The following is a 129720-nucleotide window of genomic DNA, read 5'->3' as shown; positions in this document are numbered from 1 at the left end:
CAAGGTCACCCAGTGAGTCCGGGGCCAGTGTGGGCCCAGAGCCCAGGCTGGGCACAGGGTCCCCCTGCCCAGCTGCATCGCTTGCTCATCCAGCCCCCTTGGTTTTGTCTCCCCCAGTGAGTGGGCGCAGAACAGGCCCAGCTTCCTTCCTGCCGCCCTGCCCGCCGTCTGCCACGTTGGCAGCCGCCTGCACCCTTCTCGCCCCTGCTGCTGCTGCTGCGGCGGCGGCGGCGGCGGCGGCGGCGGCATCAGCCGAGACCAACCCACCGAGAGTTTGCCCAGAACAGCCAGGGCTGCTGGAGCCGGGGCTGGGTTGGCCGACTCTGCCAGACAGGAGGGAGCGAGCCAGCCGGCAGAGGGAGGGAACAAGGGCCGAGCCAGCCCCCCAGCCTTCCTGGTCCTTCTTCACCCTCACCAGCCGAGGGAGGGAGTCAGGAGCCTAGGGTGGGGAGCCAGAGGGCTGGAGGGTCCTTGTGTGAGGTTCAGAGGGCTGGGTCTGTCGGGGTGGGGGGAGCACGCATACTTTCGTACACGGAGAAGAGCATGTGGGGGCGATTTGTGAGTCTGGGTTTGCCTCGGGGTGCACAGATGCTACCGTGTGTGTGTGTGTGTGTGTGTGCTGGCTCGCGCGTACACAGGGGGTCACTGTGTGTCTGTGTAAGCACCAGGAGAAGCTACATGTGTTCTGAGTCTGAACACATGCCTGTGTTCCCAGAGATGCTGTGTCTAGCAGTGTGTGCACGTGGAAGCCAACTGCGAGTGACGAGGAATCCGCATGTGCGCTGAAGGGTCAGTACGTGTGCCTGAGTTCACGCACGCCCCGTCTGGGTGTGTTTGGGGCCCCTGAGAATTTGTTGTTGTCGACAAGAGGCTAATGACACAATTGTGAGTCGAAGCTCATCTGCGTGTGCCCAGGGGGCAGTGGCTGTGCGTGCCCAGAGGAACGCCGCACATAGTTGTGAATGTGTGCATGTGTCCATGACTGTGTGGGCTCCTCCAAACGTCCCTGGTGTGGCTCTGTGGTGTCCCTGTGCCCAGCGGCCTTTGCCAGAGCGGTTACCTAAAGCGAGGCAAGGAACTGCTGCTGTATGGGACTGACATGCTGGGCTGTGTGTACTGGGCACAGGTGTCATGTCGCCGGGCTGCGTCTGTCTGGGGTGGCGATGGCGGTGGTGGGCACGGTGGCGGCAGTGGCGGCTGTGGGCGCTGTGCAGGGAGACAATATGCTATGGGTTTGCACTGGTTTCTCTGTACAACGAGGCCCCGTGTGTGATCATGTTTGTGAGTGTCTGTGAGCACTGTGTGCTGGGAACCGTGTGTGCTTCTGAGTCGGTGGTAAGCTGAGTGTGGGAAGGAGGGGGAGGACGTGGCTGTGTTTGTACTTGTCTGGGAGCCCGGGGTCAGATGTGCTCCACGTGCTACCTCCTGTGTGCACAGGTGGCCGCTGTGTCCAACCGTGTCTTTGTGTGTTTCGGGTCGTCTGAATGTGCACGGGAGGAGGACACGGAGGGGGGATTGGAGTGCGTGCCTGTGCAGGCCCCTTTAACGTGGCAAGTCTAAGAAATGTCGGCCTTCTTGGCAGCAGATCTGGGCTTGGTTCCACTGGGGGTGTCTGCAGAGAGGGGCTCTTAGAAGGGACGTGCTTGAGCGAGAGAGACAGGAAGGGAAGGGGGGGCCAGCCCCAGCTCGGGGTTTCCAGGAGGGAAAGCCAGACATTGGAACTTGTCAACGCTACCTCCTTCCCCACCCCCACCTCCCCGACTGCTGCCTCCCCTCCTGGCGCCTGAAGGCTGCTGGCAACCAGACAGACAGACAGACAGTGCACACATAGACTGGCTCACCGGCACAGAGCCCAAATGTGAGCCCCAGATACACAAGCCTGGATGCCAAAGGTCCAGAGAGGGCAGAGGACATGGCCAAGGGTTGAGGGGAGCTCATGTGTTTATATGTGTTGGGGGGGCAGGGGGTGCTGTTGGCCTCCCAGAAACCAGGTCCTGAAGGAGGAGGCTGCTCTGGTTGGGGAGCTCTGGGGAGGGGGCTTTCTTTGCTCTAATCAGACTCCCAAGGCTCCAGGACTTCTCCCTATTTATATAGACACTGCAGTGCCTCTGAGAATCTCACTGCCTCAGAATCATCCCCTGAAACTCCCTCTTTGTACAGAGGCAGAAGGGAGACCCAGAGAAGAATAGCCACTGACCCAGGGTAACACAGCAGACCTGGGAACACACAGGGCTGCTTCTCCCAGCTGTGCATGCTAGCCCATGGGCCCGTTGGTCCTATCCTTCCTTTCCTTGGCACATTCTTTCTTTCTTCCTCCTAGGACTTCAGAATTTGACAATGACTCTTGCTTTTTTGCCTTTTTTTTTTTTTTTTTTTTTTAAATTGTCTTCTAGGGCAGCAGAACCTGGAAGAGAAGAAAATTTGGTTTTGGGCCAAGGGCTACTGGGGAGATGGGATGGGGAGATGGAGAAGTAGAAGGAAAGAAACTCAAGGAGCAAGGAAGGAGGGGAGGGACGTGGAAGGAGGGAGCAGGAGGTAGATCTGAGAAGCATTGCTTCTCCTTGGCCTCCACCTCTAGCCTGGGCACCAGGGGCAAACTCTGAGCTCAGAGGGAGTCCTGCCCCTTGGGGACTGGCATGGAGACAGCAGGATCGGAGTCTTGGAGGTGTTCTGGGTACATGTATGATCTGCAGTGACCACACTCACCTCATGAGAAATGAGGGAGGGACTGTGGGTGGGAGAGCGGGTCTATGTTGACTTAAGGTACGTGGCCTCTTTAGAGCGTGCAGATGGGGTGTGTCTGAGTCGTGAGTGTGCCAGGAGTCCCTGTGTTTACCCATGAGCGTGTGGCAAGCAGACCTGGACTTCACTGGGTTGGGGCAGGATTATGGGAATGTGTGCATGTGTACGTTAGCGATAGGCAGAGGGAGAAATTCGACCTGAAGGAATGGTGTGCACGTGTGTGGGGGGCGGGCATGGTTGTGTGAACCTGCACTTATGGGCTCTTGTGGAGGCTCTATTCCATGTAGGTGGGTAAGGAACGTGTCCAGCTCTGCACAGTGTGTGTGTGGCTACATTTGTGCCCTGTGTCACGTGTTCGAGTTGCATGAGTGTTTGTGAAGCGTGTAACTGCAGATGTGTGTGGCAGTGTGTGCGTTTTGGTGACTGTTGTGAGGTAAGTGTGGAGTTGTCTGTGTGAGTCTTGGCCACAGGCTGTGTGTGCTGTTGTGTGTATTTGTCGGGGAGCGAATGTTAGGGAGCCGTTCACATATATGGTTGTATATTTTGGGGGATTGGGTTATACATGTGGCTCCTGAAGCAATACTTTGCTTATTTGTTTTTTGTTTGTTGTCAAACTTCCTACTTCCCTCATGGGAACATAACATAAACTCCGTGAGGGATGGAGAATTTTTGCTGAATTCGCTCACAGTCTCCCTGGGTTTAGAAGAGTGCCAAAACTCAGTCGTCACCAGATCTGCCTTCTTGAGTGAATGACAAAGGAGTGTGTGTACACTTGGCCAGGTGTGGGAAGTGGGTTCTAGGTATGAACTGTGTGTGTATCTGGGTGTGTGAATAGACACGTGTTGTGTCTAGGTGTGTGAGGTCTTAGGTGTAAGCGGCCTGTGAACCAAGTGTGTGCACAGGTGCACACGTGTGTGTCTAGGTGTGTGACTGTGGGCCTGAAGCTGCGGCCCTCATGTGAGCATGGGGGTGTTGGGGGACGGGGCTGTGTGTGTGCACAGTTGTGTGTGCGTGTGCATGGGGGCGGGAAGGCGCTGTCGGCTGCTCCCAGCCTTCAGCACTCACTCAGCTTCACCCCAGGTCGCCTGCTGCGAAATGTCAGTGGCAGAGAAGCTAAAAATATCCGCTCTCCTCCTCTGCTCACTGCTTGGGCTGCTGGGGCTGTGGGGCCTGGCCGGCCCCTGGGGCCCTGGGGGGAGCAGAAACTGCTGGATGAGGGGCGGGGTCTGGGGTAAGAAAAGGAGGCTCTCTCCTCAGCACACTCCCTCCCCCACTTCTTCATGGGCTCCAAAGTCAGGTCCCAGGCTCACCTCCATCAGGAGGCCTTCGAGAAACCCCCAGGAGCTGCCACATGCTCTCTCACATGTGCATGCGTGTGCGTGTGTCCGTCCATCTGTGGTGTCCAGAGCTGCCTGGGAGAGAGATATGGCCTCCATCAGACAGGAGCTCATCTGAGCAGGACAGTGCCTCTTTTGTCCAGGAATTCCAGAGGACGTCGCTTTAGACAGGGGCTCCCAGGGTGGAGCGGGGGTGGTGGTGAGCTTGATCTTTTCCCTCTGTCTGGGGGCTCCCAGTAAGAGAGCTGGTGGTTTTCTCCCTAGAGCTGAGGGTCAGGGGATAGGGCACAGGACACATGGGCTCATCTGGCAGTCGTCCTGGGGCCACTCGGGCTCTCTGACCCCAAGGCACAGCTGCTGATGCTCAGGGCTCTGGGCCGGGAGGAGTCTCTGCTCTGCCCACACCCTGGGCCGGCATGTGTTTGTGCTACAGTATTTGTGTGGGAGCGGGTGGGACAAGTCAGGGCCCGTGGTCTTTCAGGGACCTGTGCCTTTTCACGTGTTGGGCTCCTGGGTGTGTCTTTGCCTCTATCAGCGGTGTCAGTGACTGTCTGCCTTGGGCAATCAATAAAGCTTTGGGGAGTTGCGGGTTTCTGTGTGCTGTGTGCGTGTGGGTGACTCTGTATGCAGGCCCTGACGTAGACCAGCACACTCTAGCTGGGATAAACTGGGTTCGTGGGACAGTTGCTGGTGTGAACACATGGAGGGGGGTTCTGTATATATGTCAGTGCGTTTGTTTGTTTTTAAAATTTTATTTATTTGTCAGAGAGAGAAAGAGAAAGAGGGAGAGAGAGCACAAGCAGGGGGAGCAGGAGGGAGAAGCAGGCTCCCTGCCTGATGTGGGGCTCTATCCCAGGAGCCTGAGATCATGACCTGAGCCAAAGGCAGATGCGTAACCAACTGAGCCACCCAGGCGTCCCTGTCAGTGTGTTTGACCATGTCCCCATCAGATGGTCGGTACCTGTTTATCCTCTGTATGAAGATGTCTGTGTGTCTGGGTTTCAACCACTTAATTACTTCGTTTCTCTGTGTTGGTGTGTCTGTCTGGGTATCATGGTGTCAGTGAGCATCTCTGTGCCCATGTGTGTGTGAGGGCCTAAGTCAGTTTAATTTTGTGGGTCTGTATGTTCACATGTCCCTGAGAATGTTGGTGTTCTCTGTGTGGGTTGAAATCTGTGCACAAACTGGGCACCCCCTCCCTAGTCCCTTTCTTAGTCTCCCATCCTTTCTGTGTTAAAGACCTCAGGTTGAGTATGTGTGTGTGTGTGTCCATCAACTTTCCCCAGCTCCAAAGCCTCCAGGTCTGAGATCTGCCCTCCCACTCTCTCCTGGTTGGACTTGAGGTGGGAGCTGAAGCAAAGAGGGCAGGCAGGCACGGAGCCCACCCACAGCCGGGGGCCAGGGCCAGGCTGCCACGAGGGCCCTGCCTCAGCTTTCCTCCAAGCAACTGCTAAGCCAGAGCCTCGGTTACATGTAAACACCAGCTGTGTCAAGACAGCGCAGCTTCTTCTAGGTCAACAGACAGCTGTGGGGTTGCTAGGCAACCGCCTGGTTTCCGCCCCCCCATTAGGCCCCCTTCCCACTTTCTCTACCTGCAAACCCTCTGCTGGCTCCCCCCGCCGCCAGGGTACCACCGCCAGGGTACCACCGTGCCCCTCCATGCCAATTAAAACAGTGGGGCTAAGGGGGCAGGAGTCAAGGCTGTATGAAAGGGGGACTCTGGGACTGGGATCGAGGTATAGGGAGGTGTTAACCATTCCAGTGCCTCTGCCCCCGTCCCCTCAGTCCTCAGCGCACACCGCATCACAGGCAGACTACAGGCAGAACTGAAGTGTTGGGATCTGATGCCCTCCTCTCCTGCAGGTCAAGCCAACACTGGAGCAATGAAAATGGAGAGGGGTGTGGATTGTACTACTACTAAGATCGGTCAAGTGTCCTTGTGGCTCTCCCCCCACCCCAGCCAAGCCTAAGAACAACCCTCTGGCGACAAAAGGGTTAAGTTCCCCCCTTTTTTCCCCACCCTCCCAGGATAGCCACCCCCATTCCAAGGCAGCACCTGCGCTCCCAGCTGCCGAGACTGTTTGGTGCCGGCGCCCAGGCTGGGCAGCCCCTGCAGCGTCCCAGGCCCTCGCTCCGCCCTCGCACCGCTTCGCACCACCGGCCTGGGCCTTCTCCCGGGAGGCCGCGAGGGTCCAGGGAGCCAGGTCTCCTGACCGTCCCCCAGGGCTCAGGCCTTTGGAGTGGGGGTCGCCGGCCGGGGCCGCGGGCCAGAGTGACTTCGGAGGAACTGGAAGAAGGAGCCGGAGGAGGGAGCCGGGCTGGCCACGGGGCAGCGCCCCTGGCCGACCCATTAGTATGCTGCCGCGCTCTGCGCTCCATGGCAACCGCTCCCCCCACAATCCGCGCCGCGCCAGCCGGGCAGCCCCGGGCGCAGTGCGCACCTCTCCTCCCACAGGTGGCGGCGCGCACGGGCGGGTACGCACGCACGCACGCACGCACGGGCACGCACACTCGGGGCGCCTGGGGGCTCGCCGTGGGCGCCAGGTGCGCTGGGGCCGCGTTGCTCCCCACTCCAGGCTCCCGCCGCCTGTGGGCGTGTCCCCAGGTGCTCCCGAGTGAGCCCCGAGGGGGGTTGTGTACCTGGGGATGTTCCGCCTGTGCTGGGCGAGTCCCTCAGTGCGCCTGTCTTGCCCTGGTTCCGGTTGTCCTTGAGGGTATTTGCCTGTCTGTGCTCATTTGCGTCCCTATCCTGAATGTATGTGGCTCTGGGTGTTGATAGCTCAGGTGTAACAGAGTGTACCTGGGCCTTTGGACATCTGTGTTCCAGTGAGTGATTGTGTCTGCTATCTTTAAGCCTGTGTGTCTGCCCAAGACAGAAAGTGTGTGTATGTTTGTTTCCATTTGTGTGCCCATGGGTCTGGGTTTTCCTCTAGAAAAATGCCCTGATTGTGCCTGTGACTGTTTTGGTGTGTGCCTGAATAAGTATTCATCAGTTTGTGTGTGCATGACCCCTTGGTATCTGCATGTGACCCTCTGTCCGGCACCCTTGGGTTTCTGGGCTTAGCTGTGTGTTGAACTGCGCACCTGTGTATATGTCCCTGAGAACCCATCTCTCCATGTATGTCATTGTGCGTTCCTGTGAGCGACCCCAGTGTGTCCTGGAGTGTGGCTGTGTGTCCAGGGGCTGCTGGCTCTGTGCCCTCCTTGGCTTCACTCCCTGCTGCCTGAGTGAGCTGACACCTGCTCCCTGAGCACTGGGCCCCTTCCCCCCACCTGGCAAGGACAAGGAAGGACACGGAGACAGAGTCAGACATGGAGGCAGAGACAGACTTGGAGTGGGGACAGAGAGCCAAGTAGGCTGGAGAGGTGGTGACCCAGAGTCATGTGATCAGCCTCCGAGCCCAAGACCCAGAAGAAAGAAAGAGTGATGCCAATATCCGGACATCAGAGAGAGGGAGACCCAGAGTCACACAGAGACCCAGAGCACCAAGTCCAGAACTGCTGAAACAGACCAGAGATCAAGGATGTGGCTCCCCAGCCTCCCTCCCTCGCTCTCCCTCCCTTCCTCCCACTCTGGAGTTTCCAGCCCCAGCTGTGCCTCCTCCACATACCCAGAGCAGGAGCAGAGTTCTCCTGGCCCTGGGAGTCGGTGCCCTGGGACTGGAAACCAGTATCCTCCTTGCAGCAGCTGGCTGTATGTGTGTTTGTGTATGTGCATGTGCGCTGGTGCCTACCTTGTGCACAGCCCTTCCCCATCACACCCCCTTCATCCTGTTGTCTACCTTTTCACAGGTCCAGCTCATGCACATCTTTACACACATGCCACACAGGCAGCCACACGCATTCAAAGTTAGAAACATGCCCTAGGTCTCCTTCTCTAACACATCTACACGTAGGGCCAGAGGCCCCCAGCCCCCCCCCCCCCCATGCACATAGCAACCAGCATGTCTCACCCTCCTAAAATCTCCAGGCAGACATTCACCCTTCAGCAACCTCCAAGGGCAGCTATCCCTCTGCCACACATAGGCAAAGACAAAAGACCAGTCTGTCAATTCCAAAAGATGATACAATCAAAGGCAGGGACCCCATCTGTTTTGTTCACTGTTGCATCCCCAAGTGCCTGGGCTATTGCCTGGAATCCTGTAGGTGCTTAAGAAATATTTGTTGAATGAATGTGTTTATAGTGCCTCTGACAGTCACTCGGAAAACCCATAGTAATTTACAGCCACTCGGTGAAAAGCACTAATGGATACCACAGTGCATACACAAGGAAAGCATCTTACAAACACCTGAACACCTAGGACAACACATTAAATATAGGTGTGTGCACACAGGTGGCTGCTTGTGTGTAAACACTCAGCACAATAGCTGGGTTAGTGGTTCTCCACTTGGCACATCAGAACCATCAGTGTAAGCTTTTAAAAATCTCATCGCCCAGACCCCACCCAGCCCAATGAAATCAGAACTTCTGGGCTGAGAACCACTGATCTCCATGAATGGACCTGAAAATGTACACATGTGGGTTATTACCAGTGATGTGGGTAGAGTAGGTTTTCACTTTTAACAGGACAGCAAAGCAAGCAGACTCCACAACCAAATTATTTGGGTTTGAACTCTCCTCTTATCACAATGAGTGGTCTTTGTAAATTACCTATGAGTTGAGTTTCCGGTCTGTAAAACGGGAGAATAATTACAATAAAGCCTTATCATAGAATTGTTGTGGAGATGGCATGAATTTTATATAGTTTAGAATAGTACCTGGCACATAATTAAAGAAATGATTTCCTATTCTTGTTTTTTACTTAACCTTTAAGCGAATCTTTTTTCTGTGTGAATTTTTTCAGCAGGATTTTTTTCTTTAAATTGTTATGAAAGAGGAAGGCTCAGACTACTTCTTCCCACTTCCCATGTGATCTTGGACAAGTCACTTACTCCAGGTCTCTGAACCTGTCTTCTCATCTATAAATGGGATTAATATCTTCTCTACCTCAAGGATTGTTTTGAGGAATAAAAACAGGGAAGTATTTACTAATGGTGGTGAAACCCAAACATCTGGGACCCACATTATCTTGATGCTTTTTGCAATCAGGTGCAGGGCTGTGGCTGTGGTAAGGCTGAAATTTCTGAAAGAACAGATCAGAATAGGGTGACCCCCCCATCTCTGCCCCACCCACCTGGACAGGGTCAGAGAGACTTCCATCCCAAAGGCAGGGCCCTTGGTCCTGGCAGATCTCCCAAGTCTGCTCTCCAAGATGCACCTCTGCCCTCCTCACCCCTTACTAAGCCACAGACTGAGCCCCCTCCTTTCCCTGAGCTCCTATTCTCTCCTCACCCCACCCCCCCCAACTTCATTTTCCAGGAGCTCCCTCTCCAACTCTCTCTCTCAGCCCAGAAACTGTAGCTCTACTCTTTGCAGTGAATCCCCAACCTTCCTCCAAAACCCTCTTCAAGTTAATGAGCCCCCTCGCTGGGCTATAATCACCTCCCTAAACTCCCATTTCCTTCATGGGTCGTCCCTCCCAACCCCCACCAATTCCTGGGCACACATGCTTTCATTCCCTCTCTCCCCATTTCAAGTAGAGCCCTAGTCCCTTCCACTGAATTCCCCCTCCTGCCCCTTTCCTCACAGAAACTTCTCTGGGCACCCTCCCCCTACGGAGCCTTCAGAGCACCGCCCCCCCAACCTGCCCCAACCTGGACAGTGACCCCAAGCTGCTTCTGCTTCCTCAGCAGTGCCGAACACACTTATTTTCTCCCTGCAGGCGATTCAGGGGCTGGAAACAAGCTTCTGTCACCTCCTGCACTGGTTTCTTCCATGCCACCTACTCCAACCAGCCTCCGCAGGGCCCCAGAGCGACCTTGCCAAAGCCCTCTCCCTGTCCTCTCCCCTCCACACAAAGTGCAGACCTACCTACGGGTGGTGGCCACCTGCCCCCTCACCGCCCCCCCCCAGTCTTTGTACATGCTGTTTACTCCTCTGGGAACAAAGACTCCCTTCCTGACCCTTACTTGGGTCTTACTGCTCCCTGCCCCCACTTGCAACAGCATACTGGATTGCGGCCTTGAGCTTGTGTTGTTGCCTTTGCCTCACCAGGGAGTGTGGTGATAATGTCTTCATCTGAGTGTTGGGGACACATAGAGGGGACTTGGGGGGGATAAGCCTCACATTCAGCACAGAGGCTGTGGTTTTGGGGGATTGTTTTACCTGCCCCATCTGAATCCTCTGACATCCTCTCTCAGGTAAGGGTCTCCAGAAGCTGGGGTGTGTGTCCCCCTCAGAGGGTTCCTCAGGGTCTCCCTGATCTTCAGTGGGGAGACAGAGAGCCACAATCAGCAGCGGATCTATGGGAAAAGCTGCTTGCTAAAGACCAGGCGGCCCTGGGTGGCTCAGTTGGTTAAGCGACTGCCTTCAGCTCAGGTCGTGATCCTGGAGTCCCGGGATCGAGTCCCGCATCGGGCTCCCGGCTCCGCGGGGAGTCTGCTTCTCCCTCTGACCTTCTCCTCGCTCATGCTCTCTCTCACTGTCTCTCTCTTCTCTCAAATAAATAACTAAAATGTTTAAAAAAAAAAAAAAAAAAAAAGACCAGGCAGCCCAAAGTGGGCATTAACTTGATCAAGGGCAGCCAAGAGCTCCCAAAGTCAGGGAGTGGGGAATAATTTAGCCTTTCCAGGTCCACCAGAAATAGGCATGCGATTGAGTTTTCTTTATACATAGTTTACAAATGCTGGGAGGAAACAGACCCAGCATTTGGGGTTTAGGGTAAGAACGGGGAAGGCAGAAATATTGGGGTTACTGGCCTAGTCAAACTCTGGAATTTGCACAGGCAGAAGCAGGTACATCAGGTGTGCTGAGGCAAAATGGGGGGCCTGGAGGCCAAAGGACCTGGGGTGAATGAGAGATAAACAGGGGGTACTCTAGTCCTTGTGGGAAAGGGGGTTCCCCCCATAAGAGTTCTTGGGCTTAGGAAGGCATGAGCGTCTCAAAGACAGGTGTCCCTGAACCAGAGGAGAACTGTAGGGCCCAGAAGCTGGGGTGACACTGTACAAATGAAAGGGCTGGAGTCAAGAGACCTGGGATCTAGGATGGAATGAGAGGGTCCAGAAGCAAAGAAACTCGAGACCTGATTTATAACAGGGATCCCTCCAGGAGAGGACACCTAGGACTTGAGGGAGAAGAGGGGTCTGAGAGGCCAGCATTCCCGTACTTGTGGGATCCTGGGGCATGGGACACAACATGGGTTTCAGAATCAGGGGAGACCCAGGACCAAGACAGGGTCTAGGAGGCAGAATCCCTGGATCTGGGACCTAAAGCATGGGCAGGGGCCGCGAAGCCCTGGGGAGCAAGCTGGGGATCCCCGTGTGGCAGGGGAGACCCAGGGCCTGGGTTGTAATCTGGGAGGGGTCTGGTACCCTCCAATGCAAAGTTGACTCAGATCTCTGGCAGAAGGTGGGAACACATGAAGGGGTATTTTAACTCTGGGGAGCCAGTGTCTGGTGACAAAACCCAACCATGCCTTCCATTCCATCCACCCTTCACTCACCCCCTTTCACAAGACACGAGGTGGTTTTTTTTTTTTTTTTTTTGCTTTTTTTCATTTCTTTTTAATACAAACTTGGATCTTTGGGTGTGTCCTGCCAAAACAGAAAACAACAACAACAACAGAAGAGAAAACCCAAAAGAGTGAAAAATAAGAAAGAAAGGGAAAAAAAAAAAAGCTCCCGCAAGAGGTTCTGCCCCTCCCCCCCACCATGCGAATTTGCACACCACGGGACCACAGCAGGTTTACAGAATGCAATATACAATCCACGATTTATAATAAAACAGTATATACAATAAATAGGATATTGTTCATTTTTGTCAAACGACCTGTAGATAAATGTCTCAGTGCATACTTGCAGGGGCTCTGGACACCTCGGGGGCCCCCGCTCGCAACCTCTTGCACACGCTCGCGCGCTCTCTCGCTCTCTCTCTTTTTTTTTTGTCTTTTTCTAAAACTGTGTTTTGTTTTTAAGTTTTGTACATTTTTAAAAAGTATTTACAATTGCTGGTTTTGTGCAGAAAGGGCTCACCTTCGGCTTCTGCGTGGAGATGGGCGGGGAGGGGTGGGGGGGAGATGGTAGTGCAAGGGGGACAGGTGGGGTGTGGGGGGGGAGGTGGAGGGGCAAGCGCTCCTGCCAGAGGACAATGCGGACGCTGGGAGGGGTCTTGGCGTTGGTTTTCTGAAAGCTGCAAAGAAACACAAAAGAAGAAACAGAAGTCAGTGGTGGACACAGACACTGAGCTCTAAGAACAGAGAGGCTAAGAGTGGGACCCCCACTCAGTTCCTACCAGGATTCTGGGAGAAGCTAATCACATTGTTCCTTCTCCCAGAACACTCCAAATAGCCCCTCATGAGACAATGGACTGTTCCTAGTCTTCTCTGAACTCAGTTTCCCCATTTGTAAAACAGGTCTGCATCCACAGCCTGCCTCCCTGAGAGGTAAAGGAGGCTCCTGGAGAGGAGTTGGGGTTCCAGGCAGCGCAATCTGCCAGGGACTTGGGCTCTTAAGTCAGACACAGCTGAGTTCGAATGCCAGCACCACCCCTGGACAGCTCTAGGATACTGGGCAAGTCAGTGAATCTCCATGAGCCTCAGTTTACTCATCTGTAAAAAGGGGATAACCAAATTATCCCATAGGTTTATTGAGAGGATTCAGAGGCTTAAGATGGCTTAAGCCTGGTACTGGAAACATAAGAAATGATGCTGATTATACACCATTATTATTTTCCTGGGGCCTGAGCCAGCTAGGTGCCCCAATCCTCGGTTTCCTCATGTAACAATGAGTTTAGTACTTCCTCCAAGCTAGGCTATTTGATTGAGGAATGACACAGTGGGGAGCAAAGGGCTTGAGCACAGACAGGTATGAACTGCACACCTGTGCACTTTCATTTCTTCTAATTCCAACCCTTTCCCTGTGCCCTCCAATGCCGTTTGGTTCTTTCCAGAGGCAAGGTGACCGGGATGTTTGTCTGAATAAAGGAATAAAGAAATGGCCCAACACAATACCATCTGTGTTTGGCTGCTGAGGCTCAGAAACTTCCAAGCTCCCAGACCCTACAGTCACCAGATGCTGGAGCTCTGAAGTACCCCTTCTCCAGGCTTTGCAGAGGCTAGTGGGAAGATGCCCAGAGGGACAGGGATGGACTCCGTTATTCTCAAGACCCTGTCCCCGCACTCGGTGACCAGCCCACCAGAATTAAGGGGTGGGGGGAGCTACAACTGCCTTCTAACACCCCCTAGCAGAACACCCCCCTCCCCCACGCCTGCAGGAAGCAGGCGGCCACAGAAAGCCTTTCCTCTCTTGTCCTTTCTTGGCTCCCCTTCCCAACAGGGCCACATTTAAATTCTGCTCAGCCTCGGCTGCTGTCTGCTGGGCAGTCAGCCCTGGGGAAGACTTTTGTCCTGAGGCTGGACTTGCCAGGACACCCCCCGCCCCCAACCCAGGGCCAGGGGAACCAGGTGGGCTCCCAATAGGTAGAGGCAGCCCCCATCCCAGTCTCTCAGCCCAGGTGGCAAGCAGAGGCTGGAGGGAGGGAGGGAGGGAGGGAGCGGAGGATGGAGTATCAGCCCTAGGGAGAAGGGGTGCGCCTATTAGGGTGCAGTTGTATCAAAACGGAGGCGAATGGTGGAAAAGCAGCTCTTGGGGCCGGGGGTGCCAATGGGATGGACAGTCCTTCAGTTTGGGTGATAAGCAGACCACTGGAGCCATAAGGAGGGTATCCATTAGGGCCAGGACGACTGTATCTGGGGGGAACGTGTTCAGCCAGGGCAGGGGAGGGGGGGCGGGCTGGAGGCCTCTTCTGTAGGGCAGCTTTACTTCAGCTGAGGAACAGCTGCCAAGCTAAGGAACCTCTGTTGGGGCGACAGGTAGAGTGTGCCTGGGTGACAAGTGAGGGGGAGATTCAGGACCGGCTGCCCCAAACCACTCAGCAAGTGGACTGTACTAAGCCCCAGCCTTCCCTGCTCCCCAGAAAGGCCCCGGGCAGGCTGGGAGCCTCTGCACAAATCCCTGTCGCCCCCGCCCCCTCCGGCCCTTAGCCACTGCCAGTGACCCTCTCCAAGCCAGGTCTCCATGGTGATCTCAGCCCAGCAGGCAGCTCCTGCCAGAACTGTTCCCGTGGTGCCCGCGGCCAGGCAGCAGGGAGGCTTTCTCGCCCTCTGCTCAGCCCTCCCTGTCTCACCTTCCTCCTCCCCCTGCCCTCCCCACCTTTCAGGACTTGGCCAGCATCTGGGGGATGGTGGGGATGGTGGGGGCGGGGGCGGGGGAGAGAATCAACTCCAGAGGGTCCTGAGCCTGGAGAAGGGAGGATGCCCCATAGCCCCGTGAGACCCTGACCTCACTGGGTTCAACTCCACAAAACAGAACTAAGGCTGTGGTACCAGGCGAGGCCCCACGCTGGGCACTGGGGACACAGTGGAAGAGGCAGATCTGGGCCCTGCCCTTGAGGGGCTCATGGAGTCCAGAGGGAAGCAAAGCAGACCCCAGAGCCGGCAATCCCAAGGCAGAGAGATGGGGGCAGTGCCAAGGGATGTCCGGAGGGCTCCAGGAGCACGGGGGGGGGGGGGGGGGGGGGCGGGCACCTAACCCTGCCTTGGCAGGAGGAACTCTGGCTTTTCAGGCCACTGTTGAGCACGGTGCCCAGCACACGCTGGGGTCGAGACGGTGCTGACTGAATGCCAGAGTGATGACCGCTTTAAGTCTGAGTGGCGCAGCACGGTCCAGCTCAGGTCTTGCACACCTCCAGGATGCCTCCTAAGGCCACCCTGTTACCATAGCTACTGGTGCACTTCTCATTCCCTTCCACGCTCCTCCAGGGCAGAGACCTGTATGCGGTACCTCTCTATCCCCAGTGCCAGCCTGCACCTGGCGCCCCAGGACACCAGCCATTGTTCCTGAGACTTAACCTTTTAGTGCCTCTATAATCGAGGACTGCAGAGCCACATTCTACATAGCCCTCAGGGCCCAGCGGTTTTACTGGCTGAGGTGCCGAGGTGGGAAGCGGTCTCTGCCCGTCAGGAGGGGCTGGCACTGGGAGCATCAGGGGCTAGCTGAGCAGGCACTCGCAGTGCTCAGCTCACGTATAAATCAGGCCATCCGTGGAGAGCAGCTCTCCCCCCAGAAGGCGCACACATCCGTGCACTCATTTCAGCGACCAGCAGACATGTATTCATGCCCACTGACTGCCAGGCCAGGAGCTATGGTCTCACTTCCACCTGCGGATCTCTGCCCTCCAGAAAAGGGTCTAACACAAACAAGGCAGTGGAGCAGAAGGCAGAGAGAACGCGTGAGCGTCTGAGCCGGGTGTGCTGTGTCACCTAGGGCAAGTCCTCTCCCTCTCTGGGATTCAGTCTTTAAGTAAAGTAGGGGGCTGAACAGGTCATGGCGGAGCTGAGGAAGACAGGGAACACGCACAGGAAGGAGCAACCAGGCTAAAGGAGCCGATGATGTGGTGAGGACATTCCTGGGAAGGGCTGTCACGGATGCATAAAGGGCTGGAGATTAAGTGGGCCTGGGAAAGATCCTGGAGCGCTTCTTGGAGGAGGTGACACGTGAATGAAAGATAGGAACTGACATGTAGGAGATGGATGGTGGGCAGGAAACGGGGAGCCCAGACCAGGAAAAATTAGGGACAAGGCACAGGGCACACTGGGGTAAAGAAAGCTCCCTCCTAATTCCACATTCTAGGGCTGGAAAGAGATGGTGTGTGAGGAGGAGGTCAGGGCAGAAAAGGAAGAGCAGAATATCTGGACTACCAGGCTAGTGGCTGGGCCCTTACTTTGTAGGCAAGGAGACTGGAGGGGTGGGGCGGGGGGGGAGGGGATGCAGTCGACAGATGGGAAGCAATGGAGGCACAGGAGAAAATGGGCTGGAATCCATTCATCCAGTAAATATCTGGGGGACTCCAGACACCATGCGTCCAGAAATGTTGAAGAACAAGTACTCTGGGGTCCACAATGAGGGGAACAGATGGGTGCTGGGGGCAGGTGTCAGGGCAGCAACAAGGCAGCCACTGGATGACTGACCCAGGACTACAGTTCTGAAGCCTTAAATTTGTTCAAGACCCACTTTCTTTTTTCACTTTCTTCTTTTTTTAAAAAATAAAATAGGCTCGGGGCACCTGGGTGGCTCAGTGGGTTGGGCCTTTGTCTTTGGCTTGGGTGGTGATCTCAGGGTCTTGGGATCGAGTCCCGCGTCGGGCTCTCTGCTTAGCAGGGAGCCTGCTTCCCCCCTCTTTCTGCCTGCCTCTCTGCCTACTTGTGATCTCTCTCTGTCAAATAAATAAATAAAATATTTAAAAATTAAATAAAATAAAATAGGTTCTACATCCAGCGTGGGGCTTGAACTCATAACCCAGAGATCAACACCCGAGCTGAGATCAAGAATCGGACACTTAACCGACTGAGCTCCCCAGGTGCCCCCTAAGACTCCTTTTCTGATTTTCTGGCTCCAGGAAACTTTTGCAGCCTGACCTTCTCATAGTTCAAGGTAGAGGGTCCCTGGAATTTCCAGGGGGCCCATTTCAGACCCTGTCCTGGAGAATGATGCTCCCACAGAGACTTTCAGTGGACACCTGTTGACAGCCCGTGAACTCCACGAGGGCAGGACACCACTGGTCGCATTCAGTGGTCTCCCCAGTAGCAGATATAGTGCCTGGCCTGGGGCAGGTGTCTGGTTCACGTGTGTTGAGTACAGACTTAACCTACTTCCTCCTGCCCTCTAGCACAGAGGGCACTATGTCAGCAAAAGTGATGGCGACAAAGATGGCAATTCTGCCAAGATATAACCATGGTGCATTTACAAAGACACAAGGCACTGAGAGAGGGGATTGGTGTAAGGACCTGTGTGGGAAGGGCTTCTGGCTGACCGGGGTCATGTAGAGGTCTGGGTCCTGCTGTCCATCAGGCTTTAGGTCCCTTGGCAGGGAGCGGGGTGTGTATGTATTGGTGACTTACCTTGCCTCAGGGCCCCCCAGGGAGGAATCAGCCCAGTTGCTAAGGCCAAAAACTAGGTGGTGATTCAGAGCCTCCCACCAAAGAGCCCACACCCACGTGAGACACAAAATCCTTCCTAGGAGACAACAGGGACAGCAGGTGAAGGAGGCTGGCTACCCACAGAGTCCTGAACGAGGGGGAAAGGGTCAGAGGTGTGTATGAGTCACACAGACTGGGTGACCGAATTCAGTTGGTGGGAGGCATTCATCCACCCATGTACCATCCACTGACTATGTACTTACTGTGTGCCAGGGACAGGGCTTCATGGGTAATCTCATTAATTCTCACTAGAGACACAGCAAGGTGATGTGACTCACCAGGTCACATAACTGGTAAGGGATGGAACCAGGCCCTGCACAGACACTGGTCTGTGCCTCCAGGCATGCTCCTCGCTGGCACCCTCTATTTCCAGGGCCTCACTCCCTTGGGCTCTTCCGGGTCCACAGGGATGCGGGGAGATGGGAGAGGAGTGTGAGAGGGTATGTTCACAGGGAGATTGTATTTCCAGGAAATGAAGGCTCAGAACAAGAAGGCTTGGCCTGAAAATGGCCGCAGGAGAGGCAAGACATAGGATGGGAGGGAGGACGACCTGAGTGTGAAGAGAAGCCCACAAGAGGCAGGGCAGGGGGCGCCTGGGTGGCTCAGTTGGTTGGGCGACTGCTTTCGGCTCAGGTCATGATCCTGGAGTCCCGGGATCGAGTCCCGCATCGGGCTCCCAGGTCCATGGGGAGTCTGCTTCTCTCTCTGACCTTCTCCTCGCTCATACTCTCTCTCACTGTCTCTCTCTCAAATAAATAAATAAAATATTAAAAAAAAAAAAAAAAAAAGAGGCAGGGCAGGGATGGCTGACCCCTGACGTGAGGGCTCCTCGCTCAGAGCCAGAGGCAAGATCAAGTGACCTCTTGAGGCTTCAAGACTCAGAGAGACAAAGCCCGGAGCAACTGGGGCCTGGCCCAGGTCCGGGCATGCCTGCTCACCCTGGTTGGCCGGAGGCCTTGGAAACTGCTTCCTGCTCTGGTTGGGCCCCAGGCTGGTGTAACCTTGGAGGACCTGTGACATTTCTCTTGGCCTCAGGTCCATGCCTGAGAGGGAATAAGGCGGAGAGGGGGACTCAAGATTCCTGAGCACCTTGGAGGGCCCTTCCCAATGGCACAGGGTGTGGTAGGACTGACTTCAGCCATGAGGGCCCAATGTAGAGTCAGTCTCCCTGGTTGGGTTTTCCACCTAAGCGTCTGGAGAGGTCTGCACTGGGACCCGAGCACTCCCCACCCTCTACCTCTTCCCTCTGTTCTACCAGCTCAGCTCCCAGACCAAGGGGGTCCCACATTCTCCATTCTGGCTCCCCTGAGCTTTCCTCTTCTAATTCATAGTGGGGTGTGACCCTCCCCTTGCCCACAGTTCCCTCTGCCTAGAACACTTTTCCCCTCAAGTCTCTGTCCATCCAAATCTTGCCTATTCAAGGTTGAGCTTAAATGCAGTGCCTTCTACAGAACCTCAAAATCCGCTTAAAATGTCAGACCCAGGGCATCTGGGTGGCTCATTTGGTTGGGCAACTGCCTTTGGCTCAGATCATGATCGAAAAGTCCCGGGACTGACTCCCGCATCGGGCTCCCTTCTCGGCGGGGGGTCTGCTTCTCCCTCTGACCCTCCCCCCATGCTTTCTCTCTCGCTTTCAAATAAATAAAATCTTAAAAAATAAAATAAAATGTCAGACTCCGAAACATTTGAGTGTCCAACCAAAGTGTCATTTTGCAGATGGGGAATCAGTAGGTGTGGGGTGTTGGGAGAGTGGTATGGCAGGGTACCCAGGTTCTGGGTGGGAGGTGCATTACTGGGTTCGAATCCCGACTCCACCAGACTAACTGTGGATCCCCTGGGCAAGCTTCCCAGCTGCACCCCTTTCCTCAACTCTCTGATGGGGTGACGAGGGGCGGGCACTACCGTTTCTAGCCTGCCATGAAGGCTCAGTGGGGCAGTGTTGCATGAAGGGCCCAGCACAGACATAGGTCCCTTTTCTCACCAAAAACTCTTGAGAGATGACCTGTGACCTGAACACCCACCTTCCTGGCACACAAACTTTGTTTCTCCCTGCCTTTGGGCACCTGCCACTTGCCACCAGCTGTTTTCTGGTTCTTTGCGTACCTGTTTTATCTTCCCAGGGTGGATGCTGAACTCTTGAGGACAGGACCGTGTCTGCTTTGTCTCCTCTATGCCTGGCACCAGGACAGGCAGCAAAAGGCTCAAGATGTGGGGCGGAGCTGAACCCGTGCTTCTCCAGGGCCCCACACCCGAATGCTCACTGCCTGCTGGCGAATGAGGTCTCCCTCCTTCAGCCCTTGCTCTGGGGCAGGGGGGGTGGTGTATGTGTGGGTATGGAGGTTAGCCTTCTAGCTGATAACTTCAGTGGCTCCCCACTGGGTTTGGAATATAGTTCAAACTCCTTCCGGTGTCCTGCCCACATGATCTGACCCTGCCTGCTTTGCCTGCTCACTCAGTGAGTAATTACTATCCTCTTATCGGTTCCTCAAGGTTGAGCTCCTTCCTGCCCCAGGCTTCACCCGCTGCTGTTCCCTCTGCCCAGAATGCCCTTCCCACTCCCTGTCTAGCCAGTGTCCCTTCATCCTTCAGGCGTCGGCTTCAGGATCTGGTCAGCCTGCTGCAGGCTCCCGTAATCTCCTCACAGTCCTTCCTATAATAATCCTTACCAAATGCTTTGTGTCAGCCTACATACTGTCTTTCTCGCAACTGGAAGCCCTCTGAGGACCAGGACTTCGTCTGTGGTGCTAAGTGGGGTGTCCCCAACGCCTGCTTCGTGGCAGGGGCTGGACAGATGTCTCCAGAACTGAATGCATCAGTCTGAGGACAGCACTGTCAACTCCCAGCCCTGAGTGGGGAGCGTGGCCAGAATGTGGGGCTGGATGGCATCCCAGTTCCTCCTGTGTTCAGGCCTCACTGGACGGTTCCATTATGTATCTCACTGAGCTGTGACCTGCTCAAACACCCAGCCCCCACACTCGTTTTATTTTCCCATCCAGAGCCCAGGAGGAACGGTTTTTGGATTATTTCACATTTCTGGATTATCCACGAGACATCTCCCCTCCAGTGAGGAGGATCAAGAGTTTGACATTTTAAACCCTAAGCAGCTTCTCCCTGGACTGCTTCAGATCTGCAGCTCTGCGGCTTGCAGTGAGGCACATGGGGAATGGAAGGCCATTTTAATCTTGGCCTGGCTTCATTAGGAGGAAAATATGGTGCCAAAAAAAAAAAAAAAAAAAAAAAAAAAAAAGTTTGGTCCACTGTCCGTGCCACGCAGAATTGCAAAACCTATGAGATTATCAAAGCCAAGTTTCTTGAACAGATGGGGAAACAGAGGCCCAGGGCCGGAGGGAGTAAAAGTGTGGTCAAGGACACGGAGCATGTTGATGGCCAATTGGGGAATGGTCCTTCCCCAGGCCTTCTGATTCCCACGTGCTGCCCCTGGCCACCTTCAGGCACCAAGGGACCTGGGGTCAGGCAGAAAGGGGATAGTAAGTTTCCACTGACACGACTTCAGGACCTGGAGTCACCCTGGCCTTGAATGGCCTCCCCAGCACAGGGATGGGACTTTCCAGGAGCCTTGCTATTCCTTCTCTAGGAAGAGGCTCTCCCAAGAGGCTGCGGTGGCAGCAGGGGTGGAGGGCGAAGGGCTCAGACAGGCCCCTAGGCCACTTCCCCAGCACCCACCACATCCGGGGCAATTCTGTCCAAACAGAACTGTCCGGACAGTGGGATCTGATAGGCCAGTTGTGGCTGTGTTTCCTGGGGCACCTAGTGCTTTGAGAAAATGATTCTTCTGACCTTGTCCCTTTTAACCCATTTTGGGGGCGTTTCCCCTCTTTTATTTTCCGTTTCTGAAAACAAAACCTTGAGAATACTAAAACTTTGACTCTACCTCATGAGGACATCATGCCTGATAAACACAGGATCAAAACATCCAGCAAAATTTAACTGAACTCTTGGAAAAGCATTTGGCTGTAGAAAAGGGAGACTGGCTTTTCTTAGGCAGGAACTATCCAGCCTGGGGATGGAGCCGCTGGGTGGGTGGGGGCTAGTCAGGCACAAGCAGGAGCTCAGCCTCCCTTGTCCACCTCCGGATCCCCATCCCACTTGCCTCCGACCACTGTGAGCCCCGCCTCGGGTCAGAGACAGTGAAAAATAATCTTTGGGTGGGCCCCAAGGGAGAACAGGAAAGACACTTCAGGCCATTTTGTAAAGCCCTTGCAGAGTGTGACCGAGATATAGTGACCACACCCTCAGCCTGGCCCTGGCCAGAGTGCACCCTGAAGTAAACGCAGCTCCTAGAGAAACTAGCGAGCCAGGCTGGGTCAGCACCCTGGGTGGGCCCTGGAGGCCAATTATCCACCCTGCTTCATTCACTCTCCACTCATCTCCCAGGGGGCCATGCAAATGCCCTCCCTGGCAAGAGATCATGGGGTGAGTGTTTCCGGGTATTCAGGTAGCACCTGCCCAGGACCTAGCACAGGCAAGGGAAATAAATATTTGACGAACTGAACCAGATGGCCCCATCCAACCTAGGGATCTCCAACCATCTCAGTGACTGAATGTCCGAGTGGGTTCCCCACCTGAGCACCCCATCTCTTCCCGAAGACTGTCCCCAACATCTAATCCCAGGCGCCTTCCTGAATCCCAACTTCCTATTATTGGGGTGCACGATCTTGTCCTTAAATCCTTCCTGCTCATCTCTGTACCCCTTCCCCTTGCCCGAGCGCTAATGTCCTCATCGCTGCCCCCCCACCCTGCCACGAGACGCCTACCCAGACCTCTCCCCACTCCACCCATACTCCCAGACTCACCCAGGAACAAAACCTCGAGGTCCAGTCGGCATTTCAGTTGGCACTACAGGGAGGTGACGGTGAATGTGTCCTCGGGGTGAGGTTCCGCCATGGGCCCCAGGAAGCCGCTCTTGGGGCCCCCACCCAGGCCGGGATGCGCCTGCGGCATGAAGCCTGGATACCTGTAGGCGGTATCCTGCAGGGGCAGCAGCGAGTCCCTCGGCACAGGGGACAGGGTCAAGTCACTAAGGAGTGGGCAGCCATAGCCAGCGGCAGCGGCGGCAGGGCCACGGGGCGGGCCAGGCGGCCGGGCCATCTCCAGTGGCTCCTTGTCAGCCTTGGGTGTGGCCGGCGGGCTAGCCAGGTGTGGGGCACTGAGGCACGCGGCCTCCGTCCTGCCCAGGAAGTCAGCCAGCAGCCCCGTACCGACCTTCCCTTCATAGGGTGGGCTGCGGGCAGCTGAGCCTGGCGGGTACCAGTAAGCTGTGCCCTTGCAGCTGGGGGAGTCGTAGTGGGGCTGGCCCAGTGGCAGGTCCCGGCAGCTAAGGTGGGCCTGGGCAGCAGCCGCGTGGCCCAGACTGGCCCCCTGGAGCCCATGCTTGAGGGGCTCACAGGCAGCCAGCTTTGTGGGTGGCGGCCGCAGCTCTTCCTTGAAGCCCAGTGTGGGTGAGCAGGTGGGTGAGTACGCCTTCTGCAGACCAGCGTCGAACACCGTGGGTGGGTGCGCCAGAGGCGGGAAATGCTTGCCATCTAGGTCAGGGGCACCCAGGCTGGGCGAGTCGCAGTGGAAGCCTTGGCCGAAGGTGCCGTCAGAAGGAGTGGACGGGTTCATGGAGTAGGGTCCCATGAAGTCACAAGGGTCTCGCTCACCCACACCAAAGGCCCGCGACTGGGAGGGCAGTGGCGACATGCTGCTGTCCCCACTGTAGTAGTCTAGGCCGAGGTCTGGGCTGTCCTGGAACAGGGGGTTGACAGGCTGTGGCTTGGGGATAAACTTGGCTTTGGCAGCCGCCCCGCCCCGCTCCTTCTTAGCTGAGCAGGCCCCACCACCCCGTCCACCCCGCGGCTGCCGGGGCCCGGTGCTCCGTTTGGATGGGTAGCCTGAGGCAGTGGCCGAGGCGGAGGACGGGAAGCCCAGGTGTGAGGCTTCGAATAGGTCCACCTTCTTCCGCCGTCCACGGCCCGGCTTTGAGCTGCTCTGGAAGAGGACGCTCTGGTTCCAGTTGTAGCCGGGGGCAGAGGATGCCTCGTTCCAGTCCATCATTAGTTTCTCCAGGCTGGACAGGCTTGACTGGCCCTCGCTGCTCGAGGCCTCACTGTTGGCGCGCCGGAAACCACTGCCGACCGGCTGATTGAACTGGGTGCTGTCGGAGGACGATTCGGAGAAGGTCTCAGACACAGCCGTCTGCTGCTTCACCTTCTGTGGCGTGTAGTTGGAGATGTCCAGGATCACGTTGGGCTCGCTGACGTGGCAGTCGAAACCAGGATTGTAGAGCTGACTGAAGGCCTCTGAGGCCCAGTCCAGGCCTCCATAGCCCTGCCGGAAAGGCCACTGAGAAGCCCCCGCAAACTGCCGACAGTTTTCAGGCGAGGGCTGGAAGGAGGACGAGGAGGAGGAGGCGGCAGAGGCAGCAGAGGTGGCCGAGGCCGTGGTGCCCTTGGGTACCATGTAGCCACCGGGAGAGACGGTGCTAGCCCGGCTGTCACAGCGCAGGGGTGTGGGGGCGGACCCGGAGAAGGGGGCCCCCTCAGAGCTGTTGAAGAAGGAGGCCTTGCCGGGTGGCAGGCAAGGGCCGCCCGTGGGCGGTGGGGCGTAGCCGGCGCTGTGGGCGCTGCTGGGAGAGGCAGGCAGGCTATTGCCGCTGCCGTAGGCGAAGCTGCAGTCCTTGCTGTTAGCACAGTCCTGGCCCGTGAAGGGCTTCGCTGGGGCGAAAACGCTCTGTCCGGCCCCATAGCCACCATACTGAGGTGGGTAGGTGGTGGCGGGCGGGTGGGCAGTAGGCGAGCGGGCCACAGCCGACGGCGGGGGAGCCAGCTTCGGGAAGGTCTCGGCTGCCCGGCAGTCTGAAGTGGCTGGAGTTATCCCGTAGCTCGCCGCCCGGCCTGGCGGGAAGGTCTGGCGAGCAGGCAGGACGGGCTGGAAGGAGGGGTCCGCACCAGCCCCGCCGCTGCCCACAGCCACCGGGCTAGCCTTGGCCCCCCGGCTGGGGAAGGTGGCCAGGCCTCGCTGGGCAGGCAGGGTGCTGGTGGGGGGCCCTGCGTAGGCGCCTGATGCCTTCCGGGACTCAGGACGAGAGGCTGAGAGGGCGAAGTCTAAGAGGTCGGAGGAGTCATCCGAATCGAGCAGTGAGCGGAAGTAGCCGGTGAAGAGGTTCTGGCGCTCCTGGCTGAGCTCGGTCTGGCCCGCGGGCGCGCTGGTACCGTAGTAGCTGCCGCGGCCCGAGGCCCCACTCTCAAGCCCAGTGGAGGCAAAGGCCTGGGCCTCGGTCCCCTGGAACCCACAGTTTCTGCCAGCTTGCCCACCTGGGTGCCCATGGTGAGGGGCCCAGCCACCACCCTTGTCCCCGGCCCACTCAGCGCCGGCCTCCCCAAAGCCTGGGCCACTAGGCACCTGCTCTGGGAACAGAGTCCCATTCTTCCGGGACCGCCTCTTGCGCTTCGGCTTCCCGGTCATGGCGTCCACCTCCCCTCGGCCCCGTTTGCGTGGGTGCCCCAATTCGGTGAGGGTGGGACCCCCAACACCAGCAGCTGCCACCGCCACCACTTTCTTTTTCTTGCCGATGCCCTCAAAGAAGTCACTGAAGGAGCATCGGGCTGCCTTGGCAGCGTGGCCCCCGCCCCGGCCACCAAAACCGCCCGCTTTACCGCCCCGCCGTCGGAAGCCCTGCACCCGATGCAGGAAGTGGGAGATGCTCTGCGTGTCGGGTGCCTGGTGTACCGACTCGGGCTCGCTGGGTGTCCAGCAGCGGGGGGGTGAGCACCGCCCAGCGCACTGGCTCTGGCGGTTCAGGAAGGCCAGCTTGGCGAGCACGTCGGAGTACTCGGCCTTACTGTCGTTGGCGTCTGCTGCGTATGACGGCTGGGGGGAGGCCAGCTTCTGCTTCCGCCGCCGCCGTTTCTTCACCTCTGGCATGGCCATGGTGGCTGCAGCCACGGTGGCCGCTTCCGCTGCGACCACTGCTGGCTCCTTGGGCTTGCCGGGACCCAGCAGCAGGTTCTTCGGAGGACGGCCGCGCTTCCGCTTAAGAATAATGGGCATCTCCCCAGGTGGGAAGACCACCACCACGTTCCGTCCATTGTTCTTCATCTTCAGCAGTGGGGTGGGCTCCGCGGACACGCGCAGGCCCAGCTCCTTCCCCTCTACACTCAGACTGCTGCTCAAAGAGGACACCTTGTATGTGGTCTTGTTCCGCCGCCCCAGCGACACGGGGATTTTGGCCATCTTCACCACCATGCGCCGCACACCCCGGCACTTGCCTCTGCGGGCGGGGACCACGGGAGTCTGGGAAGATTCTGGCTCCAGCTCTGGGACCGGGGCCGGGCCTGGCAGGGCCGGAGGTGGTGGAGGCGGTGGTGGCAGGGGCTCAGCCAAGGCGGCCGCCAGCCCCGTGGTCACAGGCAGGGGCAGCAGGCGGCCCTCTGGTCCGGCATCGGCCTTGCGCCCCCGTCCAGCTTTCCGCCGGCGACACAGGATCTTTGGCCTATCAGTGCGCCGCAAGGCGTACTTGGGGTGACCCTCAGGCCCGTGGGGGCCATGGGGTGAACACAAGTCCAGGCGCAAGGGCTCGCCCAACTGGCAGGGCCCCAGGGGCTGCTGAGGCTCCAGACGGCGACCAGGGACATCAAGCAACTTGGGCAGTGGGTCGAGTGCCTGAGGGTCGAGCAGCTGCGACTCCAGGGAGTCGGGCAGAGTATCCAGGGCCTGGAGCGCCAGGCCTGGCAGCCCCAGAGGATCAGCAAGGGGTTGCAGGGGTGGCAGCTCCAAAGCTTCCCCAAGCGGCTCTAGTGCCTGTGGGTCCAGGAAGCGGGGCTGGGGGTCCAGGAGCTGAGGCTCTGGCTCAGGAGATGGTGGCTCAAGGGCCTGGGCCTCCAGCAGCTGGGCCTCGGGGCAAGTGAGGGAGGCCAGCTCGCTGAGGATGTCGGCGTCAGCGAGTTCCGAGTAATCAGGGCCGTCTGGCTCAGGCTCTGGGGGCAGCCCGGTGGCCGCGGCTGTGGCTCCAGGACTGTGGCCTTGGCCAGGCTGGGGGCTGTCCCTAGGCTCGGGCTCAGGCTCATACAGGGGGTGGCTGGGCCTCTCTGACTTGGCGTGGGGGGCAGCGCGCTCCTCGGGGCTGCGGATGCTGTTGGCCAGGCTGGGTGAGGAGAAGAAGCTATACTGAAGGTCACCGGGGGGCGGGGCAGGGGGGCGGCTGAGTCTGAGGCCACCGCAGTCCAGGTGCACACCACTGTGCTGCAGGTCCTGGGAGAGCCGTGTCAGGTCCTTCATGATGTCAATCAACCGCACTACTGGACGCAGCTTCACCCGCCCGTTGTCCCAGCGCCGTCGGGAGCTGTTGCTGTCTCCCGCGGGGGTGGGGCAGCGGGCCTGGGAGACCGGACGGGCTGCCCTCGGGGGCAGCGGGTCGTCCCCCTTGGCAAGGACTGGTGGGCGCCGGGTGCTGGGGTCCCGGCGTGGGGGTGGGCGTGGGTTCTCGGAGAAGGTGTGGGCGAAGGCCTTGTCGGGTGGGCTGGCAGGGGGCCGGGTGGGAAGCAAGGGCCGTGGGGTGGGGGGGCCGCCGGGGTAGTACTTGGGCTCCCGGAGGTAGTCAGGAGAGCTGCACACGGCACTGGAAGTCACCACCAGGCCCTGGGGCTTCACACGCATCCTGACCTTGTCCTCCGCGGGCCGCCGGGCGGGGCCGGGGCTGACATGAGGGTGCGAGAAGCCGGGACCAGGACCTGCGGGGCAGGACGGGCAAGAAGGCCCTCACGAAACGCCCAAGACCTCAGCTTCCCACATCCTCAGGGAGGCCCTGCCACCCCTCCTGGGAGTCCCCTCAAGCCCTGTCCCCCGCTTTGACTCCCAGCCTTTTCCTGAACCACCGCATGCACCAGGAACCCCTCAAGGGCCCCAGTTCCGCTTGTCGGAAGCTCACCCACTTCTAGACCTTGGCTATGGGCTCAGGGAGAAGAGGATGCCTGCCTGGGCGAGGGAAGGCCATCAGCAGGCTGGGGTGACCACTCCATCCAGATCAAACTTGAGGAGAAGGCCAGGAAATCCTACCCAGGGCATGACCTTTTCCCTCTTACCGCCCCCACACCTGCCCCCCACCTCCATTTCAGAAGCCCGGCCACTCACCCTCGGCTCTGCCGCCTGGGCTGTCACACTGGAGATCTCTGTGGGTGACAAGACAGGAAACAGGGGATCTGAATTGTCAGGTGGCCACAGCCTAACCATTCGTGCCCACTGGCCTGGTCTCCTCCACACACCACCCCCAGCTCCCTAGCGCTCCCTCCAGGGCAGGCACCCTGCTGACCTGGGAGAGAGAGGGCCCCCGTGCCTGGGGGCTCCGCCCGTTGCTGGCTGTCAGCCGGGGGTGCTGTGGAGCAACTTCGGCCTGAGCCCAGGCCTCGGGGCGTGGACAGCGCCTGGAAAGGACCATCGCAGCTCAGGTTTAGTGAGCACCTACTGTGCGCCAGGCGCTGGGCTGGAAGCTGTCCAGGCATCGTTTCACTTAATTCTTCATACAAATCCTGTGAGGTAGGGGCTATTAATAACCCCATCTTGCAGATGAAGAAATGGAGGCTCAGAGATGAAGAAACAGCATTCATTCATATACTCATTACTTATGGAGTGCCTACTTTGCACAAAGACCAGGTAGACAGACAGTGATCAGATAATCATAAATGATTTAATTATTAGTGGGATAAGAGCTGTAAAGAAAAAGTGAAGAGTGCCTCAGGTCAGAGGTGTGACAATCATACCAGGGAGTCAACAACAACAAAAGCTCACACACTTTGGGGACACTTTCTCTACTGCCAAACAGTGGGCTAATAAGCACTTTATGTGGATTATCTCATCTAAGCCCCCTGCAAACCTGAGGATCAGTAGGATTACCATTCCCACCTTCACAGAGGAGGAAACCAGCCCCTGGAAGGCAGTGAGCCCCACAAAGGCAAGGATTTCTATCTGTTCACTTCTGTGTGTATCTCCCAACACCCTGACCCGCATGTGGCCCATAAGGGTGCTTCAGGAAGTATTAACTGTTTCTTATGAATGAATGAATGAGGTGCAGAGAGCAACCATCCCTGCCCGGGGTGGTTCTCTCTCATTCCTCTCGAGATCCAAAGGTGGGACCCAAGAAGGGTGTGGAGAGAGGGTGAAGGATAAGCACGTGGAAAGGGATGTTCTCTGCCCCTCTCCCACCTTTATCAGAGAGGCCCTCTCTGACCCCCCTCACCGTCCCCCGCCCCCCATTGCACCTCTGGCCACAGTCTGGCCCTTGCTGCGAACTCTCAGAGGCCTCTCTACTTCCCCTTCACACTATCTATCACAACTGCAACCAACTACTTGTATGACTGGCTTTTCGGCGAGTCTCCCCCGCAGAATGTGGGCCCTTCGTGGGCAGGCCCTGTGTCTGTCTTGTTTACCACTGTATCCTCTGACCCCAGGGCCTGGGCTTTGGATGCTACATAAATATTTACTAACTCCCTGAGCTGGTCAGGGCAGAGCTGGGATTTCAATCCAGGCATGTCTGACTCCCAAGGGAGCCTGGGGACTCGGGGCCCTGACCACGGGGAGGGTCTTAAAGCTTGACCCGGATCACTTCTTAGTGTTTGGCTCTGACCTGATCCCTGGGGTCAACCCCCACCCCCATCCCCACCACACACACATGCAGACTCCCACCAGCTGCTCAGGAAGACCACGGAGCCGACTTGGGGGACAAGATGGTTTGGAAAGGAACGCTCTTCCACTCCCCTGTGGTGGGCAGTGCTTTGCAACCTACAAAGCACTTCCACACATGTGACCCGCTGAATCTCCCCAGCATCCCAGGAGGCAGGGCCGATTATCCCCGTGGAGGCTCCGAGTGCTGGGTGTGGGACTTGCCTGAAGTCACATAGCTGCAAAGTGGCAGGATTCCTAAATCTGCCCCAAGCCCAAAGCCTGCTTCCCCTCCCAGCTCTGCAGCTCTCCTTCCGCCACTCCTGAAGGCGCTGCTCCTAGAGCTGAGGTCTAATTTAAGGCTGGGAGGAACCTTAAAATCGCCAAGCCATTTGGCTTCCAAACCCTGGGCCTGGGGGAGCTGTGTAACATTCCAGATACCCAGGCCCTCGTCCAGGGGAGTCTGACTCACAGATCTGAAGGGACATCTGGGAATCTGTACTTTAAATCAGCTTCCTCATGGGTATCAGGTTCTGGTGCCACCTTGTGCTCTTCCCATTTTACAGATGAGGAAACTGAGATCCAAAGAGGTAAAGGGCCTTTGCCCAAGGTCACAGAACGGCCTGGGGAGAGCCCTTCGGTTGCTTATCCAGACAGAACATCCCTCTGACCACTGTCCCTTTTCACTCTGCAGTTCCCAGGCCTCGGTTGCCCCTCACTGTCCTGCCTGCTCCATCACTCAGGGTCCTGCTCTCGCCCTGGGCCAGGCTGTAGGCTGTAGACTGGCTCCTCCCAGGCCAGGCTCTCTCACCCACTGCTCTTGAAAGAAGGACTGTGAGTAACAAGCTCACGAAGGAGGGAAGGGGCGCAGACCCTGGCCCCTCCAAGTCCCATTTCCAAAGGTATGGTTGACCTGGTATGGTTGACCCGTGGCTCCCGAGAGTCTTTGCGATGCCTCCCTTCCTGAGGGTGGGGCTCACCAAGCCTCCCTGCTCTGGAGACCTCCCACTTGGGGCCCTGAGGGTGTGATTTTGGCAGAAGGGAAAACCTCCACTCCAGTGGTTGCTTCTGGTCCCCCCCCACCTCCCGCCCCGTGAAGACCTTTGGGCATGTCCTCCTGCCAGACCTCCTGACTCTGTCCATTGACCTCTCCAGCAGCCTCCAGGATCTGAGGGAAGCGGCTGGCTCCCCTCCCCACCACACCCAGGCAGCCATTTTCTTGGACCCCTCCCAAGGGCACCACCTAACCAATGTCTGTGAACAAAGTCAAAAGGGTCCTTCTGTCTGACAGTCTGCTTCTGGGTCAGTGTGTCTGAGTCTGCCATGGGGACACCAACAGGCTGGGAGGGGGCTGGGGGCCCCAACCTGCTGTGCACAGTGCCGGGAAGCGCCAGCCCACATCCTTGAGTCCCCAGCCCCACCCTCCCCCGCTGCGGCTGTGACCACCCCACCCCTTCCCCAGCCCGCCTCCCCCTCCCCCACCCACAGCCTCCCCAGGGGAGCCAGGCTGCCAGCCCCAGCTCTCACTTCCGGCCTCATGACCCTCTCTCCAGCCGGCACACTCCTCCCCCCACACCATTTCCCTCCCAGCCTGGATTCAAGGCCCAGGGATGTCCTCAAAGGAAAAACAGTGTATCAAAGGGGCTATTACTACTGCTGTGAGCCCTCCCCTGTCACCTCCCTTTGGAGCCTTTATCCCCCAGGATCTGCAGTACCCCTCTCAATCTCCTTCCGCCCCCTCCCACCCACCCACTAGTGCCCAAAGATCTTCCAACCTGACTCCAGCCCAAAAGTCTACCAAAGAGGACACTGAACATAATAACAGCAGCTGTCACTTATTTGGTATTTAAATAGAGGCACAGAGAGGTTAAGTGATGCCCTTGAAGACAAACAGCCAGGACTTGGAAGAGCCGGAGTCTGAATTTGGGTTTAACTCCTCCGGTGCAAACTTTTTCACCGTCCAGAGAGTCAGCTCCCTCACTTGCAGCCTCCTCCAACAGTCCCAATCCTCATCACCCGTTCTAATTTTTGACTTCTAATTTACCCCCTCCCAGCTTCTTCATCCCCTCCCACCTCAGTCATCCAAATGCACTACCCTCCCTCACCACTAGGTGTCCCCTTAGAGCCACCGATGCCCCCAAGGGGAAGCAAGTCCTGCCTGGCCTCCTAGAGTCATCAGGCCTCTCCCCCCCCCCCCACGGTATAGCACACCCCACCCCACCCTACCCCCAGCCACACAGAGCTCCTTTGTGCAGCCCTCGCCCACCCCCTTCCTGCCCAGAGCGGGGCACCTGGCAAGCAGGTCTTCCTTAGACCCGCCCCCTGCCAGCCCCCTGCCCTGGGTGCCAGGTGTTGCAGGCACCACCGCCAGCTCTGGCTCAACCTGAGGGTCACCCTGCCGGGCGGCCCTCCCTTCCTCCCTCCGAGGTCACCCAGGGACTGTGCTTCCCGCCCTGCTCCACCCCCATCTCCTCCTGCCCTTGGCCCTTCCAGACTCCTGTCCTAGTCTTTCCTTCTGTCTCCCGGAGGACTCCCTCCTCCAGCCCCACCAGGCCCTCCCCACAGCCTCTCACCCCCGCCCACCTCCTTCCCCTGAGAGCTCCTCGTCCCGCCCCCCCCTTCCCCGCCCAGGTCTGAAGAACTCCTCCTCCTGGAAAGTTGAAGCTGGAAAGGAAGTGACTTCAGCAATTTGGCCACAAGGCTGGGCACTGCTGAGCCCAGCTCTGCTGAAGGCCTGCCCAGCCCACCTCCAAAGCACAAATGGATCCACACACACACACACCACCCGCAAGTGTGCGCCCAGAACCCTGAACACAAGCTTCCTGGGTGACATGCAGAGAGATCCCGTGTGCACACTCCACACTGACAGAGTGTGCCTACATATCACCCCAGTGTGTTCAGATTCCTGGTTACACACCTCTTCAGTGTGCACTAGCGCCCTGCACACATATACCATCCAGTGTGGCCCCCACCACACTCCAGGACTCCCACACCTACCCAGGACACACTCCAAATTCTGCACTCACCACTCCCCTGTAGTTCCCTCAAATGTCCCCCAACCCAGTGCACTTATGTAACTCCTGCATACGGAACCCTGTGTACCTAAGGACAGAGCCCTACACACACCGGCTCACTCACAAGCCTGAGGGCCCGCACACACGATGCCCAGTGCATTTACAGTTGGGTACACAGAGCCCTGCATCCTCCCATAGTCATACCTCCCACCCTTACCAACCCAGGAGGCCCCACCCCTAGACCTCAGGCCCCAGGAATGCTCTTTTGGAGGCTGGGTGGAGTCCCCAGGCAGGCTGGGCTCTAGGGAGCTTCCTGGAGCCTACAGGCTCCCTGTGTCAGTTCAGGGAGTCGCCTCTGCAGGGCAGGGCAGCCCCACCTGGCCTCTGGAGCCTGGGTGGGCTGATCAGGGCTGGGAACTGGGAGGGAGGTCCTAACCCCCACCCCACCTCATAAGGATGACCTAGCCTACCTGAATTACCCAGGTCCTCTTGGCACCTCACCTTGGCCTCCCAGCTCTCTGCTTCCAGACTCCAGCAGACAGGGGTCCTGGGGGGTGGGGGTCAGCAGCACACATCAGGTACTCTGGTTTCCATCTCTGCCCTGAGGTCTGGTCACTGTCACAACCCCTTTCTCTTCCCAGTTCTCTCAGGTCAACAAGGTGTTGGGAAGAGTCCCCAGACTAGGAGGCAGGACTCTGGGGGACTTGTTGCATAATCCATGGGCCTCAGTTCCCCTTTCTGGATAATGGGGAGTTTTGAATAAGTGGGGTTAATATATTCTGATTCTTTAATGGGTGCCTTTTTGGCCTAAGCCGGGGGTGGGGGATTCCTGCTAAGACTGGGAAGTCAGTCCCCCTGACCCTCACTTTCTGGGAGTGGCCCAGGCACAGAACTGGCTTCCCCGTACACTGTTACCTGAGCAGGCTGTGTAGACAAGGTCTGGCTCAGCAAGAAAGGCCGGTCTTTGTCAGTGATCCCAGGGTGGTCTCTGAGGCAGTCTGAGAGTTGCCCCGAAACCGGGGCCCTCTGCACGCACTTAGCTGGGCAGGCTCTGGGGTCCAGGCCGATGGGTAGACAAGTAGGCAAGCTCCCATCTGTGGAAGCAAACACAACACCCAGGCATAAGCGTGGACACAGGAGGAGCCAGATAAAGGGACCAGGAGGCTAGCATGGCTGGGGTCCAGTCTCGCAGAAAATGAAATCACCTGCCACCTCATGTCACTGGGGAACTGCACGCCTATTGACACCCCAGGTGCCTGGGAAGCAGTATCTTTGTACATGTACGTAGGTACATGCATGAACCTGAACACACATGCATGGGAGCCAGACAGTCCTTGGCTCAACCCTCTCAGCGTATGATCTTGGGCAAGTCAGTTCACCTCTCTGGCTCTCAGTTTCCTCATTTATAAAGTGGGGCAATATTATGAATTGGGGAGGCATGCTTTGGGGAAACCATATACGCTAACAGCTTATTCAGAATGCAAGTGTGAGAACTGCTGTTTGAAGACATGGTAAATGCAGATTTCCAGGCAGCGTGTATAGGCTGCTGGCCTTCACTCTCCTCTACTGGCAACTGGTTAGGCCTCTTGTTTTAATAACCATGGCCCTTCTCACCCCCCTCCTGCTTCCTGCACATTTGTCTGCCTCCCTGGGGTCTGCGGTGGAGCCCAGAGGGGGTCTGGGAACCAGGCCTCACGGACTGCTTCGGGTTCTGGCTGCCTGGGAATTTGTATGTGTGGCAGAGAGCATTCCTGTCTGGGTAAATACACCTGTATGTGGGCTCCTGGGTCTATGCAGCCTTCTGTGCATTTCTAAATGTGCGTGTGTCCATGTGTGTTTAAGAACGTACACACATGGGATCCTATGTTTGCTCAGTATGGTGCATGTGGTTACCCGTGTGTGTGTGTGTGTGTGTGTGTGTGTGAGAGAGAGAAGAGGTGATGTGTATCCGGGTTCAGCATCTTCAGTTATACATGTGGCTGTGTTTATCTGGGTCTATTCAGCTCTGTGTGTGTATGTCCAGCTGAGCCTGTGTCTGCACGTCTGTGCGGCCACGGGAGCATGTGTCAGCCCCTCTGGAGTCACACCGACCCCAACTGTGGTTGGGGTAGGAGTGTGTCTGCATGTGCACATGCTCCACCCGTCTCTCTGCATCTCGCTGTGTCAGGAGCTAAACCGGCTTCTGCCTGTCTCCGAGCTCTCTGGATGCGTTGTGGTTGGGTTGGGGGGGGGATACATGCGGCTGATCCTCTGCTGTCCCTGCAGGTTTCCCATCTCGAGGCCTGTGACTGCAGGCACTGGTGTCACTGTGGATCAGCGTTACCTCCTGCCTACTTCTGCCTGCTTTCTGGGCTTTCAGGGTCATGGCTGGCAGTGTGAATGGTCACGGTGTTCCCGTGGGTCAGTTCTGCTGGGGGTCACCGTGTGCCCGTGAGTGGGTCCTTGTATGCGTGTGTTGTATGCCCTCATCACTCAGGGCCTGCGTGTCAGTGGGTCCTTGGGCCACGTCCCCATGTCTGCGCCACAACAGCGACATGTCAGTGTCAACATGTGCGAGGGGGTCTGTGTGCCACGGTGTGCCCAGCAGCACAGCGGAGCCTCAGTGTTTGTGTGGTGCCTTTGTGTACCTCCTCGGTCCATGTGTGTGTGCGCGCGTGTGCATCGCATGCAAGAGACCCTTTGTGAAACAGTGTGTGTCTGTGTCACTGTTTGTGTGCCTGCTTCCCTCCTCCCTCCCTATCTCCTGCGTGCTCTCTCTCTCTCTCTCTCTCTCTCTCTCTGTAGGAGCCAGACAACTCCCCAAGCCTGGATTAGGGACAATTTATCCACAGGCAGAGAAGGAGAATTCCAACCTGCCAGAGCCTCCCTCCTCTGATCCATCCCCCCTTTCCCCGTGGTTGGGTGGGCACAGAAATGCAGCCCGGCAGCTCCCAAGCCCTCAGGGAGCCCCCACCTCTGCAGCTTCCCAGAGGCCCAGGAGGGTGGAAAAGATGGAAATCTGGGTGGCCCCAGAGCCCTCCAGTGGGGGTGGACTGGCTGCCCCCCATCCAGGCCCCCAGAGCTCAGTGCATCTTGGCCCTGTTTTCCTACATATGGTGGTGGTGGTTGGGGCGGGGGGGAGTCTGCATGGGGTCTGGCTGGCCCTGCGGGCTGGAGGGACCTCAGGAGCAAAGCTGCTCCCAGCCCCTCCACAACCTGATACTCCCCAACTGATAAACGCCAGCTTCCCCGCCACCCCTGAAATGGGAATAACTGGGGAACTTGCAACTGTGCCCGCATAGGCTGGGGGAGATGCTGGGAGTGGGGGTAGTGTGGTGGGGGGGAATGCAGCAAAGGGGGGCACGGGGGGGGGCTGAGCTGGGACTAAGGCTCCCTTCACGGTGCTCCAGGCGCAAGGCAGAATCACATGTTTCCCATTAGCTGCTCTGGCCTCCTTGTTCAGGGGGTGTTGGCTGGGGGAGATTTGTTCTGGTTGCAGACACCAGCCGAGACCACACAAGAGAGAGAGAGAGAAGGCAAGGGAGGGGGAGAGAGAGAGAGAAAGAGAAAGAGAGGGAGAGGTTGAAGCCCGGAGGGAGAGGAAGAGACACAGAGACACACAGAGGGAGAGAAGGTGAGACAGAGAGACAGGAGAGACAGAGACAGGCAGTGACAGACAGAAACCTTGAGACAGGCAGGCAAGAACACAAAGCAGAGAGGCAGAGCCTGGTGATGGGGAGGGGCACACAGGGGTGGGGGGGCAGGGAGGTGGAAAGGCAGGTGGAGAGGCTGGTCAGAGGCTCAGAGGGACCAAAAGGGGGGAGCAGCATGGGGCCCAGGGGCAGGAGGGCGAAAGGGACAAGGCATGGAGTGCATCCAGGAGAGGGGCTGGGTGAAGGCACAGAGATGGCCCCGGTGGCGCTGTGAGGGCAGGGGGAGTGGACGCTGCGAGCGGGCTGGGCGGGGGTGGCCAGCGAGCCCGGAGCCTCCCGCCTCCTGACCCTCGAGCCTCGGCGAGATAACAGGCCGAATAGTGCTGACTTGCGGTTCAGAAATCCAATATCCTCCGCGGCACACTAATCGACTACCTGAGCTCCCGGCCCGCGCCGAGCTGCCCCGATTAATCCTGCGGCTCCACAGCCTTAATTAGTTTAACAGTTTCAGGGGCAGAAGAGGCAGGGACCGGGGTCCCCCCACGCTTGCAGGGATACGGACGGACCCCCATACCAATGCTGGCGGGTGCCCTGCCACCTCAGTCACACCTGCTTCTGCCCCAGAGGTCCCTTGCCACATGGCCTGAAGAGCACTGGGTCCTCTTCCTGTCGGGAAACAGTCCCAACGGTTAGCACCTGGGGCAGAAAGAAGATCATGGGGGGACTCAGACACCCCCTAGCATCCCTTCTGCTCCGGCCACCAACCCAGCACACTTGTCTCTGTGCTCAGGGCTCTGAATGCTTCCCCTGTCCGCCTTTGAGGGCCCTGTGGCCTGCACGGGAAGGCCCCGCCAACAGCGGGCCCCATACCACTGGGCAACATGTTGTCTCTTTAGGGTGAGAGACGAGCTCCCAAGTTACTGACAATCTCCCAACAGCATGAGAGAATCACACATGTCACTCCCCACAACAGCAGGAGAGGGACACGTGGTGACATCTCACACATCCCCAACAGTCAGAGACAGGCATGTGGGGTGGTGACTACCCTCCTAACGGGATGAGCTAAGCACGTAACCTGTCACTTCCCCCAAAAGCGTGAGATGGGCACATCTGATACCCCCAGACAACAGGAGACAGGGACACACGTTGTCACCCTCACCTCAGTGTAACAGACACGCGGCCAGGCACTCCCACACCCGCTAATGGATGTGAAATGTGGAGAACCTGTCTCTCATACACACACAGACAAGCCTCATCTTTCAGGTATGAGGAAGGGACAGCCCCCCCCACCATGCCCACCACCCAATGTGAGTCAGGGACACCACCTCAGCCCTTCCCGGGGGGTCCTCCCTTCAGACCACCAGATGGGCACACAACATACCCTGAATGCTTCAGACAGGTGAGCCCCCCCAACCCCGCCATGGCTCCCCCATCGCTGGCGACAGCCTGCGTGATGCTGTCCTCTGCCTGCAGATGTGTCACAGCTCACAGGGCATGAATGTCACCCCGGCACTGCCAGAGCCGGGCACAGCCGCATGTTGCCCCAGTGACAAACACCACTGGCCCCAGGAGGAGGTGGAGGCGCACACGGCTCTGGGCGCGACTTTGGTCCCTGGACGCCAGGAGGGGAGGCGCTGCGGCCTCCCTCCTGGGTAACTTTGGCTACCTGGTGCTGGGGGAGAGAGGCAGGGAAGCAAGTGGCCCTGGGGCATGCAGACGACCTGGAAACACCACCTCTCCACGCTGCCACCCCTGCCCCATTTCTAAGTGAATGTGGTTGTTCTCCAGGGAGGGGGCAGAAGGAGTGGCAGAGGGAGGGCTGCTGTTGGGGCTTGAGGAGCTGTTCTGAGATGGGTGGCAGGGAGGCAGACTGGGGGTGCAGTTACCATGACCTCAGGCCCCAGGACAGAGAGGGGGTGTGATGACAGCTTCAGACCTGCACTGGTCCTTAGGAAGGCCCACTCTCCAAATTCAGGCCATAGAGCCTGACAAGGAGGCCAAAGTCCAGGGGCATGACTCACCCAGGGAACAGGCCCAGCCTGCTGGCCAGAGATCGAGGAAGGCCAGGAGCCAAGGGGCCTGGGTTCAAGTCTGAGCTCCTCCCAGGCCAAGCTGAGCGACCTTGGAGCAGCAGCTCAGTCTCTATGGCTTATGGGGAGGGGGAAGGGGCAGCAGTGAGGGGAGCGCCAGAAAGAAGCTGGGTCTGGAGCCCGCAGGCAGAGCCCTGGTGACCATAGGAAGGACCCCGCAGTCCAGTCCCTGGACCCACCGTTTCCTCACCAGGAACCTCAGCTTTCTGTACCTCAGTTTCCTCAGCAGGAAAGTGGGGATGATGTCAACCTCACAAGACAATGTGATGTGAAGTGGGCAGGTGCTCAAAAAATAGGAGTTTCTCACCGAGGAGGGGAAAACAGAAAGGGCGAGAGGCTCGTCCAAGCCACAGAGCAAGTTAGTATCTGCTGAACTCGCCCTCTAGCTCTGGGTTTCCCACCTGAACTGCTTCTGTAAGACTCCTTGGAGATCAGTAAGGAGTTGGGGGCTGGGGGGGGGGCAAAGGGAGGATTTTGGGGTGTTGGTTACAGAGCTGCCCTACTCTCCCGTGAAGACCAAATGAACTGAATGGGAGTCTCCCAGGTATCCCGACCTTTACCCCAAACCCCACTTGGCTCATCTTCAAACTCTAGAGCAGAGGGCCAGCTCTGAGGGAGGGAGGCAGCCCAAAACCCAGGCCCCCATGACCAAGGCCTGTATCTGGTGCTTAGGTTGGGGGTATCTGGGATATCAGTTTCCAGAGCCCGCCCATCTTACAGGAGTCCAGAGAGGGACAGGCCTAGCCTGAGGTCACACAGCATGACAGCAGCAGAGCCCAGAGCCCTGGCCAGGGACAGTCTCAGAGCAGAGTCCCTCTAGCCCTTGGGGATGGCTGGAGCTGGGGAGCCCTGGGGGACTGAGCGAAACGTGGCGACAGATGGCCTGCCGAGGCAGCGGCGATCTGGGCGGCTGGCAGGCATGCTCGCTCCCGCGCAGGGAAGCGGCTAATTTTAGCTGAGGCCTCGATGCCAGCTTTGTTCCCCCCACCCACCCACCGAGGGGGCCCAGCATGCCTTGCGTGCAACCCGCCTCCCCCAGGCACCCCTACTCCCCCGCCGGCCCCTTGGTGAGTAGTGCCCAGACCCCAGGGTCCTAGAACTGTCCGCCTGACCAGGTCTCATCATACCCAGAGGCAAGGGCTAGGCCCTGGAGACCTGGCACCCCCACCCCAGGGCCTATTTCTCATGACTCCAAGTTCATTCCTTGAAGAGGGTGGCAGGGAGGAGAGCTAGATAGAGGCCACTACCCAGACTGAGAGGGAGGGCCTGACAGAAGGGTCTGGTACTCCTGGGGAGTGGGGGGCAAGGGGAGGTGGGGCACTGTCCTCCACTCTATACTTAAGGGGACGAGACCCATATTCTACCCTTGCCCCAGACAGACTCTTCTGTGCTAGAGTCCCCCCTGGTGTTGGTAAACAAGGGGCAGCAGCCCCTCTACACCTTCCCTGTTCTGCATAACTTTTAACTATTCCAGGAACTCAAAGTACTTTAAAGAAGTCAGAGATAGAGCAAGGCACCCTTGTGCCACTGGGGGAAACTGAGGTACGATCACAGACAGTCATCAATGTAGCAGGGGAGGAGACCAATCCCGGGGATCTGTGAGACCCAGACATGCTCTTCTTTGAGTTCTTACAGCGAGGGGGCTTCTTGGGCCAGCTCAGCCCCTGAAACTACCTTCTGCCCTGACCTGGGCTCCTAGAAGGTAGACTAGATGGTTGGAATCTGCACTCTAAAACCCCATAAAGGGAGGGCTGGCATCTTGGCTTCTGGCACCCAACCTCCTGTAGGTTCTATGGCCTTAGAATCTCCCCTCCCCATCTCAGATTCAACTACAGGTGCCAGATGGGGTGCCAGCACATCCAGCCCCTATGTGAAAAGGGAATCCTTTGGGGAGATCTGGAGGGCCCCCATTCCTGTTCCAAACCCGGGGCCATGGGGAAATCACCAAATGGAAAACAGAGGAAGACAACTTGAAAGAAATCTATGTATTTAAAGAGAGTCAGAAGAGAGAGGGAGGGCAAAGGGAAGGCACGGAATCCGATTCAGGAAGAGAGAGACAGAGGAAGAGTGTGGGGGGCAAGAGACACAGAGCAGAATGGGGCTTAAAGAGAAGGAGATGGGGAGGGTGGGGATGAGAGAGAGAGAGAAAGGAGGGAGAGAGGACAGGATGGTGGAGGAAGGAACACAGCAAAAGGGACTGAGAAGAGAGGGACAGAGGAGGAAGAAAAAGACAAAGACATAGAGAGACAAGCAGGATGAGGCAGAGACAAAGAGAGAGAGAGAGAGAGAGCAAGATCCACACAGAGGGGAAGAGATGGAGAAGGAGCCTGCCACAGACAGGGCAAGGCACAGAGAACTAAGGACACCACAGGGAGCTGGAGACAGACAGGGATTGACACACCCAGAGACCAACAGAGACAGTCGGAGAGGGTGAGACATACTCAGAGAATGGGGCGGGAGGAAGGGGGAGACACGAAGTGATAGAGTGTGTGGGAAGGGGTGGGGGGGGACAGCACAGAGTGAGCAGGGAGGGGGCACAAAGAGGGGGGAGATGTCTTCGCCAGAGCTGGGGGGGGGACAGAGGACAGAAATGGAATGTGGGTCTGGGCATGAGGCTCACAGATGCATCGGCTCCGGTTTCAGCTGGGGCAGTTGGCTGCTGGGGGGGCGGTCAGGGCGGGGGGGAGAAGGAGCAGAGCTGGTGAAGGAAGGGGGCCTGTTGCCATGGCTGCGGGCACGGCAGGGGCACAGCCGGCAGGGGCACAGCCGGCTGGCACTTGGAGTTCTGGGCATGGTAGGGGGCTGACTGAGGGGAAGGGGGGGCAATGAAGAAGCTTCACCCCTGCCCTCGGGGCTCTACCAGAAAGAAAGTTTCCAGAGACAGGATGGGAAATGTTGGCGCTGAGGAGGGCTCTGGGCCCTGCTCAACCCCATGGAGGCTGGAGGGGGGGTGGGTACCACTCCACAGGTCGCCTGTGGGTCTCCCAGGTTCCCACCTGCGCTGCAGGCTAGCCCCTGGGGACCCTCCAGCTCCATCCCCTCCAGTCTAGCTGAAGCTCCCGCATGCTGCTGCTGCTGTTTTTGCTTGCAGGGGAGCAGCAAGATTGTGAATTCAGGATCTGTAATCCTAACGCAGAGCCCAGGCCTACCGGGCTCCAGTTGCCAAGGCGACGGAGGGTCAGAGGGCAGCGCGGGGCGCCCGCTCCTCCAAGTCAGAATCCCAATTGTTAAAGCCCAAGAATAAACAGCTGAAGCGGCTGTGGGGGGGCTGGGAGGGGGGCTGAGGTCTGCATCGGCTCAGTGTGGTGTTGTCAAGCGAGATGTCACTAATTGTCTGAAGGAACGGGCTGAGGCAGCTCTTAACTGCTTCTGTGCCACCGGAGACACCTTGGCTGCCTGGCCCCATCCCCCGGGCCTCCCAGCATTCCGCCGGGCCAGCCTGGTGCTGGGAGTGCTGGCCCAGCGTAATCTCTGCCTCTCCTGCATTGAACCCCCACATACTCTGGCTCCCAGCAACTCCTCTTTGCCCAACTTGGAACCTCCCACCTGCCAGCTAAATCCTTATGTCCCTAGAACCAGTACCCCCCAATTACTGGGCCCACAAGACAGCCCAGAACTGCCCGTTTGGCTGTGAAAGCCATCCCAGCTCCCCCAGCATCTCCACCTCTGCCTCCCAGAAGTCAGGGGTTCTGGTATGGATCACAGAGGGACAGACTTCGGGGCCCTTCTGATCTTCGGCGGCTAGGCAAAGGCCTTCCTAGAGGAAAAAGGTCTGAGGCATCTTTCTGTGCAACTCCTGACTCAGGCACACACCAGAACCAAAAAACCCGGAAACCCCATTTCCAGTGTTGGTTGGTCTACCTGCTTGCTGTGTGACTTCTGGGTACTCTCCCTCTGGAGCCTCATCCATCCTCCAGCCCCAAACATCTGGTAGAGCCTATTCTGAGCCAGGCTGTGTCTGCAACCCCTGCCCAGAGGAACTCCCAATCCAGTGGGTGGGAAAGACTTATACAAAGTGGAAAACAATCTGAGATCCATCAGGTAAGCTATTCCAGGAAAAATACAGAGCAGTCTGGTACACAGTGAGCTGTCCGGTGGACTGCAGCTAGCTAGGAGCAGTAGTGTACTAGCAGCCCTTTATTACAGAGGGTCACTAAAAGGGTGTAGGTAATCAGGAAAAAGGCGGGGGCGGGCAGGATTCTGGAAGGCTTTCCTGAAGAAAGTGGTACCTGGTTAAGATTTGGACAGGTAAGCAAGAAGGTAGAATGCTCCGGAAGAGAGATCTTGTGAGGTCCTTGAAGGGGAGCTGAGCTCTAAGGTCTCAGGGTCGCCAGCTGAGCCCCTTCCAGGGCAGGAAGGAGGCGGCCTTCTGTGGTCTCCCTGCCCCGCAAGGCGGCCCTGCCTCCTCCTCCTCCACCCACTGCGCCTCGGGATAGACGGAGATTGGCGCCTGGGGGCGGGGCACCCGTGGGCAGGGCTCCCAGGGATTGGTAGTACCTGGAGTGATGTCACGAGGGGCGGTGCCAGGGCTTCGGGCACTCCCCTTGCCTCAGGTCCCAGACCCCTAACCCCAGGCCCGAAGCATAGACCCCAGGAGGGGGCGCTCAGGCCACCTGGCCGCCAACCCCCCATCAGGTGGCGGGTGGGGCTGGGGCGCTGTCCGTGGGCGGGGAGCTGGGCGCGGAAACAGGGGATCCCCCAGAGAGGGCCCAGCCCAGCCCCGGGCTGCATGCGTACAAAAGGCGACTTGTTCTTTCTTGGGATGCCTGCGTCTTCTCAAACATGCCTGCGTCTTCTCAAACATACCTACGGCCACACTCCGGGGACAGCTACACCCACACATTGCTGCACAAAGCCTGCCGGGGTGGGGACTAGGGGGCCCTTGCCAGCCCAAGGGGTCAGCTTTAAGAACCTTGCCCCAACCACCGTTTGCCACAGGCTCAACACCGTTCATCTCACCCCATCCCACCCCAAGTGACCTGGATACTCCCACAGCCTCACATGCCATCTCTAGAGACACTGATCCAGTCACATTCTCACAATTACCAGCTCCCTCAGACCAACTGTAGCTCACCAACTCCTTCAGGCCAGAGTCAGACCTCCAGCTTCAGCAGGGTCACTGCATCACGTGTGACCTTAGCACACAATGAAACCCATTAAGGTTCCTTTTTACTGAGCACTTATTCTGTGCCAATCCTTTTAATTACCCTTTGTGGGGAGTGGTATTATTCTCATTTTGTGGGTGGGGAAACTGAGGTTTATGTTAACTAGCTCACCTAGGGCAGAAGGATTTGAACCCAAGTCAAACTTGACTTCAGAGCCCCTGTTCTTCTCGGTATTGTTTCTGCCAATCATCACACCACCTCACACCCCCCCCCCACAAAACCACAGAGGGCAAACCCATCTCAGAGTCAAGGTGTAATTCCCCACCCCAAATACATGTCAATGTCACCGCCTAGAATCAGGCAGTTTCTCTCACTCCTCAGACAGTGTATGTGTGCTGAGGGGAAAGAGTGTCCTACCTCTAAGCTTCGCATGTTCAGGGCTGGCCGTCAGTCATTATAAATGGGGCACCGAGTAGAGCAGGGCCAGAACAGGCTCCCTCTAACCTTTCCAGCAGGCTCACCTCCACCTCCCCTGACCCCAGGATGACAAAGCACTGCCAGATTGGCTGGGGCACCAGGCCTGCAGCTCTCCCTGACCCCTTGGGCCATGATCTTCCCTTACCCCCCAACCCCTGCTGGGAACAAGTAGAAACAAACTCCTTCCTGGGGATGTCAAAGCACCTTTCCTGGGGGAGGCGGCTCTGTGATCCCCTGAGCCTGGCTAGGGAGAAGGATCAGGTTACTCTTGCCCCAGCTGTGCTTGGACTCCTTGGGGCTGACCTTTCACCTCATCCAGGCCAGGACCCAAAGGGGACCAGAGTACAGCCCTCACCTCCTGTTAACCCTCTGCATTCCTTATCTTTTCATGGGAGGGGGTGGGGAATCTGCCAGGACCCAGAGGGTCTCAGGAAACCCAGCTAAGCATGCCAACCTCGCCCTACCCTCCCATCCTGGGGTCCGGTTTCCCAGAGGGCTTGACAGAATGCTCCTCCCTGCCCCGTGCCCAAGCTGCCCAGCCCTGCCAGGATCAGATACCTCCCTCAGCCTAAGCAGCTGAAAATGACCTGGGCTATTTTCGCTCTGGGATCGCGTTGCAAACTCCCCCTTGAGCTGGCAGCGTCCCACATCCCTCCAGACCATTGCCCCTTACTCCTCATCCCTAACCCAGAGCCACTGACTTAGAGAACAGGACTTTTAAAGACGATAGGCCTAAGCCCCTCTGATGGGGAGACTGAGGCCATGGGGGAGTCAGTCACAGGGCTGGGCAGAGAACCAGGCTTCCTGGGGCTCCGCCCAGGTCTCTTTCTACTGTCTAGCACAGCCTGCTCTGTACCCTAGATCTCAGAGCCTCTGACCCAGCCAAACACCCAGCCGACCTCCTCCAAGCCCCAGAAAGTCACACTGGAGGCTACCCACAAGTCTCTGGGCTGCCCTGCATGTCAGAAACCGCTTCTGCCCCACTCTTCTCTTTGTTTAGAACTGGGACCAGGTCTGTACCTGTATCACAGCTATGTGGATCATGGGAATGTTTTGGCAGGTGCAAACAGGGAAGACAGACAGGGAGACTGAGGCCTAGAGGAACGGGAGGTAGAGTCAGGCTGCTTGGGGTTTATATTGCACAATACTTCCATGTTCTCAGCAGCCCCCTGCTCCAGCTTCTTGGTACCCCCCTTTTCCACTCCTACCGACCCAGCCCCCTCCAGGCCCCTGCCCCCCCCCCCCCCAAGCCCCAGTCCTCCTGGGCAGGAATGTGACTGGTCAGGTCTGAGCTGACCACATGAGTGGCTATAAGGCAACAGACCCCCCATCCTCCCATCCCCCAAGCCTGGGGGAGCTCACATACCAAGGCAAGATTGGGGGGGCTGCGCAGCTGCTTTAACCCTTTGCAGCCATGCTTTCAGGGTGAAAAAAGGGTAACTTTACTTGTAATGGCCACTCCCATTTGAGTGCTGCGGGGCGGTGGGGGGGTGGGGGGGTCATGCAAGCAGAACTGACTTCACTGAGGAGGTGGAATGAGGGATTTGCCCTTCTAGTCCCCGGTAAGAAAAATCATCCTTTGCCACCCCAACTGTTTAATCTCATCTCCCATGACATTTGGAAAAACAGTCAAGAACTGGTGCTGAGGAGAGAGAAGGAAAGAACAAATCACGAACCCCAACCTCAGGAGCCCCTAGTCTGATGGGAGAAATATAACCCTGCCCTGGGGAGTCTGATGGGGGAGACTAGGCACAGAGGTTGGGACAAAGAGCTGCGAGCCAAGCAGGGAAGAGCACGTCGCTGTGCAGAAGTGGGAGGAAGCCAGGGCAGGAGCAGAACGAGCCAGGTGGGGTCAGATCAGGCAGGCTTCCCGGAGGCCCCTCGGCCCACACCCCTCCCCCCAGGCTCTGGAATCTCGGGGGTCAGGGCTGAGGGACAGCCCCGCCCCCTGCTCCCCTTGGGCTCAGGAATTCCACCAGCCAAGGGGGGGGCAGCTGCTTCGGCCTCAGTCCAAGTTGGCTCCCACTGGACTGGGAACTGCAGCTCCTCCTCGGGGCCCCCCACCCCCACCCAAGCCCCTGGGCTGGCCCCCAGCCCCCTCCCCTCCCCCTCCCTGGCTGGCACCATGAGTGCCAGGCGCTGGCAGAAAACAAACCCGCCGGGGTGGGTTTGCAGGGAGCGGGGTAACCTTGACACAGTTGCGGCAGTCGCTAATGGCAGACACACACTCCGCCTGTTCTGGGGGGACTGTTGCCGTTGCTAGGAAACCGGCAGCCGCGTGAATGGAAATGGGTCAGTAAACCTGGGGAGAGATAGTGTGACACTCGAACCACTGCAGCTGCTCCAGCCCACACCGAAATCCCTCCTCTTCAATATTTATCACTCCCGCCTGGGCCCTCAGCTCCTGACAGACCCTGCACCAGCCTGGCCCTCAGGCCCCCCAAGGCTCAACAGGGGGGAGGGAGGAGAGAACAGATGGGGGGGTTGCTTATCCGCTCCTTGGGGGGGCCCCCCAGGCGGGATGGAACTAGTTCTGGAGGAGATTGAACAGGAAACAGAGTCTAATCCTGCGGCAGGGAAGGGGTTAAAAGGTCAATTCACGCCTGTTCCTGACTTAGGCACCGTGGTAAAATTACTGCAAGTGTGAGCAGGCTAGCAACCGCCTGCTTGCCTACCTGCGGAGGCACTGATTAAGACAGGAGACCTCCCTCCCCAAGAGATGGAGGGGGAAGAGGCACCCAAAACACCGCCAGGATTCGCTTGCAGCTTGAAAACACCTTCCCTTACAGCCAGGCAATCTCCCTAATGTAGCCGAAGCTTTCTAACAGCTAGAACCGATGCCTCTAGCACAATCTGATAAACACCCCAAATGGACACGGGCTGCCTATGCCTATTGCCATACAATAAATACCATCCTGTGCACACACACCCCTCCAACAGCCAGACTCTCACTGTTCAGGAAACCTTGACAACACCCCTGCACAGACGCCCGCCACCCCATACAACATGCGATTCAGAAGAGTGCAGTTCAGCTCAACACCTACAGACAAGCCAACAAGCCTAGGCACAGGCAGAACTACTGTGTCTTCCCAGTCAGGCTGGGAAGTTAGGCCTGTCCTAACCCAAAGCCTGGCTTCTCTGGTTCATCTATGTTTCATCTATGTTTCTTTCTCTCCCGTTGCCAGCTTTCTTGTCTTGTTCACTGCCCCCCCCACCCCATATACTGCCCCTGCAATCGCTTTTCTGGCCACACCATCCCACAAGCTAGCTGCCCTGAGCACTGCAAGCCTTCCCCCCACCCCACCCCACCCCCCAAATCCCTGGAGGCTGACTGGTCACTGACACACACATTCCCTTCCCCTAGAAGCAAGCAGTCTCACAGCCCCGGGCTGACACGAGCTCTTATTCTTGGGCCTCTCTACTGACAACAGGGACCCTGGGAATCGGCAGCATCACTCACTTGGGTGATACGCCCCCTCCACCCACCACAATTTCGGCCAGTGTCCCTGAATGGTGTGTCTGGGGAAGGGAGGCTCTCCAGTCTTCTAGAGGTGGGGATACCTCCACAGGAATCTCCCATCTGACTTGGTTCTGTGTGCTCCTATCTCCTAGGATACATCAGTCAACACAGTCTCGGAGCCTGTCAGAGCTGGAAGGGGCCTCAGGGAGTCACTAATCCAGCCTTCCCTGCTATGCACGAGGAAACCAGGGCCCAGAGAAGGGAAGCAGCTGCCCAAAGTCACACAGCCCCACTGTGGCTTCCAGTCCCTTTCTCTTCTGCAGTCCCTCTCTGAAAGCTCTCTAAGGGCTGGAGAGAAACTGTAGAGATACAGGCAGCCCTGGAGGGCTTCCCTGAGGCAGAGGGAGGTGGGGCTAGATTCAATGGGAGAGGGAGTCTACAGTCGTAAAGGTGAGTTTCTGAGAACTGCCCAGCCATGCATTCAGAGACAGGCACCTGGCAGCCCTGGAATCTGGGCCACAAAAATTTGCTCAAATCTGGACTATGCCAAATGATCTGATGGAGGGGCACCTGGGTGGCTCAGTGGGTTAAAGCCTCTGCTTTCGGCTCGGGTCATGATCCCGGGGTTGTGGGATCCAGCCCTGTATTGGCTCTCTGCTCAGCGGGGAGCCTGCTTCCTCCTCTCTCTCTGCCTGCTTCTCTGCCTACTTGTGATCTCTGTCTGTCAAATAAATAAATAAAATCTTTAAAAAAAAAAATGATCTGATGGACACTCATCCCTACCCCACCCCCTAGCCCAGGCTCCCCCTATCGGCACCCCCACCAAGCTGAGACCCAAACTAGCTGCCAAACCAAAGGTAAAGGAAGACTGATTTGTTCTCCATACCTGGCCTTCAAGGTACATTCTAAGGACTCGCTGCCTTTTATTATTTAAATAAATCTCTGCCAGGAAGCCTGGGATGCTCAGGAAAGAGGTGTCCGGCTAGGTAGCTTTTATGTCAACTCCATTTTGCAGAAAAGCAAATCGAGGCTCACAGAGGTGGGGCAGTTTGCTCAAGTTCACACAGACAACAAATGGAGCCTTGAGTTCCTTCCAGTACATAAGGAAGGCCAATCCAACAGGAAACAGGGAGAACTGGGGAGGGGCATGAAGGGGAGGGAAGGGTGGGAGTTGACACAGGCCCAGGCCCAGGCCCAGGCCCAGGCCCAGGCCCAACATCCTGGGCTGAGGGGGGAGCCAACAGGGATCTGAATTTGAATCTGGATATCTGGGCTCCACCCGCACCCACTCTAGCAGAGGTGGAGTGAAAGGTCAGCACGGAGATGGGAGGGAGAGGAAAGAAGAATTCCACCAGGCTTTCAGCCTGCCTAGGCCATACCCTAGGGAGCCAGGCCAGGGGCTGCCCCAGCTTCCCCCAGCCCAGAGCTCTTTGCCAGGCCCCACCCCCACCCCTTAGGAACTGCAGGAGTATTGTGAGACCAGGCCCCCTCTGCTGGTCTCAGTTTCTCCATCTGTACTAAGAGCTCACCGAGCAGGAAGGCCGTCTAAGGGCTCTTCCAGCTTTAAGAGAGTTTAGTGACCTGTCCTAGTTTTCAGTTCCCAACACACATTCAGAGATCTCTCCCCTAGTATGGAGCTAGCTGAGAACAACGTTAACTATGCGCTCAATGAATAAATGAACACAATGAAATCAACATCTTTCCATCCTCCTCAGCCTTACTGAGAGCCACTACCCACCCTGGGAAGCCAAATTCGCAGGGCTGTTGGAGGGGAAGGGGATTCAAATACTTAAGGGCTCTGAATGAGGCGGTCGGTGTATTACACAGGTGCGGTTTATTTCCTGTCTTCACTCTGTGCAGACAATATGGTAATTTGCTTTAAACATTGTGCAACTTTAAGCTCCACAAAAAGGCCACAGCCTACCTACTATTATCTAGTTTTTCAGATGAGCAAAGGGACTAAGGAGTGAAGGGACTAGCTCAAGGTCACACTGCCAGTGTGCTCTAAGGCTTTTGTTGAACATGGTGAGGGTGTGATGGACTGGGGAGAGAAATGGAAGCTGAACAGGGACCCTTGGCAAAGGGAGAGGTAGTCCACCCCAGGCGAGGGAGGTGCCTGAGTTGCCAAAAGGATCAACAGTTTGCAGAGGCCAAATGGTACTGGAACTAGCAAAGTGTGGGAAAGCATCTCTTCCCCTCCCCCACAAAGGGCAAGGTAGACCTCCTTCCCTCCCCCTACCCACAGTGCCAAGAGTGAGCCCTGAGAGGTCACTTACCTACTCCCCTGGATCTCAGGGTTCCTCTAAAAGGAACCCCCTCCCTCCCGGGAGCCCTTTTCTGGACTTCAGGACCTGCAAGGTGCAGATCCGCCCCCAAAGAAGGCTGCCGCCAACGTCCAGAAAACTGTCCAGGATTTTTCCGGCACGTCCGCCCCCCACCGGCTCCGCGGTTGCCGGGGGTGAGGGCCGTGGCGGGGGGGGGTTGTTGAAAGAGGACGGCCTCGCCTCCCTCCTAGAAGCCCTGGGGCGCCTCTTGCTCAAGCAGGGAGACTCTGGTCCGCAAACCCAGCCGTTCTCGGGCCCGAACGTCCGCCTCCGAGTTTTCCCGCCGCCGCCGCCGCGTCTGCCTCTCAGGCTACCTGGCAGGCCTGCGCTGCCCCCTGATCCCTGCCACCCCCCCTCCTAGATGAGGCCGCGGAGCTTCTGACTCCTGGAGGAGGTGACGGGCCGAGAGGGAAACCAGGCGGCTGGGGGAGGGGCGTTGCCTGCACCTGGCCCCTCTCCGCCGCCCAGGCCGGGAGGGGCGGGACTGGACCCCCGCCAGACCCGAAACGAGCGGCAGGGGGAGGGGAGGTGTGCAGCCCTCCACTCCCGCGGCCTGGGGGCGGGTAAGATCTCCCCCCGCCACAGCCCTGGCCGCGGAGGCGCCCCCTAGGGTCGGGCTACGAGGCGCCCCTTCCCGAGCCGCGCGCTCAGCCCGCTCCCCCGGCCGGCCGCGCTCTCCAGCTGCAGGAAATTCCAGAAGCTCTCCATCATCCCGGCGCAGCGCGCAGTCCGGGCTGCCAAGGCTCCCCGAAGGAGAGCCACATGCCGGCCGGCCGCGCGGCCCGCCCTCGCCACCCCCCCCCCCCCAACCCGGCGAAGCAGCCACGTCGGGCCGGGCCGGCCGCCCCTTCCCGCGCCCCGGGCCCGGCGGAATGCGTGGCAGCCCCGGCCGGGGGCTATTTTGAGCGGGAGGGGAGCGGCCCAACCTCGGTGTTTTCGGCTTTTTCCTGGCCCCCGGCCCGCCCTCCGCCAGCCCCGGCCCTCGGCTGCCCGCGGAGTTGGGGGGGGGTGTCACGTGGCGGGTGGAAGAGGAGGGCCGCCGCGATCCGGCTCGGGCTCCGGCCCGGGTCCAGGCCCGGGAGGCGCCCGGCGGCAGTCGGGACCTGCGCTCTCGGCCCGGGCGGAGCGGCGGGATTATTAATAGCGCGCTTGGCTCGGGCGGCGGCTGCGGGGCGCCCGCTACCTGTACGCCCCTTCTCGGACGAGCACTGACAGCCTGGGCACTCCCGCCCCAGCGGCGGACTCAGGCCTCACTGGATAGCGCCACTGTGCCCCAGTGGCCAATCACCGGCCTCGATTTCCTTACCTGTAAATTGGGGATGTGCCACCTGGCTTTATATAGTGGTACCAAATAAGGATTTTGCTTGCTGTGTGCCTCTCTTTGGGCAAAACGCCTTCCCTTTTGGGAGCCTCCGTTTTTCCATTTATAAAATGAGGGGGTCCGAGAGAACTCTTTCCAAGGCAAGAATCCCTTACATCTAAATAATGCATTTTCACTTACAACCCGATTGAACTTGTCAATTACCAATAGTAATAGCCAACACTGAGCACTTGCCCTGCATGGGTTAACTCACTGGATGATAAGGTTCCCATAAAGTAGGTAATATTCCCTTTTCGCTGATGTAGAAACTGAGGCCCAGGAAGGTTAAGTGATCTACCAAAGGTCCAATGCAAGGGGCCAGAGTCAGATAAACTTGGGCTCCAGAGTCTGAGTTAACTACTGAACTACAGTGCCCCGGGACAAGCAGGACAAATCCTGCCCCTTCTTAGAGTGGAGGAAACGGAGGCTCAAAGTGTCATTTGCCCAAAGTTACCTTTGGCCAATTAGTGGCAGGGGTGAGCATCCAAAACAGATCTTCCAATTCCTAGTCTAACACCCCACTGCAGCCCTCCGAATCTGCTCAGCTTCTGCCCTGGGGCAGCTAGCAGGGTTCCCAGGATGGAGTCCTAGAAATGAGCTCACAGGCACTAACCCCATGGCCGCAAAGCTATGTCCAGAGCTCTAGGAATCACCCTTTGTTCCCAAGGGACTGACCCAGGTTTCTGGGCCCAGAGGGTTCACCAATCCACCAAACTCTAGACTTAGCCTAGCCTTAGAGCCATGGAGGTGGAGGAGCTAGGGATGAAGGGAGATGGCATGGAGGGGTAACAGCCTGGGACAGAGCATGGAGTTGCTTCCTGCCCCCACTCAACCTCCAGCAAGGAAGCACAAAGGCTGGCAGGCCCCCCACTCCGCCCCGGAAACCTGGCAGTTTATTTCTGTCTCTGGGCCCCCTGTTTCCACAGAGCCAGTCCAGGAAGGCTGGCAGCAGCTGGCTCGGAGGGGTGGAGCTCCTGCTCCCTCAAGGGTCCAGCTGCTACCCTGCCCCACCTCCACCTGCCAGGCCAGACCAGACTCCAGATTCAGAGGTGACACTGGGATGAGGGAGGGAAGAGCTGGAGGCCACTTGGTCAGGACTACAAAGGAGGGACCCCCGCCTCCAACTCCCAATCCAGCAAAAGATGTTCTCCCAGGGTGAGCCAGCCAACACCCAGTTCAAGTCTGCTAAGAGTATATATAACCTCTGGTGTGTCCAACTCTATTTACTCCAGATCATTCTGGCTGATGATTCCTCTGGATCATGGTCCCAAAGAAAAGCCCATTTCTAAACCTGTGCTGCCCAATATGGTAGAAACTAACTATTGAGCACTGGGAACGTGGCTAATTGGAATTAAGATGTGCCATAAGCACAGAATATGCATCAGATTTTGAAGTCTGAAATATGAAAAAAAAAAGTAAAATATCTCAATACTTTAAATAATGATTATATGTATTAAAGTGATAATATTTTGGATATACTGGGTTGCTACATTATTAACATCAATTCACTTATTTCTTTTTACTTTATTTAATGTGGCCACTTAGAACCATGGAGGTAGAGGAGCTAGGGATGAAGGGAGATTACATACATGACTCCCATCACATACAAAGATTACATACATGGCTCCCATTAAATTTCTATTGGACAGTGTTGTTCTAGATCATATGGTACTCTGGCTTAGGGCCAAGACTTTGCCTGCTCTAGATCAATATCTGTGTGGCTTTAGCTCACCCACTTCCCTATATTCAGACCACAACCTTATGTGTTGGTCTGAATCTCACCACCCCACACCACTCCACCCCAGTCTTCTGCGATCTAGGCTCCACCAGAGATTATGGCTTAGTTTGTTTTAAACCACTCTCTATTACTAATTTCTTGTTCACCAATTCCTAACACCTAGATCCCAGCAAGACCGTGGATCTCTCTTCCATGTTAACCAGCCTGACAGTCTGACACCACAACCTTATTTGCTTAGATTGCTGTCTAGTAAGATTTAAGATCAAGATACCCTTAGGAAGAATGGGGTTCTAGAGTAAGGGTTGGCAAACTATGGCCCGAGAGCCAAATCCAACCTGCTGTTTTATATTTCAAGTCTGATGGGAACACAGCCATACTCATCCATTTATGCATTGTCTATGACTGCTTTCAAAGTACAATAGCAGAGCTGAGTACTCATGACTAAGACCCAATGGTCTACAAAGCCTAAATTTTTTTTTTTAACTATCTGACTCTTTACAGAAGTTTTACCAACCTCTGTTCTAAATAACCAACAAGTCCAACCCACCAGAAATCTAGATTCCAGCCTAAGACCATGATCTAGTCTAATCTAGATCCCTTCCTCCTTAGAGGATACTGCTGACCAGGGTCTAAACCAGAGCCTGACATGCACCACATGCTGTCTGGGTCCCAGATTCCACTCTGATCTCAGGAGATGGCCCCGGTTACTCTTTTCTGGGATGGAAAGGGTGTCTCCGCTTCTGAAGTGCCCTACAGGGATCAAAGCCCATTTGAGAATGGGGAGGGAGGGATGATTCCAGAGACAGCACAGGAGGCTGTGTCCAAGAGTCAGCAGTAAGCCCTCCTCTGCCAAGGGGGCAGAGCAGAATCTTACCTAGAAGACAGAGCAGGTCACTCAGCTGGGGGTCATGTGGGACAGATACCAATCCGCCAGCAGCTAGACAAGGGGGCTTTAAATGGAGTCTTCATCTCTAGCTCCACACCCCCAACCACCTGATGCTTATCATGTCAGGTCTGAATGGCACCACTACGCCCCTTTTCCACCATTCACCTCTAGCTCAGCTTTTTCACAGCTTTCTTTGAAAGTCCTCTCACATCCACCCATCCTTGCCATGTCCCCTTCTTCCATCCTAGAATCCCAGCCTTAATTTTAGTAGTGAAGATCTTGGGCTCTCGCACTGACAGACCCAGGCTTCAACTCCAGCTTTGGCTTGGGGCAAGTCCCTCTACCTCTCTAGGCTTCCTTAGTTTACCCATCTGTGAAGCAGAATAATAATAACGGTACCTACCTACCTCACAGGGTTGTTGAATGGACTTAACAAGATCATGATGTGTATCACTTCGCCCAGCCCCTGGCCTGTAATAAGCATTTAATGCTAGTTGCTATTTTTATTACTCCTGATCATCTAGTTTGGTTCCATGGATGGACTTTGGCAGGTTTGTAAACCTCACAGAATTTTAGCCAAAATTTGTTTTTGTATTTTTCTGAAGAGAAGGCCCATCGTCTTCTCAAAATGGATCCTTAGCTCAAATGTTGAGGAGAAAAAGGGGTCTTCAGTTCAATCCAAATGGGGAAACAGGGGCACACAGATGGAAAAGGACTAACTGAGGGGCCCTCAGAAAGTGTGAGGCAGATCTCAGGAATTTGTCTCCCGGGTTCCTCTCCCACTAGTCCAAGCTGTCTCTCCGATCTGACCTTGCCACATCTCTCCTGCTCAGCTGTGACAGTCCCCCAGTGGGCTCCCCACCTCCAAAATGCCTCCATTGAGCCCCCTCCACCTCGTGCCACATTCGGCTTCCTCAGTCTCCTTCTCATGACACAATGTCCCTGCTCCCAAACCTGTAATGGCTCCCTACAGCTGCCAAGGCCCTTTGCCTGACACTCAAGAGCCCCCACAGCCCGCCCTGGCCCCCGCCAACCTCTTCCTCGCTGCGGCCTCTTGTCTGGTCAGTGGAGCTGACTTCTTCCTCCCCTCTCTCCCCCTCCCCATGGTCTCCATACCACCCACACGCTCACTCTGTTCTGGACAGCTTCTGCCCCTTTGCTCAATCACACAGTGTCTCAGGCCCAGGCGGCTGCCCCCGCTCTGCCCTCAGGGTTGCCCCTGGGTCCAGCCACGCTCTGAACTCACCCTGATCAGGCCATGCTGGGGTATGCTGACCGCAGCTCTGGCTCCGGGAAGCTGTCCTCTCTGCTGCTATATCCTCCCCTCCTGCCGCTGTATCCTAACCTCCTCCCGTTAGGCCTTCTGTCCTCTAGACTTTTGGGAATAACACTCCCTTGTCGCTGGGAGTCCTAGGGAGTCAGCACTGTCCTCGGAGTTATGACTCCTGGGTCTGATTACCCTCTTTGAGCCTCAACATCCTCATCTATAAAATGGGGACAGCAAATACCTACATCTTGAGTGATTCTCATGAAGGAAAAATGCCCTATAGACTGGAAGGTACTTTTTCTATTAAAACCTGCTGCACGATGGGGCGCCTGGGTGGCTCAGTGGGTTAAAGCCTCTCCCCTCGGCTGGGGTCGTGATCCCAGGGTCCTGGGATCAAGCCCCGAGCTGGACTCTCTGCTCAGCAGGGAGCCTGCTACCCTTCCTCTCTCTCTGCCTGCCTCTCTGCCCACTTGTGATCTCTGTCAAATAAATAAATAAAATCTTTAAAAAACAAAACAAAACAAAAACCTGCTGCATGAACAATACTAACAATAACCTCCATTTATAAGTTTACTTAAAACTGCAATCACCCTGCAACCCCGGTCCTCCCCAAGCCCTTTCCCGGTTTCATTTTTCTCTGTGACACTTAGCAACATCTCACACACCATGCATTTTACTTCTTTCTGGGTTAACCGTTTCACCCTCTAAATGTCAGCTCCTTGAGGGCAGGGATACTACCTTGTTCTCTGTTTACTCTACTTTGTTCTCTGCTGTGTGCCCTAGAAAAGTACCCAACATGAAGTGTGCACTTGGTAGTTGAGGAATGAATGAATGGAGGGCTCCCTGCGTGCCAGGCACTGTGCTAACCAACTTCTCATGGGTCTTTCCATCTTAGATGGGTACTTTCATGAGTCCCCATTTTGAAAAAAGAGACCTCAAGTGACTTGCTCTGATCACATGGTAGGAAGCAGCCCGGCTAGGATTAGACTCCAGAGCCTGCCCTCTAGATCACTCTGCTCTATTTCCTGTTCAGATGGGGGCTTATTTCTACTTCTATATTAGCTAAGCCTCTTGAATCTGTCACCCTCCCTATTTCCTTGGGGTTGCCACTCTCCCTCTGCCCCTGAGGCCACCAGTCCTCCCAACCCTTATTCTGACCTCTCTTAGCCATTTCCTCCACTTCTCAGCCCTAAGCCAAGCTGCTTGTTCTTACCTCAGGGTCTTTGCTGATACTGAGCGGGCTCCCCATCTCTGTCCACTGTGCTCATTTCTCGAGACCCACCTCTTCCGGTCTTGACTTGCTCCCTTCCCTGAGCTCATACCTTGTTTATTGCTGGGAAAAACCACTGGGGGAGCAAACGCGGACTTGGTCCATTCCCTCACTGTTTCCTGAATTTGGAGGCCTGGCTCACTTCTCCCTCCCTCCTGGTGAGGTCTCTCCCTCCTTCCTCCGCTAGATCACTGCCCCCACCCCATACCATCTCTTAAGCAGGTTTACAGCTTTGTAATTAAGAGCCTGGCTTCTGAGTCTCTCAGTCTCCAGCTCTAGCCCTTCCTAGCTGCGTTCCTCTGGGCAGGTAACTACGCTGTTTCCTGTTTCCTATCTGCAAAATCTGTTTTCCTATCTGCAAAATGGGGACAATACAAGTACCTGCCTTAGGAGCTAACATGCCTGGCATACAGTAAGCGCTCAATAATAAATCAGCCTGTTGTTACTTCTACAGCATTTTACTGTGTCGCTCATCCCCTCTAAAAGCCTCAGCCTCCTCTCTGAACAAGCCACCCTTAATATAATGAGGATACTAGTAAGATTGCTAACATGTACTGACCACTTATTATTTGCTATGAGTAGTGGTATGCTTGCCACCTAGCGGGTGCTCACTATTGCTTATTGAATAAATGAATTAACTAGTTTAATACTCACAACACCCAATAGAGGGGCCACTATTATAATACCCATTTTACAGACAAGGAAATCAAGGTCCAGAGAGGGTAAGCGACTCAGCATCTCTGGGATTTAAACCCAAGTGGCCTGACTCCAAAGGTGAGACGCTCATGGCCTTCCTCACTCTCACTGTTCCTGTCCTGATCTGCTCCAAGGGCAGCCCTGGGGTGGGGTGGGGTGGGGGCGGGGGGGGGGGAGACCCTTTCCTTCTCCAGAGGTGGGACCTGAGCATCTAGATGGGATGTTCACCGAGCCCCCCGCTCCTGAGCTCAAACCCTTCACACTTTATCTCATGTGAGCCTCATCAAATCCTAGAGTCAGTGCCATGCCTACTTCCCCTGGACAAACAGGGTAACCGAGGCTTAGAAAGGAGTCAAGTAACTAAGGTTACATGGGGATTCAAAGCTTAAAACTCTTTTCCTCTGCATCACATTTTTTTTTAAAGATTTTATTTATTTATTTGACAGACAGAGATCACAAGTAGGCAGAGGCAGGCAGAAAGAGAGGAAGGGAAGCAGGCTCCCCACTGAGCAGAGAGCCTGATGCAGAGCTCGATCCCAGGACCCTGGGACCATGACCTGAGCCGAAGGCAGAGGCTTTAACCCACTGAGCCACCCAGGCGCCCCTCTGCATCACATTTTGTGATGTTTTTCTCCTGTTGTCTTATACAACTGCTGGTAACCGTTCAGACACACCTCCCTTGTTTTTCCAGTCGGGAGGCAAGCTCTCTGAGGGTGCCATCTGAGGTCCACCTTCACTGTCCTCCCCCCACCCCAGCCAGCACTGCAGCAGGTGATCCAGGCCCCACGGAAGGTTTTCCAGTAGCTGATCTGCACCTCCTAGCCAGGCCCACCATGATGCTCTGACTGCTTCCTCCCATGGAACAGGTCTTAGCAGATTTGGGGTTGGTGAGGGTGGGGCCAGATCTCCCTTTCAACTTAGGCTCCAGGCTCCCCCAAGATTCCACATCTCTGGGGAATTCGGGGCTCCATCTCCCACCTACAGCATGAAGAGGGTAGGACATATGGTAGCTCAGAACAAGGACTCTGGATCTCCGTGTTCCAAGTTCAAAGGCTGTCCACAAGGTACGAGCTGTGGGACCTTGGGCAAGTTACTTAACCTTTCTAAGCCTAGGTTTTCTAGTATGCAAGATAAAGATGATGATAACAGGGCTACTAGCTGATTAAATGAGCATCTATTTCTAAAGCTAGAAAAGTGTATGGAATATGGTAAATGGGTTCCACCTACCCACGAAAGGATCCCCCTGGTAGGGTACAGTGCGAGTGACAAAGCAAACCTCAGTTCCAAACAGAAAACTGAAGACACACAGGGAAATGGAAGCCGGACCTCATACCTCAGGAAGCCCCTTGTGGCAAGGACCCATTCCTCCTCTCCCCACAGCCTTCAAAGTCAGAGGACACCAGTTACCGGTCCTAATACCCCTACCCTAATCCCAAACCACTTCCCGTCCCCTCCCTCCAACTGTTAACTTTCTGTGCAGCCAGATAGATTACAGCCAGAATCCAGGCCCTACCTCTCTTAGTTGCTGTGTGACCTTGGGTAAATCACTTAGCCTTTCTGAGCCTCAATTCCTCATCTCTATAGGGGATCATCCTCCTTTAGAGAGTCCATCCTAGAGATTAACCAACAATCGAAAAGGTGCCAAGGATGTGTTCACAGGTGGGTGGACATGCCAGCATCCTACATGCCTGACCACACAGATGGGTATGCTGTTTGGGCACTGGAGTGGGCGAGGGGGCTGCCGTTAAAGCAGATCCCCTCTTTGAAAGTTTCCCTAACCAGCCCCTAGGTACATCATGGGTTGCAAGCCAAGCTCCCTATCCTTTAAACCACCACCCTATGACATTAAAATCTATTTGCTGGGGGGGTGGGGGAGGGAGGCAGGGGCCTTGTGCCAGGCCTCTCTTCACCAAGTTACTGCACAGGGAGCCCTGAAGCCATACTGGGGAGAGGGGAGGGAGGAGTAGGAGGGACCACAAGTGAGGGAGGGTGGGGAGGGCCCTTTGGAGGAGAGCCAGGGAGAGTGGAGAAGACCCCTGGGTTGAGAAGGGCAAAGGGGAACAGTGACATGCCCCCAGGGCTCTCCCTCTCCCCCATGGCTAACTCAGCAGTTACCTGGTCTGGCCTTCCACCCCTCCGAAAAGAAAGAGGAGCCAGAGGCAGCAAGTGAGGATAGACGATTACCCGCCGTTAATTAATTAAAATAAACAGCAAATTAAATACAGCAAAATTAAAATAGCACAGGAAATTAATTCTCTACCAGCCCCACCTCACAGGTAAGATGCTTAAAGGGCCCCTTGCAGCTAGGATCCAGGGCAGCGGGGGGGTGGGGGGGGGCTGGTCACCAGAACCTGCCTTATACCACAACTTCTGGTGACCCCAAGTATCAATGGTGGAACCCACAGGCATTTACGTGCCTCCACCAGCCTGAGAGGGGCCTCCTGGCTCCTCAGACCCAGGGGATTCCAAGCCCTAGGCTGCATTCCTGAATTCCAGCCCTGCTCCTCCCTTAGTGGGCAGGAAGGGTCCTGATACCCCTTGGGCCAGGGCCTGGGCACTGTGCCCTCCTGGGCATATGGCCCATATCTACCACTGCATGGGTCAGGGCAGGAGGGAAGAGGGACCTTGGCCTTTTCTTCTAGGTTACCTCTGGGACTTGGAGTCAGACCCTGGCAAAAATACCCCTCTTTTCATGCTAAACTCCTGGGTCTCTTACTCAGAGGGCCTCAAATCTGTCTCTGCTCCTTTCTTTTGCTCCAAGTGCTCAGGAAAAAAGCACTGCTGAGGCCCAGAATCCCAGGCCAGAAGATGTCCTGCAAAGATGGCTAGACCAACCCTTGGGACGTCATACCAGGATCCCCTCCTGTACAGCACTGATCACCTCATCACACAGATGGAGACACTGAGACCAAAGAGGGCAAGGCATTTGCCTGAGCAACAGCTTAGCAGCAGCGCCTGGAGGGAGTCTCTCATGGGCCCATTCCACGTCACCACCACAGATCAACCCCATGCTGACCACCCCAGCCTGGCCGCCAAGGTCCCTCCTCCACGATTCCACCCCAAGACTCCCCAATCTTGTGTCTCGCACAGGGGCCGGATTAGACTCTTTGGTTTGCCCTTGGGCTGTTGTCCACATAGTCCCGAAGCTCTCCCTCCACCTCCACCTGCCCAAGTTCAACCAGCCTCTTCAGGGTCTGGCTCAATGCCAGTGCCACCATGAGCCACCCAGACCTTGCCGGGTGCTGCCTCGTCCTTCTTTAATCTTCCAGGGTGCTTTGCCTTCCCCCCCACGCTCAGCTCTCTCCTGTCTCCTGTGGTTCTCAGGTGTGTGAGCTGCCCAGAGTCGCAGACCACACCTCTGGGCCCCCGTACAGTACTAGCACGCAGTAAGTGCTCACGAAATCACCTCCTCATTCGATGCCCCCCATGTCCCATGCATACTGACAACAGTGGTTCTCACCGACTGGGCATTTACTACCCAGGAGCCTGGCTCCCGTTCTGTCCCATCCTCACCTGATGGGCCCAGCTTAGAGGCTGTGGGACCTTCCCAAGGTCACAGCTCTAGAACTGGGACACCACCGGTCCTTGCTCCTAAATGAATCTCTTCTCCCATCCCATTTGCCTCCTCTAGATCAGACCAGCATCATCTCCTATCTGGACTCCTCAAGCCTCTCAACTAGCCTCCCTGCCTCCCATCTCTCCCCACCTTGTCTTGGCTCTAAAGTCTTCCCAGGAGTCTCTGTGGCCCACTAGATGAGATCCAAACCTGTGAGCAAGGCATATGAAGTCTGGGACACCTGGCTTCTGCTCTCTATGCATCTTCTCCTCTAGTCTCAACACTGCCCCTGTGCTCCTGCCATACTGTACCTTGATTTACTTCCAGGCTTTGCATACGATGTTCCCTCTGTTTGGAACACCTTGCCCCTACTTCTTCTGTGAATTCCTACACATCCCTCAACATACAAGACCAAGGGTTACCTTAAAAATCTCATCAGGTGAGATAAGCAACAAACAAACTGTTCACAAAATTGAGAGCTCTATACGGGAAGGACCTGTGTCCCCTGCGTCCCCAGTGCTTAACCAATAATCAGGGCCCAATCAGCACCGTTGACTGGATGCTCCATGTATAATTGTTGGCTAAACAGAGCAATGACAGAAGAACACAAGGCCGCAGTGTCCGGGGCTGGAGGTGGAGGAGAAGGGACAGAGGCCAGAAAGGCCAAGGACGAGGTGGAGAACAGTGACAAATACTGTCAGGGGCTGTTCTGTGGCAGAGCTACACTCTTGGCAGAGGGAGTGTTTGTGAGAGACGGAGGAAGGAAAGCGATGGTGTGAGGGAGGCTCTGAAAGTGTGTGTGCGCGCGCACGCATGTGAGAAAGTGGTAAGGATGTGTGTCGGGGAGTGTGTGTGTGTGTGTGTGCTGCATTTGTGAATGAGTCTGTGAGGGAGAAGGTGAGGATGTAAAGGAGTGCCCGTATGTGGGCTTGTGGGGGTCTGTGGAGAAGGCGAGGGCACACAGGAAGGAGAGCCCGCGTGTTGGATTGGTGGGTCTGAGTGAGAACAGGTGAGGGTGTGTGTCGTGAGGGTTGTGGGTGTAGATGCTCAAGGCGGTGCATGTGTGCTCAGGGTGGGGGGTGGGGAGTGGCTGGGAGAGACAACCAGCAAGAAGGGGACTACGAGGAGGGGGTGCGAGTGAGAAATGCTGTGTGGGCAGGGGGGTGCGGTGCTAAGCCTGTGCAGGGGGAGACGGCGGGCCTGTATGTGTCCCACGGGCAGGGCAGGGTAGAGATGTTGGAGCTCCAGTGAGGGTGTGGCTGCCGTGGCCTCGGCCACGGGCCCTGTGCCAGAGGTGGGGGCTGGCCCTGGGCCCAGGGTGGGGGGCTCCGACTCAGAGATTCCTCAGAGTTCTCCCCGGAGCCACAGGCGCCAGATTACCATGTTCCCGGGCAAGGAGGTCGAGGAGGCCCAGATGTGCGTGCTCCTTACATCTGTCCGCAGCTAAACCTCTGGGCATTTATTTGTCTTTGTCTGTGTCCGGGTGTGCACGCCTGTGCCTGTGTGCGCACCGCCGGCTGTGTGTCTGTGCCTGTCTTTGTCTCTGTATGTATCTGGGCCTTTGTCTCGGTGTGTGTATGGCTGTTGGTCTGTGCCTGTCCGCATGACTGTGTTTGGATTCATGTGTGTCTAAGTTTATCTGTGTCTACAGGGCACTGGGCGTCCTTGGCCTGTGTCTGTCCCTGTCCCGGTAGGGCTGCGAGCATCCCCCTGGGTGGCCTGTTTGGAGCCGTGGGTCTGTGTGGCCTTGGTGTGAGGGAATGTTGTGCTTCCGAGGCTGTGGGTCTAGAGCTAAGTGTGAGTGTCTGCTTGTGTCTCTGTGTGTGAGACTCTGCTGTGTGTTGTATTATGGAAATGTTTATCTGTGCCTGTGGGATGTGCGTTCGTAAGACCAAGGATATGTGTGTCTGTGTGTGTGTGTGTGTGTGTGTGTGTGTGTGTTGGGTGTGAGGGTGTGAGGGGTTTGTCACAGACTGGTGAGCAAGTTAATCTCAGACTCCGTGACACGTGGAATAAAATCACGCTCCCATAATGGGATCATTCGTCTTCCTGTCCAAGGAGAGAACCAACTCTTCACCCTCCGCCCTGGGGGAGCCAGTGGGGCCAGGGCCAGGCTCGGCCCCCATCCAGGCCCCCTCTGGCTTCGGCACCCCACCCCCACCTCTCCTCAGCCGCACCAGGCCCATTCTGCCTCCAGAGTGCCCTGGTGCCCACTGTGGGCTGGGCTGGGCTCCAGGACATGTGACCGAGAGCCTTAGAGGCCTGTCCTGGGCCCCCCAGCCCCACCCACTACCAAGGAGAGCCCAGCCCCAGATGGGAGGGGGGAAATGCAGGAAGGAATCTTTGGGCCCCTCCTCCTCCCGGAGGGGAGGGATGAGCTGCAGGCCCGCCCGGGATTTTCCATCTCTCAGCAACAAGATTCCTGGTGAGCAGGCTGCGGGGTTTGGCAGGACGCCTGCTGGAGACCCGCCCTCACCCGCTAGGACGCCTGGGTCCCCAGGGCCAGGCAGCAGTGGGTTCCCTGGGGAGCCAGGAAGGCCCCAGAACTCCAGTTTAATGCTGCCCAGGCCTGTGGGAAAGCCGACACTTCCAGCCACCCCCAACCAAAGATGGCTCTCCAAGCTCCTAGGCAAACCAACCCCCTTAATCTACCCCCCCACCTTGGGGCCTCCCCCTAGCCAAAGGCTTTGCTTCAGAAAACCATCACAGGCCAGCTACCCGGCACCACCCACTTCCCACCTGAACCTCAGCACACGCCCAGACTGGGTTCTAGACCTCACCTCTGGGTTTGAGGGCTCCCAAGGCCAGGGCTGTGCTTCTCATCTCAGACTGGGGCTTCTGAGGACAGGGCCTTGTGTCCTGCAGCTGCAAAATCCCTCTTGGTCTTAATGCTCCTTCCTGATTGAGCGGACAGGCACCAAGAGAGGATTTAAAACTCAAGACTGGGGAAACTGAGGCATTGAAGCCCTCTGCCCTACCTGCCACTATGAATCTGAGGCCAAACCCAGTAGTCTGGACACGCAAGGTCTTAGTCCTGCCCAAGAGCAGTGGCTGCAAGTCTACCTACGACTCCAGGAAGGGCTGCACATCAGTTGGAGGGTAAAGGGAATGGGAAGGTGGAGTCCCTCAAGCCCCAGTCTTGGATGTACAGCTGGAGAGCAGGTTTGGTAAGAGATTAAGGTCGAGGAGGAGGAGAACTGAGTTGCTCCAAGATTTACGAGCCTAATTCTTCTCTCTTAAATTCCCCCTCCAAGCCCCCAGCCCCAGCCTGGTCCCTCCAGGGTCATGCTGTGGCCCCAGGCCAATGTCAGGGTCCCAACCCATCCATCAGCTGTTGCCAGGGAGTTTCCACCCCAATGGGTTCCAAAGGGAGGGGCTCAACTGACACTGGGGACCCAGACTGATGGGGAGGGGGCATGGCCCTAAAGACGCAGCCAACGGCCCCCTACACCCTCCTAGGAGCTGGGGGCTCACAAGCTCCAGGGCAGAAGCTAAGGCTGGTGGGTGGGGCCCAGGAGGAAGCCGCTTCCCCGCCAAGCACCACACCCAGCCCTGCCCTTTCAAGCGGCAGGGAGACCTGGGATCCCACGAGGCCCTCCAGCGCACCTAGTGTGTGACCTTGCGCGGTTGCTGCTCCTCTCCAGGCCTTGGTCTCCCCATCGCACAGGGCAGGAAGTGGCTCATATATCCCAGGTGTCCCCTCTTCAGCTCAGCTTTCTCAGCATTTAGCCCTGCCCTCTCTCCAGTCCAGAATCTGGGCCACATGGGGTGACACTGAGGCAGGTAGGTACCTGGCAGAGCCCCCCAAAGCCTCCCAAGACAGACCCGATGAGCTTATGGTGAGTACCCCTCCACCACACATCTGTTTTCCAGAAGTACAAAACTGAGGCCCTGAAAGAGGGTCTGAGTCTGAACTAAGACCTGAGTTTTCTTGGTGGGGTGGTTAAGGGCATGTTCTGGGGACAGACAGAAAGACCGGAATTAAAATTCCAGCTGTAACAGAAACCACGTTAGAAGTCCCTTGCCTTCTCTCAGCCTCAGTTTGTGCATCTATAGAATGGGTAATGGGGCCTCCCTCCTGTAACTGGTCGAGCTGAAAAGAGAACAGGCACCTAGGGTTTGGTGCGGGGGAGGAAATGCTTGAACGATGGTAGCTCTTCTGTCATGGTAGCACTAACACGAATCCAAGCAGCCTCAGGGGAGGTGAGGAGGGGTCCCAACCTGGCTGGAGAACGAGCCATCCTCCAGCCAGATTGGGACCCCCAGGGCCTCAGCTCAGGAGGGCCAGCCAAATTCCTTGAAGCCCCCAGCTGTCTCCCCTATTTGTTAAAGGCCTCTCATTAGTGAGCCTGGGCACCTGCCCCTCCACACGTAATAAGCCTCATTAGTATCTTAGCCCCAAGCTCTGCGCCCAGAGTCTATGTGTGTGCACACGCACGAGGGCGGGGGGCTCCAATAGGCCACCAGCCAGGAGACGGCATCCTCGCCAACCACACCCCCTGCCTGTCATCAGCAGGGCCCGTCACCACCCAGCTTGTCACCTGCCTGCCTCACACCCGCACCACCTGTCACCCACCCAGCTCGTCACCCACCCAGCCCATCACCTGCACCACCTGTCACCCACCCGGCCTGTCACCGAAGCCGCCTGACAGGCATCTGGGTGGGGGACAGGAGATGGGGAGGAGAAGACCACAGGGGTGTGGAGCTGGGGGCCCCAGAGACCCTGTAGGACCCCCACTTCAGCTCGGCATCCTGCAGCATCGCCATGGCAACCTCTCAGCCGCAACCACTTTCCCAAACATCCCCCGCCCACCCCCCCCCCCAGGCCCTGCTCTTAGCTGAGCTGAGGCTGAGAAGAGCCTGAGTGACAGCAGAATGGGGCGGGAAGGAGGGGTTCATCAGCTGGCTGGCCTTGGCCATCCTTCCCTCTCTGGCCTCGGTGACTCCATCTGCAAAATGGAGGAGCCGGAATGGGTGAGGCCCCGCTAGAGCAGGCCTGCCCTTCCCGGCCTGGATTGGCTGAGCCAACTACCAGCTAACCGGTGAGGGCTGGGGGTGGGACAAAAGGACAGGGCTTTCTGGGTTCTTCCACATTCCTTGCCCCCCACCCCTCCCACCCCCCGCCCCACAACCCCAGCCCAGAGAGGCTGGGCCTCTGGCCCAAACTCACACAGCAAAAGAGGAGGAGCAGGCTGGAAGGGAGAGGGGCTCTGCCACAGGCCTGCCAGCTGGAGACGCCACACTGGGTGACCCAAGGTGACCGGGGGCTGAGCTGGCCCCCACCTCTGAGCTGCATTATTTATAATACCCGGAGCTTGGAGCTGAGCAACAGCTGCGACACTGCCCCTCCAGGGGGCACATGCCACAGTGGAATGGAGGAGACAAGGTGCCTCCTCCGGGAAGGCCCCCCGGGGTCCTTGGCGCCCTCCGCAGCTGGCTAGGGCAGGGGCTGAGGTGGGAACGGGGCTACTGCTCCATCCTTCCCCTCCCTGGCCCCTCTCCCCTCCACTCCTCCAGGCAGGCGGCGGCGATAGGATTACTTCTGCATGACTGCCCGCTCCACGGGGTTCCAGAGACCCTCCTGCCTGCAGCAATCTTTAAAATTCCTCCAGCCCAACCTCGCTCCCTTTCTCCCTGCAGTGAATGCTCCAGCATCTACCGCAGTGTGCCCGCCGCTGCCACCACCAATTGGGCTGGGGGCCAGGTCCCTGGCACCTGTGGGCAAAGGCAGACTGGTCCTCAGAGTGTATGTAGCCCGGTGACCCTCTGGTGACCCTCGGAACCCTGAGGGCTCAGGCCCTGGCCCCTCCGGCCCCCCCGTGCTGGTCTAGCCCCACAAAGCACGGCTCAAACTGGGGTTAGGCATCACAGTGGCACCAAGGTGGAGGGGCACAGATGTGCGAACACACCTGCTGGGTCTTGGTATGCCAGCCCGTGTCCTCTGCTGCTGGAACTGAGAGGCCCCCTCTCTGCTCCCACCTCTCCCACCTGCTCCCACCTCTCTGCTCTGACCCCCACTCTGACTCACCGATCTCTGCTACCCCTGGGGTGGGCAGACAGCTGGGCCAGGCCAGAGTCTGTGGCTCCCCAGGGCAAAGAAACAGGCAGGAGATCGATCCACTGAATTTTTTAAGGCTCTAATGGAGCCGGCATCCCAGGACTTGGGGCCTGGGACACAGGCGGTATCTTGGGGACCCCTCCCTCAGTAATACAGTGGCTTCCTCTTTCAGGTCTTGGGGGCTGGGGGAAACTTTCTCTGAGCCTTTTCCCAGCAAGAAAAGGCATGAGGGGCCCCTGGGAAAGAAATGGGATGTGGGGGGGTGCGAGCAATACCCAGAGCCACCCCCCCCAATCTTCCCAGCCCTAATGCAGGCAGAAGCAGCTCAGCCTCTAAATCACTCCCCTCACGCTGCCCTCTGAGGCGGATTCTGTGCATCTGTAATTAGGGGGTGGAACAGATGGTGGAGATTCCGTTTAAAATCATGCATCTAGTAAAGTAACCTTCACTGTCGGAACTGACTCCCAGGGAGACCAAGTCCCGAAGCCCAGATTGGGGGGGGGCATATCAAGCCAACATCTCACCCATCTCTCTCCCTGAAGCCCCAGGCCCAATGTCCCTCTCAGGTAAGCCCGGGTAGGGGGGCAGGCTGGCAAGCACCTGAGAATGTGCAGGCCGGGGTAAATCCCCCTGCCCACCCCCCCCCCAGCATACATGCCAGAGCCGGGGCAGGGCTGGGTACTCAGAGTTCTTGGCTGAGAGACCAGGGTGACCAGGTGCCAAGAGCCCCCAAAGAGGCCCCAAACCCCCAAAGCCCAGGCCAGGGTGCCCAGAGCACAGGGTCTTGGGTGGGGCAGCTCTGAACCAGATGCACAGCCTCACTGTCCAGGAATGAAAGGCCTGGGGCAGGGAGGGGGGCGGAGATGCCTCCCCAGGCAGAGGAGGCTCTGGGAAGTGGGGGAGGACTGGACAGCAGAGAGGGAGAGAGCTACAAGAGCAAGCAAGTGTGTGTGCAGGGATGGCTGAGGCTGTCTGGGAGGGTGTGTGTGGTGGGGAGGGGGGCCTGGACAAGAGTTGGGGTGGGGGAGCTGTGATGGAGAGTGCTGTGGCGGGGGGGGAGGGGTGCTGACATGTGTGGGGCTGGGGGTGAGAGCTACAGAGGAACTGAGCTGGGGTATGTTGGGGGTCGGGGGTAGGACAGAGCTGCGAGGTGTGGGGCTGTCCCTGGGCCCTGAGATGGCCAAGGAAAGGACTGGAGCTGGGGCTTGCTGGGGACATATAGGGGACAGCCTGTTGAAGTGCTGAGTCTATGGGGGAGTGTGCGTGTGTGTGCAGGTGTGTGTGCATGTGCGTGCCTGGGAAGGTATGAGAAGCTGGGGGGACATTATCTGTTTAGAAGTGAAGCAGAACCGAAGCTATGTCTGTGTTCAAGGTACATGGCGGGGCTGAAGAGGGTGTTCTTGTTTGAGTGGGTGTTGAGCGGGCAGTGTGCGTGTGTGTGGTGAGCGGGGGAGGCTGTGTGTCCAGAAAGGTGTAGGGGTTGGTTGGTGTGTTCGCGGAGGTGCAGGGCTGCAGCTGGGAGAAACGCTAGGGCTGTAGGGAGAGTCTGAGTGTGCGACTGGTGAGGTGTTGGGGAAAGTTCGAGTACGGGGAAGGTGTTAGGGCTGCTCTAGGGTCCTGTGTGTATCCAGGAAGGTGGGGGGCTCAAGAGGGGGTTAATAAATGTGTGTCTGTGTGTGTTGGGTGTATGCTGGGGATCCTAAGAATCTGGGTTTGGGTTCATGACTAGGGCTGTAACTGTATGTGTGTGTGGGAAGTTGTGTGGTGGTTGTATGTTTGGGGCATGCTGGGGCCAGGTGTGTATATGGGGCAGTGGGGTGTCAGAAGGGTGGATATGTGTGGAAGTGTTTGTAGCTGGAGCAGTCGTGTGTTTAGGGGTGTTGGAGCGGTAAGCAGAGGAGGGGCAGCTGGGTATTCAGGTGTTGGGGGCTACAGTTGGGCCCCTATGCTCAGACACGCGATAGGGCTCAGGGTGAGGATAGGTGCCCCTCTGGGGAGATGATGGGCAGAGTCCTAGCCTCTGCTCAGGGGCTGCCTGCTGGAACCCCTCTTTTGTGGAGGAGGGTGCCTGCCCACCCCCAGACCCTGAGAGGGGATGTGGAGAACGGGGAAGGGGGGTTCGTCCATCTGTCTCAGTCTGCGCCCAGGCCAGAGGAGCAGAGCCGCCTCCTCGCTCCCTGGGGGGCAGCAGCGGATCTCAACCCACCCATCTGCCTTCAGATGGTTGAGGCAGGAGCTTCCACAAAGCTGCCTGGAGGGCATCACTGTGTTTGAAGAGGCCCAGGCTGGGGGCTGGGGGGAGCTGCACAGCAAACAGTCCTCATGGAGGCTCCTTTGAAAACCACTGACACCAGGAGAGAGGAAGAGGGAGGACAGGGGCGGGTATGTCTGTCCTTGTGCGTCTGTGTGGGTCAGTGCCCAACTGTGAGCCTCAGAGCCCCTTCGCGTGTGTTCATGCGGACGGCCTCTGTTCCAGCAGCATCCTGGCCTCGGAAAACAGCCCTCCAAGCCTGGCTGCGAGCTCGCAGCCTCACCCAGGCAGCTACCCCCTCCACACACACACACGCACACTGCCTACACCCACACGCAAACCCCCCCACACCTTCACATCTGCATGACACTGCACCCTCACACACATGCAGCTCGCCCCCAGGGCCCTGTACCTGTGTGTCCACACACTCACCACACCCCCCCACTCTGCAGACCCAGGTGGCAGCACGCACCTGTGACAGGCACACACGTCAGCACACACATGCCTGACGAGCAGCCGTCGCACACACCCCCACACGCTCCACGCACCTTGGATCTCCCCGTCACACCCATGTCCCACCTCACACACGATCATCTCTTCCTCACACCCGCCGTCACAGGCACCCGCCGTCACAGGCACCCGCCGTCACAGGCACCCGCCACGCTGTACCCGGACATACGTGCACATGTCTGCAGGTAGTGCACACACTCAGCCTCCCCAGGGCTCAGAGAGTGTCTCTCCCATCACTCAGCCCACCAGCCAAGTCCTGAGGAAGGCTCCCGCTCGTCAAGACAGCCCCCCAGCCTCCCCCCACTGCCGGCTGGGAAGGAGCGGGGAGGGTATGCCACCCTCACCCTGACACCTGGGACCACTGAGCTTCACCTCTAGGCAGAGCCCTCCCTCTGCTCTGGCGTGACCGCCACTGTCTGGGTGAAGGTGTGACTGTGTGCGTGCATGTATCAGCACGTCCTGGGACCCCGTGACGAGGCATGCGTGTCACTGCCTTTAGGGATGAGGAAGCATAGGTATGCGTTCCCCAGTTACACTGTGAGATGAGGGATGAGTGTGAGGGGAGATATTCACGTCACAGTGTGTGTGTGTGTGTGTGTGTGTGTGTGTGTGTGTGTGTGTGTTTAGGCCTGTGCGGACAGGTGTGAAGATGGGAGTGCATTTACACAAGGAAGACACCCAGTGAGTGATGAGTGTGATATTTTCTGACACAAGAGATATGTCCATCTTGGAGCAGGGGTCAGGGCTGGGAAAACTGCTCTGAGTAACTCCCTCCCCTACAAAGAAAGCAGGGAGGAGGGGGTCTCTCTGCGTGCTTCTCCCTCTCTTGTTCTCTCTCTTTCTCTCTGACCTCTTTAGCAGCTGGAAACTGAGCCGGGGGTGGAAGGAATGGAGACTTGGCTGGCCCAAGGGTTTGGGGAGGGAAGCAGGAGAAAACACCTTCCAGATTCTCATCAAATCCCTGTTTGTGGTCTGTAGCCTCAAGCCTCTCCGCCTCTCCTCTCTCTCTTTCTCTGAGTCTGGGTTTCCCCTTTCTTTATCTCTTCCTGTCTCTCACCCTCTCCCTGAGTCTCTCCTCCTCCTATCTCAGTCACCTTGTCTCCCTTCTGGGATCTCCGTGTCTCCATGTCTCAGTCTCTCTGTTTCTCTCTCCCCAGGCTCTTCCATTTTTCTGACTCCTCCTCTCTCTGCCAGCACCTCTGTCTGTCCGTCTCTCCCTGTCCTGGTCCATCTGTCCGTCTCTCTCCGCCTGCCTGTGCGTGGGTGTCTCTGTCCATCTGTTCCACCGCCCATCTGTCTGGTTGTCTGTGTTAGTCCTTCTAAGGGTGCCCACTCGCTCCCCAAGGTACCCTCCCCCAGGTCAGCAAAGGCCTCTCCTGGCTGGGGGGGTGGGGTGGTGGTGATGCAGAGCTGCAGCTTCTGGAAGCTTCAGTAGCAGCTGGGCTGAGCTGGGAGTTCGGGGCCAGCCAGCTGCAGAAGCGGCCCCTCCTCTGGGCTCCCAGGCCAAGGACCCCAGAGCAGAAAGAGGAGAGAAAGCAGGGCCTCCCTGCAGCTGAGTCTGTGCATGCGCAGGTAAGCGGGGAGGCAAGGGGCCTCACTTCAACAACACCCACCCCCCAAAGCTAGGCCTTGCAGGAGAGGGATCTTCAGTGCCCACCTTCCTTATCCCCTAGTCAATGGCAGAGATGCTGGGATCCTGGAGGGAGGGGTTGGGGGGGGTGCCAGGATATGGGAGAGGGAAGGGGCTAAGAGCTCAGTTTCTTGTCAGCTGGGTGGGAGGGGGGTCCTTCTCTCCTCCCTTCCAGGCAGTCCCTGGGGATGTCTCTAGTTCTCTTTCCAGCTCTAGGTATGTGGAGCTCCCACAGGGGCCATTCCTGCCTCCCAGTTTCTCTAGAGCCTCTGACCCATAGGGATTTGGGCAGGGGGGATATAGGAATATCTCCCCCATCCCCAAGTGGAGGTTGGTTCTGGACATGTGGGGACCTTGATCCTGTCTAGGCATTCGCCATCCTGAGAGGCCCCATGCAGCCCACCTACCACTGCCAGGCCAGCACCTCATCCTCTCTCTCTCTCTCTCTCTCTCACACACACACACACACACACACACGCACATGCACAGAGCAAACCCTAGCACACATGGCCTGCCACCCCCACTCTCCCACCCAGCAACTCAGAGGACTCAAGAAGAAGCCCCACCCCAGAGACATGTGCCCTGCCCTGTGCTGGTGGCAGGCTCCAAGAGGACCTCCAGCACCCAGCCAGGAGCTATGTGACATCCCTCAGTACCCTCCCAGTCTGCTCTGTGCCCCCCATTCCCTCTCCAAGAACAGTCCAAATCCCACAGTCCCACAACAGATGGGAAAACTGAGGAAGGGATGGGAGGTCACAATTATTCCTCCTGAGACCCCGGTGTGGAATCACAGAGAAAGGGACGCTGACCTACCATGAGCAAAGTCCATACTGGCTGCTCCCGCTGCACAGCCCTACCGCTGGGCCAGGGCCAGAGGCTGGCTCCCTCCCTCTAGAGCTCTCCTTGCCCAGGCTGGGCCCCCTCCCTTTCTGAGCTTCTGAGCAGTCCTCCCTGCCCTCTCCCTCCCAGCCCTGGCTCTCTCATCCTCAGCTCTTGGAAGCCTGACTCACTGTTTCCCCTCCTCTCTCCCCTCCCTCCCTCTCTCTCCCGGCAGCGGCGCCTCCCCCTCCCCTGGGGGGACTCTGGCCACAAGGGTGCCCGCCTGCTCCTCTCTCCAGGCTCCAGGCCCCCTCTGCACCCAGGAGGCCCCCTGCAGCTGTCCTTATTCTCTAACTACAGACTGCTAGAGTGCAAAGAGCCTAGGTCCCAGGCCTGGCATTGCCAAGTATCTGTGACCCTGGACAAATGAGTCCCTTCCCTAGACTGGGATTTCTCCTGTCAAACAATGTGTGAGGAGGTCCAATGGGACGATACCCCTGGCATCTCTGGGACTCTAATGTTCCCCGCCTTTAAAATCCCAGGTGCCTCTTGGCATGGAGCACACACAACCTGTGGGCACCTACCTGCCTCAGGACCCACCCCCAGGTCCAAAGAACAGCTCTGCTCTGTTCCCAGACTTTTGGAGAAGGCAGAAGGGAGATGCTACCCTGGGGCAGGACCATTAGACAACTGACCCCTGGAATCCCCCTGGATCCCTATTCTCCCTCCTCCTGTGGGCATCTTTCCCTCTCTAGTCCACCTGTCCTCCTCCCTCTTCCCAGAGACATTTGCTTGTCTCTCCTCCAAAAACAATGCCTGCTTATTCCAGGCTGTGGGGTAGCGAATGGCACATGCCTAGGGCCTTCTTGGTCCCCTGGGCCCTACCTCCAGGGGCTGTAATCCTGGTTCTTCCCCTCTACTGCTTGCTCTCTCACTCCCTCATTACTGGCTTCTGCCACCATCTTTCCCTTTCTCTACCTGGCACGTGGCTGTCTGGGTCTCTCCTCCCCTCTCCTCAGTCCCCTAGCTCTCTCCCTGGGGGGGCCCATCTGCTGGCATTAGCAACAATGTTATCCTTGCTCCCTCCTGCATTCCCCATCCTGGCTCCCCCCTCTTCGGAGCTGTCCCAAGAGACCCAGGGGGCCCAGAGACAGAGCTGGTCTCCATCCCATAATAGTGAGTCTGCTTGACCTTACTCAACCAGACCAGAAGTGTCTGGGCATCTGGTATGAAGGCATAGCACAGCACCCCCTGGTCTTGGGTGACTGGCATGAGACACAGAGCTCTGTATTTCACAAACAAACAAAAAAGTTGGTCGGGGGTCGGCGGTGGGGGGGACATAGGAGGTATGAAGGGAAATGAAGGAGATCAGGTTAGCCATGAGAAAGCCCCTAGCCAATGGGAAACAGAAGCCAAGTGGAGGGAGTGGCTCAAAGTCAATGCTCCAGACTGATCTGAGAACCAGCAGTGTCCCTCTAGGGCTCTGCCAGTCCAGAGCAGCAGCTCCCCCCGACCCTCCCCCCCAAGTTTCCAGCCAGGGACATTTGGCTCCTCAAGCCTGGAATACAGCTACAACCTCAGGTGGAGATCCCACCCCTTAATCTCCTGTAGGGTTCAAGTCCAACCTCCCAACAGTAGACCTCCACTTTAGCTCAGCAGGGGGTCCAAAAGCCTCCCTGCCAAGATCTAAGCAGGTGGAATGGGGTTAACAGAGCCCCCCAACCCCCAAGCCCCCCTCACCAAAGTCCCACTCAAGGTCTGGGAAGCAATGCAAAACAACCCTGTAACTTGCATACCCCCAAACTGAGAAGCTATGCTGTCCACCCACAGCATCTGGGGGTGCTGGGGCTCCCTGCCCCCCGACCCTGTTCCAGACCCCCCAGCCCAGCAACCGTAATAAACAGCAAGCTCTTTTTCTTTATGACACCAAATTTCTCCAAGCCCAACAGCTTCTTCCATCACTACCTCAGCCATAGATCACATTAAAAACTCACAGAGGGCAACTTAAACACATCACATTTGTTTCTCTCTATATTATTTCAAAAGTAACGGCATTAAAAATGGATTTTACTACAGAAAATAAATATCAGCACGTGGGCCGGGAGCCCAGGCAGGAGGAGGGAGCCCACCAGGAGAACGTCCCCAAGGGTTTGGGCACAGCTTAGGTACTGACCAAGGAGATGGCTGAGGCCAGACAACACCCTGGGGCCTGGGGCCGGGGGAGGGGTGGGGGACGTCTGGGGAGGGGGGAGTACCCGCCCACCCAGGCACCTGCCCCAGTGCCAGACCAAGAGGGACAAGAGTCACTGGTTTGGACTGGTGCCCACTGGTCCCCCTAAGCTCATACCCTCACTGTTCTATGCAAACCTCGGAAGGGTGGGAGCTCTGGGGCAAGAAGTTCACCAGTCTCTGGGGGTTATTCCAACTATTGACACAGCAGGAGAAAAAAAATGAATTCAACTTACTATCCAGTTTGATTTTCCATTGCTATAAAAATAAATATACATCTGCTCAAAGGAGGGAGATGGCAAGCGGCATGCACATGCCACCTGGGGGGTCCCCCCACAGCTCACCACCACAACCCAGCCTGCCCCCCTCCACACCAGGGGTGGGGGGGGGAATGGACACACTGGTAATCTTTCACTTGAAAGCCCCAGCTCACACAGCTACACACACACACACACACACACACACACACACACACACACGTGGGGCCACACGGAACAGGAACAAGCCAACAATAGAAACACCCCAAATACTCCTGGCAGGACTCTGCCCAGGCCCGGGCACATGCCCCCGCCCCGCCAGCAGCAGCAGCAGCAGCGGACAGAATTGTGGCCACCCTGACCCGGAGGCAAAGCTTGTCCTCACACCCTGAGCTCTGCCCAGGGAGCTGGGGCCAAGTCCCGCCTGACACCAACTGGTCCGGCGGGAAACGCCTGCCCAGCCAGACAGGCACAGGCCCCCCAAGGGTCCCTCCTTGTGCTCAGGGACCAGACTGGTGCAGCCTGGCCCTGCCTCCCAGGGTGACGCCTGGGCCCAAATTCAGCTGGCCCTGCCAGTCAGGCACTGGTGCAGAACCGAGGGCACCAGGCTCAGCCCCTCCCAGCCCAGCCCCAGGGCCCCCAAGCTAGGAGGGAGGGGGGACTCCCCACCCCTCCACATCTGGCCCTGGCCCCCAGGGTCTGCGGTAGAGAATTCCCGCCCCCGCTTCTCTCTCTCTCTCTCTCTCTCCCTCCTCCCGCTCTGTGCCCGCTGCCCGCCTCAGGGACAGCCCCAGCTCCCGCCTCCGGCCAGCAAGGCCCACATCCTTCCTCCCTCAGCTGGCCCCTTCGCCTGGCAGGAGGCTGGGGGGGTCAGGCTGCTAGGGAACCCCTCCAGCTCCCATTAGTCCTCATCCCCAGCCCCCAAACTCTGGGTCGCTGTCCCTTTTCCTGTAGAACAGGAAACAAGGTTATTTCCTAGACTCCGAGCCAGCCCCCTGCCCCTCTGGCTCTGCCCGGGGACCAGGACCCAGCAGGAGAAGGCGCCCTTAGCCAAAAGGCATACGGATTCAGCAATTCACCCCCAGCTCCCGGCCCAGGGGGCTGACAGCTGTCACTCAGCACCCCACCCCCTGGGGAAGAGGGGGCCCAATTCAATCTGAGCCCCAGAGGAAACGCATTGATAGGCAATTATTTATTTATTTATGCAAAAGTGAGCCGACTTTGTTCGCCAGGTAACCGGGCACGCGGCCCAACCCCTCCGGCCCTGGCCACCCCCAAATCCCTCCTCCGCCCCACACCCCCTCCGGGTCATTAGGTCCCCGCCCCTCAACTCCCAGAGCACCAGCGGAACCTTGGGATTTGGGGGTTGGAGGGGAGGGGCTCCTCCCTCCGCAGTCTCCCCCTTTCCCAGCGCCGTTCCTAAAATCCAGCCTTGTTCTCCGCTCCCACGGTCCCCCCTTCATTCTCTCCCCCCCCCACCACCACATTCTCAGCAAGCTGGAGAGCAAATTGCAGTTTTAAATCCAAAGACCGAGGGAGGAGGAAGGAGGAGGGGGCGCGCGGCAGCGCTGGGCGCGCACCTCGCCCCCGAGCCGGGGGAGCTGCGGGGCGGCCAGGAAACCCGAGAACCCCCCCTCCCCGCCCCCCCCTTCTCGTCCACCTCCCCCTCCCCCTTCCCGGCGCTGCCTGCCAGGCTTCGAGCCGAGCCCAGCCGAGCCGCGGGCCCCGGTGGAAACAAAGACCGATCGCACCGCGGGCACCGCAGCCACCGGGTCCCACGGACCGGACCGGGGCGCGCGGAGGGGGCGCGGGCCCCCCCAACCACGGTGCGCTGCACAAAAGAGCCCGGCCGGCCGGTCCCCAGCGGGGTCTAGGGCTCGGGAGGAGGCGCCACTCACCGGAGTGCTGGGCTGCCGGCTCCGTGGGTCCGAGCCAGGCGAGGGGCTTTGGGGGGCGTCAGTCTTCCGGCGGCGGCAGGGACGCGGGCGCCCGGCTGCTGGGGAGAGGAGTCGTGGAGGAGCCCTGAGCCGCCTGCCGTTGCTGACAGCATGGCTCGCGTCTCGGCTCACATTCTCCGCCGCTAACTCCGCTGGACACGGCCCCCCGCTCCCGCGGCGCCCCCCCCACCTCGATCACTCCTTCGCTCTCTGCGCCCCCCTCGCTCCCCCCGCCGCGCACACACTCTCACAGCCCTGGACACCCCCGCCCCCACCCCCCCATTGCAAACCTGGGAGGGAACGCGCCCCGCGTAGTCCTCCTCCTGCTCCTCCTCCTCCGCCCTCCTCCCTCCCGCTCTCTGGCTGTCTGTCTGTCTCTCTGACTGTCTCTATCTCTCGCTCTCTCTGCCTTTCTCTGCTTTCCGAGCTGGGTGGGAAAAGGAAATGAGGACAGAAAGCAGACGCTGGCTTTGGGTGGTGGTAGCTGGATTCCCTCTCTCCCTCCCTCCTCCTCCTCCCCTCCCTCCTCCTGCCTTCTGCTCTCTCCGCTGCGAGCGGGGCTGAGCGCAGCCTGGCGGGTGGCTCGCTCTGCCCGCCCGCCCGCCCGCCCGCCTGTCTGTCTGTCTGGTCTGCCTCGCTCGCTCCCTCCCTCCGTCTCTCGCCCTCGCCCTGCCTGCCTGCCTCTCTCCGTCTCCGCCGCCGCCGCCGCTGCCTCTGCGAGCTCGCCTTACCTTCGCCGCTCACCATCCGGAACCCCAGGGGGGAGCGCGCGCGCGGCACGCCGGGACTTGTAGTCCCCACCCCGGCCGCTCGGCGTGCGGGGCGGGCGGGGCCGAGCCGGCTGCCCCGACGGCGCGGCCGGGAGCCCGCGGGGACTGAGCGCGGGCCCTCCGTCGGGGAGAGGGGCACGTCCTCCATTTACCAAGGGTGGTGGTTCTCCCGAAGGACTAGGGGGGTTTCCCTCGTTCCTTGTTCCCTGCGGGGGGCTCTGGCTTGAGCGGAGGTTGCGGGTGGGAGCGAAGGGGCGGGGTCTGAGCATGGAATGAGTCGAATAGGGAATCAAGGGATTAGCCAAAGGGTCTGCGACTTTCTGGGGCGCCCCAATTAAATGATAGACGAAGAAGAGAGAGGGGAGGACCGGCTTTCTGAGTCTGGGGACGTTCTCCCTTCCTGAAAGGGTTTCCTACTGAGGGAAGCAAGACGTTTTGACGTGAGTGCTGCTCCAGAAATCTCAAAACCCCACCACCGCTTCCTCCTCATTCAGGGACCCCGGTCCCAAGCTCTGAGCTCCGGGTTTAGCCCCTCCAACTCTTAGTTTTCCTAGAAGTCCAAGGGTGACCAGAGCACAGAAGTCCTGGCTAATCCACAAACAGCACCCCTCCCCCTTCCTGAATTCGACTGAGCATTTTGGTTGGGTCAGGAAGCAGGATTCGGATTCAACAGTTCAGAGCTCCTGCTGTGGCCTGGGGGCTGGGCTCAGCACTTTCACCTACCTCCTCTTCAGGTCACATCTGTTATCCAGTCCCTAGCTCCAGGCCCCCTGCCTGGCCTATCCCCACTGATGGGAATGTGCCCTGCCTGGGCCTGGTTACCAAGGGGGAAGTAGCTGGACAGCCCAGGAAGGGAAACTGCTGTTGCTGTTGCTGTGATTTACTGGACACAGCAGGGCCCGTTCACAAAGACCCAGTGAAATGGGGCAATTGTCATTTCCATTTTAGAGATGAGGGGAGCTGGGCCCAGGTTCTCTCATTTGGGAGCTGGACCGGGGACAGTCTGATCCCAAACCCCACTGCTTAATCTCTGGGCCATAGCAGGGGATTGTGACTCCCAGGTCTCTGACCTTCATTCCCAGCATCCGTGTGTCCTCCCTTGGTACTTCAATTCAACAGATGTTAACGGAGATATGCAGGGCTCACAGGGGACACCGGGGACACCGGGACACCAAGAGGAATAATGCAGGGTCACTGTCCTGTCTCTAGTATCTACCAACATCAGCCATGACTAGTGTTCTGCTAGTCCTGTTTCCTCTGTGTGTCTGACATTCCTTGGCCCTGTGTCTGCTAGCTTTGTCTGTCTCGCCCCTCCATCTAAAGTTCTTCCAGAAGTGCCTTTGTTCTTGGGCCACCTGTTTCTGACTCCTCCTTTGGCCCTGCAGGGTGATGGCCAGAGTGTGACAAAGGCAGGTGGTAACATTTCTCCAACTACAACTCCCCTGTCACCACCTTCCCTACACCTCTTCCCCTCCCAAGCACCTCCTTTAAGGACAGTCTGAAACCCCAAAGGGCAAAAGAAGAGGGTTCTGGGGAGCACTCTCTCTCGGCCCTTTGATGGAGGCGGGGCTAGGAGGGCAGCAGCAATGAGAGAGATCTAGGGTTCTAAACAGTGTAAACAGTCCACCTGTTTATCTGGCATCAGGGGGCTGGCATGGCCAGATGGAGACACCCCCATTGGGAAGCACCTCCTCTTTGTAGGCAAACCATGGGTTCAGAGATTTCTTCATTGAATGGGAAGTATTATAAGGTCAGATATTAATGAAAGCAGTGGTTTAAGTTGTTAGGGGCACTTTTGGGTCCAAAGCCTGAAACTAAAGTTATTGCAAATAAATGAGGCTTTAGCATCGTGCGTGCTCTAGCTGGTACCCCATGGGAGACACTTTAACTTCGGGAGGGTGGAAGAGTCTCCCCTTTCTCCCCACCCCACACACCCCGACCCTCACCTTCATGACATACATGCTTAGTCCTTAGGCTTTGCCCCAGAGCATGAAGATCCTACCTAGTCTGATCCAAGTTTTGGGAGGAAGGTGGGTGTTCTAGGGAAAATGGGAAGCCCCAGGTAGATTGAGATGAAGAGGAATTTGGGAAAGTCCCAAGAGGGGAGAGATTTAGTGATGAGGCACAGAGGGCAAAACCAGCTGGGTGGACCGTGGCACCTGGAATAAGAGAGTAAGAGAAATTAGGTTGTGTTTTCCAAGCACGTGCCTTCCATCCGGGCTGTCTCAGCTGGACAGGGTGGCTACTATTGACCCCTAAGGTACTGAGCATCGTGGGACACCAGGCATTACGAGATTTCCCCCGTCATTTAGAGGCTGGTCTTTCTCTTGGAGCTTCTCTAAATTATGTCGAGTTGAGGGAGGTGGGGGGGGGGCGGTCTTCCCAGACAAACTCCGGCAGATTCTTCCCGTGGGCTGCTGCCGCCACCTAGTGTCGAATCTCCACAACTGCTCCGGTAGCTGCAGTCTAAAAGGGGGCTACCCAGTCCTCAGAAATAGCGTCAGAATCCCCGCAGGCTGGGCTCGGGAACTGTAAGCTCCCCCAGAAGGCAGACTTGAAGGAGAAGACCTGCTGTTCTTAGAGAGCCTGCATCTTCACCTTTCGTAGTCTCACAGTACTCCTACGTGTAAAATAGAGGAGTAATCCTTCCCTGTCTTACAGGAAGGGCTGTGGAGATTTACTGAGCACAAGGATATGAGAGCACTTTGAAAACTGGCAAGGGCGAGCTGAGAGACTGAGTCATGATAATAACAATGACAATAACTGAGAGGTCACAGCAGCCTGGAGACAGGCCCTTGGGGCTCATGGAAAAGGCAGAGGGAAGTGAGCCTTGGGTGGGCATGGGCATTGCCTTCCCTGATTACAGAAATACTAGGGCTAGCCCCACTCTTGGAGCTCACCTCAGGGGAGGTGTGGTTTGCTAGAGAGTGGTTCAGCCCAGTCCACAGAAGGAGAAACTGAGGCTGAGAGAGGTTGAGGGACTCTTCTAAGCCTCTGAGCTACCGATCCAGGAATCAAGAGACTAAATGGACTAGAGCCTTTAGGGCCTCGGTCTTCCCCTCCTCAGGATGGGAACAGCTCAGAGCTGGGGCCCTAGAGATCCTGGAAGCAGGAAGCCCCTCCTCATAATGGTACAGTGGGAAATAAGGCCCCCAGGTCCCCATTATCCCTCCTCCTGGGCTAGCCTCCCCCACCCCCCATGTCCTCCCACATTCCTCCAGGCAACAGGAAACCCCAGCTGCAGCCCAGACTTCAAACAGCTCCTCCCTCTGGGCAAGGGGTGTGGGAGGAGAGGCCAGAGGCCAGAGGGCAAAGGTCAGCTTTGTTCCTGCTGGAGGTGGTGAAGGACGGGGGGGGGGGGGGGGGGGGGGTGGGGGGGGGGGTGGTGGGTATGGGTAAGGGGGCAGAGTAGGGCCCCTGACAGCCACACTGCGTGTGTGAGTGTGTGTGTGTGTGTGTGTGCGCGTGTGTGTGTGTGTGAGAGAGAGAGAGAGAGTGTGTGTGTGTGCTTGCGCGAGAGAATTCCTGGGTCTGTCAGGGTATGGTATGTGTGGTTCTCACTGTCAGCCTGTGTCTGGAGGTAATTGTATGTTCTTGGTTTCCCCTGGGCTCATGGACCTGAGTTCTGCATCTGAGTGTGTATTACTATGGATTTGTCTGTCTGTGGGTGCTCAGCATGAGATCCCACGGACGTGTCTGGAGGTCACATCACATGTATCGATATGTATGGTTCACAGACCTGCTCAAAGCTATGCATCCTTCTATTAGTGGGATCTGGTGTGGTTCTTTGTATCACGAGGTATATCCCTGTCCTACCTCTTCCCCTCCCATTCCTCCTCTGCATTGGTCACCAGGGGGTTCATTCTGAAAAATGAATCTGACTTTGTTACTCCTTTGCTCAAAATCCTGTGGCTTCCCACTATCCACGGCCTAGAATCCTAGCCCGAATGCGTGGCAGACATGCCCCATGGTAACCTACCTGATTATCTTCATCTTTAGCCACTAATGCCCCTCAAATTTTACACTCCAGTCACACCTACCTAATTGAAACTCCCTGCATGGTCCCCTCTGAGCTCACTTAATTCTGTCAAGTCTAGAATGTCCTTCTCTTCCTTCTTTACCAAGCAAACTTTTACTCCCTTTGCAAGTTTCTGGTGAAGCAACACCTCCAATGAGTAGCCTTCCTGACTTCCTCCTGTCCAGTTGAATTAGGACCCGACCCTTTTCTCCTACATACCCTTTATCATCATTTTCAGCCTGTGCCTGTCCTATTCTCCTCACTACCATTAAGAGAGCAGGAAACTACCATCCTCTGGTGGGAAGTTCCAAAAGGGACCTAGTCTTCCCATCCCAGGGGAAAGTTTCCTTGAGTTCTGGGTGTAGTACCCAGAATGGACACTAGAGGGAGCATGGACATCACTGTAGGACGGTCCAGGAGCTGGTGCGTGCGTGCGTGCGTGTGTGTGTGTGTGTGTGTGTGTGTGTGTGTGTATAAAATGGGGAGGGGGAGAGAACTACTGGAGTAGATAGTAGGTAGTAGGTCCACCCAACTCAGTACCAAAACAATAGGATCCAATATAGGTACCCCCAATAAGTCCTGGCCACCCCCCAGATTTCTTCTGTGACTTTTCTCCATGACTCAGGGGCCATACCCCTTGGATTTCTGACCCTTCTGCCTTTTGCCTCTGACCTCCCAACCTTCTTCCATGCCTCGTCTGCACCCTCAATCCTCCCATACATAATTATTTGCACTTGCCTGACTTGGCCTTGCTCTACCATATCTCTGAGCCCTTGCACATGCTGTTCCCCCCATGTGAGATGATCTCACCCTCTGGCTGCTTCATCAGGCAGACTTTTCTTTCACATCCTCCAAGAAGTCTCCCTTGGCCTCCAGAATGACCTTGCCCCTAAGTGTTGTAATCATTTACTGCTCTGCCTCCTGGTCAGGACTAGCTTACAGGAGACATCAGTAAATGTGTGCAAAATTACTAAATGACTTGGTTCTTTTATGAATATAACCTTCGGCATATATGGGGCTGCTCCAGACTCATCTGCACTATGCCCTCCCCGAACTTGACTCTAGGTTGTTATTATATGTTTCCATGCTGCTCCATTAAATAAGAGACTATCACACAGTGTGATTGCATGACACTTTGAAGTGCAAGGGTTCAAATTCTGACTCTGCCATCCAGCTGTGTGACCTTGGGCAAATGTTGAAGCCTCTCGGAGTCTTCATTTCCTCTTTTGTACAATGGGAATAATCACATTTCTGCACAGCCTTGTAGTGGGGATCAAATTAGATGATGCCAGCATTCATCAATTAGGTGTCCTCCTCCCCCACCATGAACTTGGAAATAAAATTGCCCTCTGAGTCTTAAGCCAGTAAAACCCACACAGCATCACAGAGGAGAAGAGCCAGGTGGGGGAGTGAATGAGGCGAGAGATGGTTTCGTAAATGACTAAAGAGTTTTGTGAACGGTGGAAACCACAATCAAGGTGACCCGCCTGTAATCTCAGGGAGGCAGGGCCAGGATGTGATTGAAATTGAGAAAACAGAGGTCTAATCAATTGCATTGTGCTCTATCAGAAGGGAACAGAAGGATGCACAGAAAAGGGGGTGCAAGGGAGAATTCATTTGGCCGCACTAGAGGGAGGGTAGGGAACCAGTAGAAACAGGGATTCCAAGCTCAGTGGGCTCTGGTCTCTGCTGCGGAGCACAGAGGGTCAACTCTAAGAGGTTCACTATTCTGCTGGGCCTTCATTTAAACCAAATAGGTGTCCAGGTACAAGGTATAGCCCCGTTGGACAGGCAAGAATATTCTGGTCCTAGGAGAAAGAGCTGTAGGGATTAAGCACACTGATTTTGGAGTCAGAGGGCCTAGTTCAAGCCCCTGCCCTACTACTTAAAACTATTTACTTCACTGTGCCTCAGTTTCCTTCCTAGTAGAATGAAGATACAACAGCCTTCTCCTCATGGATTTCTGTGAAGTTTCAATGGCGGGAAGTGCTTTGCAGGACACCCAGCAGAGAATACGTAATCTGTAAGTGGTAGTGACAGAGAGGGTGAACACGAGTTGAACATTTTATTGCCATTTCACAGAGGAGGAAACTGAGGCATGGAGAGATTAATAACCTGCCCCAAGTCACACAGTGAGCGAGTGGTGGTGGCAAGTTTCTCACCAGGCCTGCAGCTCCAGGGCGGGGCTCTGATCTGCTTACCCTGTGGAGGCGGACACATTTGACTTCTGGCTTGTGTGTCAGGCTCATGTGAGTTCAGTCAGCCTGAGACAGGCTCTTGGGAAGCCATGGACCCTGAGTTCGAGTGTGCAAAGCTAAGGATCCCACCCCTGGAACCACCCCTCTCAGCAGCCTCTTGGCCTCTCTCCATCTTACTGCTCCCATACAGGGATCCCCAAGACGGCTCAGTACGGGGAACTCAACCTGCATTGGCCACCTTGTCCCCTTTCCTTAGGATACTCAACGTGGGGGATTTCCAGGGAACCTTTCTAAAAATGTCTAGAGGGGGGAGGATCCTCCATATATCTACCTGGAGTAGATCAGATCTCTTCCCAAAGCCCAGAGTCTAGAAAGATCGTGGGCCTTGGTATGAGACCTAGGTTCACGTCCCAGCTCGGTCCCATGCACCTGTGTGACCTTGGTACACCATGTAACCCTAGAGCCTCAGTTTCCTCATCTGTCAATGGGGGCTAGTCATAGAACCAGACTCAGAACTGGATTAAATGAAAAGATGGATGTAAACACATTCTGGCATGCAGTGCTTAATAAGTGAGTTATTATTATTCCTTTTTCTCCCCATACTGGCTGTGAACTCCTCCAGGACAGAGACAGGTCTGGGGTCCTGCCTAGCAAAGGGACCTTCCCAGAGTTAATGCTTAGTAATTGTCTGCCAGTTGCAGCAGTGACTCCTAGCTTCCAGACTCTTCTCCACCCCCAACCCTGTCCATTCCCTTCAGAAGTCAGCAGTCCACGACCTCCTGATGGGACAGGTGGGAACCCTTACTCCTGTTCCTTTTGTTTCCACCTGGAGGCACATCAGTGGCCAGAGTCTCTCACAGCAGCAGCAAGGACATAGGACACTTCTTCATTGCTCAGGTGTCTGGCGAGTTGTTTAGTACCCCCAATCCCTGTCTCACTACATGCCAATAGGAGCCCCCAGTCCTTGTGACCCAACAAAACTTCCTTCAATCCTCTCCAAGACCCCCTAGGGGTCAGAGTTGTCTGGAGTGAAATCCAATGAGCTAGACTAGCTCTCAGACCTCTCTCCCTGCCCCGCCCTTCTATCCTTTTCTTGGGGAGCTGCAGAGTCCACTGTGGTCTTCCCCATTGCCCCTGTCAAGAGAGGCCTAATAGGTTCTGCTTTTGTGCCGGGGATGAAGGATGTATCTGCTGAAATCAAGTAGGGAATTAACAAACCCACGGCACACAGACTGAAAGCCACTTCAGTAACGAAGGGGACGTTTTGAGCTCCAGTTGCCTATCTTCTGTATCCACCTCTCAACCTGTCCTAAACTCACATGGGGACAAGCCTCAGGACTTCCGGGTACCCCCAAACACACTGTGAGTTCCCTGTGTTCAGTAGGCATTAGGGCATGCTCTCACCTCCCCCTCCTCCCAGTAGCCAGAGCAATCACACTCACCTTCCTCTGGCCACCGTTCCCCCTAACAGAAGGGATTTTCATGGCTCAAGGATTCATATTGTCACTTTTCTTATTTACAAAAAGCAATAAACACGCACGTGATTCAGAGAGGCGGTGGGTCCTCAGCAAGCCTCTCCCTCACCCTGGGCTTGGACCCCAGGCCCGGACCACAGCGTCCACCCAGCAGGAAAGGGTTCCAGCAAAAACTTACCCTGTCTTTGCAACTTACAGACACAAGAGAACTGAGTAGGAGGTGAACTCAGGGTGGGATGATACGGTAAAAAAAGCAGGGATAGGAGGTGCTTGATGGAAAGGATATACAATTTTATAAATAACTAGACAAAGTCTGAGCATTTCTTTTGGGGGAGAGGTGGGAAGAGAGTCTGGAGGTAGGAGCCTAAGTGGGAAGGGGAGAAATAGTGCTTGGGGCCAGAGTCAGGGATGATCTCTAAGCCTGGAATGGCCCCATCTTTAAAATGAGTGGGGTGCTCTAGGTGGTGTCAGAGCAACCTGCTTGTTCCGACATGCTAGGATCCTATAGGGGTCTAAGCCTGGGGGCTTTGGGACCAGAGCCCTGGGGACTGGAAGGGATTGGTGGGCACCCCAGAAAGGTGGCGAATGCCCAAACAGGCTATGTCTGATCCCCAGGCTGGTACTGGGGTTCTGTGGAGGTGAAGTAGTCCTCAAGGAAGGACTGCAGGTACTCGAAGGTGGGCCTCTCCTCTGGGTCCAGACGCCAGGTCTGCTCCATGACTTCGTACAGGGATGCTGGGCAGCCTGGGGGGCATGGCATGTGGTAGCCATGCTCCACCTGTTCCAACACTTCCCGGTTATTCATGCCTGGAGGGAGAGGCTCTGTCAATTAGGGGGTCTAGCCCCTTCCAAAGAGGCAACCAGGAGGAAACTGTCCCCATGACCGCCCACCCGTCTCCACCTCCCCACCCCAGCAAACCTGGGTAGGGTACTCGGCCCTTGCTGATGAGTTCAGTGAGCAGGATTCCAAAGGACCACACATCTGACTTGATGGTGAATCTGCCATAGAGAGCAGCCTCCGGGGCTGTCCACTTGATGGGGAACTTGGCCCCTGGAGAGATTTGGAGAGAAGGGGGAGTCATCGAGGAGGTCCCTGGAACAGCTGGATTAAGAGAATGGCATGGTGGGGCGCCTGGCTGGCTCCAGGCGCTGGCTCCAGAAGAGTTTGTGACTTTTGATCTTGGTGTTGTGAGTTCGAGCCCCATGTGGGCTGTAGAGATTACTGGAATAAATAAACTTTCAAAAACTCACGACCCTGAAATCAAGAGTTGCATGCTCTTCCAATCGAGCCAGCGAGGTGCCCCTGCCAGGCACTGTTTTAAAGTGATTTACAGGCATTAACTCATTTAACCTCAAAAACAAAACCCTGCGAGGTAGATAACTATTATTATCCTCATTGTACAGATTTGGAAAAGGAAGCACTGACTAGTTAAGTGACTTGCCCAGATCACATAGCTTTGAAGTGTTCACATTCACTCCCAGACATTCTGCCTACAGAGTTCACACCATTACACTCCACTGTCTTTCCCTTGAGAATTACGATAGTGCCTGGCGTATACTAGGTGCTTGATAAATATCTGTTGACTTCCTTTTCTCTGAATATTTTCATTTTAGTTATGAGAAAAAACAGCTCACAGAGGTCAGGTGACTTGCCCAAGGCCACTTGGCTAGTAAGTAGAGGAGCAGAGTTTCAAACCTAGAGTTGCCTCTTCTACTACATCAGGATGGGAGTATCCCAGATGTTCTAGGAGTGGAGGGAATGGTTCTTGAATATGTGGGGCCCCGTGACAGCCCCTTAGTGTGCCAGGGAGCTCTTGGAAGGTGAGGTGAGGCACGGCACCTTGCTGGGGGTTGTACTCATCATCCTCAATGAGACGGGCCAGTCCGAAGTCAGCGATCTTGCACACCAGCCGTTCCCCAACAAGGATGTTGGCTGCCCTCAGGTCGCGGTGGATGTAGTTCATGCGTTCCATGTAGGCCATGCCCTCAGCCACCTAGTGGGGGGGCCAAGTTAAGGAGAAATGGGAACAGAAACACCATGGCTTGTGTGAGAGATCACTTGAAAACCCCACTTTCCAGATGAGGAGACTGAGGCTCAGAGACGGGCAGTGCCCCATCTCAGGTCGCACAGATGATTCAGTGGATGGGGCTGTATGTACTTCCCGGGGTAGGGCAGGTGTTTGAGGGCACATGGATTTGTGGAGGTTAATAGGAGAGCAATCTGAAATAAAGGTTGCTGTCCCAGTTTACCTGGGCTGCCATGTCCACCAACTGGGGCAGTGTCAAATCCTGGCCTTCCCGGTCCTTGAGGAACTCCAGCAAGCTACCTGAGGAAAGGAACTCAGAAATATCAGCAAGAGAAAAAAAAAAAAAAGAAAGAAAGAAAGAAAAGAAATATCAGCAAGACCACCCCCAGCTCCAGGCCCGCCTTCCCTTGCTTGGCTCCGCCCCACCTAGTTCTCATCTCACAGCTTGGCCCCGCCCCCTGTCCCCCTCCCTCTCACTTAGACCCGCCCCCACTAGAAGTCAGCCAGCTGCCTCAACCCCGCACAGATCTCGCTCAGGACTCGCTCCCACAGGCACCCAGACTACCTACAGCTCGTTTCTTCTCCTCCTCCGTCCCCCTAGACAAGTCCCACTCAGACTGCGCCCCAGATCCTTCCTCATCACAGATTCGATCTTCATTCGTCCAAGCCCGAGCCACCAGCGAAGACCCACCACCCCACGACCGAGGCTCCGCCCCCCAGCCCCCCCTTATCTAAACTTGGACCCGCCCTCACTCCCAGGACTCACTTGATTTACTCATCCCGGCCTCTTTCTCCGACTCTAGCTCAAAGTCCCCGGTCCCCATCACAAGTAGCCCCTCAGGTCACTCCCCCGCCCACCCGCCCCCGACACCCGTCTGAACTTCGCCCCAAGTCCCGCCCCCCAGACTCCGCCTCCTCACCCCGCCCCTCACCGTGGCACATGAATTCGGTCACGATGTAGATGGGCTCCTCCGACACCACGGCGTACAGCTGCACCAGCTTGTCGTGCCGCAGCATCTTCATGATCTGCGCCTCCGCCAGGAAGGCCTTCGGGGACATGGTTCCCGGCTTCAGGGTCTTCACCGCCACCTTCGTGCTGCCGTTCCACATGCCTGCCATGTGGTCGCGGCTCGTCAGCACCGGCTCCCCATGTCCCAAGCCCTCGCCCCGCCCCCGGGACCTCCGTACCCAGCCACACGTCCCCGAAGCAGCCGGTGCCCAGCCGGCGCTCGAGAGCGATGGAGCTGCGGCTGATCTCCCAAGCGTCCTTGGCCAGGCCTATTGTCTGCGGCTTCATGGTGGTGCAGGCCACTGTGAGCAGGTGGCATAGCCCGTCGTTCACCTCTGGGGAGCAGGGGTGGGGGGGTTGTTGAAGGTCACAGGCAGGCCAGGAGGCCCCACACATTCCTCATCCCATCCCAGGCACCGCCCCCCTTCCCCCAACAGTGGAGAGAAACTAGGCCACAGGTGAGGTCACAGGTTGGGGCAGAAGGCCACCTGACCCACTGAGTAGGTGACCATGTTGGTGCCCAGGGAAGAGGTGGCCCCAAGAGGGAGAGATGATCTCTGCAGGGTTTGGTTTCCTTCCTACAGGAGGTGGCCTCCAGCTGGGTGGGATTCTGACAGGTAGAAACGGAGTTGGGGATTCGAGACCAGGTGTGGACATGAGGCCCTCACCCTTCCATGGACCTCACCTTTGTTGTAACTAACCGAAGCAGAAACCTGGGCATGGATTCCCAGCTTCCTCTCAACCCTAAAGCCCATCCTCCAAGTCAGGTCTACTCGGCGTCCTGCTCTGCTAGACAGTAGGGGGCGCCCTTCGGCCGGGGACAGTCTCACACCTGTTTCCTCCGGAATCCTACCGAGCAGGATCCTGGGCTGGGAACCTGAACACTTGGGCTCCAGTTCAGCCCCCAGCCACTACCGCTTTGGGGGCTCCTTTCCTTCTCTGGGCCTAATTCTCAGCGGGTTGGCTCGGGGACCCAAAGCACACACCAGCCCGGGAAGCCAGCCCTCACCAATGTAGTGCTGCACCAGCTCCTGCACGGAGTGGAACTGGGCCCGTGTGGTGATGTAGTAGCCACCCGTATCCAGCTTGCGGACTTTGTAATGCTTCACATGGTCGCCTCTGGCCTGGTCCCAATCCCGGATGGACAGGGAGTAGCCACCTGTGGGCAAGGTTCGCCTTCAAGTCGTCTTTCCTCCTTGCTCTCCATCTTGAAGCTTGAGAGGCCCCAGTAGGATGGCCACACCCCCTGGAACCCAGTCCCAGTCTATCTCTGCCCTCCACCCCAGTCCCGGTCTGGGCCCAGGCCCTGACCCAAGCCCCTCACCACGGCTCCTAGCCCCACCCTAACAATTGGGCCTCCCAGTTGCCCCTTCCCAGGCCCCCACCTTTGGTAGTCTCACTCTCACGAATAAGAAAGGCCCCTTGGGGGTTCCCGGGGGAGAGCAGCTGCCTCTCTGCATCCTTCCTCCCGATCTTTCCAAAGTACCACCTGTTGGGAACGGCCAGCAAGAGTCAGAGACACCCAGTTCAACCCCCAACTCAGCCTCCTGCGGAAAACCACCTCACTAGCCAAGAATCAATTTCCTCACTGGTAAAACGGGGCTCCTACACCTGCTTGGTATCCTGGTCATGAGAAGCAGAGAGACGGGAAGTGTGGAATGCTGGGCTCGAAGTACGTGCCCAGTAAATGTTAGGCTCCTCCTCTTGCTCTCTGGGTTTCTCTTCAACTAAAACTGCTAAGACCCCAGTCACTAGTGACCTCCTCAGGGTGCTACCAGTTCTTAACGCATCTCACGACTGCTCCCCTGTGGGCTCAACTTTGCAGAGGCGGAACTTGAGGCTCAGAGAGGGGAAGCGACCTTCTTGCAGGACTGGTTGATGAGGTCTACCTGAAATTCTCTGCTGCCGCGTCTAGTTCTTTTCCTACCACCCAGGCAATCTCTCAGATCCTTCTTTCCACATCCACCCCCTCCCCCCAAACCTTTTCCTCCTGTGACTTCCAAACAGCAGTCTTTGCTGCTTCTTTTCCCCTCTTGCTGACTGCTCCTGCCTGGCTCTGACCGCTGCTTTACCTCCACTCTGAAATTTGGATGTTCTTAGAAGGCTGGACTTCAAGTTCAGGTGGCAAGCATTCCTGTTCTGTCTCAGATATTCTTCCTGGGACTGAACTGTAGCCTTAAATCCACTGTGGAAGTACCCCAGGGGGAATTGAAGGGGCTCCACAAGTGTCATAGCAGACTCAGATGTCTTTTGATTACTAAATCGGCCAGTATGGGGCACCTGGGTGGATCAGTGGCTTAAGGCTAAGCGTCTGCCTTTGACTCAGGTCATAATCTGGAGGGTCCTGGGATAGAGCCATGTGTCCCACGTGTTGGGCTTTCTGCTCTTTGAGGAGTCTGCTTCTCCCTCTCTCTCTGCCCCTCCTTCCCTCCAACACCGCCCCATGCATGCATGCGTACATTCTTCCCCTCCCTGCTCTTCCTCGTCTTGCGTGTGTGCGTGCGCACATGTGCTCATGCTCTCTCTCTCTCTTTCTCAAATAAATAGATAAATTCTTTAAAATAAATATATAGGCCAGTCCACACCTAGGTACTAGGCACAGTTTGGGGAACAGGGAAGGCACTGGCAAGTGGCGTGTCCCGGCGACGAGGAAGGATGGGGAAGGAAGAACTGTTGAAGGACTGTGTAAATGGGACACACTCCCAAGTTTTTTCAAAGCCCTGACCCCACCCATAATACCCTTGATAGTAGTTACTTCCTTAATAATTAACTTAATAATAGCAGTACTTATTTTCTGTCAGGCGCTGCTTTAATACATATTATATTCATTTAGTTCTTTTTTTTAAGATCATTTATTAATTTATTTGACAGAGAGAGAGAAGTACAAGCAGAGGGAGCAGCAGAGGGAGAAGGAGAAGCAGACTCCCCTCTGAGCAGGAACCCACCAAGCGGGACTCAATCCCAGGACTCCGGGATCATGACATGAGCCGAAGGCAGATGCTTAACCGACTGAGCCACCCAGGCGCCCCAGTATATATTTAGTTCTGACAACAACGTTGTGAGGAAGGTCCTATTATTAAGCCCCACTAGACAGATGAGGAAATAGAGATTACTAGTGGTTAAGCAACTTGCCCAAGGCTACACGCTCTTAAGCTGTGTTGCCAGAATAGGAACGTAAGTTGTCTGCTCAAGGGCCTGCACTCTTAACCACAACACTGCTCTTAGGCATGACACTGCACTGAGTGCCTCTCAGGGCTTCGTGACACTGCCTCTAAGCTGTGGATGCAAGCATGAACCCCCAATACCTCCCACTTTCTGCATCATCACCCCTTCCCTCCCTCATGACTCCTACCACTTTCCCCAGATGAAGGCCTTTGGGCTCAGGACCACTCCCCTCTGCTCAGGGACACCTCTCCCCTACCACCCAGTCCCTTCCCCACCCCCCACAGCCTTTCTATCCCACCAACCTCTACATATACCCCCATTTCTTCCTCCCCGACCCAAAACTTTTCCTGAGCTCTAACTTGCCACCAACATTCTGCTCTATCTCTCACCTTCCCTTCACTTGAAAAAGCACTTCACACGTGGGTCTCCACTTCCTCACCTCCTACCCACCCCCCACGCCCCAGGCTCTGCTGTCTGGCCCCCACCCCCACTTCACACAGAGAGATCTCTCACCAAGGTCACCCCCATTGCCAAATCCAGTGGCAGCCTCTGACACTCCCTTTCGTGTTTCCTGCAACCTCTCCTCCACCCTCTTGGCTGTTCTGACTTGGCTTGGCCTCATTTTTCAACAGCAACTTCTCCTTCAAGGCAGCTTTCTCCAAAGTTGGGTCCTAGGGCCAAGCTCTCTCTTGCTCTCCTCCCCATCCTTCACCCTCCCATGCAGCTTTGTCACCTCCACTCTGAAGAATACCCAGGGGTTCCCTCTGCAAGAGCCATAGCAAACAAAGAGCCTTAGTGCCAACTAGGAAAAGATGCCCCTTCCTCTGGTCTAATTCAGCGGCCTAGCCTGCCTGGGTCCCGCGCCTCTCCTACAAAGCACAGCTGAGGGGCGCCTGGGTAGCTCAGTCGGTTAAAGCCTCTGCTTTTAACTCAGGTCATGATCCCAGGGTCCTGGGATTGAGCCCCACATCGGGTTATCCACTCAGTGGGGAGCCTGCTTCCCCCCCCCCTCTGCCTGCCTCTCTGCCTAGTTGTGATCTCTGTCTGTCAAATAAATAAATAAAATCTTAAAAAACAAAAACAAAAACAAAAACAAAGCACAGCCAAATCCTATTGCTGCCAGTCTTCCACCAGAGTGTTACTCTCTGCGAACTTTAACCCAACAACTCCCCCCACCAGAACCCAGACACCTATACCTGCTCATACGTTCCCCACTTTAGCAAATGACACCATCACCCACTCAGTTCCTCAGGAAGACTTTGGGTCACCCTTGATTTCCTCCCACTCCCCACACGCAATGGCAAATTAGTCACCAAGTTCTGGTGACTCCCACTCTGCAGTCTCTCCGATCTTTTCTTTTCCCATGTGTGTGTATATATATATATATATATATATATATATATATATATATATATACAGATTAAAAAAAAGGTTTTTATGAGCCCTGGTTTTCTCATCTGTAAAATGGGACAACAATAATATCGATATTGTAACTAGGAGAATTAAATGACTAAAGGTATGTAAAGTCCCTGTTGTCATATCTCAGGTTATAATGGTACACTATGAATGATAATTTCCGGTCTCATTAACAGAATTAATTCTTTCCCCCGCCAAGATTTGACTGATTTATTTATTTGAGAGATGGCAAGCAAGAGAGAGCACGCACAGGTGTGTGAGTGGGGGAAGGGGTAGAGGGAGAGAGACAAGCAGACTCCGCTCAGGTGTAGCCAGATGCAGGGCTCTGACCCAGGACCCTGAGATCATGACCTGAGCCGAAATCAAGAGTCAGATGCTGGGCCCCTGGGTGACTCAGTCTGTTGGGTGTCCGACTCTTGGTTTCAGCTGGGGTCGTGGTCTCGGGGTCATGGGATCTGGCTCCGAGCTCAGTAGGAAGTCTGTTCTCTCACTCTCCCTCTCCTTCTGCCCCTCCTCCTGCTCGTGCTCTCTTTCTGTCTTTCTAAAATAAATAAATGCGGGGTGCCTGGGTGGCTCAGTGGGTTAAGCTTCTGCCTTCGGCTCAGGTCATGATCCCAGGGTCCTGGGATTGAGCCCCGCACTGGGTTCTCTGCTTAGCAGGGAGACTGCTTTCCTTCCTCTCAAAAATAAATAAATAAAACAAAACAAAATAAAATACATAAGTGAATCTTTAAAAAAATAAATAAATAAAAGGGTGTCTGGGTGGCTCAGTTGGTTGAGCGACTGCCTTTGGCTCGGGTCATGATCCTGGAGTCCCAGGATCATCAGGCTCCCTGCTCAGCGGGGAGTCTGCTGCTCCGCCTGACCTCTCTCCTCTCATGCTCTCTCTCTCTCTCTCAAATAAATAAATAAAACCTTAAAAAAAAAAGTCAGATGCTTAACCAACTGAGCCACCCAGGTACCCCTTTAATAGATTTAATTCTAAGTAATATCCCCTTGTGTTGGTTTAGGGTTTTACAATTTTCTAAAACTCGTATGCTGTTGTTATCACTGAGAGTCAATATGTATAATGCTTAGCAAGTGCCCTCAGACTATCTGGGTTCAAATACAAACTCCACCGACTTACTAGCCATGTGAACTCAAGTAGAATATTTAATATCTCTGTGCCTCACTTGCTTCATTCATAAAGCAGGATAATATTAGTTCCTTACCCTGCTAATACACAGAAAGCCCTTTGAATAGTGCCTGGAACATAGAACATGGTACATAAATACTCTTTACTCTCATAAACATCATTATTCTCTTCCCTTATTCTCACAATGACCTCACAGAAATATAGGTAAGAAGATAGGCTCAGAGTGGGGCTGTGACCCAGAGGTGTCTTTGGATGCCAGGTTCCCGTCCTGTCCATAGGGATAGCCACCTCCTACCCCCTACTCACTCTTCAGCCTGGATGGAATCCACAGGGGCCACGTAGTTGCTGGGAATATAACCAGTTTGTCCGGAGCTGAGAGAACGAGCTTCCCACCAGTCACCCTCACTGCAGACACAGGACATAGGGCATCAATGGCAGCCCAGCCCCCTGGAGCACCCTGGAGCCTGGCAGGGGCATGCAAAGGCTCAGGAGAAGGCTAGCCCTGCCAGCCCCTCACCTTGGACAGCCCCCCCCCACCGCCGCCGCCCCGGGCTCTTGTCTGTTCTGCTCTCAGCCACTGAAGCTACCTCAGGAGACTTTTCCCTGCAGAAGCAACATGTCTGGGGACGTGTGGGCCTCCTGGCTTTCGTCTTTGGCTCCTTAGCTGGGCTGGGGTTTGGGTGGGCAGTGGACAGATAACTCAGTCACTTCCCCACTGAAATCCTCCCCTACCCGCAAGGACAATATATTTCCTTTTGGATAAAATCCAAATTCTTCAATATGGCTTAAAAAGCTCTCTAGAATCTGTTTCCCCTGCCTCTGTAGTTTCTGCTCTGTCCATTCTACACCTCATACTTTATGATCCACCAAGACCAAACCACTTGGTGGTTTCTAGAAGTTATTTATTCTCATGTTCTCTCATTCGCTCTTCCTCTTTTCTCGCCTCTTCCTTCAACACCTATTCATTTTTCTAGTCTCACCTTAGAAATCACCTCCTCCAGGAAGCCCGCCTTGATCACTAGCCTCAATACCGTATTTAGTGTTCCTTCTGGGCCCATATGTCCTCATGCTCCCCCTACATAGTAGTGATTACTCAGAGTTGTTCTTGTCATGTATCTGTGTCCCCAACTAGGCTGCTTTCTGAGGGACCAGGCAGGATTCCTCTCTGGGTCCTGCTCCCAGCCCTGGCCACATCCTGAGTCAGGTGGCCTGGTTACTTACGTGTTGTTCAGGATGTGGAACTTCTCACCCTTGGTGAAGGGGAGGTCATCCTCTGTCCGGGCCTCATAGTCATACAGGGCGACGAACAGGGTCACCCCAGTCCCTGCAGAGTCAGGGCTACTCAGCAGAGTAGGGCATGGGATGTGGGCTCCAAGGGGCCTGCACCCCCCAGAGTCCTGTTCCCCAACCAGGCTCTGTGCCTCCCCATGGCTGCAGCGCCTGGTGCCCAAAGGCCTTTGGAGTCCAGTGGATTTCTGATTTGAGCTTCACAGCTTGGCCTCCCATGGATTCAGGACACATGACTTCCAGACCATCCCTCCCACCCTGGGGAGTTCCCGTCACCCATTCCTCCTCTTCCCCACCAAGACTCCCCGCTTGGGCCTGTCATCAGGGGCCCTCTCTCAGATGGGAACAGAGTTGTCTTCCCCTCAGGCTGGGATTTCTGAGGTAGGGCTGTACATTCTTCCTCAGACCGTGCTCTGAAAGCAGGGCAGTGTCTCCCACGTTGTACTCGAGCATCCTAACGATGCCTCCCTTTCCCCCAGGGGCCAGATAGGTCTTGCCTCCAGCCCACTAGACTCACCTGAGATGCCCCTGATGGTGTTCCCATCGAGAAAGGCGGGGCTGGTGGACTGAGTGGAGAAGTTGTAGTTGGGGATATGGGCAAAGGAGGACACAGTCCGGGCCTGAGTTGGGTCAGGGCCATAGCGGTCCGTGGCCCCATGGCCCCTGAAGTCACTCTCCAGGCCAACATCCTCCTTGGGCCCTGGCTCCAACTTCTTGCAGAACACACAGCCCATTCCAGGTGCCCTGCTACAGAATGGGGTATGCCTCACTCTGGGGCCCTGCCAGATAGGTCCCCTGCCCGTGTACACACGCATGCACGCGTGCACATGCACACTCACATGGGCGTGCAGTTTCCCCTCTGGGGTCCGCCCCGGCGAAGGGTAAAGGCGAGGCGAGGCTACCTTTGGGTCTACATCCCAGCTGCTGTCGTAGGTTTGCAGACAGACTGTATACCCTTAGTGTGCTGGTTTTCTGCTTTGGGCTGCTGCCGTGTTTATCGATCGATTTTTGCCTCCTCTTGCTTCAGTACATCGTGTTTTTGTGACTTCTTCAGAGTGCTTGGATATGCTTGTCTCTTTGTGTGTCTCTAAGTATTTGTGAGTTCCCCGTGGATATGTCTATGCATGTGCAGCCTCTTGTGAATGTTTGTATGTCTATGTGAGTATATGGGTGTGGGTGCGTGTCTCTGGGCATGTGATGGCTCTGTGTGTGTTCATGTCTTCTGAGTGTGTACGTGCATACGCTGTTTCTGTGCAAGCGTGTATGTGTGTTCCTCTGTATGCGTGTGTGTATCAGGTGGTCTGTGTGAGTAGGTGCCTCTGTGTCCATGTGTATGACAACGTGCATAGCCCTGTGTGGGAGTGTATGTGCCTGTGTGTGTGTGTGTGTATGCAGGTCTTTGTATGGGAGTATGTGTGAACGGCTCTGTGATGTGTGTGTCCGGGTCTCGAGACAGGTTTGTGTGTGAGTGTGTGTGAGGCTCTGTGTGTCTGCACCTGGAGATTCCCTGCAGAGGGGGATCAAGGCCATTTCCTGTTGTGGGTCCAGCCTCTGGCCTCTCAAGCTGCCTCTTTGTGGCTCCCCCATCTGTTACCTAGCAACAGGGCTCTTGGAGGAGGAGGGGGCTGGGATGAGTTGTGGGGCTCAGGAAGGCCACCCCACCCCTTTTCCTGACCCCTATTCCAAAGCCCTCAATTCTCCCCTCCCCGCTCACCCTCAGGCCCCTACTGCTGGGTCAGCGGGGCTGCGGCATGGTCCTCGGGAGGGGCCAGAGACCTGAGGGCGAGAGAGAAGGACATGGAAGGGGAAGGCTCTGCCAAGGCTCCTGCAAAACAGCTGCCAGCTTCTGCCCTCTTCAGGAAGCCAGGCCTGGGCTCTGTCCCAGCATGACTTCTGCCTCCGCTTTCCTTCCCACCGCCCCTGGCGAACTTACACATCCACCCTCACACGTGACACACCGCCCACACCAACCCTCTCACACTCATAGCCACCTGACACACCAGCTCACCAACATGCACACACACCAGCACAGAGTCACACACCAACACCCACAGTGGACACTTGAGTGAGTGTGCTCACCAACAACACCAACACACTAACACAACTGAACTCTCACACGAGGCCAAGCTCTGACACATGAATACACATATGTGCAGGCACACAGGCTACCTCTCAGGGTGACAGACTCCTCCTCAGATACTTAACTGTTTGTGTCAGACCCACCGCTTTCGTTGGATTTCTATTATACCACGCTCGGCTCCCTCCCAGGCACCCCCGTCACTGCAGGCCGCCTCTGCTCCCACCCTGAGCTCCGTGATCCCCAACGGTCCCAGGGTCACACCTAGTGGCAAGGCGAAGGTGGACACCTACCTCCACAGCTCGCTCCTATCCCCACATCAGGGAAAGGCCCAGGTCAGAAGCCAGAGCCACCAGGATTCCTTGGGGAGCCCCCCTACATGAGCCGAGACTTTCCCAAAAGCTACATCCTCTGAGCCACAGGACAGGCAGGTCATTGAGCAAGGGCTCCCCACGCCCCACCAGAAACTCTGCCATTGCAACACTCAGAGAGGAACTGCCGGGGAGAGGGTTTCTTAAGATGTGAGAGGAATGGAGAGTAGTAGGGCAGGGCCAACCCAGTGAACCCTGACTTCCCCCAGAGGGGCTGAGGACCCTTGTGACAAGTGCCCCCTCCTTGCCTTTCCTGACCCCCAAGTCCAGTTCCCTTATGGACATCCTCCTCCCCTTCTCTCTGTGTCCTGCTCCTCCTACTGCATATGCTTGCTCACCTCTTCCAGGAAGCCTTCCTAGCTCTACCGGATCCAGCCGCCTCGCCAATGGCTCTGTCACATCGGTGTCCTAACCTCTACTCTCGACCTGCCAGCCCCTTTCACTCTTCACTGTAACTGTTCTCCGGTGTGTATAGGGGAGTGACACCCATCTGGCGAACTGCGAGGCGGGCTGTGGTGAGAACTAAAATAGCCTGTGTTCACTAAGCCATTGCTGAGATCTTCACCTCAGGACCCCTCCCCTGGGGTGCAGCCACTGTGTCTGAAAGGCCCCAGGACACTGAGGGCTGGTCAGGGCCAGAGAGAGGATATAAGTGGAGATGGGGGCATCCAGGGCCCAGGGAAGGAAGGGATTTCAGGCGCCGAGGGGACAGATGGGTGTAAGAAGAAAACAAAGGTTACAGGGTGAGAATGAGGTCTTCTCACAGGAAGACAACGACCCATCGCAAATGGCTCCCCGGGCCTACACCCAGATCCACACAGCCTCCTGACACATTCTTGGACAAACCTCACAGAGACTCTGAGCTCCTTTACACACGGACATCTTCGAGAATAGCCACATCCCCCTCACCGACACCGCCGGCCCTCACCCACCCATACGCGCATAGGTGCACATACACACACCGCACACGCCTCTCCATGAGAACATCACAGACAGGATTTATAGCTCTCACGAGGGGCTGACCACAGCACTAAACACTTGACATATGTTATTGCATTTTATTCTCATAACGACACTCTGATGTATGACTATTATTGATAAGGCAACTGAGGCATGGCGAGCTTGAGAGACCAGCCTGAGGTCGCACACATGATGAATCCTGACATTTGGCTCCAGAACCTGAGCCACTTCTCTCCATCGCCTGGTCACAGAAACGGATAATGACAGCCATTCCTGCCAGCATGCACAGAGGCACAGAACCCCCAGAGGGACACACAGAGATATACAGAGTCCTCTCCCAAGTCATAGACCCATACAGAGCACCTCCCTAAAAGAGACACGGATTTTTTTTTTTTTTTTTTTGAGACCTGGTGTACAACCTCTTGGGTCCCCACATAGATACAAGGTTGCCACTTCCAAAAACACCCAGATAAATATTACCACAACATATTTATTTTTTTAATTTTTTTTTTTAAAGTAGGCTGTAGGCTCAATGTGGGGCTCGAACTCACAACCCAGAGATCAATAGTCACACGCTCCACTGACTGAGCCAGTCAGGTGCCCCCCCATTTTTTTTCTTTTTAAAGATTTATTTCTTTATTTATTTACTTGACAGGCAGAGATCACAAGTAGGCAGAGAGGCAGGCAGAGAGAGAGGAGGAAGCAGGCTCCCTGCGGAGCAGAGAGCCCGATGCGGGGCTCGATCCCAGGACCCTGGGATCATGACCTGAGCCGAAGGCAGAGGCTTTAACCCACTGAGCCACCCAGGCGCCCCTCCCCGCCCATTTTTAAGTCAGCCTAACAGGAGTCCCACATGCTGCATGCCTGGAATGGGTTTGGGGGGGTGGTGCTGTTTACAAACTGTGAGCCTCTGAGAAGGAGGTAGAGGTCTCTGTGGGCTGAGGTAGAGCCCTGACAGGGTGGACAGTGTGAGGAACAGGCAGTGGGGACCAGCTCTCGGGACGTGGTACTCCTCGGCCTGCTGGGGACCGAAGTCCGGGGCTAGGCATGGCTCTCTGGGCACCGATATGCTGACGGGGTTGGGGGGTGTGGGGTGAGGGAGTGGGGCACAGGGTCTGGCATCCGCATGGTCCAAGGCATTGGTGGGGGGCACTCTGGATGTGACCACACTCCCCCGGCTTTGACAGAGGAAAGAAAGAGATGGGAGAGACGGAGAAAGAGAAGGCAGAGAGAGAGAGAGACGGAGACTGAGAGATACAGAGAGAAAAGAAAAACAGTGTGGTGTGCTGGCATACTGACTCTCAAAGGGAAAAAAAGGCCCTGACTTGTAGCATTTGCTGATTTCCGTTGTATAAATATTCCCACCATGGCTGATTTCAAGTAACCGAGGTGACTTCTTGAGCGCAGGGCTGGGGAGAGGTTCATGCAATCAACTCCCCAGAGCCCGGGCTCACAGGCTACAGGAGCTCACTGCCAGGAAGGAATAAAAAGAAAGAGACAAACAGAGACAGAAACGAGAAATAGAAAGACAACAGGGAAACACAGACCGAAAAAGAGAAAGGTAGAGGGGCGCCTGGGTGGCTCAGTGGGTTAAGCCGCTGCCTTCGGCTCAGGTCATGATCCCAGGTCCTGGGTTCGAGCCCCGCATCGGGCTTTCTGCTCAGCAGGGAGCCTGCTTCCTCCTCTCTCTCTGCCTGCCTCTCTGCCTACTTGGGATTTCTCTCTGTCAAATAAATAAATAAAATCTTTAAAAAAAAAAAAGAGAAAGGTAGAAATTAAGAGAAACTCGGGGAACCAAAGAGTCAAAGGTAGAAGAGAGAAGGCAGAAGAAGCAGGTTGGGTTCTCTGTGCTCAGGCATCAGCAGATAGCCCCCAGGACTCTCCCTCCTCGCCCACCTCAGATCCTAAGTGGTGCCACCAACTCTGCCGAGAGTCATTTGACTTCCTAGAAGTCTGGGTGGCAATAACTATTGGTCTAAAAATTTCTAATTTATTAAATACTTACCCAGTGCCTGGCATTGTGCCAAGCAATTCCCACATATGATCTCATTAATAACCCTAGGAAGGAGCTTTCATAACTACCCTTCTTTTACAGATAAGCAAATTGAGTTGCAGAGATGTTAAGTAACTTCCCCAAGATCACACAACAAGTAAGGGGAGGCAAAAATGCAACACCAAGCCATTCTAAGCACAGTTCTATTTTGTAGGCCTAGTAGAAGCAATAATGTGTGTCCCTTCAAGGGTACCTACAACGTGCCAGGCCCTATGCTACCTGCTCTCAGTCCTCATTGCAGCCCAGAGAGGTGAAGCCATGAGCATTCTGGTCACTGTGGAGACTTGGGTCTGTTTATGCCTCTTAAACACCTGGTTGATAGGAGTTAGTTTCCAGAGCCTCATCTGTATCAAAATCAGGTTGCAGGTATTTGAGCTGAGGTCCACCCCTGGACCAGGATGCTCCTGCCTTCAACATCTCTATCTGTGTGGCCCTCCCCAGCCCTATTCTTTTACTTTTTTTTTTTTTTTTTTTTAGCCCACTGAGTCACCCAGGCACCCACTTTTTTTTTTTTTTTTTTTAAGTAAGCTCTCTGCCCCACGTAGGACTTGAAGTCATGACTCCTGGATCAAGAGTCAGGTGCTTTACTGACTGAGACAGCCGGGCGTCCCTGTTCTTTCTGTTACATTATTAGCCTGGGACCCTGGATGAAGGCTATCAGCTCTCCAAGCCTCAGTTTTTGCATCTGTACCTTCTGCTGTGGGGAAGGCTTGAAGAGACGTGCCTCTTGGCCCATGTGCAGTGGCCAAGTGAGGCTGAAAACCATTAGCGGCAAAGCTAGGATGTCCCCCATGGATCATTTATCAGTTCGCCTCCCTCTGGTGTGTAGAGGGGAAAGTGACTTGCTCGAAATCAGACAGCCCCACAGGGGATTCAAAGCCAGGCCCATTAATTCAGGTCCAGAGTTCAGTTCACACCGTGGCTGTGTTCTTCAGAGCCTGCCCAGGAGGTCACACTGTCCCTGACGAGTTTACGTCATATTTCCAGCCCATGGCTAAGGGAATGTACCTCCCCTGCCATATGGCAGCTGGCCACTCGGCAGGGAGCCTGCTTCAGACCTAGTCCTGCTCCAGAACATAGGAGCCCCAGGCCCACCCACCCTTTCTTGAGGTCCCCGCTTCCCGAAGCCGCATCAGGGCTTTAATGTAGACACAGGACGTCCTGTTCCCCCCTAACCCCTGCCAAGTATCTGTGGGACCTGGAGACAGATTTAAGCTTAATTCTCCATGGCCTGACAACTAGTTTGAGACATTGGGGAAGTCGGTCCACCTCTCTGAGCTGTAGTTTCTTCGCCTAGCAAATAGGAATATAAATCTCCATCCACCTCATGGGGCTGCTTCTGAGCATCAAATGTGAAAGCACCAGGCGCACAGCTGGTGCTCAGCGAACTTTCACTTCCGCTCCTTTCCCTTGAGGAAGGCCCCTCCAAGGCCCAGGGAGGGGGAGCGGCAGGGCGGGGCGGGGCGGGGGGGGGGGGGGAGGGGAGAAAAAGAAGTTCCCAGGGTGAGGTGGGAGGGGTGAGCTGGTTCAGTCGCCTGGGGGATTTCAAGAAAGAGGGAACTGGGACTTTGGGCAGCAGCAGGAAACCACCGTCCTGCAAGAGTTCCGGCTACTCTTCAGGGCTCCAAGGTGGCCAGGGGCAGGGCACAAGTCTCAGCCCGGCTGTGCCCCATCCCCTCTATGAGGCTTCCATCGCTGACCCATAGAGGCCCTCCGCCCCTCCCTGAACTCCAGTGTCTCTTACTAAGCCCCAACCCTTTCACAGAAGTCTCACCTCTCATTGAGCCTCTAACCATCTCGCGCTATTCTCTCTGGAGGCCTTACAACACCTCACCCCTAACACTCAAGGCCTAAGAAGACATACCCCAGTCTGACTCTACCACTTGGTGGGCCGGGTGTGGTGGGGGCATGTGAGGGAGGAGCCCTAGATCTATCCCCCACGTGATCCCAAAGGTGTCAGCTGAATTTTCTCCACTTGAGGTATGCTTGGTGCACAAAGGGACCTGGCTTCTCCTTCCCCTGCTCTGGGGTCCCTCTACCCAGCCTCCCAAGGTCTAGCCACTTCCTTTGGCCACAGTAGCTCCAGGTGGCTAGAGAACACCCAAACACCCACACATACACTCAGAGGCTCGTGCTCATTCACTCAAAACCCAAACCATACTCACACTCTGACAGCCCACTCACAGCTTCAGGCCGACTGGGTTCATGCCGCCCATAAACTCCAAACCTCCCACAATTCATCAGTCGCCCGGTCCCCTGTCCACAAGGCTACAGGGGGTCTAGCAGGGATGAGGAGGGAACACAGGCCTCAGCTCTGGCTACTTCTTTCATCACATCAGGGACAAGATGCTCTGGATTCCGAATCCCTGCTTCTGGGCCCGTCAGTCCTTGACTGCTGAACCTCGTTCTTCCTCCCCGTGAAGTGAGAACAGAGTCCTGCTCTCCCATTACAACACAGATGCAAGGATACCAAAAGACTCAGGGATCACTGGGGGTGGTACCATAAGGGTTGGGGACAGACCTCAAACCTGCTGACTTCCCCAGTATGGAACTTCAACAGATCCACAAACATTTATTTACTAGATGTCACTTGTGTGCTGGTCCTGGAGGCCCTGACAGGCTTTCTGTAGCCTTTCTGACAGGCTTCACCCTCCACGAGAAGGTGAAGGAAAGCATCCCGCTAGGTCAGGAATAACTCTTAACCCCTCCAGGACACTCTGCAAAAACCGCTTTCTAAAGTACCTGATTCTGGGGATTCGGGGAGGGGGCGGGGGATGGGGCCTGAGTAGGGACAAAGGTGATTTCCCCCCATAATTCAATTGAGGAAAATGAGGCCCAGAGAAGCCCTGTAACTTTTCTAAAATCACACAGCAATCAAGGGCCCAGTCTGGCTAAGCCCCTGCGACTGCAGATCCTCGCCCCAGGATGCCTGAACACTGAGCATCACTGCTTTACTCCTCTGCACTCCTCTACGCAGAAACCTGCCCCTGACTGAGGATCCAAAATGCGGGCGGAGGGATACCAAGGGGGCTGCGTAGGCAACGCGCCCAACAGCAGCGAAGCGGGGCTCTGTCTCTCCACCCTCTGGTTGCTACGGAGACAGCCTCTCCGGGCAACTGCGGTCAAAAGCAGGATTTCCGTCGGGGCTGCCAGCAATTCCCGGATCCCATGGGGAACGTGGACGGAGACCGCCCCTGGAGGCGGGAAGGGGGCACCCAGAGAGGCCCATCCCTGCTGAGGGCGGGGACTTCCCCAGGAAGCCGCGACCCACGCCTCTAGCGCCTTGGAGGAGTCCCCTCGCCATCCGGGACCCGCCCACCAGTGCGGGCGCGGGAGGGTGTGGGGGGCTGCAATCTTGGCAGCCTCCGCGCCCCACCGGGCTACGGGCTTCACCCTCGACTTCTGCTGATTTGGGATAGGGGGACTTCTCGGACTCCCGGAATCGTGCCCCCACATTCTGCATCCTCCAGAAATGGTTCTCCTAGACCTCCTCCAGCAAACTCCCTCACCTGGTCTCCCAGCCCCGCCCCCCCGCCCCATACACACCTAGTTCCCCTCTTCCAGAACGCTCACTTCTCCCCGGAGCCTCACTTTCAAGGTCCCCTCAATTTATTCCCCAATCCCCTTGGGAGGATCTCCTTAGTCCCTCTCCCCTGACTCACACCCCTTCCCAAATTCTATTAATTTCACTCTACAGGTTCCCTCCGTTTCCCTACCGTTTTCCCTACCAGACCTTTTTAGGGGGTCCCTTTAATCTACTTTCCTCATATTCCTTCAGCTCCCCTCCCCAGATTTTATCCGTCTCCTTCTCCAGGTTTCCTCAGTTTCCCTCCTGAGGTCCTTTTCGGGAGTGAAGTCTCTCCTCCTCCAGTTCAGCCTTCCTCCCCGCACCCACCACCCCCAGCCGTCCCACCGGGGCGCCCGCGGGCAAGAGGCGGAGCACCGCGCGGCCCGTCCAGCCCCACCTGACGGCCGCCTACCTGGTCCCCGGGGAGGCCGCCTCGGACAGACCCCAGGCGAGCCGGCCGGGTTCCCAGCAGCTGCGAGTGCAGACGTTGTGGGGGACGGAGTGGGAGTGGGGGTAACTGGGGAGCTGCCGGCCTCTGACCGCCGCCCGCTCTGGGCCGGGAGGAGGAAGCCGCCTCGGACTTCTCTTATTGAAGCCCTGCGGCGGCGGCGGCGGCGGTGGTGGCGGCGGGGAGGACTCGCAGTCACGCCCCAGCCCCAAGCCGGCTGCCCCAGGCGGGGAGGGGCCCTCAGATCCCAGGCCCGCCCGCCCCCACTGACAGCCTTCCCCCGGGTGATGGGGGGAGGGGGGTTGGGCACTCCCAGCCCTCTCCCTGCACCCCAGCTCCTCCCTGCACCCCAGGTCCTCCCCGCAGACCAAAGCCCCCAGCACAGCCCTTCTAAAGACCCCCTCCCAAGGGGCAGGTTCCTCAGCCCCAGAAGCACCTGCTGTTTTAGACTGATTCGATTTCAGATTAAGAAGGACCTTTTCTCTATTACTGAAGCCCACCCCCACCCCATTTTCGCAGCTGGGAAAACTGAGGACCAGATGCGGGCAGGCCTTACCCAAGTTCTCCTGGCCCGTTGACTTCAGATCGCTGTCGTCAGAGCCACTGCGGATTGGATCACCTTGCCTCGCCTCCCTCAGGAGCAGGACAAGTGGGGGCACAGGACTGTAGGAAGGTGGGGAGCAGCGGGGGACCCTTCTCTCAGGAGACTGCTTTTCAGAGGAATCGGCCCTTAGGCCACACTGAGGAAGGGGAAGCCTGTCAGCCTCCCCCTCCAACCACACCCAAGATTTAGAGAAACTGAGTGTCATCCTCCAGCACAGTTCCCAGCCTATGTGACTAGAAGGGATCCCTGATCACCACCCCCCACATACCTGGGGTTCAATCTCACCTCCCATCACCATTCCTTCCTCACCTTTAAACCAAGGACTAGGAGAATCCCTCCTCCTCTGGGGAGGAGGAGATGTGTGTGTGGGAGGGCTGTTTGGTGGAGAAGTATGTGTATTGAGATGTGAGGGGAAGGCAGGGAGGGTGTGTGAGCACAGATGTGTGTGTGTGTGTGGGGGGGGGGATTGTAGGCAATGAAATCCATGACTGCAATTTTGTAATCAACAACTGACTGGAACATTTTTTGCAGGCACCTGTGTTTCTATGTATGAGCAGGGATGTGTGTGTGTATGTGTGCATGTGTGTGCATGCACGCTCAGATATGTCCCAATGTGACTGTGGGATGTAGATAAGATTGCTCTTCCCTTAGGAAAATGGAAGGAGGGACGGAGAGGAAGACGCTGGGGACGACGTAAAGGTGCAGGGACTTGGGAATGTTGCTTCCATGTTAGCTGAGCAGCATCGAAGCCATCAGCAAACACTCCCTAACTGGCTATTGGTCCACATGTCAATTAACAAACAAACAAACAAATATTTATCATTGTCTGCCAGGTGCCAGGCTTAGGGGACACAGAGATTAATGAGATTAATGAGATTAATGAAACTGATCCCCTAAGGGATCCCCCAATTTACCAGGCTCTCTCTGTCATCCTTCAAGTTCTGGCTTCTCAGGAGGCCTTCCCTGACTGTCACCCCTATCCCTGGTGGAGTACTCAGCACCTCCTATACGGTGACCCCTGCTTCCTGGGTTTTCCTTGAGGGCAAGGACTGACTGGTTCTTGTCAATGCTCCTAGCACCCAGAGTAGTACTGACACAGAGTAGCGTGCAATCTCTGGATGTAGGAATGCATGAATCAATCAAGGAACAAAGAAACTAACGGGTGAACAAATGAAAGCCCATTGAAAAGATAAATAATTGAAGGTAATTCTTGAATGAAAAAATTCAAGAATCAATGACTGAATAAGCAAATGAATGGAAGAACAAAATTATTTATACTTTTTTTTTTAAGATTTTATTTATTTATTTATTTAAGAGAAAGGGTGAGTGAGAGAGAAAGCACGCAGGGAGACGTGGGACTTGATCCCAAGACCCTGAGATCATGACCTGAGCCAAAGGCAGACTGAGCCACCCAGGTGGCTTTTGAAATACAAACTGAACCATGTAAGTTCCTCACTCAAAATTCTCCAATGGCTTACCTCCCAGTTTGCTTGGAATAATAAACATAAAATAAAATGCAATAATAAGGGGCGCCTGGGTGGCTCAGTGGGTTCAGTGCCTGAATTCAGCTCAGGTCATGATCTCAAGGTCCTGGGATCGAGCCCCGCATATGGCTCTCTGGTCAGAGGGGAGCCTGCTTCCCCCTCTCTCTCTGCCTGCCTCTCTGCCTACTTCTGATCTCTCTCTCTGCCAAATAAATGAATAAAATTTTTAAAAAATGCAATAATAAAAAACAGTAAAATTCAAATGCCTTGTCATGGCTTCCTGGGCCTTGTGTGCCTTGTCCCTGTCTCCCTCTCCAGCCCCACCTGGGCCATCTTTCTCTTCAGCTACACTGGAATCCTTCCCAGTTCCCAGAAAAACATTGAATTTTTGCCTCAGGGCCTTCTCACATGCTGTTCCTTCTTCCTATAACACACTTTTCCTTGCCTTTCACAGTACTGGCTCCCGTCTATCTTTGATCTGAAGAATGACCTCCTCAGAGAAGCCTTCCCTGACCACCCAATCTAAAGAGGTCCCCTCATTCTTGCTCTTGGCGCCAAGTTTGTCTCCTTTGCGGCAGTTGTTACAATCTAAAAGGCTATATTTCTCATTTCATTGTTTATTGTCTATGAACCTCTTGATTAGATCAGGGCTCTGACCTCAAGAGATGCTTGGCATCACTCAGGGCAGACAGGCAGAGTCTAGAACCCTCATTCATCCATTCAGCATAAACTGGTGGTTAGGGACACAGACTCTGGGCCCAGACTGCCTGGTTTGTAGACCAGCTCTGCCTCTTCTAGCTCTATGACCTTGGACAAATTACTTTACCTTTCTGTGCTTCAGTATCTCCATCTGTACACTGGAAATACTAGTAGACTCTATCTTATAGGGATCCTGGGGAAAATCAAGGAGCTGTTAGACTAGCGCTTGGTACATAGCAAGAGCCATAGAAGTGTTTGTTGTCATTTATTCAAACATTCCATCAAACCTCAGACCTTTCCTGTGACTTCCCTGGGGTCTGGGGTCTCAAATAGGAATCAGGCTCCAGTCCTTGCCATCTATGTGGCACAGGAGGCTGGTGGGCACGAGACAAAGTGGCCATAGGAGGGGCCTGTTGAAATCCCCCGCTATCCTTCTAGCCCCCACACTCACATTTTCCATTTGAACAATTCTGAAAACTCGTACCACAACCAAATACCAAAGTCCAGCAAACCTGCGGAGACCCGCCATCCATTTCCCATCCAGCCATCACTCTCCTCCTATTCTCGCTTCTGTTTTCAAGCAGCCTAGATTCTGTTGTCAGTCCTTATATCCTCCTTGGCAAAGAGCGTGCCCTGGTCTGACTCCCTCCCCTTTCCTTGTTCTTGCCTGGAAGTCCCCAAGCCTGTAGCAAGCCAACTACCCACCTTCTCTGGGGATGGAGGAGAAAAGCACTTACCAGGCAGACAAGGTCACACCTCCCAGCCTCAAAAGGACATGAACCAGACCCCACAATCCTCCAGTGGGTTTCCTAGTAAGCTGGGCCTATTGGTCTGCCCAGAGAACCAGTTCTCATCATTTCTTCTGTCTTCTACCTTCCCTCCTCCTTCCTCCCGACTAGCGCTCACAAATGCCCTCACCTTTTGAGTACTTCCCACCTTCTGAAACCCACTCTCAAGCATCATCCATCTCTCCCTTTCCACAGAATTATCCTTACAAGCATACAAATAGATTCTAGAATTTCCCATTTAAAAAGAAGAAAAACCAAAAACCTTCCCTTAGAGAATTAAGCATTTATCCTGCCTTCTTAGGAGGAACTGCATGCAGTTCATTCCTAGTTGATGAGGGAAAGCTTTTCTTTGCAGAAAAATGCCAACTAATACACTAGAAGGAATGTGAGAACTAGAAAAACCCCATTTGCAGCCCCAGTTAGATAATCAATTTAGGCAAGAATCATCAATGATGTGCGAGTGAGCTTGGGCAGCCATGACAAAATACCATAGGCTGGGTTGCTCACACAATTTATTTCTTCCAGTTAGGGAGGCTAGAAGTCCCACATCTAGGTCTGGTGGGACTGGTTTCTGGAGTGTTCTTCCGAGCTTTTGGACAGCCACCCACCTGATGCATTCTTACATGGCAGAGAAAAGGTGAATTCTTTTTTTTTTTTTAAAGAAAAGCATTTTATTTTGTTATTTTTAAAAAGATTTTGTTCATTTTAGAGAGAGAGAGAGTGCACACCCACATTCGTGTGCGAGCGGGAGGGATAGACAGGGAGGGAGAGGGATGAACAGACTCCACATGCTCTATCTCACGGGCTTGATCTTGTGCCCTGAGACCACGACCCTGAGACCACACCCCAAGTGGAAATCAAGAGTCAGTTGCTCCACCGACTGGCCACCCAGGCGCCCCGGAAGGTGGACACTTTGGCGTCTCTTCTTAGAAGGACCCCAGTCCAATAGGATTAGAGCCCCACCCTTATTACTTCATTTAACTTTATTTCTGTACATGCCCTATCTTCAAACTCATTCACATTGGGGGTGAACACTTCAACATATGAATTTTGGGGGAACACAGTTCAGTGCACAGTAGATGCCGAAAATACCAGGTGAAAGGTTTTAATTTTTTTTTAAGACTTTATTTGAGAGAGGTAGAGAGCACAAGCAGGCAGAGCAGCAGGCAGAGGGAGAGGGAGAAGCAGGCTCCCCGCTGAGCAGGGAACCCGATGCAGGGCTCAATCCCAGGACCCCAAGATCATGACCTGAGCCAAGGCAGACGCCCAACCAACTGAGCAACCCAGGTGCCCCCAGATGAAAGGTTTTAAAGAACAGAATGTTCACACGGTGCTGAAGGAGCCCCTGCAGCTGATCCTGTATTTACAAACGGGACCTTTCCTATTAAGTGGGGACATTCAGTGGACACCTCATAAATGGAATCAGCTGGCACTGTGTGATGACCGTTAAAGCTTGCATCATCACCATGAAGAACTCTTGCTACAGATGCTTAATCTAAAAGTAATCAAGGGGTAAACAAACTATGGGTCCTATTCAACCCTCTGCCTGTTTCTGTGCATCCCCTGAACTAAGAATGGCTTTTACATTTTTTTTTAAAGATTTTATTTATTTATTTGACAGACAGAGATCACAAATAGGCAGAGAGGCAGGCAGAGAGAGAGCACCAGGCTTTTACATTTTTAAATGGCTCCAAAGGACCAAAGGAAGAGGGGTGCCTGGGTGGCTCAGTTGGTTAAGCGTCAGACCCTTGATTGCAGCTCAGGTCATGATCTCAGGGACCTGGGATCAAGCCCCACATTGGGCTCTGTGCTCAGCTCAGCTCAGAGTCTGCCTGCACCTCTCCTTCTGCTGCTCCCCTTCCCCTGTTCCCCACCCCGTGCTCACTTGCTTTCTCTCGCTCTTTCTCAAACAAATAAATAAATAAAATATTTTTTAAAAAATCAAAGGAAGAATAATACAGCATGACATATGATAATTAGGGTAAATCCAAATTTCACTATCCATAAATAAATTTGTTTCGAAGCATAGCCATGCTCCAGCAGCATATGTATTATGTGTGTCTGCTTTCATGTTATAATGAGGGTCGAATAGTTGGAACAGAGGCTGTATGATCCGCAAAGCCAAAAATATTTAGTTGGCTTTATAGGAAGCTTGCCAACCATTGCCAACCCTTGCTCTTGACCTAACTTCCAGGTATAAGAGATACAGAGCTTAGAGGATTAAGGTAAACCACACTGTGAGGGGAACTTCAGACCCATCTACAGTACGGAATATTCTTTCTTTTTTTTTTTCTTTTTTAAGATTTTAACTGACCGCAAGAGAGCACTAGCAGGGGGAGTGGCAGAGGGAGAGGGAGAAGCAGACTCCCTGCTGATCAGGGAGCCCAACGCAGGGCTCAATCCCAGCACTCTGGGATCATGACCTGAGCCGAAGCCGAAGACAGACGCTTAACCCACTGAGCCACCCAGGCACCCCTATAGTATGGAATATTCTATGAGACAACTGTCCTGGTCACTTTAGTAAGAAAGAAAGAAAGAAAGAAAGAAAGAAAGAAAGAAAGAAAGAAAGAAAGAAAGAAAGACGGAGAAAGAAAGGAAGGAAGGAAGGAAGGAAGAATGGGGGTAACCATTCTAAACTGAAAGAGACCAAAGACCAAAGAGGCATCACCACCAAACACAGCATGTGAACCTTGGTTAGATATTTTTGGAGAAAAACCCGCTGTCACAGGTAGTGGTCTATGTGTTTTCTTCTCTCTCTCTCTCCTAGATTGCCCCCTCCACTAAGGCAGGGGTTTTGTCTCCAGATCTACCCAGCTCCTAGGAAGTGCCTGACACCAAGTAGGTGCTTGATAGATACTGGTTGAAAACAGGAATAAAAGAAGGAGTCAGTTTTGCTTAAGGGACAGGGATGACCTCCCAGAGGAGACAGGGTCCGAGTGGGTTCGGAAGGACAAATAGGGGACTGCTCAGAGGCGAAACTTCTGATGAGTCCCCCTGAGCGCAGTGGCCCGGCAGACTCTCATTCCGGACGCCCCAGACAAGCAGAACTCCGACTAGTCGGGGGAGGTTCAGGCCAGCGCTTTCAGCTCAAGAGCAGGAAGAACTCCAATCAGTGGTTAGAACAGCTCAGCAACAGAATGGTTGCTCTCAAGAGGCGCCAGAGTGAGCAAGCTGAGACCCACATGTGGGCGGTGGGCCTCCATGGTGCTGCGCACCACCACCAAACCTTTGCACCAAGGTGCCCCCCATTTGGGGGCCTCTCTCCTTTTTTTTTTTTTTTTTTCCCAGGATCCGCCGTCCCAGGCAGGGGCGATTTTCTCCCAACTGGGAACCTTGAGCCCTTCCTGTCTGCACCAGTAGGGGACGTTCTGCACGCTTGGCCTTTTGTGGGCAGGAAAGCCTCCACCTGGTTAAATGGCAGGGCCTCTCACAGGCTGTATGACCTTGGGAAAGCATCTGCCTGTCTCTGGGCTTCTGTTTCCTGATTTTTTTTTTTTTTAAGATTTTATTTCTTCATTTGACAGAGACACAGCAAGAGAGGGAACACAGGGGGCACCTGAGTGGCTCAGTGGGTTAAAGCCTCTGCTTTCGGCTCAGGTCATGGTCTCAGGGTCCTGGAATCCAGCCCCATCGGGCTCTCTGCTCAGCGGGGATCCTGCTTCTCCCTCTCCCTCTGTCTGCCTCTTTGCCTACTTGTGCTCTCTGCCTGTCAAATAAATAACTAAAAAATTTAAAAAAAAAAAAAGAGTGAGGGAACACAAGCAGGGGGAGGGGGAGAGGGAGAAGCAGGTTTCTCGCTGAGCAGGGAGCTGGATGCAGGCTCGATCTCAGAACCTTGGGATCATGACCTCAGCCGAAGATTTAACCATGGAGCCACCCAGGCGCCCCAGTTTCCTGATCTGTACAAGGATACGGAAGAACAAGGCACCCAATGAGAGCTCTTCAATCTCCAGACGTCTTTGCTTGAAGCCCATCTGGTCCTCTTGGCCTGTATATGATTGGAGACTCCTGGGGAACAGAGAACGTACTGGCTGAAGTCCTCTGCCAGATCCCCAGGAAGAGACAGGGTTCATGTCCACACAGCACAGGGCCAAGGGGGTGGGTGGTGGGCGGTAGTGGTAATGGCTGTTGGGGGCGTGGTGATGCTCTGACCTCCTTCCCGGTCAAAGGCAGTGAGGTTTGATCAGGCCCCATGAGTTACCAGCTGTGTTATCTGAGGCAAGTGACTTAATTCTAGGCTTTAGTTTCTACATCAATAAAACCAGAACAGTAACAGCTTTCCTCCAGGATGGGGAGTAAAACAAATGAGGGCTTTGAAAGCACCTTTACCAGATATACAAACAGCCATCAGGAGCCAGCCAGGGGTCGTTATTTATTTATTTTTAATTTTTAAAAGATTTTATTTATTTATTTAAGAGAGAGACCGAGAGAGAGAGAGAGAGAGAGAGAGCACAAGCAGGGTGAGGGACAAAGGGAGAAGACGACTCCTGGCTAGCAGGGAGCCTGTGAGGCATGATCCCGGGGCTCAATCCTGGAGGTCCTGGGGCTCCGGGTTCATGACCTGAGCCAAAGGCAGACACTTAGCCAACTGAGTGACCCAGGTGCCCCTGATCAAGAGTTTTAGAATCTCTTCCCCCAACCACTCCTTATCCTGGTACGTCCGTCCTCATACGCTGATTGATGCAGGGAGAAATCATAAACACTTTCTGTCTATGTCTAAAGCATAGCCGGCCCGTAGTAGGCACTCATATATCTGTTAAATGAAAGATTCATTCCATAACCACTATCTCACTTGAGCCTTGAAGCAAACTGAGAGAGGGCAAGATAGTGGTTTTCTGCTGTAAGGGTGAAGCCCAGAAAGGGAAAGTGACTTGCCTAACTTCACACGGAAGAGCCGGGTTTGGAACCTGGTTCCTTTGCCCTGCAGAATCCAGAATTGAGATCCCATGCCATGCAGCCCTCCAGGGTCAGGCACTTGCCAGGCTCTGCCTGTACTCACCCTCACAGAAGGGTGACCCAGTAGGTGACACTTGGGCAAGTCCAGGAGCTCAGCTCTGCTCCTTGATGGCCCTGAGGCTTTGCTCCTTAGACAGAAAGGCAGCTTGTCTTGGCTTAGCTGGCCTTTTATCAACAGACCCATGGAGGCACAGGACAGGTGTCCCAGAGCAGGTCAAGTAAGGGGAAAACTGGCAGAGTGCTGGGGCTGGCTGAGCCTGTGGGACTGCCTCTGGACGGCTGCCCCAGCCAGGGGACTCATGACAAGTTGACTTGGCAGGTCAGGGTTATGCCACCCCAGGGCCTGGGTGCTCCCAACCTTTGGGGACTACTACCATGTTTTTGGTTAGTGGGGCGCTCTTATCCTGGGGGTTGGGGATGGGTTTATAGAAGAGGGCAGTGCTTGGCTGTGAGTACCATGAGGAAGGCAGTGAGATCATCTCCCAGATTTCTCCCACCAGGGGTGTTGACACTCCCCTACCCTGATGCCCAGGAGCCGTTTGAGGCCCAGGAAGACAGGAGAACCAGCAAGGAGCCAGATCAAGTACTTGGTGTGCCCTGGGCAGGCCTTGGAATCTCTCTTTCCCTGGGGGCAGGACAGAACATTTCAGAAGTGTTAGGTATCAAAGTGGGGCTGGAGTGTTCCTGAAAGGACAGCAAGATTTTCACAGGGTTGAGGGGGTGAGGGGGTGGAGAACTCTAATAGGAGGGAGGGCTAGAGTATTAAAGTGGGGTGCAGAATATTATGTATGTTGGTATGTTTTGGGGGACTGGGGTATGACGGTCGGAGCACACATTTTAAGGTTGAGCTGGAGGGCAATGCTCTTGGGTCCCCTCCTTCTTTGGTAGCTCTGTGCTAACACTCAATCAACTTTGCTGTCCACAAAAAAAAAAAAAAAAAAAAAAAAAGTTAAGCTGGAGTGTCACAGCAGTGTCTGAAGTATGTCAGAGATAATGGGATATTGTGTAGTGGGGGTTACAGAATGTCACGAGGGCTGGGTTGTTTCACAAGGTGATAGAATATTGTGGGGATTGGGGAAGACCTGGAGTATCTCAGAGGGAGGCTGGAATATTATGGAGAGGGCTAAAATCCCCTGGGAGAAGCTGGATTATTTGAGGGAGTAGGAGTTCTTTGGAAGGGGTAGAGTCTTTTATGGGGGAGGGGGCTAGGATATCTAAGAGGTGAGTGAGAACAGTGTTGGGGATGGCGTGGGGCCCGGAGGCTGCCAGAGGAGCCCCCTTAGCTGTAAATTTGCAGTCCAGATTCTAGGGGTGTCCCCCGGAGTCCAGTCTCATGATCGCTCCTGTCTCCTCCCAGGGGAGGTTGTCACCTCCAGTTCAGTCATAAGCAGCCCTTAGCGATGGACTACAATGAGATGCTGGTGACTGTGGCCTTGGGAGCCAACATCCGCCGTTGCCTCCAAGTCAATGGCACCAAGGAAAAGCCAGTCACAGTGCAGAATCCTGCCTGAGTTCTGGGGCTTCCATTAAGGGTCAGGCCAACCTGACCATCTCTCTGCCTCTGAGCAAGACTCCCTTTCCCTTTTCAGCAAACTTCTCCCAAGAGTGGGGTTCCCAGTTGAAGTAGGGAGCACTGATGGCCACAGACCCCTCTGGTTTCAGGGGTCTCTTTGCAGTCTGTCTACAGTCCATTCTGCACTGATGGGGGCAGCGTTGCTGGTTTGCTCACTCTGGGAGCCCTGTTGGGGGGTGTGGGAGCCTATCTGTCTCAGTGATCCTGCAGCTTGTGAGATCTGAGGCCCTTGGGGGCCAGGAGGGCTCAGTGCTGGCAAGGGTGTTCATAGGCAGTGGGGAAGAACATGTGCCAACTCTGGGTGGCCTCCGGCCCTCAGAGAACAATTTCTGTTTGCTCTGCCAGGGACGGCTTTAGCGACCTGTTGGGCTCTCACTTTACCAAGTATCAGCTGGACTCTGGCAACTTCTCCATGTACATGTGACACGTTCCACCTTGCAACAGGTGAGAGGCCCCGGCTCACTTAACACAGGACAGAGCCCCATACACCCTCCCGGCCAGAGCATCAACATTTCTACCTTCCGTGTCCATACCCCAGCCTGAATGTGCTATGTCCCCATCAAACTAAAGACTATCCTCTCACCCCCCCCCCCCAGCAGACTCCCTGGGAGGGGAAGGCTCTTGGGGTGGGGGTGGGGGGCTTCCTGTAGTCCTCCAGGCCTTATCAGTATGGGAAGAAAGAACATAAATATTGTCTCTGAGACAGCCTGGTCAGCCTGACCTGGCATATGGCCAGGCCTGGAGTCCCTGCCAGAGGAAGGAAGGGTAGAGGGATCACCTTTCATTGAGCACCTACTGTGTACCAGGCCCTGTTCTAGACGTTCTACATGCATTATCTCCCTGTGAGGTAGACTTGCTCTTCCTTTTATAAGGATAGGGGAACTGAGGCCGGAGATCCCCAGACACTTGCCCAAGGTCACACAACTAGTGAATGAGTAAAAAGAGCTGGGTTTTGGTTCAGGGTCTACCTGAACTGACTAACACCGTCTTCTCTCCATAACCCTGATGTGGGTCACTGGACAAATCCTCATTCCTCCATCTGTTGGCTGAGTGGCCTTGAACAAATTGCTTAAACTCCAGAAGCCTCAGTCTCCTGGTCTGTAAAATGGGTATATTAATAAAATCTATGTAATATGATGAGCAGAGATGATGCATGTGAAGTGCTTGTTGTATTAGTGTGCAGAATAAATGTTAGGCGATGTCCACATTTGAAACATATGGGAGAGACATAACCCTGTCCCCAGTTTCAAGAAAGGGATGCAGCTCTGCCCTGGGATCCCCTAGTCTGAAGGAGAGACTAAGTAAAGTGGCAGAAATCATTCCGCATCTGAGTTCATCAGGTCCAGGGATGGGAGAGGCATTAAGGAAGGGACCACTAGCCCATAGCCCCACTTTGCCCCCAAAGTACTGTACCCTGTTGCTTGGGGTTTATTTTATAAATATTGTTTCTATGTCAGCCTTTTCCTCTGGACCCTTAAGAGGCTGGCCCAGAGCTGGCATCTCTCAGTACTGATTATGTTGAAAATAACATGTTTATTAAGTATTTACAATGACCCAAGTATTATCCTAAGGGCTTTTTGTACATTTGTGCATTTGCTCATTTGATCTTCATAATGACCACATTAGGGACTGTTATTCCCATTTTACAGACAGGGAAAGCGAGGATAGGGAAGGTAAGAGGTGGGTGTCTGGCATGTAGTTGGTTCTTCATGTACTCTGAAAGCCTGAATGAATGGATGAAAACATTAAGAAGGGGTAGGTGGAAGCAAGGAGGTCAAGGTCACAGGTATCCATCTCTCCCCTCATTCAGCTTTATTAACAGCCACAACTGTGCCCATCACACCTTGTGCTTGGCCCCCAATTACCTGATGGACACCGTCCTAGAGAGCTGGCAGCTCTGTGGGGCCTGCTGACATCCTCTGAGCTGAATAAAGGAGAAATCTTTCCTGCCAAGCATCTGGCTGGTGTGGCTCAGCTTGAGAACCTGACCTGGAAATTCCATGGTGAGGGCCCATCTCCAAGTCTCTGACAACCAATAAAGAATACAGGAAAACATTGCCCAGCTGCTCTCTCAGAGGTTCTAAGGAACTAGGAGGAAATTCATTCTTTTTTTTTTTTTTTTAAGATTTTATTTATTTGCCAGAGATAGAGAGAGAGAGTACACACAAGCAGGCAGAGAGGTAGGCAAAGGCAGCAAGAGAAGCAGGCTCCCTGCTGAGCAAGGAACCCAATGTGGGACTCGATCCCAGGACCCTGGGATTATAACCTGAGCCGAAGGCAGTGGCTTAACCAACTGAGCCACCCCAGGCGTCCCAGAAATTCATTCTTTATTGCAGCAAGAAAGATTTCAGTAAGACTGCAGAAGGGACTTACTGACAGAGCAGGGAACAAGCCTGGACTTCCTTACTAGAGTTAGGAAATGACACCGTGGTCCCTGTGGTTGGCTCCCCAGGCTAAGCCCTAGGAAAGGAGGGAGCCAGAATGAGGCTGAACCATGGTCCCAAAGTTCCTGCACAGGGGGACTACTGTCTAATGAAAAAGGCATATCACACCTCTAGGTCAACAGCCAACTGTGAAGTTATTGGAGAGGAGAGTTGGGGGACAAGGGGGTTCTGAGAGAAGGAGCTCATGTGGTCACATGGGAGGTACTCCTGGGGTGTGGGGTGGGTCACGAGAGCATGAAGATGTCCAAGGCAAGTGAAGGGAGTAAAAGGGGACCCTCTGCTGGATACCAGGCACCATGCTCAACACTTTACATGTGATGTGTCATTTCACGGAGCCGCCCAACAAATATTAATTGAATGGGCCAGGCTCTGTGCTAGGGACTAAGACTACAGCTGTGAACAAAGCAGACAGAGTTGTAGTCCCTCCCCTCCTAGAACTTAGAAGGGGAGGAGACGATCAACACAAGCCTAATATCAAGGATGATGTGTGCTTTGAAGAAAAGTAAAACTGGGAAGGAGATAGAGCAAGGTGGCAACTGAGAGTCAGGATTCTTTAAAAAAAAAAAAAAATTGGGCGCCTGGGTGGCTCAGTTGGTTAAACCTCTGCCTCCAGCTCGGGTCATGATCTTGGGGTCCTGGGATCGAGTCCCGTGTCGGGCTCTCTCCTCAGCAGGGAGCCTGTTTCCTCCTTCTCTCTCTCTCTGCCTGCCTCTCTGCCTACTTATGATTTCTCTCTCTGTGTGTCAAATAAAAAATAAAATCTTAAAGAAAAAAGATTAACTCATTTAATTCTCATAACTCAACCATATGAGGTAAATACTATTAGCCCTACTTTACAGATGAAGAAACTAGGGCACAGAGAGGCTAAATTATTACCCAAGATTGCACAGCTTTCTAAGTAGCCATGTTAGTTTTCTAGGGTTGCCATAACAAATTAGCACCAACCAGATGGCTTCAAACAGAAATTTTTCTCTCATAGTTCGGGAGGCTAGAAGTCCAAAACTGAGATGTCAACAGGGTTCATTCTTTTTTTTTTTTTTTCAAGGATTTTATTTATTTATTTGAGAGAGAGAGAATAAAAGAGAGTGCAAGTAGGGGAGTGGCAGAGGGAGAGGGCAAAGCTGATTCCTGGCTGAGCAGGGGCTCCATCGCAGGACCCTGGGATCATGACCCGAGCCAAAGGCAGACACCCAACCGACTGAACCACCCAGGTGTCCCTATTTATTTTTTTTTAAGTAAGCTCTATACCCAGTGTGGGGCTTGAACTCATGATTACACCCATTGAGCCAGCCCACACACTGCATACCTTCCTTTTTAAAGATATTTATTTATTTACAGATATTTTTTACAGATATTATGGATATTTACAGATATTTACTATCCCTACTCATGAGCAGGGATAGGGACAGAGGGAGAAGAGAGAGAATCTTAAGAAGACTCCATGGGGGGAGTGGGGAGGGTTTGATCCCATAACCCATGAAATCAAGACCTGAGCTGAAATCAAGGGTCAGTTGCTTGGGTCCTGGGTGGCTCAGTTGGTTAAGCAACTGCCTTGGGCTCAGGTTATGATCCTGGAGTCCTGGGATCAAGTCCCACACTTGGGCTCCCTGCTCAGCAGGGAGTAAGCTTCTCCTACTGACCCTTCTCATGTTCTCTCTCACTAATTCAAATAAATAAAAAGTAAAAAAAAAAAAAAAAAAGAGTCAGTTGTTCAACCAACTGAGCTCCCCAGGCATTTCACTTTTTTTTTTTTTAAAGATTTTATTTACTTATGTGACAGATAGAGGTCACAAGTAGGCAGAGAGGCAGGCAGGGAGAGAGGGGGAAGCAGGCTCCCCACTGAGCAGAGAGCCCAATGTGGGGCTCGATCCCAGGACCCTGAGATCACGACCCGAGCTGAAGGCAGAGGTTTAACCCACTGAGCCACCCAGGCCCCTGTTCCTCCCATTCTTCCTCTAGTGTTTTATGGTTTTGTTTTGATTTTTTAAAATATTTAAATATTTAAATAGCTCTTTTTTTTTTTAAGATTTTATTTATTTATTTGAGAGAGAGAGAGATTGAATGAGTGAGAGGAGGGGCAGTGGGAGAATCAGACTCCCTTTGGGGCAGAGAGCCCAACGCGGGGCTCCATCCAGGACCTGAGCCCAAGGCAGACACTTAACCGACTGAGCCACCCAGGTGCCCAGCTACCTACTTGTCTTTTTTTTTTTTTTAAAGATTTTTAATTTATTTATTTGACAGAGAGAGATCACAAGCAGGCAGAGAGGCAGGCAGAGAGAGAGGAGGAAGCAGGTTCTCCGCTGAGCGGAGAGCCCGATGCGGGGCTCGATCCCAGGACCCTGAGATCATGACCTGAGCTGAAGGCAGCGGCTTAACCCGCTGAGCCACCCAGGCGCCCCTACCTACTTGTCTTAACACTGTTTATTAGAAAATTAAAAACAACAACAACAATAACAAAACCCCACTGTTTATTAGAGTCCATTCTCCACTTTGAGATGTTGCATTTATCAAATATTAAGTAACTATACATTGAATCTATTTCTGGACAGTCTATTCCAGTCCATTGGTCTGCTTGTCTCCTGCACCCAAATCAAGTTGTTTTAATTATTGACCCTTTAAATATGATCTATAGTAGTGAAGTTAGTCTTGTCCTCTCTGCCCCCGTCCCGGGCAGTTTCCTGATATTCTCCAACCCCCCCTTTTTTTTCTTCTCCGAGAGTGGTGAACCTTAAGGAGATCTCATGGGACTTATACTCTGTAAGGAAACACACAATAAACAATAATTACATGTCACTTGGTAGTGGCAAGAAAAACAATAAAGCAGATAAAAGGACCGAAGGTGAGTAGGGAGTCCCATTTAGACAGGCAGCCAGGGAAGGCCCCCCGCCGGAAGAGGTGGGTACACCTGAGTGAAGGGATGGAGGCCACACGGATACCTGGCAGAAGACGCTAGTAGCAGGACCAGGGACAAATACAAAGGCCCGAGCCAGGAGCACGCTTGGCATGCTGAAAACAACAAGGCAGCCAGTGCAGCTGGAATGGAGAGCTCAGATGGGAGAGTGGGAAGCAATGAGGTAGATCAGGCAGGCCTTGCAGGTCACAGCAAGGACTCTGGCTTTTCCTTGGAGATGGGGAGCTGCAGGAGGGGACGGAGCAACCTAGTAACGGGTTCTGACCTCCCTTTTTACAGGCTGCATCGTGGAGAACAGACTGTGCAGGTGAGGGCTGCAGCAGGGAGGTCAACAGGATTTGGGATGGGTGAGTGGATTGTAACTCAGTTTCCTTGTTCGTCTCCCCCACTGAACTGTGAGCTTTACAAGGACAGGCAGTGATCTATGCACCGAGCAAGCATGGATAAACATTTGTGGGAGGAAGAAGGGAGGGAGGATAGACTGGAGCAGGCAGGAGACGCAGGTTCCCCTGGGAAATGGCCCTGCAAAGGCCACAGACTGTAGAGGGAGCAGATGTGATAAAAGAGCTGGCTCCCTAGCAGAGATGAAGGCTGAAAGGGGCTGAAGTGGTGGTGCCCACCCAACCCAGGATCTGTGACCCCCCCCCCCCCCCACTAAGGACAGGCTGTGTGCAGTTTAGGCTGGAGTTTTGCTACCACAGGGACCCTGGAGAGGGGCTCTGTTCCTCAAGGACGGAGTGTTCAGGGGTGAGGTAGTCTGGGAGAGAGAGCAGCTTTCCTGAATTCCGGCACACTGAGGACTTGGAAAGGGATAATTTGTCCTTTTTGCAGATGATAAATTGAAGACTGAGGCTCCAAGAAGGAAAGGAAATCACCCAAGGTAACATAGCAAATAAATGGCCCAGCCCAGTTTCAGGGACTTGGTATCTATAAGACAGCTCCTTGGCCACTGCCTACTGGCCGGGTCTGGGTCTGGGTCTCTCTGAAGTTTTGGGGAGTGACCCGGTGCAGAAGGAAGAGATGATTCCTGACATTCGGCCAGCCCTTAGCTGCTGTCCAGGCACCGCTGCTGATGCCCCAGTGGGGGTAGGACCCAGCTATGGGGAAGAGGAGAATGAGACCCTTCAGAACTTCATGATGCTTTGAGCAGAATGGGCCTGGCAGGGCAGGTTTATATAAGAGGCACCTAGCTAAGGGGCAGAGGAAAGAGGTTGGGCTTTGAAGTACAGCTTGGCTTTGCCACTATCTCACTGTGTGATTTTAGGTAAATAGCATCTATCCAGAAGCCTCAGTTTGTGCATCTGTAAAATGGGAATAGCATCTCTTCCCTACAGGGCTGGCATGGGTTGAATGAGGCAATAGGAGTCCAGTGCTGCCTGAAAACACTTCCTTTCTGGCCTTCCCCCACCCAGATTAGGGTCCTGACATCCTGTCCCCTGTCCACTGCTCCTGGGTGAAAAGGAACATGAGTTGTGTCTCAAGTCCCAGGCCTACAAGTGAATCCAGGCTATGGAGAATCTGGCCAGTGCTGGTGCCTATTAGGGTCAGGTGAGCTGCATGAACCCCCAGGACAGGTGAGTGGACCCTGTTCTGCACCAAGTACCTCAAGGTACTTGCTCACTCTGGGCCTCAGTTCCAGGGAATTTTTTTTTTCATTTTTTTCCAAAGATTTATTTATTTATTTATTTATTTATTTATTTATTTATTTATTTGACAGACAGAGATTACAAGTACGCAGAGAGGCAGGAAGGGGTGGAGGAAGCAGGCTCCCCGCAGAGCAGAGAGCCCGATGTGGGGCTCAATCCCAGGACCCCAGGATCATGACCTGAGCCAAAGGCAGAGGCTTTAACCCACTGAGCCACCCAGGTGCCCCAATTCCAGGGAATCTCTTGAGCACTGGTTGGGGATTGGCAGGCCTTCTAATGGGCAGATGGAGTAGGTTGATTCAATAGTAATGAGCTCCCAGTCTCTGAGGTATGTAAACAGATACTACACAAGCCCCGGGCAAGGATTCACTCATCAACAGACATTAAATAGTGGCAAGAAAGAGGGTACAAGATATGGGAGGGGATTAAGAACTCAAGCACTGCTAAACTGAGTTCTGAAGGACCAGTATGAGTTACAGTAGAGAAGAGAAGAGTGTTTAGGTCTGAGAGAACAGGAGGTACAAGGCCTAGAGGCAAGAGAGAGCCCTTCATTTTCAAGGAACTCAAAGTTTAGCATGGCAGAAGGGCAGAAAGCAAAGGCCAGTGACTGAGTTTGGTGAGGCCAGAAGTTACCAGTCCTCATCTAAAAGGGGATCCATCTTAGAGGTCAGGATCCACCCTGTCCCATGATGGTCAAGGATGAGGAGTGAGCCGGGTGAGAGGATGGAGCAGGGAAGGAACCCTCTGTGCAACACCTGGAGGAAAGGAAAGAGAGTTGAAAGCAGCTCAGTCCGCATAGAGTCTGGCTGGGAGAGAGGACAGGGAGTTTGGCTGAGACTAGAGATCCAGGTAGGGCGGGGTGGGTCTTGCTGAGTAGCCTGAGGGCCATTGGGTGTCACCAAAGGGTTTTTACACAGTGGAAGTGTGTGTGTTTGGTGGGGGGAGGGGGGTAGTGATCCAATCCCAGTAAAAATATTGAGGAAGGATATCTGGGATGCCCTTTAAAGTCCCTGCAGACCCTAAGACCGAGCAGAAGCTCTGGGGAGTCCAGCTCTCTTAGGCACAACCCCATTAGAGGCATCTCAGGGAGGATGAGGAAGTTCATTTGTCAGAGGAACCTGAGAGAAGTCAAGTGACACCTGGAGGTGGTGTCTCGTCTCAGCTCATCACTATGATTCAGTGAGTCAGTAAGTCTTAGCTCTCAGAACGTAGGGTCTGGAAGGACAATTCTCCCGTCATAAGATGGGGAAGTGAGGCCCCCGGACAGAGATGAAGTGAAATTGCTCCAGACTCAGAGATCAGCGGCAGGGTCCAGTCAGGGAGCAGGAAACTAGTATCTGCTGAGGATCTAGTACGTGCCAGTCCAGTGCTAGGCACTGTTACATCACATCATTTAATGCAGTACCGCTTCGTTCCGCAGAGCAGCGGACTCGGGTGCAGATGGCAGGACTCTCGTTCCGGCTCATTCGGAGGTAGGGCTGGAAACCAGGTCTGCGGACTCCTCGTCCTGCAGCACTTTCGAGTCTACCTTTAAGGTAGAGGGGACGGAGGCGGGGCGTGTGCGGCAGAGTGAGGGGGAGGGTGGGGCTCTGTCTCTGGGACTTTCCTCTCTGAGATCAGAGACCCGAAATAGTTGCGCTCCAGTGGGCGCCCCGAAGCTTGGCCACACTTTCTCAGCCCCGCCCGCTGCGGGGAGCGGTCTAGACACAGCGCGCGTCACCTCCGCCGTCCCATCTCCCCGGAGCACGGCGTGAGCCTCGCCAAACGCTCGGCGCGCCGTGAACGTGCCCCGGGGTATCCCGGCGCGCTGAAGCTGTCGCTGCGGCGCCAGGGCCTGGCAGCCGGCGCCGAGGAACACATCGACGCACACCTCCGCCTCTCCTCTCCCAGCGCAGCTGCTCCGACGGCCGCGGCGCTGAGCTTGCCAGCCGCCGCCCCGCGCCCCCCAATTAGGAAGCAGAGGCGGACTCCGTGCACGCCTCCCCTGTGACGTCACGCAGCCGTCCAGGAAGCCCCGCCCAGTGGCCTCCCCTGGGAAAGGCCTTGGTGCAGGGGGCAGTGGAGGCAGGCTCTTCAAGGGTGGAAATAACTCCCGGGTGAATCGCACACATTATACCTGCCCTGAGAAATAGAGGCAGAATGAATAGTCTCCTAATTTTAAAATGTACTAATTCACTCAGTTGTTCTTCATCCACCCATCCATCTGTCTGTCCATCCGTCTGGACCATGCACTCAGCCATAGCTCTTGGACGCCTTCTGTGTGTGCCAGGAGCTGAGCTGGGTGCTAGTGATAAATAACGGTGAACCCTGTGTTTGTGCTCAGGGAGCTCGGATTCTAGCGAGGAAGTCTGACAGTAACAAATGCTTACACCCATCATGCTTTTATTACAATCGTGATCCGTTCTAGGAACATAAGGTACAGGCTGCTGGGATAACGGAGTGTTTAATTTAGTTTGGGGGCTTGGGTCTCTGGAGAAGTTCTGTTCGAGCTGACTCCTGAGGCAACAAAAGTGTTGTAGGCTCTGGGAAGAGCTTGTGCAGAGGCATTGAGGTTGGCACGCACTTGGAAGGTTCTGGAAAGGATAGAGAGGCCAGTATGGCTGGAAAAGAGTTGGGGGAGGGAAAGCAAGGTGAGGTAAGACTCTGGAGCTTTGGAGGAGCAGATTATTCAAGACCTTGAAGACAAGAGTAAGGGAGTAGAATTTTAAGTGTGATGGGCAGCTCCGGGGGGCCTTTGAGCTGGAAGCAGGGGGTCATTTTGTTTTGCTTTAAGATCTTCCTGGCTCTGTGTGGAGAATAGACAAGAGTGGACACAGGGAGACCCATTAGGAAGACCTTGTAGGTGACCTCCAGGATTGAGGATAGTGCGCTAGATGATTGGGGGCAGGGGGAATCATGTTGGTGGAGAGCCGTGAGCAGACTCAAGATATAATTAGAAGATAGGATCTAAAGGCTGGCTGGTTGCTGGATTGAGTGTGGAGGGATGGGTGGGACCAAGAGAGATTAAGATTAAGTACTTTTATTGGACCATTATTTGTAGAGTCCTCTCCAGGTGCCAAGTACTGTTCTAGAGCGGCTGTCAAGATTCAAATCCTGGGCCTGTCACTTGCTGGCTGTTTACCTTAGGGAACTCATTTAACCTCTCTCTGCCTTGATCTCTTCTTTTAAAAAGCAAGGATCGGGGTGCCTGGGTGGCTCAGTGGGTTAATAAGCCTCTGCCTTTGGCTCAGGTCATAATCTCCAGGTCCTGGGATCCAGTCCCGCGTCCGGCTCTCTGCTCAGCGGGGAGCCTGCTTCCTCCTCTCTCTCTCTCTCTCTCTGCCTGCCTCTCTGCCTACTTGTGACCTCTCTGTGTTAAATAAATAAATAAAATCTAAAAAAAAAAAAAAAAAAGCAAGGGCACTAATAACACCCAAGAGGATTGTTGTCAGGATTAAATGAGTTAATATATGTAAAACCCTGGATCTGGAGGTCTGGGACTGGGCTCTGAGGCTTAGCACTTGGACTTGGCTGCTTGGGACAAAGTGCTTGGGTCTGCTTCTCGGAGTATCAAGGCTCCATTTCTTTTTTTTTTTTTTTTTTTTTTTTTTTGTTAAAGATTTTTATTTATTTATTTGACAGAGAGAGATCACAAGTAGATGGAGAGGCAGGCAGAGAGAGAGAGAGGGAAGCAGGATCTCTGCCGAGCAGAGAACCCGACGCGGGACTCGATCCCAGGACCCTGAGATCATGACCTGAGCCGAAGGCAGCAGCCCAACCCACTGAGCCACCCAGGCGCCCCATAAGGCTCCATTTCTTGAGCCTGCCCTTAACCTGACTGTCCTCTCTGTGGCTTCATAGCAAATGAGAAAGGGGTGACCCTCCCTGTCTGCACTGTTTGCTCCACAGAAATCTCAGATGGAAAGGAAATAGAAAGCTGTTCTGGACCTCTCCATGGGGTCTTGTTGGGGCCCTTTTCTTTTCCCCCCTAAGCCAGGAAACCCATACTCCCTACTCTTCTGCCCCTCCCCCATTGCCATCTGTTTAAAGGAAGTGGCTCTTTAGGTCTTCACAGGAAGCCACAGGCCTCCTTGGTCTCAGCTCCCTCCAGCTACTGCTGGCCCAGGCCCCCTTCAAAGCTGAATCCAGGGATACCCTATACCTGGCATCACTCTCTGCGGCCCAGCCAAGGAGAAGTGTGTGTGGTGTGTTCTTCTCGTTTCCTTTAGATCCCCGTGGCTCCAGTCTAGATGCACAGGCTGGAGGCCTGGAGGTGAGATCTGATTGTAGAGGGTCCTGAATGCTGTGCTGGGGAGTTTGGACATCCCAGCATTGCAGGACTGAGGGCCTGCAATGCAAGGGAGAGGAGGAGCAGACATCCTCAGGACTGACCACTTCCGTGAGCTTCAGGAGCTCCTGCTGCAGAGCAGGGGCAGGGTCTGATTCATTTTGGTCTTCAGCATCCACCGTGGGGTCTGCCCCAGTGAGCGCCGGTGGTAGGGGTGGAGCTGCTAAAGGATGATGCCAGCGGAGGGAGATTCAGGGCGGGGTTATACTGCCACCTGGTGGCCATAGCTGCACATAGCGCCCTGGGGCGCCGAGAGGTCTACCCTGAGAGGGAGTGAGTGAACGGACTTTCACGGGTCTGGGGGCCAGGGAGGCCCTTAAAGAATAAAAGAAATCCCCACGTGAAGGGATTTTATTAAAGAGAAAAACACCTCTCACTTGAGTCCTTGGGAAAGACATTCTAGGTCTAGATGAGAGTCCAACTCCTCCCCTCTTCCATTTCATAGACTAGGACACTGAGGTCCAGAGAGAAATGATGAGGACAGAGGACCTCAATGTTGTTTTCCATCAAGTCAGCCACACAGATGGGATCTATTTTGGGACTTGTCTTAGGGTGTGGTCTCAGAGTGAGGAACTGCCCTGCTGGTTTCTAGTCACTCTCATTTGTGACCAAACATGGCCTCTCTTTGCACCATCACCCACCTTAGTCACCAACGTTGGCACCACAAGGTGGCTTTTGGCAGCTTCTAAAAATAAAATCCACTCTCAGAGGGCCGGGATCAGACAAGACTGAGAGGATTCTGGAGCGTGTGCTTCAGGCTCAGCAGTTTTAGGGCAGGAAGTACCTCAGAGACCATAATATCCAAGCCCCCGTGTTTTAACAACGAGGAAGCCACGGCTCAGAGAAGGCAGAGAAGGGAACTTGCCAGAGGCACCACCGTCTTTCTAGGCCAGGACTCAGCTCTCTGTCTCTCTGAAGGCCATCACCAAGGAGGAGGCTCAAAGTGCATTAGCATCTCCTGACTTGTTGCATTAGTGAATTCTGGTTTGTGTTCATCTTTCTGCCTCACACTTTGTTGACACGATGATTGTGGCCCATGATGGCTCACAGGGGTCTAGGGTGGGTGAAAGGAGAGGGGGCATGGAGCTGGTGACAGGGAGGGAGAAGGGGGTCCTAGATACATGGTGGGGGGTCCTAGTTTGTGCCCTGTGGTCTCCAAGGAGGTAGGAACTGGGTCTCTTCCACTATGGTGTTCCCAGCAGCTGGCACAGTGCCTGACACAGGCCGGGTACCCAGTGAATGTCTGCAGGAGGAAAGCAAGGAGCCATCCTGCTTAGAGCCAAGGGATCCTGTGGTAAGAAGAGTGTCCCCTTGGGGCGCCTGGGTAGCTCAGTGGGTTAAAGCCTCTGCCTTCAGCTCAGGTCATGATCCCAGGGTCCTGGGATCAAGCCCCGCACTGGAGCTCTCTGCTCTGCAGGGAGCCTGCTTCTTCCTCTCAATGTACCTGCCTCTCTGCCTACTCGTGATCTCTGTCTGTCAAATAGATAACTAAAATCCTTAAAAGAAGAAGAAGAAGAAGAAGAAGAAGAAGAAGAAGAAGAAGAAGAAGAAGAAGAAGAAGAGTGTCCCCTTAAAGATGGGTTGTTCTCAGTGTCATTCAGTCTGAGAAGTGCTGAGGCTTCAATCTGAAATTCTGGGGACAGAGCTGTCAGTTGCTCTCTGGCTTTGAAGATGTTCAAGGGAATAAGATGCCAAGGGAAGGGGCGCGGGGGTGGCTCTGTGGGTTAAAGCTTCCAACTGACGGTTTCGGCTCCTGTCATGATCTCAGGGTCCTGGGATTAAGCCCTGAGTCAGACTCTGTGATCACCATGGGGTCTGCTTAAAATTCTCTTCTTCTGCCCCTCCTTTCTCTCTTTCTTTCTCTCTCTCGCTCTCGCTCTCTCTCTGGCAAATAAATAAGAGGTTTTATTTTTTTGCCAGAGAGAGAGCGAGAGCGAGCGTGCACAAGCAGGGGAAGCTGCAGGTGGATCCCACGGAGGAGGCATTCTGAATAAATAAATCAATCTTAAAATAAATAAATAAATAAATAAATATTTAAAAGATTTTATTTATTTATTTGACAGACAGAGATCACAAGTAGGCAGAGAAGCAGGCAGAGAGAGAGGAGGAAGCAGGCTCCCTGCTGAGCAGAGAGCCCCAATGCAGGGCTCGATCCCAGGACCCTGGGATCATGACCTGAGCGGAAGGCAGAGGCTTTAACCCACTGAGCCACCCAGGCGCCCCATAAATAAATAAATCTTAAAAAAAAAAAAAAAAGATGCTGGGGCACCTGGCTGGCTCGGTCAGTTAAGCGTCCCTGGTCAAGCCCAGGGGTCCTGGGATGAAGCCCTGCATCTGCATGCGGGCTCCCTGAGCAGTGGGGAGCCTGCTTCTCCTGCTCCCTCTGCCACTCCTTCTGCTTGTGTTCTTTCTCTCTCTGGCTCTCACTCTCTTTCAAATAAATAAATAAATGGAGTCTTAAAAAAAAAGTCAAACGAATAAGTGAGGGGGCATAGGCTCCTGGGACAGGGTGCCCACCCTGAGGAGAGAGGAAGAACAGGGTCTGTGAGCTCTGGAAAGTAAACCCTGACTGAAGTCACATGATCCAGTCCCTGGTTGTTCTTCGGCTTTTTCCTCTCTGCTTTATCCCTTCATCTTACAAAGGAGGAAACTGACTCACATGAAGTGATAGAACTGGCATTAGGTCTGTAGGACTCCAGAGGAAATTCCTAAATTATGCTCCACGGCCTTGTTTGAAAAACCCAGCCTCATCTATGCTGGAGAACGCTAAGAGGTTAAAGGCCTCTTTACTCTGGTGAAGGGTTTACTCGGGTTTACTGGATTTACTCGGACCAGTGTTAAAGGGGGTTGAGCTTCCCCATCCCCAGGCCTACATGGTAGTGACAGTGGGTGTTACCAAGGGGCCCGAAGAAAGGAACTAGAGGTCTGGTCATCCTTCCCATGAATACTGGGGAAGGTGAAGGGACAGGTACATGGGAGGAGACTGGCCTCAGGTTCAATTCTGCCCACATATATGAGCACCTACTGTGTGCCAGGCCTATGTTAGGTAATGGGGAGGAGAGACAAATTAGAGGCAATGCCCTCCCTGAAGGTGTTGAGGGATACACACTGTGTCTCTGGGATGACAAACCCAGCTTGTCTAAACTGGGGTGTAGGCCTTGAGGAGTAGAGTGTGATGCCTGAGACTCCCCCTCCCTCTGTAGGCAGAAGTCCATTCTCGGCCCCTCTATGGATGGCCCTAGCCAAGACAGGACTCTGCTGAGGCCCTATATGGTGAGTATCAGGTCAGGGGACTCAGCCCGGCTTTTGTTCTTGGACACAAGCCCTGAAGAGTGTGTGAAGAGCAGGTGGTGTCTCTCCCTCCTACACGCCTCTTCCTCAGGCAGTGTTTCTCTGGGGCCTGGGGCAAGTCAACTGAGGCACACAATGGCCAGCTACAGAGATGGTGTCAGATCTCGGGATAGGAGCAGGCAGGAGGGGACCTCTTACCCACCCTCCCACACACATCAGTAACTGGAGAAGAATTTCTGGATTATAAGTGGGGTGAGGCAGGGCAGGGGAGGCCTGAACACAGCTGCGGTGGCCCTTTTGTGACCAGCTTTTGTGGTTCACACATGACCACTTCCCAGGGATGCAGAGGGAGGCTGGTCTGGTCTGGAGACTGGTATGCCCACTGAGAGATCAGGACCCTGGTGCTGGCACCAGGTCTGTCTTCACTGCCATTTGATTTCTGGGACTTCTACGCCCCCCACCCCTGCCCCCAACCTGGGTTCAGTCACCTTGGTTCACCTGGACAGGCCTTGCTAACTTTGGATCTCCCCAAAGGTTTGGGATGGACTTTTCTTTCCTTTCAGAGGGTATAAAGGCTCCAGATGCCAACTGTCCACTTGGTCCCCAGAGTTCTCGGAGGGAAAGAGAACTGGTTGAGCCGAGCCCTCAAAAAGCTGCTGTTCCCTGGCCTTAGAGTCTCCATCTAAGAGAGAGCACTCTGTGCTTCCTCAGAGAATGGAGATCAGGCTTCTCCATCTCTGCCTAATCAGAAAAGTAGCTGGAAGGTTCTCCCACTGAGAACAGACTGAGCTCTGCCTCCCCAGGCACCCTGTGAAATCGAGCCCAAGTGCTCTCGCTGTGGCAGAAGACTCTGCTGGGAAGGAATCCCAGAGGAGAGGCTGTCTCAGCTGGGTTATGAGCTTCAGAAGGACATTTGAGGCAGAGAGAACAGCACGTGCTGAGGCCCAGAGACAAAACCACCTGGTTTCGTTCCAGGAAGCTGTGGTTGGCTGCAGGGGAGAAGGGGTCGGAGGTGTGTGGAGAAGGCAAATCAGGGGGCAGATCTTGTTGGGCTTCTCACAGCAAGGGTGACTCACAGAAGGGCGAAATTTGTTTTTGTTTTAAGATTTTATTTATTTATTTATTTATTTGAGACATAGAGTGAGAGAGAGCACATAAATAAGGGGAATGGCAGAGGGAGGGGGAGAAGCAGGCTCCCCACCAAGCAGGAGCCTGATGTGAGACTCAATCCCAGGACTCTGGGATCATGACTCGAGCCAAAGGCAGAATCTGAACCGGCTGAGCCACCCCAGCGCCCCAGGGCAAAGCGTTTTGTTTTCTTTCTTTCTTTCTTTCTTTCTTTTTTTAAAGAATTTATTATTTATTTGACAGACAGAGATCACAAGAGGCAGGCAGAGAGAGAGGGGGAAGCAGGCTCTCTGCTAAGCAGAGAGCCGGACACAGGCCTCGATCCCAGGACCCTGATATCATGACCTGAACAGAAGGTGGAGGCTCCCAGGTGCCCCGGCAAAGAGTTTTCTGATCGAATTTTACTCCGTCACCGAGGAGTGTGACAGAGAAAGCTCTGGACTACGGTGGGAAGGAGTGGGTTCCCGACTGCTGCTGGCTACTCCTCTTCCTCCACCTCCTCCTTGCTGTTTTCCAGGT

At 55.1% G+C, this 129720-nt stretch overlaps 3 protein-coding genes across 17 annotated transcripts in view; all 3 read right to left on the bottom strand.

Annotated features, from left to right (window-relative positions):
- Nucleotides 1–11939: 11939 nt before the first annotated feature.
- AHDC1 (AT-hook DNA binding motif containing 1) lies at nucleotides 11940–76122 on the bottom strand. 6 transcript variants are annotated; one of them, XM_047725061.1, is made up of 8 exons: nucleotides 76105–76122; nucleotides 75335–75432; nucleotides 32737–32915; nucleotides 32292–32368; nucleotides 27462–27573; nucleotides 27284–27321; nucleotides 21967–26883; nucleotides 11940–12306 (listed from the first exon to the last, which is right to left on the bottom strand). In XM_047725061.1, exon 7 carries the CDS (start codon nucleotides 26807–26809, stop codon nucleotides 22010–22012), a length of 4800 nt encoding a protein of 1599 aa, XP_047581017.1. In that variant the 5' UTR covers nucleotides 26810–26883; nucleotides 27284–27321; nucleotides 27462–27573; nucleotides 32292–32368; nucleotides 32737–32915; nucleotides 75335–75432; nucleotides 76105–76122; the 3' UTR covers nucleotides 11940–12306; nucleotides 21967–22009. The 6 variants fall into 6 exon arrangements, with proteins under 6 accessions (XP_047581017.1, XP_047581019.1, XP_047581014.1 ...); XM_047725063.1 differs by lacking the exon at nucleotides 76105–76122 and adding an exon at nucleotides 75664–76044 and having other exon boundaries at nucleotides 27453–27573; XM_047725058.1 differs by lacking the exon at nucleotides 76105–76122 and adding an exon at nucleotides 75664–76044.
- Nucleotides 76123–83853: 7731 nt separating this feature from the next.
- Nucleotides 83854–103999, bottom strand: FGR (FGR proto-oncogene, Src family tyrosine kinase). Of its 8 annotated transcripts, none has more exons than XM_047727224.1 (13): nucleotides 103907–103999; nucleotides 95588–95649; nucleotides 94391–94620; nucleotides 93808–93910; nucleotides 92893–92991; nucleotides 88256–88359; nucleotides 87880–88029; nucleotides 87050–87205; nucleotides 86794–86973; nucleotides 86085–86161; nucleotides 85675–85828; nucleotides 84754–84885; nucleotides 83854–84641 (listed from the first exon to the last, which is right to left on the bottom strand). In XM_047727224.1, exons 3-13 carry the CDS (start codon nucleotides 94605–94607, stop codon nucleotides 84433–84435), a joined length of 1581 nt encoding a protein of 526 aa, XP_047583180.1. In that variant the 5' UTR covers nucleotides 94608–94620; nucleotides 95588–95649; nucleotides 103907–103999; the 3' UTR covers nucleotides 83854–84432. The 8 variants fall into 8 exon arrangements, with proteins under 8 accessions (XP_047583180.1, XP_047583177.1, XP_047583181.1 ...); XM_047727221.1 differs by lacking the exon at nucleotides 103907–103999 and adding an exon at nucleotides 103315–103515; XM_047727225.1 differs by lacking the exon at nucleotides 103907–103999 and adding an exon at nucleotides 103315–103515 and having other exon boundaries at nucleotides 94391–94617.
- A 25457-nt stretch (nucleotides 104000–129456) lies between these two features.
- IFI6 (interferon alpha inducible protein 6) overlaps nucleotides 129457–129720 on the bottom strand; it is a 3262-nt gene continuing 2998 nt past the window's right edge. For all 3 annotated transcript variants that reach the window (XM_047728428.1, XM_047728430.1, XM_047728429.1), the window contains exon 5: nucleotides 129457–129720. This exon is cut by the window's right edge and continues 66 nt beyond it. In XM_047728428.1, the coding sequence (XP_047584384.1) occupies nucleotides 129680–129720 (41 nt within the window). In that variant the 3' untranslated portion in view covers nucleotides 129457–129679.

The sequence above is a fragment of the Lutra lutra genome, chromosome 4 (genome assembly GCF_902655055.1).
Source record: "Lutra lutra chromosome 4, mLutLut1.2, whole genome shotgun sequence".
Lineage (NCBI taxonomy): Eukaryota > Metazoa > Chordata > Mammalia > Carnivora > Mustelidae > Lutra > Lutra lutra.
This window is presented reverse-complemented; position numbering and strand designations above follow the sequence as displayed.

Coding starts and splice junctions, on each gene's coding strand:
- AHDC1 (XM_047725061.1), bottom strand. CDS start 26,809: ATGCGTGTGAAGCCCCAGGGCCTGGTGGTGACTTCCAGTGCCGTGTGC.
- FGR (XM_047727224.1), bottom strand. CDS start 94,607: ATGGGCTGTGTGTTCTGCAAGAAGTTGGAGCCAGGGCCCAAGGAGGAT. Junction 88,030..88,255: donor TGAGAGTGAGACTACCAAAG/GTGGGGGCCTGG, acceptor CCTTGCCCACAG/GTGGCTACTCCCTGTCCATC. Junction 84,886..85,674: donor TGAGTACAACCCCCAGCAAG/GTGCCGTGCCTC, acceptor AAATCTCTCCAG/GGGCCAAGTTCCCCATCAAG.